General features: G+C 38.9%; 1 protein-coding gene across 3 annotated transcripts; it reads left to right on the forward strand.

Annotated features, from left to right (window-relative positions):
* Nucleotides 1–4,336: 4,336 nt before the first annotated feature.
* SMPD3 (sphingomyelin phosphodiesterase 3) lies at nt 4,337–110,784 on the forward strand. Of its 3 annotated transcripts, none has more exons than XM_062609156.1 (8): nt 4,337–4,426; nt 76,582–78,209; nt 89,690–89,765; nt 96,938–97,093; nt 100,844–100,933; nt 101,838–101,901; nt 107,207–107,369; nt 108,794–110,784. In XM_062609156.1, the coding sequence occupies exons 2-8, from the start codon at nt 76,872–76,874 to the stop codon at nt 108,893–108,895; spliced, it is 1,989 nt and encodes a 662-aa protein (XP_062465140.1). In that variant the 5' UTR covers nt 4,337–4,426; nt 76,582–76,871; the 3' UTR covers nt 108,896–110,784. The 3 variants fall into 3 exon arrangements, with proteins under 3 accessions (XP_062465140.1, XP_062465139.1, XP_062465141.1); XM_062609155.1 differs by lacking the exon at nt 4,337–4,426 and adding an exon at nt 8,893–9,044; XM_062609157.1 differs by lacking the exon at nt 4,337–4,426 and adding an exon at nt 50,877–50,952.
* The last annotated feature ends 19,276 nt before the right edge of the window (nt 110,785–130,060 follow it).

Raw genomic sequence — 130,060 nt, forward strand, 5'->3', positions numbered from 1 at the left:
ATTCTTCAGGTTTCTTTTTTGCCTTTTTTGAGACATCTCTTCAGCTGCTATAAAAAAAATGGGTGGTTTTTGTTGTGTTTAGGTAGGTTTGTTTTTTTTGTTTGTTTGTTTTTTAAACCTCCTGCTACTTGTCCTCAAAAAATACAACTTTACAAAATTTGCAAATACAGACCCTTAGGAGTTAAATGTGAAACACACAGGACCAAATTCTTTAAAAATTCTCAAACAGCCAGAATTTCTATTAGCTTCAGAATTTTCATTAGCTTCAGTTTAAGATGACCATACAGTCTTCTTTAGATCTGAACCCAAGACGTCTCGGACGTTACAAAAGAAAAGTCATCTAGGCACAACCAATATTCAACTCATAAGTTTAGCTTCTGCCTGTCCTCTTAGCTTTATGCCTGCAGATAGGGACTATTCTTGATGACATTTGCAGTTAGAGAGCGTCCCTGATGACAAGCTTTGGTATCTGCTTTGAAAGTGCATTAAAAATTTCAGCATCACATACACAGAGTACGTAAACATTAAACTAGCATCTTACAAATATGGGAAACAATTATTTAAGGTGACCTTTGTTAATATTTCCACAGCATCTGTTGAAACCTGAATCTTGAAACTGGCATGTGACCTATGGCACAGCTCAACTACACAATTAGAACAAGATTTAACAGCTCTGTTCAAACTGTATATTCTTCAGCTAATCAAGAGGATGTTTACTCCAGAAGTATGCTACTAGAGAATATGTTACAATTAGACAACATAAGCTAAGAAGTTCTGATTTAAATATGAAATACACATCAGGGCTTAGACTTGTTTCACTGTCTCATGGGAAAAATACCACAAGATGCACTACCAATGTAATGTGAACTGCAGAGAGAGTGTCCTAGACACTGCTCCGGGTAGCTGAATACTGTCTTAAAGAATACACCTAAGAAAAAGCTTAACATTTATTTATTGTACTATCACAACAACTCCCACCCCCTTTCCCGCTAAAAGGCATCAATTTGAACAGCCTTCTATTACTGTTACACAATTTCACAGTTTAATCACATATAGCTCCTTAAATCTGAAAGATGAGATAATAAATGCAAGTATTTGCTTTGTGGTACTTAAGACTTCTGTCAACTGCTGTAACTCAAGCACAATCTATTTCAGTATTAAAAATAACAAAAATAACTTCTGACAAGCCACATTTGCCGCTCAAAAGTACACAAGCTTTCAAAATTTTTTAAAAACTGACTGAAGGAGAACAGAGAACCACAGGATTCCATCTGTCCCTCCTGACTATTTCTAAACAAATTACCATTTGATTAATAGTTTTGCTTCAAATCAGGCTTCAGGTTTTTTTTTTGTTCTTTCCCACCTATACTGTGCTTCAAGTACAGTAGAAGCTATTCACTTTTAAGCAGGATGTCTTGCTTTAATCTTCTGTCTGCCGAAAGAGGAGTTAGATAGTCACTCCCTTAATTTACTGAAAGCTATGTTAGAAAAAGCAGTAAAATCCATAGACTCTTTAGAGTAATTGCAAAGAAGCTAGCAGAAAGACTCAGGATCACTTGCCTCAGGGAGTTGTGAAACTCTGTTTTCCTTCATTATCAAGCAGTTAATGGGTGGAGAAAAGGCAGAATTTAACCCTGCCTGGGAAGAGATAATATTAGTTCCAAAATAATTTAGCAGCTATCAGTTGAGAGGTTATAGCTTTCTATATAGGCTATTCCACCCTTCCCATACTGCTAAGCAGAACTGTCTGCCACTGATACTGACAATAATGAGAAATTCTGTCTCAGTGAGAAATTACAAGTAAAGATACATTAAAATAGTGGGTATGCCCTGAAACACTTCAAATATCACAGACTGGAAGAAGAAGTTATCAGTTCGTGACTCCTTAGCACAGTTACTTCTGTAAAACAGTACTGCCATACAGAAGGGAGATCAAAGTCTCAAAGCTTTTTCTATAGAAATGCTTCATTCAGCTCAAAAGCTGACCTCCACTGATGACCCTAGCAGCAGAAGGAAAAGACAGGGAAAGTCTAGAAAACACAAACAGACAGGAGTTTCTTATCCAAGCTGAAGAACTGGCAGAGACCAATGAAGATAAGAATCTTGTTAATCTTATTGTTTCTATGTGAGACTGGGATACGTCAGTAAAATCTATTCAGAGGGTAGAGAGAAGTTTGTTTTCTCATGAGTGAGAGTAAAGAAGGATTAAATTCATGCTGGAATCCCTTAGTGCCTCTTTGAGAAAGAAAGGGAGGAAGAAAACCTGACAATTAGTGCCCATAATTAATTCCTAACCATAAGTATCCATATTTTTCTGACACACACACTGGAGATGATTCTTGCTAGTCAGAGAGGATGCACATATCCTCAGTTTTTCATGATGAAACTTAAAGCTCTATGGAGCTTTAACTTTAAACTGCATGTACCCTTCAAACATAGCAAGACAACGCAAAAGTAAAGATGACTGTATAGTCTAAAAACAGCACTTCATTGTTTTTAGTCCTGGGGAAACTTTTCTTACTCCCACACCAAAGGTGGAAAAATTACTGAAAAAAACCCATCCTGATGAAGTGCAATTATGTATATTACTCTCATTGTTGACATGGATCAGCTGTATGATAAGCATTCCTTTCAAAGAGCAATGTACAATGGAAACAAAGCAAAGCACAAGATGATGGCTACCACAGAGTGGCAGATCCAATTCAGTTGTATACTGCTGTAAATGTATGGGCATATTTTAGGTATGCCCATAAAAAATGGTAAAAATGATTTTTGTTCACTGAGAGAAGGCCCTGAGTTTGTCCTTTCAGCTTCCTAGCTAAACTCTTAATTTTCAAACAACATGAGTGACAGAACTAGAAAACTGGAATTTTTAGAAAGGGAGTCTTCTGAGCGCTTCTCAAACTTCAGCTTTAGCCCAGTATTCTGCTCTTTATGTATTCCAAAGCAAAATAGTCATGTATTCAAGGTACTTAAGGTGAAAAATCACAGGCACAGCTAAATTTTCATTGAACATGTGAAACTTTACTGAAAGTTTCTCTGAAATACAGTACAGAGGCTGCTGATGCACACATCTAATTGTACTAGTCTGTGTTTTGGTACTGCAAGAAAAGGCTATGGAACACAAGAGTCAATCTATAGGTGCAGAAAATTACCTTACAGATCACTAGGTCAGCGCAAAGTAAGTATTTCTTCAACATGTTTTGACTTTCCAAGACAGTCTGCACAAGTAACTTACAACAAATACAGAGAGTTCATCTCTGCCATCTAACGTGATACTTGACTTCATTATTTCACAAAGGTAAAGTCCTATAAGTTTAGTTTATACATTAACCTTGCAGACTCAGCACACACACAAAAAAAAGCTGAAAGAAAACCCAACATAGGCTTCCATTCAGGTCAGTCATTCCCCTCAGGTCTTAATGCTTTTAACTGTTATTTTTCTCACTAATTTCTCTCACACAGACAAGTTTCAAGTGTCACATAGAAGAGGGGAAAAAAGGATTTTTAATTTTTTTAATTATTGTAAATAACTACTTCCATTACATCCATTCAATCCTTTACCTGGTGGTCTGCCAGCAGCTACCTACAATTCTTACGAAGGACTCTGTAACATTCCCACAAAAAAAGCTTTCCTCTATGCAATCTCAGTTTCAAATGTATGTATGCATTTCCCATAGAACCTAGGAAAATCCTGACAGATGGAAGAAACAGTAAACAGCTTCAGCCCCGGAAAAGCTGCATATTAACTCTATGTCAAGCAGAGATTAAGTTCTAATTTCATAATCTGCCTCTGAAGAACTACTTCTGACAATGTTGTATGGCCCAGCTCCAGATTTCTCCATTCAGAACTTACCTATACACAGTCATTAGGTCTGCACCACAAGTTATACCATATTATATTATTCATTTTTACAGAATATGGAAAGTTACACAATCTAAATTCTTATTGAACCAACTGTAAATCAGTCTGCCTTGTTTAAGAAAGTGTGGGAAGTTTAATAAGCCTTACACAGTGATGTTTCTATTACTTTAGGATGTTACAGATGAGCTTGTCTTAGCAACTGAAGTGTGACTTATTCAGATAGTTTTAATAAAATGTAAATCTAATTAGAATACAATGTCAAAACTATGATGAAGCTAAAGCCTCTGTTTTCCACAATGGAAAGATTGCATTAATGTAATGCAGAAGTTAATTTTTATTTATTTTTCTTTTTCTTCACTTCACTTCCTGAACTATATTGGTTCAAATTTTGACTGGTTTGTTAGCAGGAATTCTCTCTAGTGACAGTGATTATTTAAAGAAAAAAATTTAAAATCTTGTGAAGCCTAATGATTTTTTTTTTTTTCCCCAGAGAGAGTTAATTGAGAGATGCCTTCTAGTTAATAGGATGCAAGAATCAGACAGTTCCTTCTACCCTGGCATGTAAGTGGATTTTTTCTGCTCTTAAAATATCTTTCCAATTACATTCTGGTGAATAGTTTTATTCTTCTGGAGAGAGATTACTTGTTTTTTCCAGCACAGTAAATTAACATAGGCAGCATGTTCACCTAACAGTGATGACATTCCTTAACAGTAATGGCATGACGCTTAGTTTGAGCCCAGGGTACATCCTAGTGACAATGAGGGAAGTTGTAGTTTACCAGCTTCTGTCTGCAGCTTTCTTGGGTTTGACTACATGCTTTTTTTAGTATAAGATATCTACAGCTTCACTCAATGAGAGGAAAAGTTTATCAGTTGCCAGTTCACAGTTGCAGAATTCTGGACATTTTCAAATTTATCTGCCTCTCACAGTCATACTTAATCATAAGCGCTTGTCATGAGCACACATGAGAACCTCACTTAATAGGGTTTTGGAGATACCTTCTGCAGTCTCAAATGCTACCACTACGCTACCTTCCTATTGAAGGTCAGGAATCCTGCACCCAATTTCCTGTCGGATCCAGGAATTTGACTTGCTGGAAAGAAAAAATATAAATCAATTTATACTCTCTCTCTCCTCCATCCTGTTTTCTTACTTGATTGTTTTCACTTTCTGTGCACAAAGACTACACAAAAAAAGTCTAGGGAATTCCAGAAAGACACTGTGTAACTTTTAGTAAGACGACAAGCTTTTCCATACCACTGGAATTACTATACAAGCACAAAGCCTGTTACCAATATAGCAATACTGCTTTAACTTTGCAGCCGAAAACACACCCAGCTATTATGAACACACCTTTACCAGCATAACATCATCACAATGGGAGAAGACCTGTTTTAGCTGCAATAGCTTAGTTTGGAAACAAACCTTCCTCACATAGACAGTCCCTCACTGGAGATATTAAACGACAGGTCTAAATTTACCCTGGAGATCATAAGTACGCTGGGGAAATAAAATCCAGCTTACGAATTATTAGTTACAAACTAAGCACACTCTGTTTTCTTTATCAAGAAACAACATATATGAAAGACACTCAGAAAATGACAAACAGTAGCATCCAGCATGCAAATCAGTCTCTCAGGAGTTTTAATCTCCTGGGTCTTTCTTGATGAGGGCAGCTGCCAGCTACAGATGCTTGGCTGACTAATTGGCACTGGCAATAAACAGTATTTGAATTTGTCCGGGAAAGAAGCAGAGGGTCTGAGAAAGGCTTATCAACATTAATTAAAAAAGCCTGGTATGCCCCTATCTTTATTAAAACATTCATTTGTTTGATAATTGCACTAACACCAAGTAGCAGTTTATAATGCTCTAAACACTAACTAAATGAACCTTTGCTATTGGCAGATTATAAAACTAGTAGAGTGTACAAAAATAAAACAAACTGCTACTATAAAAGAAGATACTATACAGTTGGGGCTTCATAAAGCAATTTTTCATCCTGGCCTGAGTGGCTTACAAGCAAATAGAACTTTTCATAAAAAAGATGGCTAGATTGTTTAGCAATATGCCAGCTACAAGGGCATCTATCCTATCTGTAATTCTAAAAAGTTGTCCTCTACTTCTTAACAAACGATATTGATCTTGTGTTTCTCAGGAGCTATTACCTGATTTATCTAGTATTTGAAAGTATTTAGATGCCTCTTTCAGTGATTTTTAAAGAACAGAATTACTGGTAAACAACAAACAGAACTGGATTAGACTTTCCTTGCATTTGGACATTGACTTTCTACATAGAATTCAGGGCAAGCTAGGTTGTCAAACTGAAAAAAAATACTCTGAAGGTTTTAGGAAAATGAAGTGATAGAAAAACAAATTGCAAAAGAACCCAGAAGAAAAGAGGAGGCTATAGAAAGCAACCCTAAGTGCCGAGGACTGTATAGAGAGGATTGAAATATAGGATATTTGTGTGCAGCAACAATTGTTTTAAAACCTTCTGAATAAAAAAATAACAGCTGACGGTGTACTCTCTAGGACTTGCATCTAGTCTGAGAAGAAGAGCTGTTAAGATAGTGAGTGAGCCAGCAAGACAGATGGCTGGTGAAGGAACTGACATTGCAAGAGCTAGAACATTCAGTAGAGAGGAAAAACAGCAGCTATACCCATGAAGGAACTGCTGCCAAGCACTTAAATGAATGAAAGGAATCGTGCAATTTGAACAGTTTTTATAAAAATCTGGATGATATGCTGAACTGTAGGCAACAAGCCTGACAGTTCACCACCAGTACAGAAACAGAAAGATGATAGAATAATTAAAAGGTCATGCATCACCTGATAAAACCACAGCAAACAGTTCAAAAATGTATAATGCTCAATAGACATGCTCAATAGCACTGAAAAGATAAATCTATCACCTAGAATCCATTTGCTAAAAGCTACCTCTTGGTATTCAATATGAAAAAGTATCAGAAGCTAAGAATTGTGCCCTCCTTCCCACCCCAGCTTTGAAGTTTGTCTACTAAAAGCAAACAGTTCCCATGAAGCTTGCATTTCTCACAGCTACAGGTTTACTATCAGCAGGATTGCAGAAATTCTTAACAGTCAACTGCAATACCTGTGTCTTGAGACCCACTTAATATCTGCAATCAAGTTTCCACATGCTTTCAAATACTTCTAGTACAAACCACACAATTCAGTTCATATTAAAAAAAAAAAACCAACAAAAAAACAAAAAAAAAAAAACCAACAAACCACCACACACAAAAACCCCTAACACACGGAAAATTTGGTCACAACATATTTTTGGAAAATTTGGCCACAACATATTCCCCCACAGGGAAGTGGGGGTTGCAGGAAGAACAAGTTTGAGAACTGAACAGTTGTGCATTCACAGTCAGGTGTCCAAAGGTCTCATTAAAATTGATCTCAAGTTTTATTAGCACTTGATACCATCATAAGAAGCTATAGCTCTGACAAAAAAGATGCATAATAGTATTCATAATAGGCATCTAAATAAACAGGTTCTACACTGACTACTGATTAGCCAGTTTACTTTTTACTACTTTTGCAGCCCATTGCTATTGCCAGTCATCAAGAACAAGAGGAAAACCGCATCCTTCTTTTGAGTTCTGTGTTGGTGCTTATGTATTTGGAGTTGCATTACTATATAGATACACACTTCAGTATATGCTGTTTTCATGAAACATACTATATTAAGAAGTTTTGGGCTATATGGTTTAAGTGGAGGAAAAAAAAAAAAGAAGCTTATTGCTTAAGACAGCTCTTCCAAAATTCAAAATTCTTTAAGATATACTAAGACTTTTACCAGTACTGCAGAAGAAATATGGCTGTGACATGGCCAAATAGAATATTGAAAATCCTGTCAAATTTCTTACAAAATAAGATTATCTTTCTTATATTCAGACAATTAGGTTACTTTCAAAGATGCTGAAAGATTTTTAATACACAGGCCAAGCAACCTAATTAAATAAATTGTATGGGATGGCTCCAAAACATTATAGATCACACATCAATGCAAAAAGCCAACATAATTATGAAGTACCCATCCCAGACTTTTGTGTACATAAAACAGAGTCGAACAAACCATTAATGTAATAATGAACATAAGAATAATCATCAGAATGACAAAAATAAGCCAGTGCAACTGACAAAAACTAATTAATATGTTTACAGTTCAGGAAAAAAAAAACAAAACAACCAGAAGTCATCAGCAGTCATCCCCCTAGCTCCACACCCTGCTATCTAACTATCTGTACAGATATTTCAGACATTAACATGCCCTTTCATGATATTTCCTTTCTTCAGGCCATTTCAAGTTCCCCTTTCCTACCTTTTGTGTTTTAGTTCTTCTAGAAGGCAGCAGCGACCTGAAGCAATAGGGAAAGGCTAGGAAAGCCATTGCTGCTACAGTATGCCAGGAGGGACTAAGTAACAAAACTCCCTGAAGGCCAAACAGGCAACATGAACAGCTCTCCCAACATCCCAGAGAAGAATATGATCTCTCCCGCACAGCACTCACTTAAAGCAGTCAACTTCTGCCAGACTTACACTCAATCCTCTAGTCTTGTACCTGAGTCACTTCCCAGTTTAGGAAATTATAGAAGTGGGCTAATAGTCAGCAAGCCAGCCAGCCAGTTCAGCATCAGTAAAGATATCAGGGTTTATTAATCATAATCAGTTGAGCCACCTTTTTCCTGGTTTAAAAGGTGACTGTGCTGTTAAAGAGTTTGTTGCATGGTATTGGAAAGATACAGGTTAGGTAAAACAAGGCTGTACCTCAAGAGGGCACTGACACTTTACCTCTGAAGCTAAGTATAGCTCCAAACATACAGATTAGAAGCATAACATACAGATTAGACTTCACCTGGAGAACACCAACTGATGTTCCACTCCTCACCAAAGCCGAGCACCTGGCTCCCAGGAACGAGGGAGCCCGCCCTTCACCAACCCATTCCGTGCTCTCCCCAGCGCTGCAGCGCCCCTGGCTGGTGCTTTCCCGCCGTGTCTCCGCCTCTCCTGCCGAGCAACCAATTAACGCGAGGGCGGTGGGAGCGCGGTTTTTCCCCTCCCTTGCCTGCTGGAGGATGTGGGTGCCATTAGAGTGCTCTCAGGGCAGGCGAGGACTGAAGGGTTTGTGGAGGTGCCACCTCGTCGGGGAAGGTAAGCCCGCAGGCAGCTAACCAAAACCGGCTTTCTTCGTTCATCTTTTCCTTGGCCTTACCTCGCTAGCCTGGCAAAAGAAGGAGGAAAAAAATAAAAGAGGGAAAAAAAACGTAGGTAAGCGGTGGCGAAGGGGCAGCTGAGCGACGGGGAGGAGGACCGGGAGGGCTGGCAAGGCGCAGTGAGGTGAGGGCGTGGCCTGCCGCTGCTGTGTGTGCCAGGTCTCCTTGCTCCTCAGAGGGGTTTTTTTTTTTGTAAAGCTCTCCTAATTCTGTTTCTCCAGTGTAGTTGTTGGAAATTGACCCTGCTAAGCAGCATGGGGCAAAGGTGTTTAAATGGGAGTAGTTTTATTAAATAATTATGCTATTAAACAGTTTGTTGGTAATATAAACAAAGTTTCAATAGGGGGGGTGTCTAAAACACTAAAGTTTCATAGTTTTTATCCATGTGCAGTTCCTTACCCAGACTGTACCAAGCTGAGATCAAAGCAACCTGGTTACTGATTTTGTTGGAAGGGGAGGTCTGAGGTAAGGATGAGGGCAGATGTGCCCATTTGCAATGAACCTCAGGAAAGACCAGCCCATCTCACAAAACATAGAGCTGTTCAAAAGAAACAACAGATGGTACGCGAGTCTTACAGGGAAATTTCTTTCTGCTGAGTGATGAAGGAAGCACAGGCTATCTGCCATCCTCTCTTCTTAAGTCAGCCTTTAAGTTGGGTAAACTCTCTTGATCTGTGAGGGTAGGCTGGGGTGGAGCTTTTCCATGAGTCTCTGTGTCAGATTTTATTGACAGTGGATTTAGGAGCTTGGGATCAAATTGATTAACTATTCCATGTTGTGTTTGCTCAAGGGGCAGGAAGGAAACATTAAATTACACTCACTTGAAGTTACATTGCTAATGAATAATGTAATTATACGCTAGGGTATTAGATGATTTTTACATTTAGTCCCTGATGTTTTTGTTGTCTCATAAGAATCATCTATGTTTAAATAAACTTGAGTTAATGTTGCCTCTTTAAAAGGCCTATATTTGTAACTGTGGTGAAGAGAGTTTGTGTTAAGAAAATAAAATGTTGAAATTACCAGGGCAGGTGGTAATAGTAAAAAGCCAAACACTTCTACATTAAATGTCATGTATGTCTTTTAAAGACAAGAGTTCCTTAACAGATGCTTGGAGACTTCTCCTAACAGTCCCAATCATAGCATGCAAAAAAGTGACGATTCTACGTTTTCTGTATGGCAGTTCAGGGAACTGATGAAAGCTGACTTTGTAGTGTAATAACTGTATGAGTTGGCCAAATTGAACTTGCTATTTGAACCTGAAAGTTAAAGGAACTACTGCTGTACTGCTAAATTCAAATATCCTCAAAGAAACTCCAGTAACAAAACAACTTTTATTCCTGTCTTTGAGACAAATAATTGTGCTGAAGGCAGAAATTTGGCCTCTGTATTCCATATTAAAGTTCAAAGTTGTGAAAGCTTCAGAATGTATAATCCAATCTCATTTTGCATAGAAGTTTCTTTTGGGAAGTGATTCCTGTAGTGTGTGTTAAAGCTAAGTGACACCATCCTAGTGCACTTAAATAGCAAAAGCTATGTTCTCTTTTCCAATTGTATTAATTACCAGTTGGATTAATGTTCTATTTTGTCTTTTTTTTTTTCCCATGTTGTGTAAACTCAATTCATTTGCATAGATTCAACCAATTTTGGTTACAGGAAAAGAGAGTGAGGAATTGCTGCTTTTTCTTTCAGGCCAGCTCATCTACTGTCACTTGCAATATTGTAGGTTGACATGAGTGAGGAACTAGCAAAAGGAAGAGGTGCTCAGTTCTGGCTCAGAAAGACTAATATATAAATAAAGGAGGGGCTAACCCCCAGACCAGCACATGGACAGTGTCAGTAAATGTAGTAGTAGGCTTTGTCATTTAAAATAGATTTGGGGGGTTTACTCAGCCTGTTTTAGATTGCCTCTTCTCTTGCTCCTTCTCTGGTAGAAGTGCAGTATCAGAAGTTCCAAAACCTTTACTGGCTGCAGTACTGGTTTTGAGCATATGAAAACATTTTTTTGTAAGCTCAGAGCCAGGTTTTCAAGTACTTGGCATCTATAATTGGAGACAGATTTTCAAGAGAGGTTAGCACTGTCTGTTCTCAGCTCTTATGAAGATTTGTCCATTTTGTTTTTGTGTCTAACTGAACTGATCTGTTGAAAATCTGGTCCCTGTTGCTAAGTATGACACTCTTAGAAAGCCATGAGGGCAGTAATACCATGTACAACCCCCAAAAAGCTGTACACCAGCCCCCACTAAGTTCAGTACCCCAGAGCTGCTACCCAGCACAAAGTAAAACAGGGGTGAGCTCTATGGCATGGGCAGCCAAATAATTTTCTAGGTTGAGATCCAGCTTGGCAGTGAAAAGTGTTGTTTTGCTACCTCTGTTCTGGCTATGTGTTTATTTAAAGCATAAGCTTTTCTGAAAGGGAGGCTGCTAGCTATAAGTCCAAAATGTCATATGTGTTTGGGAAGGTACAGGACTGAAATGTTTTAATTAAAATAATACTGTGAGTTCTGAGATAACCACCTGCTTCTAGAGTTGTGCTACCTTCTGTCCTGGAGGCCAGGATAAACATTTTTATTCCCTTTCCATGTAATCAATAGTGCAATTTCTACTTATTTTGATTTAACAGTGTTGAGTCCTGCACTAAAATAGTTGCAGTACAAACAAAATTAATATTTTGTATTAGAAGAAAGCTTTTGTTTTGTTTTTTTACTGGCAGAGCTATTACAGGGTAGTAATATTTATTCAGGTAGTTTTTCTGTCTAGTTCTGTGATGATTTATTGCAGATTCAGGCACCATAGAAGATTTTTAATTCTGGTTTTGAGTAATTCTTTTAATTTTAGGTTAATATAGTTGTCTACTTGTACAATATTTTGGCCTTGTCATTGGTCCCTTAAAAATCACTGTGTCTGATTAGATATTGGCTAGTTAAACAAATTTTACATGGTTGGAGATTAGCTTGCATTGATGAGAAGTACTTACTATAGCTATGTAAATTCTATATGGGGATTTATGAATTTATTATCAGGACACAAATTACGAATATGCAAAGTTTTTGTAAATTGATTTGGAAGAATTTCTGGGCCAAGTCAAGCCCAGTTTCCTTAAGCTTAGGTGTGTGTATATATTTTTTTTCTTAGTTTGCAGTCCCACAAACTTTGTGATGACTTCTGGTGAATAGAACCTGTGCACAATGTGCCTGTTTTGCCAAGTGGGAATGTAGTGCAAGATTCCTCAGAAAATTTTACTAGTCCTGCTTCTGTAGAAGCAGAAATTAAATAGTGATCAACTTCATTTAATAGGAAGAAAGTGTATAATCTGTTTTAAGTGCAGGAGATACTAACATGGCTGTTTTATAATAATTTGGTATGCCTTGGACAAAGCTTTTCATATACAATCTCCATCAATTGATGTTAACATAAACCGTGGGGAAACGAATAAATAATTGTTGCATCTGAAGGAACAAACCAGTAATTTTCTGTGGATTTTTAAGGAGGGAAAGAAAAGACAAACCAAATCAAAACAGAGCTGTGTTTTTTACATGCATTGTACTTTTGTGCTGTGCTTGCACAGATTAAATATGGACATTGAATAATCCAGATTAAGCAGACTCTAATACTCTAATTCTTGCGTCGGAAGCATGGGATACCTGTCTGTGTGCTACTGTTGCACTTACAGAATAGTTATGTAAACCTCAGATAAACAAATGAAAGTAAATTCAAAATGGCTAAATTTAAGACAACTCTCAGAGTGATTCACAGCAGTCACAGCCTCATGTTGGACAAAGAATATGTCATGTGCTTATAATGATAATCAGCTTCATTTGTCACAGTTTTGGGGGAGGATCACTTAGCTCTGTTTTTCATGTGTATTCCTTGAATGGTCTTCTGCAAATGAAGATTTAATTTGGTGAGGCTAATGCAGTGAATCTGATTCATTGTGAGCCCATTATGGCTTTATTACTCTTCAATTAGAGGCATGAAGATAAGAAGTGGCCTAGTAAGGAAAGGTACACACCCAGAGCAATGTAGCAAAAATTTAAAGTGAGACAAAAGGAAGACAAAATTATCAATACACTATCTGTCAAAAGGACGTTTTTCATAAACGGCTATTTTGAAAGAATACCCAAGAAGTGTTAGTGCTAAATGTTACTGTGCCATCATCTGTTCATCCAGGCTGCAGGCTGGAATTCCTGTTTTATGCGGATACCTGCCTTTGTAGTTCTGTGTATTGCATAACACTTGTACTGAAGCAAGGTCAAGCTGTTTGGTATGAGGATGTTTGTTCAGTTTGTGAAAGTAATGTCTAAGCTACACTTAAAAATAGAATCATAGAATGGTTTGGATTAGGAAAAGACCTTAATATCATCTAGTTCCAGCCCCCCTGCTGTGGGCAGGGACACCTCGCACTAGAACATGTCACCCAAGGCTCTGTCCACCCTGGCCTTGAACACTGCCAAAAAGATATCTAACATGAAAGTGTATTTTCTGCTGTAGTGTTTAATGTGCTTTTAGTTTTGAAAATCAAGTACTTGATGTAAAATGATTTATTTGTGCTTCAGAAAACAAATATTTACTAGCATTAATATAAAATCAGTGTAACCATCTTGTGTCATTTAAGATATTAGAAACTAACTTTGTATGCCTTTCCAAAATGTGCTTTCTCTCATGTGACTAGAATTTTGTGAAACTGTTACTTGATCTTACAGGATACCTTTGTTAGAGAAACTCCTGACTGCTGGAGGATCACTTCACTGGGGCTGATCTAAATTTTGCCCACTAAAAGGATTAGAGGAAGCAGAGGGACAGTAGGGGACAGAGTCCATATAAGTTACATGTACATTATCAAATGATTCAGTACTGCTTCAGAAGTATGAACATTTCCATTCTGAAGAAAAAACAGTTCTACAGAGGCCTGGTGCGAGAGAAAATGTAATCAACCTGAGCAGCAAGGACTTAACTTTTGTTGGCTCAGTAAAGAGTGAAATCTAAGAAAAATGACAGAAGTGGAGGCAAAAGCTGTACTTTTTTTTTTTCTTTGTTTCAGAGGAGGTGTGTCAAACTCAAGGTACTTCTGAACAGAGATCCAATGCAGTAGGAATATTAAGGCTTCTAACTGAGAGAATTGCAAGCAATAGCTGCTGCACACAGATTTTAGCTGCATCGATTGATTCCTTGGTTCAGTTGACTGTACAGGGCTACTTTAGGTGCCTGTGTCAGTGTGAAAATGCATACAGAAGGAAGGAAGAAGAGCAAAACTATCTTTACTGGTGGTTGTGTAGGTTCACACTGGCTAAGTCAAAATTTCTATGAATATATGAATAAAGGACTTGCACAAAGTTCAGTTACTACTTGCCGTTTGGAGTAGTTCATTGAATTATTAAATATCATCTTGCATTTAAATCTGTCCAATTTTCTGTTCTGGTTTGCTTTAAAACCGGAAAAAATCACTTAAGTGTTCTAGGTGCTATGGAGACAGTGCGGGTGTCAGAAATGTTTTCAGTGGGGACTTGGAAAAGAGAAACAGATGGCTACAGTTACTGTTAAACATGGTTACTAGGTGGTGCATAACATAGAGCCATGGAGTTCCGTACGGAATTGCTGAGCTAGCAGTGGATGTGGTGGACTGTTAGGAAGGTGCCAGAGCTTGGGGGAGGCAGAGGTGATTAGCTTACCCCCAGTGCTGTGTTAGCGAAATGCGATTTTGATGTGTCCACACAGGGCTGAGCCATATCATATGGCTGCTTTAGTTTGAATTGATGCCAGCTCAGGTGTCTGTATTATCTGTGGTCTTCGGCCACATTACACTGCATGTCCAACTCTGGCTTTTCTTCTGTTCCAGTATGTGATGAAGTATCTTTTTAGTACTTGGGTGGTCCTGACCTTTATGGACTTTTATTTTCTAAGTGACTTCCAAAGTCAGGGGTTTTACAAGAACTGAGGAGCCAGGGTTGAAGGATAGTACAGGTGTAGCTTGAGTGCCACGGTTAATTAAATAAATGCTTGGCTCTTCTTAAGCATTAAACTCTTGGGCAATGTTAAATGCTCTTGCCTCTAATAGCTTGTCACAGTAGCTTGTACTGAACTGGAGCAAAACCAGAGACTCAGTCACCAAAAAAAGCTTTCAAAACCCTGGACTTCTCCCTTATGCCGAGAAAAAAACAACTCTAAGAACCTTGAATCCATTTTTTTCCACTTAACAACAGTGTAGAACTCTGCTGTTAAGGTCATTTGCTTGGTTCTTGGATTAGCCACCCTGCGCGGTTCCCTTGCATGCCTCTAAAGTATACTTGTGATCAGATGTTTCCAGCTACTTCCAAACAAAGCTGCTTAGTTGTACTCTACTCTGCCTTATCTGCTGCCTCACTTGCTGTTAGTTTTTATTCTGAACTACAAATGAGCAGTCAGAATGTCTTGGTTGTTTATTTCTCAAGGTTTCTAACAGCCTCTTTTGTTTTACCTTCCTTTGCATTAAGAAGAAGCTGCCTCTGAATATCCCTTGAGGTCACTTTACTTCCTTTCAACTTGTCTAAAATAAAAATAAAGATTCTGTAAGCTCTTCAGTGCAGAGATTGTCCCTTTGTAGAAGTGTTTAACTCAGCTGGTCCCAGGAATCCTTGCAGGGGCCTATAATAACAGCTCAAGAGGGAATAAAAAATAATGTTTCCAGGTATAAATTATTTTTTGATGGGAAGGTAAATGTAAGGTGCCTTTCAGGATCATTTCTTTGTAATAAAATGTGCATGAATGCTAACAATATGCAATCATTTTTAATCAGGCTGATGTGTCTACAATGCCAAGAACAATTTTTTTTTTTATTATTGGTATTTAGGGCACCAGTAGCGTTTTCATGAACTAGAATGGGCTATGTGACAAAACGATTCTGTGCTCGAAAGCTACAATTATTCTGTAAACTTTAAAAAAAAAACAGAATTCAAGATTAGAAGAGGCTGAGAATTTCTGTGTTTGATTGGCTCAGGCTGAAAGCTGGAGAAGAGGCGGTTTGCCTTTTATGCGTTCTGTCAAGCTATAACAATTCTAACCAAGGAAGGTGTCATCTCCCTAGAGTGTCTTTTCAAACAAAAGTACTATAGGGCAATAATAAATCTCAAAAGAAATTAATGATTGGAAAAAGCAATGTTTTACATGTAAATGTTTCTAATGAAGCTATGAGCATCAGTCTTGTGCTCTGTCACTTTGAAAAATACCATGTGAATCCATGTAGCTTTTAGTGACTTAAGATATTAAAGGAGTTATTTTAATTTGTATTATGTTCCTTACAAAATATTAATTCTTTGGCATCAGAGAGTACTATTAGGTCTTTAAGACTGTACAGAAATATTGTTCATAATTTCGGAAACTTAAGTTGTTAATGCCATAAACCATGATCATCAAAGGAGGAGCCCTCCTGGTCTCTGAGATCTAAGTATGTGCAGGTGTGTATATTAAAATTTGTAAGAAATACATACTTTACCAGTATTTTTGACCTGACTAAATTCTTAAAAATGAAGTCATACTTCACAGCTGCAAGTGAGTGGCTTAGTCTTTTAAATGTTGTCTATTTTTTCTCTATATATCATCTGTCACTCTCAGGAGCTATACAGTACAGATTTCTAGATCCTCTCTTCAGCTTTGGGGTGTAGACTTCCTGTGTATATTTTATGAGAATTAAGATTTGCTAGAACCTTAAAGAAAAAAAAACCACCTATGTTAGGGATTGTTAATCTTAAGTGTATTACATCAGTGTGAAATTAAAAAGAATATTAGACCTTTTTCTGCTGTATTGCATGGGAAATTGATGACTGTTTTGATTGTCCATTTTCATGCCATAGCCATCCCCAAACTCTGCCCACAAAGTGTACCATCATAAAAATGAAGCTGTAGTGAGATTCCTCTGCCTCATATGAATGAAAAATTTGACATTTGAAAATGCTGACATTTCTTGGAAAGTACAAGCTGAGTTTTGTGCATAGATTTTTCAAACAAAGGAAATATTTTAGTGCTTTTATTTATTTTTTTTTTTCAAATTCTGCTGTTACAAATCCCTAAAAAGTAGCTTATGCAATATTCGTGAAGGATGCTGTATGCTGCAGGGAAGGACTGCTGAGACTAAAACGGGAAGAAATGACCATTGAAGGATCTGTTGTGTTCGTTAGGACTTCAGTAGAAGTAGCCATTCAACCTGTTTTGCCAATAGAAACATCATCCCTGCATCTTGTCTTTGTGTTCCAGTAGTGTTGCCCGAATAATTTATGACAAAATATAGCGGGATTTGAGTCCTAATGAATAGACATACTCTGGTGTCCTGTTGCCACAGGTTGTTTTCTGTGGTTCTGGAAAATATTGGCAACATGAAGTTTCATTTCAAGTTGGGCATCTACTGTGACCTCATTGCATTGTGCATAATAGATTTTTTTTTTTTTCCCTCTCAGAGTTTTTCATTGGAAATAAACTTGTAAAATTTGAGTCATTCAGGTGTCCATAGCACTTGCAACAGTCAGGGGTTGAGGAACTCATGTAAAAAGCACTAATTACATTCTGCTGTATATTTTTTTGCTTGCTATTAGATAGTGCTGTAGCAATGTTTGCATTTTTCTAAGGATTGTACCCAGCTGTTCTCTTTCCTTGAGATAGTTGAGCTACAGCGGAGACTGCAAACATTTTTTGCCTGCACATAGAGCTGATTTGGATGTGGCTTACGTTATTTAGTACTTATTTTGCTGGTGTTTGGCAGCAAACAGTATCTAGTTACTAGGTAAAAAATAATGTAGAATCCTTTGGGATGATAGTACTGCTTTAAAACTAAGAAGACTGATTCAAAGTTTTAATTCAAGTTTGAAACTGGAGAAAGTACATCTGGTAGATAAGATGAGCAGTTAGTTGTAATTACTTGAGTGTGCAGGTATCATCTGCTGTGCTATATGCAACTTGTTTATCAGTTATCTGGATTCCAAAATAGAGTTTCTTTTGACTGGGTTTCTATCTTGGACTGTGTTGATGACTTCTTTATATGAAGTTTTAAATAAAGGAAATAATAAATTGGTATCTGACCTAAATCTGCTGTTTACTTTTGAAGTCAAATAGTCAGCCAATTAAAAACCTGCGTCTAAACTGGAGTTGCACTCCAGCTTTCAGAACCAGAAGAATTTACAAAAGATTAAAGGTCATAAGCTTGTAAAACTGTTTGTGGCCTCTGAGATTTAGATGTTCTTTGAAATGTCTGTGGCTCTCCAGTACAATTGGGAGCCCCCTTCGTGTGATGACTGTTTCATGTTTTTATGAGAAAATTGAGAGCGAATAGCAAACCCTCTAGAGAGACAGAAGAGAATGCATGGAGAAAGAAGACATATGATTAATTTGTAGTAGACTTTTTTTTCCCTTCCTGAGTATTAGGAGATTACTTATGGCATTATCTCAAACATCAACAGTATTTAACGTTACTCAATTTTTGTCCAGTGATAATCACCATAGAATCAACTTTAAGTTCATGAAGTCCAGCCATTGTATCCTTCATTCTTCTGAAGAACAAAATTACATAACATTAAAACTGTCATTGGTTCTAATGTCTTCAGTGTGCTGTTTTAGAATCAGAAATTCAAATATTTCCAGGTGTCAGATCACCACAGGACTACTTTTCCCTGTGAAATAGTGTACCTTTTGTCACTTTAATGGTGACCTCTCATGGAGCTGCCATATTTCTGATGCTTGTTCAGTCTGTGTCTGTAGAAAAGAATTTACATGACAGCTTCCTGTTTCTAATCCCTATTTGAGATAGCATTTTGTGTAGCATTCTTTCTTTTCTCTAGTAAAGACTGTTTGAAAGATTTTGCTGGTTTCAGAAATTAGTTCTATTCTACTGTTAACTTCACAATTCCTCATTTTTCTTTGCTATAAATCTGACTACTGAAAATATCTATTGTTTTTCAGAGAGAGGCAGAATCACTTTTTCTGGGTTTTTTTTTGTTTGTTTGTTTTTTGTATGGAACCTTCATTCTAACTCTTAGCCTTCGTGGGCAGCCAAAAAAAAAAAAAAAAAAAGAAAGAAACCAAGTTGAAAAGTAGTGAAGTTTGGAGGTGGGTGAAATTCACACAATTTAGAATGTCGTTGTATTAAACTGTGCTTCCTGAAAAAAAAATGAAGAGGCTTAATGGGCTGAATGTAAGATAAACTTTCCCAGTTCTTTTCCAGGGTTCTTTCCCTGATGCTACAGCATATTTTTCCTGTGTAATATTTTGAAATCTTGCTTCCTTCTGTCTTTAAAAATGCTGAAGAATTATCTATGAGAAAAGTACAAATTTAGGAATTATAGCTAGAAAGCATGCATGTTGTTTAAGTGTTTGAGTTGTACAAGGCCTTGCGCTATCCTCTTATATGAAAACTTTGAATATGCTTAACTACCAGAACATTCTGTAAATATGAAGCCATTTGTTAAATGCTCAGGCATTTTTCTGTTCACGGTAGTGTTTTTCTGCAGTTTAATTATGGTTAAAATTTTAAAACTGACATGTTTTATTAATACAAGTGACCTTTTTTGCTAGTATGTTCAGGAGAACAAAGACAACGAAACAGGTGTTCTGGCAGAAAGTTCAAAACAGAGTAGTTCAAAGTATTCTCAAAGCCCAGGGAAGACACTTCTGTGAGGGGTATTAAAATTATCTAGCTTTGTGCACTACAATGTAAACATTGTCTACACATCATCTGAACTAATCATATATACAACCTCTTTTGTTAGTGGGAAGATGTAAGCACTTAATTGTGCAGTACATTTCAGCTTTGTAAATCTGAGAGAAAATACCTGCTATAGAGAGATCAGAGCAATCTGTTAATGCCTGTGAAACTTCTTGGATAGATTTGTAGGGGAGGAAGAGCAGAACACGTTTGGCTGTGTTTTATATCACTTCAGCTAATGTTTAAACTACATAGGTCTGTCCTGAGACTGTTTAAATGTAGAACAGATTTACTCTGAATAGGCTTTGTCCAAAAAGTAATCACTTGTAACATATTGCAGTTACTAACATATAGCACAGCTGAATGACTGTCACCACTTCACAAAGAGACATGCTTATTCTATAAAGTGCACCCAATTCATTCATTTTTAAAAACAGAGCATTTGGTTATTGACTTTGTGTATTTAACATTCTTCTTGATGTCAGGTGGATGTTGTGTTGCATAGTTAATTCGAAGTCTTGTGGTAAAGGCAACAATTAATTAAAGTAAAACAGAGGTAAAAGAAAATATGAAGAAACAAAGTGTCTAAGGAAAGAGAGCATTGTAGTGTTACTTAAAAACTAAAGCAGACATATAACTTCTCATATAAATAATGAAAAAAGTTGCAGTTTCCAAACAGTTAGTTATCCGTTTTTGCTCAGGTGAACTGTGATAGGAAGTATAAAAACCTCAAGAAATCAGTGGGGTTTAATCCTTAAAGGCTGTGAAGTTTTGTCGAATGATGGTAAGAAACAATCAGTTTGCCATTCCTGTGTCCTGCTTGTATGTCTGCAGTAGATGTCTTTCCATGTATTTCTTTAGACTTAATGCAAAAGCACTACTTGGGACTCTCAGATGGCTGTTGTCCCACAACAAAGCACTTTTTTTTTTTTTTTTTTTCCTTCAGTAGATGAAGGACCACGGGCACCCTTTATTTGTTAGAATCACTTCTCTACAAGTAGATTTTAAGCCTGTGACATGAAGAATGTCCAGAGATAGTGAAACCTGAGGACCGGGTTTCATACTTTTATTTTCAGTTTACATGATGTTAAGATATGTATCTAAAACCAGATACTTATTTAATAGATGCTTTGTATTTTCTGCTTGATGATTACTGAGAAAGAAAAATAACTTCATATACAACTCAATTTGGATAAGCACTGAAAATGTTAAATGCTCAGTTGGAACTTCAAACATTTTTTTATTAATTTAACTAACATTACTGTGGCCCAAAAGAGGACATACTGAAGGGTAAGGAAACTGACATTCTGTGCTGGATAGGATGAAGGGAAAACAGTCCTTAAAGGCTATACATATATAATTTGAGTTACAGAGAAGTACATAGATTGGCAAAGCAGCACCATCCTGTTGATATTAATGTGATGATGATTTTGACTGTTTTGATTCAAAGACTAGGATTTCCCATTGTAATTTTTTTTTTTTTAAACAATCCAAAGTAAGATTGTATGGATTTGCAGTTTGTTCTCTCAGGAGTGTGGGAGATTTGTGCTTTCTGTATAAGTAGTGCGTGTGTGAGAGACTGATTTATGCATACTTACATGGATTATGCGTATGAAATTTGATACATAACAGATGTGAAATTTTTGTTTGTTTTGGGGTGGGGGTTTTGTTGTTGGTTCCCCCCTGAATTGAAAAACACCTGTTCATGTAAATTGCATAGAACTTGCAAAGAATATTGGTACCTGTGTTTGTGTATATATATATATATATGCCAGTGCATTGGTCATATTGTACAATTCTTATTTGGATATTTATGTGTAGTCATGGTGCAAAAATTGCTGTCAGTTGCACTGGAGTTAGGTCCCAGTGTTCCTTCAGATAAAAGAACCAAAGACTCAATGTTTATTCTGTCTTTCTCCAAAAATTAGAATGAGTTGTTCTTAGTTAAAGATTTAGGAATCTTAGGTTGAGAAAATGCAGTCATTCTGAATGTAGACTTTTCTATAGCTTCTGATCTGGGCTTCTGACAACTTGGGAATGAAGTGTTTGCTTGCTTCCTTTTACTTACTGCTTTTTAGTGAGAGCTGCTGGTTGACACACTTTTTCAGTCTATTATAATTTTGGGTGGTTTTGGGGGTCCTTTGGTTTTTTTGGTATTTTGTTGGGGGTTTTTTTTGTTGGTTTGTTGTTTTTTTGTTTTTTTTTTTTTGGTGGCTGAGGGGGATGTTCGGTCTAGAAGAGCTCTAAGTGGCTATTGTAAATAGGTAAATGTCTTCCAGATGTATTTATAGATTGTGGCTGTCCTGGAACATACAACACACAAAAATGAGTAAAAAGCCAGAGAGAGAAATTATACTTGAATACCAGCTGAATGAAGATATGTACCAAATTTTTGAGATAAACTGCATCAACATAGCTTCAGATAAGTTAAAAAGTGTTCTAATTTCCATCATTACTGTATTACAAAACAAGTACTGTCGTATCAACTGCAATGAAGTAGTATGTCTCCAGTCTCTTTTGTTTAAATCTGCGTAACATTCATGCCTATGTCATGTACTACTGTTTATGAGTGTAATGAATTCTGTCTTTAACACTGCAGGGAAGGCAAATTCAGAAGATAGTTACAGTCTATGTATTTTATGTATGCAGAATTATTCAGTGAGGTATGACTATGCTTAAATATCATGTCAGGTATATGATATGACTCAGAAGCTACTTCAGCATTGGTTTAAAACAAACAAAAAGGTGCAGTCAAGCTCAGATTCTGTACTCGTGCTTTCAAATTCCAAAATAATGACTCAGTAATACTACAGTGTATTATGAAAATGTGCTCTGAGACATGGTCATCCATCACGAGGAGTCTGTGATCCCATAATAATAAGTACAGAGATTAATGTTACATTACAGCAAGGTAGCTTTTACAATTATGTATGTAATGAGAGAGGGAGCAGGGGGATTATAAAGCCTCCATTTCTCTGTAATTAATACAGAACTCAAATGACCTAGAAATGAAGAACGTTATCATCCTGGAAAAATTATCTGTCTTAAATTTCATTCTTCTCCCCTTCATGATCTGTTAATGAAGAAAATCCTATCTAGTGCTATTCTGTACAAAATTATATTCAGTAAGAACACAGAGTTCTCATTATATCTTAGATAATATTTAACCCTACCAGCAACCATACAGAACAATTTTATCTCTGCAGTGAAATGTGTGTTCTTTACACTGTATGGTTCTTTCACTGTGGTTCATAATAGTGAGATAACACCTTTAAATAGCTGTTGTTGATTTTTTTGTATCCTGCTCCTGAGAAGTTACTTGCAAGATGTAAAGAATAGTGCTATGTCTGCTTGATTCTGCTTTCTGTTCTGTTCTTGCCCTCTCCAAAATTTATTTTGAGAAAGATAGATTCACAAGCGTGATCTTGTATAATAGATGATTACTCCACAGGTCAATACTGTCTTAGTAATTTGCAGTAAAGAATGGTGGGAAGGTTATATTGTCATCTGTTCATTCCTTCAAATTGATTACAGTAAAAGCAGGTTTGTCCTGAAAATTGGGGAGAGTAAGGCAAGTCTACCTGTAGTGATCGGAGACATTCTGTTGTCTTGTCTGCTTCTAATCAGTTCTTGATGTGATTCAGAAACGGAACCACTGATTGAATGGTATAGCCTTTGCAATGTGGTAGTGGTTACTTAAAGCTGCAAGAGAGAATTATGTATTTGATTGTGCTTCATTTAGATAGTAACAGAATCATCAATTTCTTAAGATGTAGTAAGGTGGCTAATTGCCTGCTACACACTCTACAGCTGTCTCCTAAAATGTTAGAAGATCAATATGTCTGTAAGGTCAGGGTAAGGGGCAGTTGAAAAAACACAAGAATAACTTGTATGGAATGGAAAGGGGGCAGATGATGATTAGCTACCTAGCATCACAGTTTGTCAGGGACACATACTAATGCAGCTAATTTGTATAAACCTATTATATCTAGCAACTAGTGGTGAGGGACAAGCCATGCTCCTGAAACCTGGGAGTAACTGGGAATGCACCTAGTTGTAAATTCATTATGAATGGTACTTGAGAATGTGGGCATGTTGCAGTCAGGTTGAAGGCAAATATTAAGTTTTTGATGACGTCTGGAAGCTGTTTAAAGTCCTTTAAAGGGCTGGAATGGAAGAAGGAACAGAAAATAAAGTGAATCCTTAAAATGCTTTACTAGTTAAAAGCACTTCATACATAGGTCACTATAAGAAAATAAAACACGGCATAATGTTTTCTCCTCAGATTGAACCATGAAAAAAATGTTAAATATTGTCATGAAAGACCTTTAATATTTATAGCTAATATTTACCTATTCAAAGAGAAAGCAATTATTAAGTTCTGGCAGAAAAAAACCTTTGTTTTTCTAAGAGTGTCCTTTCTTTTTTTTCCTTTTCTTTCCTTTTGCCTTGCCTTTCAGCTTTACTGGAAGACTATCTTCTGTAGACTTGTTCATGCTAGAAAACAGCATCCACACCTGCTGGGTAGCTCCATAGGTATCTTGCTGATTTTTATAGCTAACCTTTAGGAGGTGAGCACAGTGGCAGTAATGCTCCTAAAATCTGTTTCATGTCATTTGTTCAGTAAATGTGCTGATCTTTTCCCATAAAGTATTGTCGTTGTCCAGTATAATAGGAATGTGATTCAGGGAACAGTCCTAAACTTACTGAAGTTGGTGGGTATTTTGTCCATTTGCTAATTTGCACTTGGTGATTCTTGTAGTGTCTCATTTTGTAAAACAATTAAACATTCTTGAGCTGTTTTCAAGCTTGTTACCTTCCCCCACTGAACTGTTGTCAAGAAAAAAAACCAAACAATGTCTGTTTCTCATTGACGAAATTAATAAAGTAGAATGCTGACAGGATACAGAACAAGCATAATTTCAGAACTGCTGTTATGATTCATTCTTCCCCAGGAGTGGAAGAGACAAGTACAACTGGAGGGTTGTTGCAGGATATCAAGGTGAATTCCTTTAAGAAAAGCTGTCAATTTGTTAATTGTATCTCAAGTTTATATCAGAAGTCTAATAGAAATATATCTATTTTTTTTAAGTATTCTCTCACTTTAACAAAGAAGTTTGATATGACATTGCCAGATTGATGTCAGTGTTACTGGTTTCAGCTCAGAGACTTGCTTACTTAGTAGCCCACCTGCTCTTAAACCTTAACTGAGAACTGCAATGGTGTGTTAAGTTCTGTGGATGTACTTGCAGGATTTATAGCATCATTTTCTTCCATTCACTGCTTTGCTCTATGATAATGGGTAAAAAACTTACCTAGTTTCAACCATCTGTTAAATAAGCTTAATGATGAATTCTAGAACTTGCTGGATACTCAAGCAGCAGAAAAATTTTTGAATGAACATAGTAGCTTGTTCAGGCCAAGAAGTAACAAGTAACAGTATAGAGAGGTTAGAGACTTTTGAGTGTCTCTCTCTTAGTTAAAACAAAAATGAAAAACCACAAAATGCAGAGCTGAAAATTAAACTGGCTTAGGTTAGTTAGTGTTCCAGTTTTCTGGAGCTGGAACCAAGCACTGTGGGAGCTGGATATAAAGCAGTTTCTACTTGGAATTTTATTTGGGTAGAGACTTTGAGGTAATTTTCATAAAAAAAAACCCTGGAAATGTTGAAGGGAACAGGTCCATAAAAAGCTTAAATTTGGATTTACTGATTTCTTATTATTGAAATGTAGTTACTGCCTTGCTGTAATAAAATACACTAAGGCATTACTTACAATCTCGTTAACCTCTCAGCAATCCTAGATATTTTTTAGTGCAGAAATTAACATTTCTCGAGAGCAAATACAATTTTCAAGTTAGAAAGATCTTACAGAGAGATAAAGCTGTGCAGGATCCATTGTCTTGTTTTGCTGTTTTTTTTTTTGTTTGTTTGTTTTATTTTGTTTGTTTTTTTTTTTTAAAACCACAATAATTAGGCACAATGCCAGGCAGCACAATGGAATAGAAGTCTTCTTCATAGAGTATTTTTTTTACAGACAGTGATGGACACATACAGACATCTGTATTTTTTTGCCTTGTGAAACTCTCTTCATGATTGTATCTTCTATGGAAAAGAGTTTGGGTCATTAATTAATCTTTTTTTTTTCTTAAGGTATCTACATGCAGTTTGAGTTTTGAGTGATTTTTGGTTTGAAAGGTGATTGCTAACACTGGCCATAATATTTTGAGGGTTTTTTCGTCTTCAAGATACCTTGAGGGTATTTGATGTGGTGTAATGTTGACTATCATGCACAAAGAGTATTTTTGAAGTAATGTCAGTCTGCCCTGCATGTTTTTAGTACAATTAATTGGTGGTAGAGAACAGGAAAAAGCCCTGTTTTTAATCCTTTATGTCACTAAAAGAATTTTTCTGCTACTCAGTTACTTATCTCTGTAGCTCCTTCTGATTTCCAGCATGATTATATGTAGAAAAAAAAGTGCATAACTGCAGAAGTTCCTTAAGTTTGTGTTTACAATACTTTTTTAAAAAATCTTTATAAGACTGACTGTGTTTGCAAGAGTATTTTCTTTGCTGAAATACTAAGAGCTGTTTGTAGACAACCAAACTCTAGAGAAGGGTTGGGGCTTTTTTTTTTTTTTTTGTGTTCTTTCTGGTTTGAAACACTGTAACGCTATTTAATTCCTGCTACTGGACTGTGGTACATGAGATTTCTAAAGCCTTCAGTTTGATTTTATGGTATTTCTGATTTTGTTGAAATCTAGTCTACATGTGTGGATCTGGTAGTGTCCATTTTTCATTCAGCTGCAGTAGGTCAACTGTTAAAAGTATGCATAATCAAGTTTGGAGTTCATCTGAAAAAATGACTGACTCTGTGATTCACTCAGGAATTAGAGGTGTATTTATTTCCCTTTACATACTTTTTAAGGCGTAAATTAAAGCTTTCAGGTATAAAATTTGAGTTGTTTGAAACTAAGGTGGTAGAAACCAGATGTTTAACTGGGTTGCTTTCAGGGGTTGAGATGCATGACTGTGGAAAGATTTTATGCTATATTGCAGGCCGTCATCAACACTAGTAAACTATATAGCAAGAGGCGACTTTTCTATTCCAGAGTCTGGTGAAGTGAAAAGTCCACTTTTCAGTGCTGTTGGGTTTTTTACTATAGGTCAGAGAGTTACTTAGTAAAAATACACCTCTCCTATTGCCAAGGCATCTATCTTTTAAAGTTTATTGTCTGTTAATTTAGACTTCAGTCCTAGTTTGTGTTAACATAACCTTTTCAGGAGTGTAAAAATTAGTGTGTTAGGTTTTAAGGCTTTACAGGCTGCTTTTGGATTGAGCAAGTTTTGTAGCTGCCTTGAGATGCTAATTGCATCCATAGAAACTGAGAGTGCTAGTTAACTGGAGAGCTCCTTCTTTACTCCCCATTTCTAGAAGTAAAATGCAAAATTTCTGCATGATTACTGCCATCTTTCATAAAATCTGTGTTCCTTTTTGTTTCTGGGATGAGCTGATTGGTTTTGACCATTTTATATTAGCTCCAAAGCACTTCAAATCTTTTAGGCATAGCAGAGTAATAACTGTGTGTGTAGACTTGATTTCTGTACAGCCTTTCTGAATCAGCTCATATAATTGGAGTCTGGATAATATAAAGAGTGCATTATATATAATGTTATGCAATAATATAATAAGAAATAATATTACGCAACATGGTGCATAACTTGGTCTGCCTAAACTAAAGGGAATTAACTTGAGGAATATAGGGCGATATATGATTCAGTTGATCATTGCTTTATTCTGGGAGGGGCATGACCTCACAAAAGATCCACAAAATGAGAATAAAAAATGTAGTGGTAGGGACAGGAGTGTCTCCATTACAGAGATGGTGCTGCTTCTGCCCAGTGCTTGCAAGTCAGTCTCCACCTTTTTGTGAGTTGCGTCAGGAAATGCTTCTCGGAGAGGATGGACTCTTGGACTCTGTAGTTCCAAACTGCTTTCAGTCTCTCCCTTTCTAGTTACATGCTAGTTTCAGCTGGTAGATTACACCTGGGAGAGTTCAGTTATATTATGTTTTTTCTTCACAGGTATCTATAATTCCATCATTTGTATTTTAGACATGGTTTTCTTTACATGAATTTTTGATATAAGAATTTAGAGACTAAGTGGGGAAGTCTAGGGCATCTTTGTATGCTAAGTATACTACTTTAATATGGTTGTTTATAAGAGGAGGAAAGAAGATCTACAGTCAAAAATGAATTCCATATGGAAAACTACATTTGAAGTTGCAAGTAAAAGGGGATATTTAAGATTCTGTTCCTGGAAAATATGGCACATCTTCCACTACTTAGCTTTATCTGTATAATATATAGTCTCACTTGAAGGTCTCTGTTGGGGTGGAACAATTTCTCCTGGAGTATATGCAAAACTTAATATTCTTGTCTGGCACACATCCTGCTGAAGAACCTGGAAAGTGTCAGAAGCTTGGTTTCTCAGGCTGAAATTTTTCCTGTTTTTTGCTTTGTTTGTATGAGAGATCATACAGCACATGCTATACAGGCGTTTTTGGGGTATGATGCATACCTGAAAACATTCTTTATTGTCATGTTTCTGTACCTTCTTCAATCTGAAGTGATCTTCCTGATTGCAGGAAAGAAAATAAAAAACAAAACAAAACCAAAAGACATGAGTCATGTTGCTTTATTGAAAGAAAAATCTGTATGTGCTATTTTGTAATCTGATCATGAAGGATTTCCTTTACTAAAAACCAGGAGTAATGCTTCAATATGTAGTATATCTTCATTTCTCCCTCCCATTTTATTGGGTTTATGAATGTGTGTGTTGCAGGCCACATGTTTTTATAATCAAGTTTTGTGTTACAGTTTGCTGCTCCTTTCATTGGGGAAAAAGACTGTGGCTAATAACTTCTTGTAATAACTTTTTAGCTTGTAACGACAGGATGCACATAGATATTTAGTCTTAAAAAATCATCAAAAATTAAAATTAAAGAGAATGAAGAGTGCTCAGGCCATCTCAGACAGCGATGCTCTGTTTCTTTGCTGTTTCTTTTCTCCTGTTCCTCTGGGTTTAAAATGCTTCAGGGAAGGTTCAGAGGCTTGGTAGTTTTCCAGTCAGTAGGCTGAGGTAGTAGCTGCACTGAAGCAATTCCTTAGCTGTAGTTTCTGAGCCCATGGTTCAGGGTTGGTGGATTCTCTTATTTTACTGTGTTAGGTGGACATTTGTTGTTCAGTCTTAGTAGAAAGAGGAAGGACTTTACCTATATGGTGATGGTGTTTTCATGATGTAATTTCTTTTCTCTTTTTTTCAATCTAATCAAAATCGGCAGCCACCTAAGAAAAAAAAGGAAAAAAAACCCCATACAAGGGCACTTTGTTATTTTAACCATAATATGCAGTTGGATTATTTCAGACACGTATGAACCAATTTAAAATAGAAAACTAAGTGCTTTCTCTTAAATCTATTGATATTTATTGACTGATAACTGCGTGAATCCTTAATTTTTTTTAAGGAGAAAAAAGTCTTTCATGCTTTCATTGTGAAATAAATGTTTAATAATGGTCATTTCTTTGACTCAAAGTTGGCTCTTTTTATCAAAGATTTGCTGACTTTATTTTTGAAAAGGCCATTGTTTGCCTCTGAAAGGTTCTTAATAGAGCTTTATCAGGTGACTAAATTTGAACAGCCAGAAATATTTCAGTATAAACTTTCTCATTCTTACTCTGGATTGCTTAAATTTTAATCTTGTGAACTGCAGCAAGAAATTTGAAGATGTATCCCCTCTCCCTCTTCTGCCCTTTAATTTATTCCCTACTAGCAAAATCTTATTATGATCCTACTGAATCTCTATCAGTTTTGTTATTATTTGTGTACTATGCACATTAAAATTTACTTCTGCATCTATTTTAGGAAATAGAATTTCTTTCAACCCGTAGGGAGAAAAAAGTTGTGTACTTTGTTTTACATACAGACTGTTTTAAAAATGTTTCAAATATTAGGTTGCTATGATTCTTGCATTAACTTTTATTTGATGCAAATTATGTTTATGTAATCTTCAGTAATTTTGAGTTATGGAAATTATTTCTGATTAAGAAAATACTGTCTTATGCAGAAAAAAGAGAGGACTGAAAGGAAGCTTGAAACATCAAGTACTAACCTTACATCTTGTTCGGGCATGGGGATTTTTATTCTGTTTCGTGGTGTTTTCATGTAACAGTGCATGAAAATCCAGGCCTAGGAAACGGGCTGTTACCTGGATATTTTTTCCTGAAGAAATCATATTTTTGTTTTATGCAGAAATTTGGAAAAAAAAATAAAGGGGCTAAGCACTTTTCTTGATGGCCCTAATCTCTCCTAATTTAAAGGAAGAGGAGCAAATGCCCCAGTTTTGTGCATGTTCCCCCTAGCTTGGGGAACAGAAATTATGTAGTCGTTTCACTGTGAACTCTGAAAGTAATCAGCTCAGCCCCTAGAGGGTTTTCTCAGTCAACTTAGATCATGTGGATCCAGCTCAGATTTCTTTCTCTGCAGTGTGGTCCTTGTACTGAGTTTTGCTTCTACCATGTTACCTCAAAGAGTGCTTGTATGCATGGGCTCAATACACTTATATTTGTCCTTGTTCTCATTAATGAAAGTACTTGAGACTTGGTAAAACCCTGAATAACTTGGTCTGACATCAGAGCTGACCCTATGTTGGGCCAGAGGTGGGACTACAGGCCTCTTGAGGTCCTTTCCAGGCTGAATTTGCCATGATTCTAAGTGTATGTAGAGGCCACTAAGGACTTTGCCATTCTAATTCTAATGTGCAGTGGAAGTTTGGGGAACAATTCTTTCATTAATCTGAAAATGAGCTAAGCTTTTATAACTCAATAATTCCTAGGTGACTTATGCAAAGTAAAAAGGTTACTTAATTCAGGCAGGTACCTTGTTTCCTGAACAGAGTTGGTGCTGAACAATTCTGATGCTCAATGAATAATTGAATTTTAATGAATGCTAAATAAATAATCAAATTCTAAGAACAGCCGGCTGTAACGTGACTCATCCATATGCCACAGTTGTTGTTTTAGGGTAGTAGTTTGACACATGTACTGTAAAACCTGAGTTCCCATCCATTAAAATGATGATGTGATAGCTGTTTACTACGATTTCAGGTGGTTGGCAGCTGTAATAAAACCAACTAATAAGAAGACTGTGTAGCACATGTCACTGAAAAAATGAAATTTATTGTTGTTTAGTAAGGTAAATTTAAGATGCAGGGAATTTGTATGCAGTAAAGCAAAATGTATAGTTACTGTTGTATCAATGTCATTAATCATAAACCCGCAGATGGTAGCCTCGCGCCAGTGGCTCCTCAGCCAAGCACATGCACCAGGGGTCTGAACCTGTGGTTCCTCTCGTACTGAGCAGGATTACTATTGCAACAATGCATCATCAGTAGGGTAAAAATCCCACCTAGACATTTGATGTTGCGTCACTGGTTGCTTGAGTTTGACCCAGGAGATGACAGTCTTACTCGGACTACATGGGTAAAGCCCTTCCTGAATCTTCGTTAGCAAAGACAAGCCTTCCTCATAGGAGAAAGAAAACTCCTATCTTCAGACCTGGGCAGATGAAGCTTGTCTACCCCTGTAAGGTCTTCCATCTAAGAGAAGGACTCTGTGCAGGCTGAAAGGGCTTACTCTCACTTGTATGTATGGACAGGCGAGGGTCGAAACAGCAGGTGGCAAGGTGCATAGGAAGCTGGAGATCCAACTTTGCATGTGGGCAGACCAGGGCATTGGTTGCTCAAGGTTGCCCCAGGAAATGACAGTCCTGGTCAAACACTTCCTGACTGCCTATGCAGCTTTTTTTCCAATCAGATTTGCCTGTCCCACATGCCCTTGGTCATCGTGCTTGTAGTAAGCGTGGTTAAAGCCCTTCCCAAATCTTTGCTCGTGAAGCCAAGCCATCAATTAATGTCATTAATATCCATGTAGTATAAAAGTGGAATTGTATGGCTTATTATATATATGAGCTATAAATCCAAACTATGTCTATTAGTCCAAATATGTGGCTGCTCATCTTCTGCTAACCAGGTACTTGGTAGCTGTGTCTTCCCAGCCTTTGCTGAGAAAGCTGAGAAAAGTGGCAGTTAGCATTTCTCCCTAAATCCAGGTCCTCACCTGGGCCCCAGCTGTTGAAATCAAATTAAATAGGGAGTGGGAAAAGCGCAGACAGAATGACTTTGAAAGTGAGCTGGGTATGAATACGCTATACTTAGCCACAAGTACTTCCTGAGGGTGGTTTCATGATACATTTTAGCCAATCTAATGTCACATTGTTGCTGCCTGTGAAGGCTTGCCATCCCTCTCTGCTGATCTCACTCACCAATAGCACCCACGCGAAGTAGATGCCAGAAGGCAATACATGGTGAGGGGACTGCCTCAGCAACTGTGGCACTGACTTGTTCCTTCGCAGAAGTTAGGGTCAGCCAAACATGGTAATACGAACTCTGGAGTTTCCTCTCATATGCTTCCTACTCAGTACCTACTCAGGACTCTCGCTTTAAAAGAGGACAGGATGTTCTTTCTCTCTTTAATACCTTGCAAAATCACAAACCTTCACAATCTGCCATGCTGCACTTCTAGTTTGCAAATATTACAAGTGATCATATTATTCTGTTGGTTTGAGGGAAGGTGGGATCTCGGCTGGTACCCCATTTGTACTCAAAAGCCAGGTGCCATGGTAGTGTGCAAAATAGTATCAGAGAATGGTCCATTTACTTCCTGGTTATTTGCCCTGCATGTTCCTTCTGCTCCAAATACACGTGTGCATTTAAAAGTCCAGCAGGAATTTTTTCCAGTGACTTTCCCCTTCTACTATGTCAAGGCAAGTGCTACAGGCTAAGAGTGTTAGGGCCTTTGTATCCCTTCTGTATTCAGGTAAATAATCTTTATTGGTTTTTCTCCCCCAAGAGACTGAAACCTTTGTGTAAATTAAAAAGCTGATTTTGCAAACTGAATCATCATCAGTTCCTACTGAAGAATATCAGACAAAGAAAATACACCTTCCCATTTTTTTTCTACATAACCTCTGATGTCAAAAAACAAAACAAAACAAAATAAAAATAAATCCATTTTCTTGGTTATTTTCTGAAGAAGAAAATTCTTGAATTCAAAATACATTTATTTAATATTAATCCAATGACTCTGAACCAAAATTGAGGTGGAGGGGCAGACACTCAATTGAAATTTTCCACTTTTGAGGAAATTATTTCAGGATTTTGGAACTTTAACTGACCAGACACAATAGTTTCATACAGAGCTTTTCACAGGAGCTCACGGAAGATAGAATATTGCATGTTTTAGAGTTTTAGAACCTAAACCCAAATGTATTTTCAGATAGGCATGTAGCCATGATAATGGTGAGATCAGTATCCACTGCAGTACCAAAACCTGACAAAATCTTTGTTCTGGAAACCTTATTAGTAGTTGGATCTTTTAGAGCCTAGTAATTTTGACCAGTGTTGTACAAAGAAACATAAGAAGGCAGTGTCTGCTCCAGAAAAAGTTTGTCTTGTCCTTTTAGGTTGGCAAGAGGACTTGGCAAGGCAGGAAGATGGAGAAGGGAAAAATGACCTGTCGAAATCTGAGGGGGTATAAACAAAAGCCCTCGGCAGAACTAGAGTCTTTTAAACATTAGTCTAGGATGTAACCAAGCAGTTCTGTCTGAGTAATTGTAAAATGTGACAAAGGGAGGGGGAAACAGATCTGTTCTTTCCCACAGGATTTATACTGCATGTTTTAGCTCTTCTGTCACTTAGTGGAGAATTCTGTCATCTTTCTTTCTGCTTTTTTTGGTGTAGACTGTCTTTTGAATCATATAATGTGGTGAGGGTTGGTTGTTTTTTTTTTGAGGAAGGATATTTGTTTTGCTTTCTTTGGGAAATGCTGTGTTTTTACAAGCTAATAACTTCTGGGATTTAATTTCTCTTACAGTTTGCTTCATTCTGTATCAGGTACTTTTTTGTCCTTGTTTTCTCCTTGGTCCCCTCACCCCCCATTTTCTTTGTTTTCCCCATAGTTTCTGTCTAGGGCCAGAATAATTCCTGATAGCTGAATTCCTGATAGCTGAATTCCTGGATAACATCATAATATAAGGATGTACAAAAACCAGGGTGTGTCCCAAAGTTGGGACTTTATTGCTCTCTACAACTAGAGGTAGTGAGCTGGGGGTCAGTCTCTTCTACCAAGTAACAAGCAATAGGACAAGAGGAGATGGCCTCAAGCTATGCCAGGGGAGGTTTAGGTTGGGTATTAGGAAATATTTCTTCACAGAGAGGGTAATCAGGTACTGGAACAGGCTGCCCAGGACAGTGGTAGAAGCCAGAAACTGATTTTTAGATCAATGTGGAGACCCAGCCAGGCAGGTGAAAAACAAAGAATGGGACTAGAAGCAGGCCTTGGACTGAATAAAGTTCTTAGAAATTGCCTAGAGGCTGTTTGCCCAGTGGGAAGAGGTTGCATAATGGAAATCAGTCTCTGGGGAAGTCTGATCCCTTCTGAAATAAAACCTGGAAAGGAAATCTGTCCATAATACGAAGGCTTTGTTAATGCTTTTAGGACTACAGTGACATATGGCTCCTACTGCTTGATTGATGTGAAAGGGGTAGAAACTTGAAGCCTGTTCCCTGAATAGAGGAAAACTCAGAGAAAGATGAGAACATAGAAAGATGAAAATGATTTCTAGATATTCTTGTAAACAACATAATACCACTTAGCATGTTTATTTCTTTTACCTTTTTGGAGGAGATTACTACTAGGTTGCTTTCTTTTTCTGTTAAAAGTTTTCCAGCGATCTTCACCATAGGCTCACAATTTTAAAGGATTATTTGTATTTGGAAACCATAACGTTTGTGTGTAATTTAGGGTGGTTTTTTTAATCTTACAAGAATTCACAGACCTTGTGGGCTCAAGTAAAATAATAATCTCAGCCACACTCATAGTCAAGCTGTAGAACTGTACTTGCAGGTGTTGCTTGAATAAAGCCAAATGTAATTGCTATACAAGTCAGCAGGAAATCTGATTCACTTGTATGTGAACCAAGTTCACAAATGGCTGCAGTGATTAGCAGCACGACTTTTCTGTGTCCAGCTGTTCTCCTGCAGAAAGCCTTAGAATGGTTCTAGAACCTGTCATCAAAAATTTGTCCTGTTGTTACAAAGGTTGAACTTGTCTTATGTACAATAGTGCTTAAATCACAGTCAGTAGTCCCAAGTGCCTTACTTTCTTTAAAGTCGGATTTGACCAATATATTGGCAACCAGCATGGCTTTTTCCTTTGCTTAACCACAGGGTACGAACCTCAGGTTTTAAACTGCTGCTAATCTGTTGATGAATCCCACTGAGGAGAAAAGGTTACTACATAATGATTTCCAAATAGGTCTTTCGAATTAGAAAGCAATATGTTTATTGGGAAATATACAAAGTTCTTGTTTGGTAGTAAATTTGAACATTTTGCATTAGAAATAGCTTGTGGAGCTATTGTTGTCTATGCTGCAGTACTCTTTTGAGTAAGAAGTAATTATTTTCAGGGACTGAAAGCATAGTCCTAATTTTGTAAAGAAACACCAGAATACTAGGGTTGGGAATGTGATTCGGTTGTGTTTTGTTTTTTTAATCTTCTCAGGAGTTTGATAATGGAACATGTTCTGGAATGTTTACACATGCAAATAGCTGTGGAATCTTTATGAAAGTAGGCTGCTGGAGGGGCTTTTTTGTATTCAAAAAAGCTGCTTATCGCTCTTGAATTTACAAAGATTTGTGTATTTAAATTGACCTGCTGAAGCAGAGATGTGTATTTACAAGATAAAAATCTGTAGGCTTTGGGAAGTTAATGTTTTCTACTAATGCCTGCAGTTTTAAATGCACTTGCACAGTTAACTGCTGTGATTTTATACAAAATGTATGGCCTTCTATGATGGGGCTACAGAACTGATGGACAGGGGTAGAGCAGTTGATGTCATCTACCTGGACTTGTGCAAAGCATTCGACACTGTCCCACACAATATCCTTGTCTCTAAATTGGAGAGACATCAATTTGATGGATGGACCACTCAGTGAATAAAGAACTGGCTGGATGGCCGCACGCAAAGAGTTGTGGTCAGTGGCTCAGTGTCCAGCTGGAGACCAGTAATGAGTGGTGTCCCTCAGGGATCGGTGTTGGGACCGGTCTTGTTTAACATCTTTGTCGCTGACATGGACAGTGGGATTGAGTGCGCCCTCAGCAAGTTTGCCGATGACACCAAGCTGTGTGGTTCGGTTGATACGCTGGAGGGAAGGAATGCCATCCAGAGGGACCTTGACACACTTGTGAGGTGGGCTGATGCCAACCTCATGAGGTTTAACCATGCCAAGTGCAAGGTCCTACACCTGGGTTGGAGCAATCCCAGGCACAGCTACAGGTTGGGCAGAGAAGAGATTCAGAGCAGCCCTGTGGAGAAGGACTTGGGGGTGTTCGTGAATGAGAAAATGAACATGAGCCGGCTTCAGTGTGAGCTTGCAGCCCAGAAAGCCAACTCTATCCTGGGCTGCATCAAAAGGATCGTGACCAGCAGGTCGAAGGAGGTGATCCTGCCCCTGTACTCTGCTCTCGTGAGACCTCACTTGGAGTATTGTGTGCAGTTCTGGTGTCCTCAAAATAAAAAGGACATGGAACTGTTGGAACAAGTCCAGAGAAGGGCCGCGAGGGTGATCAGGGGACTGGAGCACCTCCCGTATGAAGACAGGCTGAGAAAGTTGGGGCTGTTCAGCCTGGAGAAGAGAAGGCTGCGTGGGGACCTCATAGCAGCCTTCCAGTATCTGAAGGGGGGCTATAGGAATGCTGGAGAGGGACTCTTCATTAGGGACTGTAGTGATAGGACAAGGGGTAACGGGTTAAAACTTAAACAGGGGAAGTTTAGATTGGATATAAGAAGGAAGTTCTTTCCTGTTAGGGTGGTGAGGCACTGGAATGGGTTGCCCAGGGAGGTTGTGAATGCTCCATCCCTGGCAGTGATCAAGGCCAGGTTGGATGAGGCCTTGGGTGATACGTTTTAGCGTAAGGTGTCCCTGCCCATGGCAGGGGGGTTGGAACTAGATGATCTTAAGGTCCTTTCCAACCCTAATGATTCTATGATTCTATGTTGCATCAGTGCCTCTGAAAAAGTAGTAAGAAGAGTATAACTGTCTTTCTGGCTGGCTGCTTCATAAAAAGTAGTTCAGAGGCAGAATGAAAAGCAGTCATTGTTTCATCTTATCACTTTTGTACCTCATGTTCATTTACACAGTTCAGATGGAGATTGTATAAGACTGTCTAGTCTTCTGTAGAGGACAGTGTGGAACTGTGTAAAGGGATTCTGACAAGTGTTTGTGGTTACTGTTGAACTTGGAACTCAGTTGTACATTCCATTTTGCTTATGGCAGTCTTTTTACAAGAAGTTTCTACAGAAATTAGAGTGCACTTAGTTTCAGAGATACTAATTATAAAGCCTGGATTACTACGGACTGTGCATGTCCATAGTAATAAATTACTCAGTAATTCCATCTAGGATTTGTGGAACTTGATGGTAGAACAAAACCATACAGCTGGATGTCAAGAGTGATGCATTAGTATAAGGTAACCCCCTTAAGTACCTGATAACTGAAAACTGCTTTAAAGACCATGCTTTGCCACATACCTTTCCTCATGCTTTGCTTAACAAAGATGAGTATCTACATTTCTGAAAATGCCATCATTTGCTGCACAGTTCTTCTCCAGCAGGAATCTGCTGTGTTTCTCTTGCAGCTTTCCTCTTCAGCAGGCACTGCTGAAATTTGTGAAAGTTTAGTAAACATGTATCTCATGAGATGGCAAACACATTGATGGTGAAAATGTTGGCTTATTTTTTTTCTGGGTTAAGTTTTTCTTTTTTTTTAATTTTGTGGGTTGGTTTGTTTTAAGAATATTACAACTGAAAAAATGCTGAAGTGTGGAGAATCTCAGTTATTGCAGAAACAAATGGCAGGGTTGAGTGAGTGGTGCAGCTGGAAGTACAAAACGAATGTAATGCAATTTATTTGGCTTTTGTGACTTATAATCAGGAAAATCTGAGGCGTCTATTATTATGACAAATGTGCTGGTGAATCCAGCTTGGAAACATAACTTTTGATTACTATTGGGAGTACTATACTTGATTTGATGGAAGAGATTTGCCAAGAGCATAATGAGAATTGCTGTGTCATTTAAGAGATACTTAAAAAAAATGCAGTGGGATAAGACAAGACGAGGGGGGGCTCTGTTAGGAAAGTGGTTACTCTAAGCCTCAGTGATGCTGGACTGCTACTACCGTCTGTCCCTTTCTCTTCTGATTGTCTTACTTGCAAGATTTCTGTTTACATAGTTTTAGAAGCTGTAGTGCTTGAATGTGCAGGATCCTGTAGCTATAATAGTTTTCTTACAATATGGATAGGAAAATTATCCATGTACCATTAGCCACCTGACTTTAAAGCATCATGAAAAGTGACTATTTTTTTATTTTTTCTAGTGCAGATAATACCAGAACTCTCTTACAGTACACATACAACTGGTATGCCTAAATCAATGACAGCATTTTCTGTTTTTATGCATCCCTTCTGAGGGGTGTATGATTACCAGGCGTAGAATGTTTGAGCAATTAGTGAGACATATATGTAGGGGATATTTATTAATTTTTGTATGTAAAATTCTGAAGCTTGGTACTGGATTTCTTTTAAATATCATTGCTTATTCTTATTTACAGTACAGTCTGTGTATATGGCAGTTACCTGCATTTTTTTAGCAGCATCTGGTATACTATCATAAAAGACAGCCTCTGGTCATGAGTAACATCAGGGTTGCAGAAACAGCATTTGGAATCCCTAAGAGATCACCTATATTTTCGTACCTGAATCTCTATAATATTTATTGGCTATGTAGAAGTGAAGTATCTCCTTCATTGCCATTCCAAAATAAAGTGAAATTTGAATCTTGTTCCGAGTTTAATGGAGAATAGTAATATTGGAAGGAAGGCATCTCTTGAAGTGGAAGTAACTGTCTGTAAAGATTGGCAATACTGAAAGAATGGCATGCATAGAGGTCAATAAATAAAAGAATAAAAGGTATAATTCAGAAAGATTAAAGGGATGAAATATCTAATGCGAAGGACTGGTGGTTTCTTTTAGCCATGCTGGCAATAATAATAACAACGAGTTTCTTACGCGAAATCTCAGTCAAATTGACATTGACAAATAGTGCTGTTCTTTAAGTAGAATTTGCTAGGTACAGAGAATAAATTAGATTATTATTGTAAGCCTAGAGGTCTACTAATATGTAAATCAGGTGATTTACATAGTCTGAGTGTTTTTGTAGCTAAGATTTTTGTATGTATTTTGTTGTAAGTCTTAGAATTCTTCAGTGTGAAGAATGAACGCATAAAGTCAGCACTTATTAATGGGTGAAAAGCATTCTTTGTTCTCAAAGTGGTTAATGGGCTGACTAAAACTTGATATAGTGTGTTAACTTTCACAACTATCTTTTCTTTGTAGCGGAAAGGTGAGCACACCAGGGACAGGAGAAAACAGGACTGCTTTTCTCACTGTGGCTGCTCAGTTATGAATTGTGACAGACATATAGAAAACTCAGCTACAAACCTCACATTGCACCTGTTGCTCTGCTGCTGTGGTATTTGAAAAGGAATTTTGAAACCTATCTGAGCTTCCTATCTGAGTATCCCACTCTTTACTGTGGCACTTCATTACCCACTTCTCAGAATTGACTTCCTGGTAATTTTGTTTGAATCAAGGAAATAATTTCTGGAAAAGTGCAGCCCTTTCCAGCCTGGTGCATCTGACCTTTCAGAAGTCAACGTTCCAATTTTCTGATCCAGATGGTTGAGGAAATCTTTCTAATAAAGTAAATCTCTACAGAAGCAAACAGTTCATTAATAATTCAAATTGCCTGAATTAAGACAGTCATTCCATTCTTTATTCAGTGTTTGAATTAGTGTAATCTGATTTCCTGTACTGCCTTTACCAAATCTTATTTTGATATAGCATATGATTAGGCCATGCTATGAAATAACATGTTGTAAGGGGTTCTATTGAAAGGCTCTGGTCATAATAATGTAGACAGTGAAGACTAGCATGTATATGAAAAGAAATCTTTATATATAAAATCTAGAAATGCTTACAAATCGCTTGTTTCATACCATTACATCAAGTCATTTGCAGTCAAATGCGAGTGTGATGGTCAATCTGGTCTAACAGTAATTTGGATAAGAAACTTCCACAGGTAGCCAGGTCTTCTAGTCTGTGTATCTAGTTTTAAGTAATTTGAGTGATGCTTAATTATTAACTGTTCGAGCATTCAGTTTTAAAACTGTACATGGTGTTTTGTCTTAAAATTGTGGTTAAATTTTTGTTGATGTAGTATTTTTTCTTAGTTGTAGAAAGAAATGGTTTTGTATGAGAAACAGAACACACTGCTCAGTTCACTACTGAGATACAGCTGTGTAACTCTCATGTCACAAATATATCTAGATTTCCTAATAATTCAGGAAAAAAACTACCCCAAAACCCATAAAACAAAGAACAGTGTAGGTTAAGAGAACCTGGTGATATGCAGAGGAGTCTTTGTTCTGAATTTTAAAAGGATGGAGTTATACAATACAAGCTTCATTACTTGACTGCTCTCAGCCTTTCTAGGTAACAAGGAGATGTGGCCTTAGCCTTTAGTCAGAGTCTTAGCATGGCAAATAAACTGATGAATGTACATCAGCAGTATTTGAACTTTTTCTGTGAAAGTTTCTAGAGGTTTATAGATGCACTTGCATTGGATGTGGATACTGTACTTGGACTTCTGTCATTCAATGTTTAGAAGGTAAATTCTACTGTACAGAACTCAGTGAGTCAGAAATACTGGTTAACTAACCCACCTTGAACAGTCCTGGACTCTTGCACTACAAGAAACAGCAGAGCTCTGCAAAGTTTGAGGTTCATGAAGCTGAACAAGAGCTCAAGTGGAGGTGAAGGACCCTATTGTTCAGTCAGAAAGAAAAGCTCTTAAATACTTACTTGGGTTTCTGATTGGCTTTTAGCCATACTTGCTTAACTAGCATGCTGCCAGTAACCTTCAGTAGTGAGAATTGGGCTCTCCAGAAAAGGAGGGATTGGCGGTGCTAATCAGAACAAGTTTGCATGTTTGGTTTGTTGTTTGGTTTTTTTCTGATACTAAAAGTGTGAATGCACTAGGCCGCTTCAGTTCTTCATCTCATAAACATTTATTTTCAAAGTGATTCAACACAGAAAATATCACCTCTGTTTTACCTTCTTGTTTTCGATAAAAGGATTTTCTTGGGGGGGGGGGGGGGGGGGAGGGAGGGGGAGGGAGGGGGAGGGTGGTTGTTTTAAAGTATTCATCTTTCTAATAGGAAGTGTAATAATCTGACTGCTCGATCACTGGCTTTCAGGTGGTTGTACCATTTTGAGTTTTATAAAATTGAACAGTAAAATAATAACAGTAGCAGTATAGCATGAAACCCACAGACCACCCCCTCTTGAACACCTGAAGTCATTATACATGCTAAGTCGGCAACCATTAGGCTCACAGCACTATGAATGATCTGGCATTATGGCTTCCCTTTGTCAGCAATTGTTCAATTATGTGAACATGAACATTTATTAATTTGTATTGGTGGCTAGGAAAAAAAAGGACAGTGGTTTTAGGGATCTAATGTTTTAGGGAAGAGGGCAGGTAAAGTGAAAGAACTGAGACATGGGAGAGATATTACAAGCAGCCAAATCACTTCTGTTAATTGTATTGCTTATTTTTTAAGAGCTGTAAAGAACTGGGAAGGAATGAAGTTGAGATTTGACTAATGGTTGCCTTGACTGCATTATGAAAGAAATGGATAAAATCCTTTTGAAATAGATTCAACTTTTAAAAAAGAAAGAGACTCTGTTACTGGTTTTTTTTTCTTACATCATCATCTGGCAAATGAGATATACTTTGGAAGAACAAAACATAGCTGAGATACCAGTATGACAGAACATTTAATTCACAGTCACAGAAATTTCCAGAATGTATCAGAGTTTTCTGCAAGAAGGGATGGCAATATTACTATGTGCAAAATAGTGCAGGGAGGCATCACTTATAGGTGCTGTAGAGTATAATTTTATTCAACATGTTTTCTAACTACTGAGTAAACCCTTCTTTGCATAAAAGAGTAAGTTACTCAAATATTTAGATTGACAAGATTACTTAATTCCCTTGGTACTTGTCATGGGGGGATATATTATAGCCTCTCACCATCTCTACAGCATTCCCACTACAAGCATTGTCTAATAACTTTGATAGGGTCAAGTTCACATATATTGTGCAAATGGAGTGTGGAACGGGCAACACTAATAGGAAATTGTTCACTTGGTCATTGAGGGGATCCTAGAGCCACAGTTAGGGATAAGGCTAAACTGCATTTGATTTCCAGACCTGTTTTCTGATAGTCTTCTAATATGTAGTGTTTCATTACTCTGCAAGTTACTCTTCTGTGGTAAAAAATAATGGAAGCATGGCATAAGGCACACTTTTCTTTGTTTTAAAATTGTTAAACCTGACATTTTTTCTGTATACAAAACTGGATCTACAAATATGATGGCTATTAAGTTTAACTTAGGTCAAATTTATTTGAGAAAACATTCTTACTTACAAAAATAATTTAAAAAAAATGGACTGAACTATTTTTAAAGGCCTTTTTCTAATTCTGGCCACTGTTCTGCTTTTCTACTGAATCTGATGAAGAAGGCACCAGACTAAAAATGAAATCCCATCCTGTCCTTGATGTGACTCTGGTCAGATTGACAAAGCTTTTGGTGCACAGTTTTTCTTGACACCATTTTGAGGAGTACACCCATGTATATGTATAATTTATTTTTTTTTTTTTCCCCAAACAAACCCCTTCCTTTCCTTTTTGCCCCAAATAAACATCAGCCTTAATTGCACGTGATCCTGAAGCTAAGAAAAAAATTTTCATGCCTTCTAATAGGGGAAAAAAAAAAAAAAAAAAGAAGCCATACAGCCTGCAGTTACCATGCCAACACTGTTCCCTGGGGTGTAGCCACACAGAGGTGGATGCTGTGAAATTAAGCTCTTCATGATAAATAGGAGGTACCATTCGATGTGGCAGTTCACTGAAGCTTTCATGTGCATTATGTTTTACCATTTGTATGTTTAATGTTATGATTAATCTGGTCTTTCTGTTGTTCCCTTCTCCCTCTTTGTGCGCACTACAGTTTCCTATTTTTGTGGGATGTGAGAAATCTTGGCATTTCAAAACATACAGTGTATAGTAATTTCCATGAAAAATGGATTATAAAATGGATATGATGTGATAAAGAAAGGGTGGCTTCTGACTCAAATTCTGCCTGACATCTAGTTGTGTCTCTGAAGTTGTTTGAGGTGTACTCTGCTCTTGTTTCCTTTGGACTTGCACAGTCTATTTTGGGGGGCAATATGGGGATAAGCAAAATATTTCACAGGGGAACCACTAGCAAAAATAGCACGAGACTGGCACAGGACAAAATTGTGTTTCTGTGCTTACATGTGATTCTTCTACAGCTGATCTTTGAGTTGGGGAGACAACAAGAGATTAGGGGGTACTGTTCGCAGTAAATTTTTAAGCAGGTTGTAAATCTCTGTGGCCTTCAGAGATCTTAATTAGAATTGTATGTTACAGTTTCTACAGTGTTGTTCTATTTTAGTATTTTGATTTAGTGACTGCTTTGGAAAGCACGTCTAGTATGTTCACAAACTTACTTGAAGGAAATCCCTTCTGTGAGTTAAGAAGCTCAGTTGCTTGTTTTTGGTTTTTTGTTTTTTTTCCTGCCAGTTTGTCTCTCAGTCCTCCACTCACAAATACCTGCAAAGTACAGACAGAGCTGTTCATAACATAGTGAGCTTGCCAAGTTCACTTGCTTGAACTTTCTTGGAAGTCTGTGTTGGTTATATAAGTGGAAATTCAGTGGGATATTTTACTAACACTTTTCCAAGTCTCTTGGGAAGTTGCTTTGTGCACTAGAAATGCCAGTCATGTGCCTCCAAAATTTATTAGTCTGTTTAGGTCTTTCTTGGGTCATATTAAAGAAAGCAGTCTTTAACTCAATAACAGCTAATTAAAAATATCTAAATTGAAATGGCTTTGCATACTGATTTTTTGCTAAAGGCATAAAGCAGCAGAGTGAAATTAATATTAACTGTGCTTATATAAAGTCCCAGTGAGGTTTCCTTTCTTCCAGAACAGTTATACTAAGAAATGTTCAGTACAGCAGAAAGTGCACTTTGCCAGTGTAATTATTAAACATTGAAAAGTTAGCTAAAAAGGTGACTAAATCTATTACTGTTAGTTATGTGGAATTATAAAAGGGATTAATACATATTGTAGCGAAGTTTTAAAAACTGGGCTGCTAGTAGATAGAAGCTTATCAAGCCAAAACATGGGGGCTGTGGTTTATACCTAATAGGTGCAACTGTGTATACTGGAGACTTAGTAATTAATACTTAAAGATACCTAAGATACTGATGCATCTGACAGTTTCCTGTCAACCACTGTTTTCTTCTGGGTGTGCTTTTCTGAGGTGGCAGCCAGAGCGTCGTGTATTTAAATTGTTATATTACATCAGGCCCAATGAAGTTGTTTTTGACATCTGCCAGCATTGTGTTAATGAGGCTAAACTAGAAAGGGGTATGAGTGCAGAAAATCCAATTAGAAGCTGCTGCATAACAGCTGTTATATCAACGTATAGTACAGATGCAGAAACAATACACGGATGATGGACTCTAATTTTGAATATATATTTTATGTGACGTACGTAATTGCCTGTCTTTGGTATCTGTCTGATGGTCTGTTTTGGACTGTCTCATTTGCACAGTAAGCTATTTTCCTGTGACTCCATACGATGTATAAATTCCTTTAGCAGTTGAGTCTGACTGCTTAGTTACCCACAAAATTTGACTGTGAAAGCACAGGAGTTGTAATTGTGACTTAAAGATTTTCATAGCCCCAGTTCTTTCCTGTAAAAGGTATCAATTAACTAAACTGAGGGGAAGGATCTGAAGCTACAAGTTACTAAAACTTACCTTCTCTGTATTTTTATAGGTTCCCTTGAACAGGTTATATTTTTATGTTGTAGCCCTTAGGGATTGTTTTTCGATGAACTATAAATGTAATGAACTTTTCACTTGATGAAAACATCAATAAGCACATACCAACTTGCCAGATTTTTTTTTTCCTCATAAGCAAGGAAGCTGTTGGCTCTAATGTTACATCTTTGGACTTCTCATGATCTTTTAAAAACTGAATTGGGTAAGGCCAAATTCTGCAGCTGGAACTCAAATGAAACTCATGTTGCCTTGTGGAATGACCACATACCTGCTGCTACATTAAAAAGAACTCTGCTATGGTATTTGTGACCCAGCTTAGAGGAAGACTGTTTTTCAAAAACCTTTAATTTGGTCATGTTAGCTAATGAACTGAGCAGTCCTCAAATGTAATAACTTTGTAAAGCAATATGTATAAATTGCATTACTGTCTACAGAAAGTAAATTTTTGCAGCTACTTGAATGGGAAGAAGCCAGGCAACAGCAGGACATGACAGTTAGATGAGTCACATGTTCCTGAAGTTAATCTGAAATTTTTAGCCCTAACTAGTGGTTAATGCAAAGCTTTTAATTGTGAATCACCGATCACCTCACAGAGCATACTTTAATCTTTACACTGTGCATTGCCAGGCAGAACACCTGGAAATATGATGTAAGTGGTAACTCTATGCACTACATCTGTCTACCTTGCACTACACAGGAAATGAGCATGGTATTCTGATGCATAAGTGAAGACATGCCTCTGAATTAAAATGCATCAGGTTGTCTGAATGCAGAAATTAACCACCTGATTGAAAGTGTGCCTCATAAATATTAATTCTAACTGCACTGTGAAAATAGAAAGCATATTATAACCTCTAGTTAATAGATACTGACTCCCATGTTCTTCAGGAATATTTTCAGAAGATTGTCAATTCACTTTTGTTGTAGTGGATTCATTTGGCAAACAGAGACCAGAACCTTGGTGTTTGCAGCTTGATCCTAGCATGTGCTCATGTGCTTATCTCTATATGTTGAGCTGCTTTCAGGCTTAAATCCTGAAGGGTCTACTTAAAATGGAGATTGTATGTTACTAAATAAGCCTTGATCTGCAGAGGAAGAGTGAAGGGGAAAATTGCAGTCAAATAATGGGCTAAAAAGGAGAGAGACACAGTTAATCATAATCCAGTGCTGGCAGTAGGCATTATAGTAAATGTTACCAGTCACATTAAACAGGCAACGCGTTGCTCTCACAGGAATCTCTTTGAATATTTAAAGACAGTGCAGCAGAGTTGTGTGATTAGAACTTCCCAAGGTGATAGTAAAGCCTGTTGAGTATCCCTATGCAATTCCAAAATCTAAGAATAAAATTTCCTTACTTAATTACTGCCCAAGCAAAAAAACTAGAGTTGAACTATATGTCTGGGAGAATAATTAAGGCCTCTATAATGTGCTTCTGATTTCTGGTATCGGGGAAGGTAGTTCTGAGTTTTCCTATCATACTGACTGACAGGTTTCAGTATTGCTTGATGCCTTGCTTTTGCTCTTAGGAAAGCAGTTTCAACACTGCTAGCAGATCTTGCTAGGTATTGACAAAATGAGAAAATCCCTCAGCTGCCTGAATGTCTTATGTTGCTGTTGGTACTGGTAATAAGGTAGCTGTACTTAATGAGGCATCAAATTCTTCAAATTAAATATTCAGTGTTTCTTTGAGGGGTGTCTTAGAATCATAGAGCCACAGAAGGGTTTGGGTTGGAAAGATTATCTCGTTCCAGCCCGCCTGCCATAGGCAGGGATGCCTTACCCTAGACCATGTCACTCAAGGCTCTGGCCAGCCTGGCCTTGATCAGGTAATGCCAGTACTTAAAATTTTTTGGGGGCAATGTTAGTTGTCAGAGTACTTGGAAATTTTACATAATTGTTATGTAATTTAATGCTGTTTAATGATAATGTTGTTGAAGATGTTTAGCTATGAAGACTGGAGTCATAGTATTCAAGAATTAAAATAACATTAATGCAGCTCATTTTGAAAAAAATTATATGCAACAGTATCAGCATAGTCTATTGACTATTGGGTAGGGTTGGTCCTAATACACAAGTAATTTCAGTTGTTATCTGCAGTATGTTTATAGAATAAACTTATTAAAGTGGAAATTTGTATCAGTCCCTCAAAATATAGAGGAATAGCTAAATTAAATATGAGTGATTATAATGGAGAAATAGAAGGAAATATGTAACTAATGAAAAAATAGTGGCAGTAAAAGTAATACTAACTTGGATGGGAGAGCTGGTGAAATAAAATGATGCAGAATACAGGGTGGTCAATGTAAGGAAATGACCAGCTGATGTGCAATCATGCATGGTGTCTTCACCATAGAAAGACTAACAGATTTGTAAGAGGTGTTACTAGACATTCTCCATTTTGTTTAGGGATTCTCTACTCTAAAACACTTCAACATTAATGTATAGAAAGTGGGTCTACGAAAGAGAAGACAACATTTCAGCGGAAAGGTCTATCCCAGGGGTTTATTTCACTGCCTATTGTATTGTAAGCTGGGAAGGAGAGGTTATGCTGTGGGATTTTTCTCTTTATTTGTTTATGCAGTTATGTTACCTTTTTTTTGCTTATGCTGTCGTAGTTTTATTTTCTTAAAGCTTATGCTGTGTTTGCATGCACAAATGGACATGCAGGCATGCAGGGTTTAGTAATAACATAATAGGATTTCACTTTTTTGTCCGTACTCTGATGGCAACATGTGTTTCATTAGCACTCTGATTTCAGTCCTCTTGCTAAGGTTCCTGTCTTGCTGCTGGATTCTGAAAGCACTTGATCAGTTGATCTTGGAAATGTGCTGAGCTTTTTCCCAAAAACTTTCATATTCACTGTCAGCAAGTGTAATTTTTAACAGTTTGATTTTTATGTGTAAATCGCTGAAATAGAAGTGGAGGAATCACTAAATTTTTAATGATTTTTCTTGAACCAGAGAATTGAGAATTTATATGTAATAAGATGGGTACTCTTTCTGCGCTATTTGTAAAACTAGGTGAATAATACAAAGATCTCGGTACAAGGACAGTGGCTGCTTTTCTGTGCAGTCAGTAAATTAAAGATTTTTTTTCTGTTTTCTGGAAAACTCCCTGTAACATATACCCTGCACCTATGTAATTTTTTAACTTTTAACTATGTGGTAATTTTTACCAGCATTGCGTCTCCATTCTTTGGTGATTATAGTCACACAAATTTGTTCTGATGGGTGTTGTTATTATAAGAGGATTCTAGGCACTCTGTGGCTTGTCTTGAATGATGCGTGTAAGCAAGGCTATGTTATACAAAGACATCTTTTGACAAGGGCTAAGTTCAAGAATTCAGATTTTTAGTTTCAAGGTTTTAGTTTCTGCAGTAGTAGAATCTCCCCTGGATATCTGTTCCTTTTCCAAAGCTCTACTTGTTTCTTTGAAAGTCTAAGCCATGATGCTGAGAAAATCTTCCAATACCACTATTTAGATTAACCTTTCATGTTCTCTAGTGCCTTTCCACATTTTACTGGAACCCTGATATTTTTTTTCCTCTCCTGATTTCCCTGTGTTTCCTACTCTTCTTAAATATAACTGAATAAACTTCAGATTTGTATAATGTACGTGAAGTGATTTTATTTAGACCTGCTTTACAGTCTGTTAATCTGTGAAATTGAGTACTGAAGTTGATGTAACAATGGGGTAGTGAGAGGAGTGGGAGAGAACCCAAATGAGAACGGAGAGAGATCCACAGATTATGGAATATAACTGGAAGAGATTTACAAATGTCTTGTGTGAAAGACTTGCGTATTTGAGTATAACATCCCCTGTAGGAGCATATTTTCATGTGGGACTATATCAATTCGTTGAGGACGGTAAACAGGAAAAGCACAGTTACTTAATGTATAAAAAGAAAGGATACTGTAGTAGGTAAGTAACCATATGGAGTGTGTCTGTTAGGAGAAAAATTCATCAAGTTGATCTTTTTCCTAACACTCTTTCCTCACCCCTTCACAAACACATCAGTTCTCTTTCTAGGTTTGCATATGGGTAGCAGGCTTGTACTACACAAATTACCGTTTAATTTTATTTAAATATTTTAATATTTTGTATATTGAAGATATTCTTAAAATCATAGTTTTCTTTCTATATAACCTCTTGCCTAATTCTATATATATCACCAAATTAATACAAAATATTAAAAATGAAAAAAAAAACAAAACTAATAGAGAAGGACAGTGACTTTTACAAAGTTTAAACTAAGAATATGAAAGGCCAGTAGTAAAGACTGTTGGACCCAAGTTCAAATCTAGAGCTGCAGGGTGATATTTGCAAACTTAGCAGCTGGTGCTTATCTGTATGTCTGACAGAGCAAAGCTTTGACTTCAGTAACACATACCATAATAATTCAAATGTTACTTAGTTTATATATGCATTAGGAAAGACCCTTTGCAGTTGAAGTCATTATTTTCTACGCCTTTTAAGGTGACCTGTGTGCTTGCTGCTCCTCTGACCTTTATCCCAGCCTATTAGGGTGGCTGTGATTGGCAGCCTTGAATAAGAATCCGCCATATTAAAACAGATGAAAGTTGTGATGTGGATGTATTTTGGAGAACCTTGTTATTATATCTTTGTTTCTATTGTTCTGTTTAGTGACAGTAAATGACGACCTTCTATCTCTGTATTTGAGTGCTGCTGCTTTAGGAAAATCTTTAGATTTTCTAAATTTGGGGATTTTGCTTTCTCCTTATATATTTCTCTGAGTAATTTCACTGTCTTCTGCTGTGTTTTGGACGTGTTTAGACAAGTAGTTTCTATAGGCAATGATGTGTACTGGTTTGGTCTGGGCTAGTATTTCCTCGATCCTGTCAAGGACAAAACCCAAACCTGACCATGTTGATAAGTCCATGGGCGAACAGGGAAAGTGAACAAATCATTAGCTAAACAGCTGTCATGGGCTGATACTAGAAAACTGTAAACAAGAGATGCTTAGGAGAGATTGTTTGAAAAACTAGCTGAGAAAGTAAATATCATACATCAGCAGCTTACTGGTGCTGTAGCTCTGATTATTGCCATGAGAACTTTTTGGTGGTCTTTCTGATCTGGCATTTTCTCCCCATGATTTTTCAGAGAATGTTTAAGCTTTAAGGCACGAACAATGCTGTGTCTTGAGGTAAGAGAACAGGACTCCAGGCTGTGTTCTAACACCTATTTCCAGGACTGTTCCATGTAGTCACATTGTCCACAAACTGTACAGTTGAGTATACCCCACTAGATGGGTGCTCTCAATAAAGCCTTTAGCTGAGCTATGCTCTGTTCATTTGAAAGAGTACCAGTGGCTGTCTGCAACGGATAGACAAGGCTTTGGAGGCCAAGAGGGTGGCACTGTTTTCTCTAGCCTTGCAAGATGGTTGTCAGAGTTTCAACCAAGTACCAGTATCTTTAAAAGGGCTAATTCTAGTTAGTTTCTTGTTTATTTTACCAGTTATTTTGAATTCTAAACTCTAAAGGTACCTTTCAAGACAGCCTGTCTGGGAAACGTAGGTGTCTAGTTCAGAGGGTTCCTCTCTGTAATCCAGGTGCCTAAAAGCTAAGTAATGAAATGGCTTTCAATTGTCTATAAAAATAGAAGTTTACTGTCAGGTCATAGCCTGTTTTTTACCTGTCCAGGTCATCTTTAGAAAATAATCTTTTATCTGCCCTTAATCCCCCATACTCCCTTCCCCATGCAGTGTTTTAGGTGATGGAATAATGCATTCTAAAAGCACCTGAGAGCACATATAAGAGACTAAGGTATGTAAATTAATTGCAACTCATTACAGTCCTATAATTAGGTAAAAGAGAGCACAGTATGTCTCTGAACACAGAAAGCAGGGTGAAATACTTTTTTGTTCTTTTTTTCTTTTTTAAGGAAAGATGTGGCAGCAGTATAATGAACTTGTAGTTAGATTCTTCAGCACTTAGATATGCTGCAAGAACAGCCATTGTAAAGCAGATTAATGCTACAAAAAGGTGGTGTCAAACACATTACTTCTTTCTTTCACACAGATTTAGAAACATGATTTCCCCCAAGCTTGTGCACTTTTTGTGTAATTATTATTCTTCTGTGCAAACTTCATTGTAAGAAAGCATAAATCTGAGGAATATTTTGCAATTTCATTTAAATGAAAACTGATCTTTAAGGCAACTGGAATGCCTGTTTTGAAAACAGTGTTTATATTTGGAATATGTACTCTGATTATTGTGGATTAAATACTCCTTTGAGGGACAGTTCTCTACAGAGTCCTTATTAGGCTTTACCTTAACAGTTGAGCAACACTTATTATTATAGGGTCCCACTTGAAAAGTAATCTGCTTCATCAGATTCTGTCTACAGAATGAACTCTATATATAGAGTTTGTACTAAAAGTTTAGATCAAAAGAAAATAAAAAAGGGGAAAGTATCTTCCAACTCTAGATTTTTTTTTTTTTAATTTTATTTTATTTTTAGGTAAAAATGTTTCAAGTGCTTCGTCTAATTCTTCCAGAAAGCCTTCTGAGATTCACAATAATCTGTTGGCTATGCTTGCATTTGTATCACATGATAGTTGCTTCTGCCTCTAGAAACTGATTTCAGCAAATAATTTTGAAAATGGTCTCACTTATCATAGCTCTGCTAGCAAGTGATGAGGGGTAAGAATGGAACAGGTTGGTTTTGCTGTGGGTTTTGCTTTTTTTTTTTTTTTTCTGGTGGGTTTTGGTTTGGTTTGTTTTTTGTGTGTTGTTTTTTGTTTGCTTTTGTTGGTTTGTTTTTTTTTTTGGTTTTGTTTTTTTTTTTTAAATGAAAGTGATCACTGTAAAATGCTTCCAGTTCAGTAGTGACCTTGAAAAGGGAAGTAGATCAGTTTTCAAAGGCTGACACTGAAAATGGTTATGGTGATAAAAGTCCATTTCTATTGAAAATGATACTTGGTCTCAGCCCAAAGGTGATACTAAACCTTAAAAATCTATTCCTCTCTACTAATCCAGTTGATATATAAAAAAATTTGTTTCTCCAAAGGTAGAACTAACATCCAGTAACTTAAACTTTGGCTACATATACACACTTACCTAGTTACAAAGATCTATATTTGAGATAAGATCCTAATGGCTTGCGTATCATTGCTTGTCCCACTAGTTAGAGGCACTTAACCTTAAAACTGATTTTTTAAATTACTTATTTATTTTAAACTTTTGTTTGTCTTGCTGAAGTAGATCAGTCTGCAACTCGAAGGAAAGGATGGGCTGTTACCACTGTTACAAACTGGCATAAAAGTTCTCTGAACACTGTAATGTAAAGATGGAGTATTTTTTTAGCTCTTGACTTCAAAGGATACTACAAAATCCCAGCTTTGATGCTTTGTGTGTAAGGAGGGGTACATTTCATTCTCAATTCCAAGAAACTGCATAAATCTATGATGTTCTTTGTAGAAGAAGAACAAAGCAGTGATTTGTAGTGTTGGAAAAGTTCTGAGCTGTAACACTGAGTGACTTCACTGGTGGCTTTCTGTCAAAGATATTTTTAAAGGCATCTCAGCACCAAACTGTTATTTATAATTTTTGAAAAGCCTTCCTGTGAAAACAAAGGTGACTTAGAAAGGCTTTTCAGTTGGAAAGCCTTTGGTAAAACTTCATACTGGTTTTACAATTTCAGTGAAAACATTCTTAATCTAATAGTTATTTACTTACAGACAAACTCATGCTTTCTCAAACACATTCTTAGTCATAAGGAGGCCATAATGATTGTTTGGATGCCTGATCTGAATCCCTGAAAAGGATCAATTGTGAGCAGTGTGCCCTGAAAGAGGTGCCTTACAGAGAGCAGTGTTCTGGTGCCTTGCTGACTGTTACATAAACGTGTACTGAATTTTCCAGTGCATGTCTTCGTATTTATTGCATGTTTAAGAAAGGCTGAAAGACCTGGGGTTGCTCAGTCTGGAAAGAGAAGGCTCATGGGACACCTTATAACTGTCTTCCAATACCTAAAGGGGGCCTACAAGAAAGAAATTTGTAGAAGGCATGGAGTGACAGGACAAGAGGGAATGGCTTTAAGCTGCTATAGAGGGACAATTGAGGTGATATCTTAGAATGATAGAACCATAGAATAGTTAGGGTTGGAAAGGACCTTAAGATCATCTAGTTCCAACCCCCCTGCATGGGCAGGGACACCTCACACTAAACCGTATCACCCAAGGTCTCATCCAACCTGGTCTTGAACACTGCCAGGGATGGAGCATTCACAACCTCCCTGGGCAACCCATTCCAGTGCCTCACCACCCTAACAGGAAAGAATTTCCTCATTATATCCAATCTAAACTTCCCCTGTTTAAGTTTTAACCCATTACCCCTTGTCCTGTCACTACAGTCCCTAATGAAGAGTCCCTCCCCAGCATCCCTACAGACCCCCTTCAGATACTGGAAGGCTGCTATGAGGTCTCCACGCAGCCTTCTCTTCTCCAGGCTGAACAGCCCCAACTTTCTCAGCCTGTCTTCATACAGAAGGTGCTCCAGTCCCCTGATCATCCTTGTGGCCCTCTTCTGGACTTGTTCCAACAGTTCCATGTCCTTTTTATTTTGAGGACACCAGAACTGCACACAATACTCCAGGTGAGGTCTCACGAGAGCAGAGTACAGGGGCAGGATCACCTCCTTCGACCTGCTGGTCACGCTCCTTTAAGAAGGTCTTTCCTGTGAGGGTGCTGAGGCCCTGGCACAGGTTGCCTAGAGAAGCTGTGGCTGCCCCATCCCTAGCAGTGCTCAAGGTCAGGTTGGACAGGGCTGGCAGCAGCAACCTGCTCTAGTGGAAGGTGTTCCTGCCTATGGCAGGGGCTTGCAACTGGATGAGCTTTAATGTCCCTTCCAACACAAACCGTTCTATGACGGTGAGCTGGATTTGGTCCTTTTCTTCATATGTTTCCTTACTAACCTATTCCTAGCTTCCAAACCACGTTGACTTGGATCCCTATTGAAGTTACTTATGTTTTTTTGGCATCGTTTTAATGATGGTTTTGTGTGGCCAGGGTTATCTATGTGAAAGTTCTTACCAGTTTTGAGCTACCCATTACCAGCATCACTTCCATGAGAGATTAGAATATGCACAGGAACAAATACTACTCTTGGGCTACAAACATGTTTTCTAACATAAAAATCAGTTGTGTTGTTCATTTATATTGCGTGCCATTGTATTGCTTCAAAAAGGTGTAAAACTTGAGGACAAGATGTAAATCATAGTAATAGTGATGAGGGGTTGCTCTTCTTTTATTTGTCAAATACTTATCTCCACATAAAAATACATCTTGGTGAGTATTTTTAGGATTGTTGTGTCAAAAAAAAAAGTTGTTTTTTTTTTGCATTTTCAGCATTGCATATATTTTCAATAATCATAGTACTTATGCTACAGATTCTTGAGGAGAGATAAGATGCATTTATGCCTGTGTTGTTTAGTAGAAAGCTAGCTTAATTTTCAAATTTCAGAGCTTTTTACCCAAAATGCATTTGAAAACATGGTTTTCATTTAGTGAAATTAATGGCTCTAAAACTTGCTCAGTAACTGCATGAGATTTTAAAGAATTTTCAGATTTTTTTTTTTTATATGCCATGTGGCATCAGCTTACAGTACTTGGTGTCCTTTTTAAGGAATTTAAGACCAGAAGGGACCATCTGGGTTATGAAATACAAAGCCTTCACAATAGCAGGCAACACAGACAGAAACAGAGCTGGTACAGAAAGACCCACAGAAGTGCATGTTTTTCATGTACCCTCCCTTGCCAAAGGCAATAAAGAACTTCTCATATATTTAATATATGGGAAATGCTTTATTTAATAATAATTATTAAAAAGTCTATTTTACTTTATTAAATATTTAATAAACTGAAAAATCTTTCTAATTAAGAAAAAAATGAACTACTGTTTCAGATTTTATTGTGGCCTAGAAAAGCTAAAGTGTAATGAATTGCATACAAATTTCAAGAAAAAAGAAAGCACTTACAGTTAACTGAGAATAGAACTCAGAAGACTTGCAAATTTTTGCCATTTATTTGCAGTTTATTTATTGCCAGCTGCATTTCTGAAAGCAACAATGAGCCACTCATTGGCACATAGTGCGTATAAACATCTTCACTGTTTGGAAGGAACATCAAGGCTACTGAAGAATGGCTATCCAAAGCACAGCTCTGTCATTTTGAGCTACAAGGGACATTGCATTTCATAAGATAAATTATCTTCATGATGAATATGAAGTAACAGTTATTAAAGGATGATGGTCTAGTAATGCAGCTATTCATTGTAAGCAATTTTTAGTGGGTTGATTTCAAGTTAATTTCTAAAACCAGCATCTTTTTTTTTCAGAGAAGGAAGCTGAGTGTGTTACTGTAACAGTGCGCCAATCAGCACCCATTAGGTAGCGTTTCAGTTTATTTTAATAGGAGGAGATTTTCAGAGTCATAAAGGGGTATTTGTTGTTTAGTTCAAAAGAGTAAGATTCTTATTTTTGTCCGAGTGTCTTTTGAAAGACACAGAATTTTTCCATATTTTTGAGAAAATGAACAGGTTGAATGTATTGAAGTTTCTTAATCCACAGGGACACATACTACATTGAATTAATCTCCAGAAGAGATATATGCATGAGGAAATTTCCTCTTCCCTGCTCTTTTTCCCTTGGTATCTCTATAGACAGTAGAGAGAGAGACTCTGGCAGAGTATTAGGTATTTTTCATTCTTCACGTATTATCTGTGATTACTTTTAATTATTTCTATTGTTTTTAGGGAAATTTTATATCATAAAGTAAAAATACTTTGCCCTTGTCTGAATGAAAGAAATAATGTAATACTGTGGAGGAGGATGGACTGGCAGTATTGAACATGCACATATGCATGACAATAAATCCAGCAGTTCTTTCCTACAGCTCTTACATGAGTGGTCATAAAACAGCTGAACGGTTCTGCTAGTCTATATTAATATATACAAATACAAACATGACAGTCCATGCACACCTAACACACGCATCAGTCCATGCAGATGCAGTCTTGGGTGTGGGAAGTAAGTCATGAGCATGGTTAGCATGGTACAAAGCTCCCTCTTGAAGACAAGTTTTCCAATGCTCCTAATTGTTTCTTGACATGTCTCCCAGCTCCTGCCTTTTGGCTTCATTACTGCACAGTTGCCAAGCATCATGATCTGTTCCTGTGAAACACGTAACACAGTTAGGACTGGTTGGACGAATTCTGTCTTTGGATCTGTACAATTCCCACTTGCTTAGACTTAAGCTGCTTGCAGAAATGCAAAGATAAAAGTTGGCCTGACAGAGTAAAACATCTAAGACTAAAAATGTGACTGTTGGTCTGCTGATGGGTGCAACTGTGTATTCACACTGAGGGTACTTGATCTGTTGAGGTGTTAGGAGCAGATTGTGCTTGAGTAATAGAAGATCTAAAACTCAGGTTAGGTCGTTTATCATAACTGTATTATTAAAGTGCACGTGCCTTATGGATTTTAAGTAATTTCTTGCTGTGTGTACAGATTATTCAGCTCACTTTGTATCTTGAAAGGATTGTAATTCTTGCTGTCAGATGATTTTGAGTGATAACTAGAGAAGTTAATTGATCTTGGAAAAAGCATATGCATTAGAATGATTTTAAAAAAAACAAACTATTTATTATTAAGAGCTGGCAATTGTCACTTCTCCTTTAGCTCTTATTTAGATATAGCTCAGATAAAGCTTTATTTATTCGGAATTTTGCCTAGCAGAGATTGTAAGGTTTGTTTCCAAGTGTCACATTTAATTTATATAGTTCCCCTACTTATTTAATTTACAATAGTAACACAAATTAATTAAATTCTTATTTAAAATGTCATTTAAAAATATAGTAATATACAGTTAGAGCAGGCAGTAAAATAGAAAGTTATTAAATAACTTTGTAGATGCAAACAAAAATTTCAATTAAAATATTTTTGGTTGCCTCATGCTTCCATAAAGTCAGCACACAGTACAGGAAGTACAGAACACTAGATAATAAATTTCAGAAGGTTAAAACAGGTGGTAATTAAAAAAATAAAGCAGAATAAATAACAATTATCCCCAAACCTCTGTGTACTTCTCTAGTGATTGTGGAGCCCTTCTTTTCCTTCCTTATGCAGAACATTTCTGTCAAGGTCTGTTCTTTCCTAACCCTTGCAAAGAAATATACCACCACAGAAATAGAAGCAGATACTGCTTCATCTCTCATACGTTGTGTAATCTCTATGCTGGTAGGGTTTTTTTTGCGTGTTACTATCTACATCTGTTCTAAAAACTGTACTGTTGGGGGAAATAGTTTTCTTAGCATTTCCAGTGCAAGTATGTAAAACAACCAATCTGACAAACCATGCACACTGCTGAGCACTTTAAAATTGCTAAACAGCATTTAGCACAGAATAATATTGTATCAGCTTTGTTCTTCAGAAAGATGGGCAGTGAGTGCTACTGAAGCAAGCAGTATTATTTGTTGGCGGCTTCTTGCATTTTTTAAATGAAAATAATATTGCTTGCTCTTTATTGTGTTTTATTGTTTCACACAGCTTTGCTGTTTATATTCAGAGGGTTATCTCTTTCTAAGTTCTCTCTTCAGGAGACAGGGAAGGAGTAGCTTTAAGTAATCCCTTTGACAACATTTAGTGGTCTGTGCTGACTGCCAACAGAGCTTTTTATTTCCAGTATCTTGGGGTGTGATACCAGACATAAATTGAGGAATTTCAGCAGACTTAGATTGAACAAACCTTTCCTGGTTAAAAATAAAATCCCCAGAAATTACTGAGAGACACACTCCAGAACCCTTTTCCTTAGAAGATTCCCTTTTCCTTAGCAAGGATAAGCTGGCCCTAACGCTTATGTTTTCCCTCAGTAAGATACAGGAAGAATTTGGAAGCTTTTTTTTTCCCCTTTAAATATTTATTTATTTATTTATGTTTATTTTCTTCTTTTTCCTATATTCCCATGTGCAATTAAGACTGTTCATTTTGAAAAAGGCATATGTACATGATGGTCTGGGCTCTTCTTGTAGCTGAAATGCTAGCTGGTTGTCTGCTGAGAATGTGGTGAATGTGAGGGTTCAGTTTCCTGGGAGGTTATGACTCAAAGAATGATGCAATTCTACCTCAAGGGTCTGATCTGTCTGGGAATGCATTTCTGAGTAGCCCTCAAAGATGACTGTAGCTGTTGTGTAGCAGCAGGTAAGCTGTCTGGATAAACCTGTTGTTTCCCTTAGTCTTTAGATCTTCAAACTCATGTTCTTTGATCTGTTCGTAATGACAGTTTGTTGGAGGACTCCAGTATGCATGTTTACAGTGAATAATATTTTAATACTCTGAATGCTTCCAAATAGAACTTTGGGTTGTATGTATTTGCTTGTTTTGTCATAAAATTATTTTGGTGGGTGGCAAAACAATGTAAAATTAAGTAGAGAACAGCATACAATTTTAATGTTAAATAGTTATGGCTACTGTGGGCTACTTTTGGTATGGGCTTTCTCTGTGAACCAAGCATAGTGTCTGTCTTTCATGTAGTCTACATTTGTACTGAGGTGATGATTCTGAAGTTGGAATCAATAAGCTGAGAGAATTAGTCATTATATCAGTATTGTGTCCTTTCCCAGGGAATTCAATCACTGACACCATACACAATTAATTTGAACAAATCTAAGCAGGTTACAGTAGGATCAGGAGCAAGCATATATTCATAACAATCAGGCAACACCTATATTAACTGCTTTGATTAAAATCAGAATTTGAATTAAAATTCAAGTGAGGCCCATTTGCGTTTAACTATTTTTTTTTTTAAATAATCAACTGCTGAAGTACATATTGAGGCATTTCATTAACCTTTAAAAGAATGCCTGTAAGTGTTCCTTGGCTGAGATGTTAATATGCCAGTCATGCTGATGACCTGTTCACAAAAGCTGAATTACCAACTACATTTGCACTGATCTGCAGATGAAGAGTGCTATTTCAGAACTGAGTGTTGTTCTCAAACCATAACTGTATATACCTCTTTGAATGATAATACAACAAACATATTGATGAAAATGTGTCAGGTTTTATTGCGATGAGTATGAAACATAGCTTTTTAGATATCTGATGAGAAATCTTATACAATGAATAATAATTCATCCAAGGTAGACAGTTATGGCACTCCTGAAGGCTTATGGCATGAGACACGGGGCAAGAAAGCAAGTGATCTCAGTAGGGAAAGCTGCTTGACTAGCATTGCACAGCTGGTTGTTGCCCAAAAGAATAGAATTGTCTACTCTAAAAGGGTAGCCTGTCTTCTGATAAGGCGACTGGCTGCAGGCTCACTAGCTGACACTGGTCTCCTGATCAGCGAGGTGCCTCCCTAACAAGCTGTGCATAAATTCAAGGTTTAGCATAGCACAGATCTCAAGCAGGTTGTCAGCTTGGACTGGGAAATTGGACAGTAAATGAGGAGGTGCACAGTGAGGTCCAAGAGCTCGCCTGAGGATAGGTGACAGATGCAGGAGCAGGAATGTGCTTTGCTTTGTGTTTCTGCCCTAGCTCCTGCTGCTGCATCCCCCTGTCTCAGCTGCTGATGTTGTGCAGTGACAAGAAGGCAAAGGTGAGGCAGCCTATTAACTGGGACCATGGATGGTAGAGAGATACTGGAAACAGTGAGGCATGAAGTTTGTGAATAAGCACTATCTTAGTTGCCATAACCTGGGCATTACTCTGGTCATTAAGTTTATCCTCCTGGTGCGGTGAATAAGTAATACAAGTTATTTAGAATTATAGTGTTAGGCTGCTACGGAGGTCACCCTTTAGTCCTGGCCTGACTGTTCAGTTAGTTTTTAATTCCATTATTACCACTGTCTCTTTGAGATGAAACCTAGTGACAAGATACTCATCTCTGATTGTCTTGAAAGGTAGGGTTTTAAATCTAAAACTCTGTAAAAGTGCTAACTTGAAAGCAGTTATATGCTATATAACTACAAATAAGGAGAAACTAGATATATCAACAGTACTTAAATATCTGCGTGCATTGAAAGAAACCTGTGAAAGAGAGAATGTTAGCCAGAGGAATAAATAAGGCATGTTGTAAGATTCAGGTTTCCTACTGTGTAAATGGCACAGTCTTTTGTGTGTGATGATCATTTTTGTGTAGGTATACCTAACCTGTGCCTGTTTTGGGATTTCCTTAAGATAGTAGTAATAATAGTAATAATAATAACAACAATAATAATATAGGTATACTCCTCAAATGAGAAATGTGATTCAAAGGATTTCACTAAGGGGAAAAAAAGATGTGGTTATAGACCATAGGTAAAAGAAATGGGGACAGTTATGTCCAATAGCTAGTAAATCACTAAAAACTAGGGCTAACAGATTTGTATCATAAAGCAAAACAGAAAGATAAGTCACACATTCTGCATTGTGATCACTGTGAGTATTTGATGGGGACATTGCCTAGATTATCCATTTACAAATATGAGATTTCTTTTTTTTTTCCATTGAATTAAAGCATAAACTCTCTCCTAGCTTCACCATGTGAAACTGAAATTACAATAGTTAAACCTCATCAGTTTTCAGCTGCCTCATATGAAGCACAATATCAAATAAACCTCCTCAGCTGGCCCTCAGCCGTTCCTCAGCCTCTCTGTGGTTGCTAGAGTTACAGCTGATGACTGCTACTCTGTTGTGCTTCCTGGGAAGTCTCAAGTGTGTTGCTTCAGACAGCAATCAGCTCTTTTATAGGTAACTGGAGAGTTCAGACTGAAGGTATCCTGAATACAAACGTGTTTTGTTTTTAAGAATCAGTGTGTATGCTGATGACAGTGATAATTTGGTATGTGAGGGCCTCGCAGTGTCTGGGAAACATGCTGCAGTCTGTAGTTTGTGAATCAGATTGTAAGGGGTTACAATTTTTACATACAGCAACAACTACTTAATGGTAATAAAGTTCTGTTTTGATTCTTCTGCTGATGGTATTTTAACATGAAGCACTGTGTATTTTGTAAAAACAAGCAAAGATGTAGTAAGAGGAGAACTAACTGAAAGCTCTCTTCTTTTTACATGATGACTGAATTGAAGAAGTTAGTCCACTGAAGTACCAAGTACCAGGCAACCAAGATACCAGTACATACTTGGTAACCAGAGTATGCATGGTTTGTTGATTATTCTGATTAACCCAGAGATGATTCTATTTCAGTGGGAAAAAAAAAAAAAAAGCTTGCCTTATGGCAATTATTTAAAGCATTCAGACACTGAAATCTTATGCTTAAACAGCAAGCTGGCACAACGTGATCAGTGGCATTCTAATTTTTCACAATTTAAAATGTGCCATGATCACATTAAATTCCCAGTAGAGCCAGAGGTTTGTATCAATTGCTGTGTTGTAGTAACTACTGTAGTAATCACAAGTGGTTCTTTGAGCCAAATGTATGCATGCAGAAGTCGTTTGTTTTCAAATGTCCCATTTTCAGTGAGGAGTACATCCAGAATGGTCTTCAGATCAGTATACTTCCAAATCTACCACTGAGATCTGTTGGCGTCAGGAAGGATCTGTGTGAATGATTGATGCAGTGATGGGGCTTAAGAGTCATTCCACACAGTGGAATGTAATCACTAAATTAATTTATGAAGCCTTCCATACACTTTCTTGAGTGTAATTTCTTATTTCCATTTGTGGTACTGTATACTAAGGCCTAGAGTTTTATAGATGAGTCTTTAATATGAATCATGCCTATCCATCTAGACTTCAAAAACCCAATGGAGTAAGGATTCAGTAATTTACCTTGATGCCTCCTTATGTTTGGACTTGCAGGTGATATGTACAAGCTGTCTTAGTTCTGTTTGACTTCTCTACATGTTACTCTGACAGCCTTTCTAATGTTATTGTTTACATACTTTTTTTTTCTTTTTAACTTTTTTAAATGCAATCAATTTAAGGAAGAAAAGGTCAGTAATAGGAGATCTTCCCTGGAGGATATTGTGGCATCTGACACTGTATCTGGGTGACAGAAGCTGGCATTCAGCTGCTGTGGTATTAATGTAATTTTGAGGTGGCATCACCTTTTATGTGCAGTGATAAAAGGGACAGTGAGCATTTTGCATTCAGTCTTATTCAAGTGCTTTACTCCGACATTTATTTAAAATATACCAATGGTACTGCTATTACTCTATGTTTTCAAACATACTATTTCCGGCATATTCTAAGATTACAAGAGAAGGTCTTGTTTGGGGCCCCAGTGGGAGGTTGTTTAGGAAGTACATGTGTGGGTAGAAGGTCAGAAATAAAAGATTTTTAATTAGTTTTACAATTATTTATGGAGGCTCCCTCTCAGAAAGTCCGTAACATTTCTGTTATTTCAACTGCCCAAATACACCACTGAGTGCAACACAGCAGAGAAATATTTTGAGTTGAACTCTTTCCTTTAAGTTTATCAGCATTTGTGTTTTTAGAGTAATGCAAAGTTTGAGGTTCCTGATCTTTTTTCCTCTACCAAGTCAAGTTTAGCTTCAAAGTACTTTTTTTCACATGGCTGTTGCCACAGGTAGATGATGTTTCGTCTGAGACTGACACTGATCTAGCTGTCGAGTTTGTGTTTAGAATGGCATGCTTGAAAAGACACAGCCATGGCCTGAAAAAGGTTTAGTCCTGCCTGAATTACTTATTGCAAATCAGCTGTGTAGATTTGTGGGTATAAGCTATTGTAGGTGGCCTCGGAAATGAACTTTGAAAAGTGGGTCCTAACTTAAAACCAATTTTTCCTAATTTCCAGGGCACACTTGTTATATAAATGTAACATGTAGGTACGTGTTTTATAACTATAGGAAGTAGCTGGTGTGTTTAAGTAGCCTACCAGAGGCCCAAGACAGGAAACAAGCCAATACACGTTTGCCTGTAGAGATCAATGTTGATTGCAAAAGCAGTTGTTTGCTGAAAAATGGTTTGTCAGAGTTCTTGCAATTGAAAAGAGGGATGAAAGTGGTAAAACAAGGCAGCTATTTGGTTTCTGAGGAATAGTCACAACCATATAATTAGAGCTCTTGTTTGTTGTTGTTCTGATTTGTTTGTTTTCAGATAACATTGCAGCACAGAAAATCCTGGGATGTAGAAGAAGTATGATCAGTAAATCTGCATTTAAGTAACAGTTGACTTCAAAGACTGCCTTTCATACTGGAGAAGTATTTTTGGAACATAAATGGATTTGCTTTGAATTTGCTTAGTTTGTATTCATACCTCCCTTCTGTCAGGTCCTTGTAATTTCATTGATAATATGTATCAGCTGTGTATTTAAAAACAGTGTAATGATGACATAATTAATATGCCAAACAGCATGTGAAGGAACCTTGGCAGGTTTGTGGTTTACCAACATAGTTTTACAAGATTAGGCTGGAGCTCTCAAACCAGCCTACATGAGTTGTTTACTTAAACTCTCATAATGCTGAAAATCAAGCTGTGTTATCAGCTAAGCAAGCAGCAAAGTCTTACTGTCTTCACCGCGCACCAGTTGGGCCTCTTTGCCTTAGTGGATCCAGCCGTAATTCTCCATTAGTTTCAGAATATTAACTGCAGATAGTGATTTTGATCTCAGCTACAAAATTATTTTTTTAAATGCATAATAAGGTCTGAGATACAAAGGAAAAAATATTCATTAGGAAAACTGGAACATGGAATAAAAAAAAAAACAGAACACAAAATTTTATATGATTACAAGAGGTTTTTATCTTTGGGAGGATGAAATGGCTTTTTCTTGCATGTGCTGGTCTCGTGACCTTTTACCCAGTAGTATTTCCCATCAAAACAGATCAATAATCCTCTTAAGCAGAATGAATAGTGTAACCAGCTGGTGGTACCTGCTTTCAGCATCCTCTGGGAGTTCAGTGGTCTCAGCACAGGCACTGGCCAACTCGAAAACAACATTTAGTACAAAATGCATCAGCAGTATTTAGGAACTTCGTGGTTGTTTTGGCTGTAGAGCTGAAGAGTGAATGAATGTGGCTTGTAAATAGCCTCTCTTCCCCAGGAAAAGGTCACTCATTTCAGAGTAACTGTGTAGCTTATGGATTATCCTTGTCCCTGGGTATCTCTGTGATAGTAGTCTCCTACTTGGAGCTAAGGCAGTTATTTCTCTTGATCATATTACAATCAGTTGTCTTTCTGGTGTGGAAAGTGTTATGCTAAACTGCATAGACATAAGTGTGGTTTTGATACCTGTATCCAAGACACACTGGAATTCGAAGTTCTGCTTTGTTTGCTGTACTGTATAGCCGTATGTCAATACACAAGGTTTCTGGTCTCTTGATTTATCAGCTGAACACATGTAAGTGTTCAGAATTCAGAGTAAAAATTAATGTTCTTTCTGTGAATTCCCTTCACTAGAGGTAATCCAGAGGCTTTATTTCTTAAGTTTTGCTGGTGAGCTTACTGCACATAGCAATAATTATCTGAGATAAAAATCTACTGTACTTTGACTCCCGTTGATAGTAAAGCTCATTACACCCCCATTATAATTATTACCCTTCTTATATATACCTCGTTAAACACTTCAAAAGCAGGCATCCGGGGGATGATGTCTTAAGAACCTATTTAAGTGATTAGGATGAATTATGTAAGATACTAACAGTATGTTCCCTCTGCATCACTTCAAATCTCACAAAATTTGGGGTGCATAATAATGAGAATCATATAAATAATGTGATTTGGTCTAACAGTTCTCTGATTCCTTTCCAGCGTGCACTGCTCCACTGATGCAAATCTACCTCTGTGAGTAGTTCTGTTAACAGCAATTCAAGAGTACAAGCTGTGGGCAACAAGCAGATGGGATCTCTACCTGCAATACTCCAGTAACTACTTCCTGTGAAGTGTAGCATAGGCAAGGGGCAGTTAGGAGAGGTAGAAATGCAACTAATAGCTAATAAAAATAACTTATACCAACAAAACAACAGACAGACGTTTGCTGTGTCATCACTGAAGTTGTCTCATTCATAAACACTGACATATTTGTATGTGGCAACCTTAGGTATGTAGTGGTGATAACTCAATGCCAAGGAGATTAAAAGTATCAGAAACATAGCATTCCATGACTTTACCCCTTGTTCTTTGACAACTGTCCTGTTACATGCAGGAGAGAATGCAAACTTACATTAGCAATGAATTTTATTTCAGTGCTGAAGAGATTCACTTCCAAGATCACAAATCTTCAACATACAGAGGCCTGCTTTTCTAGTAAAGACAATTGAATTTTTTAGGAATGTATTTCTGCTCTACAAAATGACTCTTAAAAATTGAATACTGTAGTGAATCACAGTGCGAAGTAAGACAAGACTATGTGGGTTTGAACGATGCAGCAAGTCTTTCCAGCTTTAGGCTTTGCTGTTAACAATTCTGCTGTGTGGAATGCTGTGCTTCTTAGCACTTTCATAACCCTAATAATTTATACATAATTGTACATGTCTGAGAATGCTCTTTGACAATAATGGATTGCACAGTCTAAGGAATGGAACAAACTTGACAAATACATTGATGCAGGTCTTGTAAAAGCAAAACCTTGCTTAACTTGCCCTGTAGAACTGGCTATGTAAATGCTATTAAATCCAATATTTTTGAAGCTAAAATAAGTTGCTTGCACTGTGAATATGCATCTGAGATCTGGTGGAAATGAAAAAAACAGCAGTGCAGCATTTTGTTTCTCTGAGCACATTTTGACCAAATTTTGGTGCACTCTTTCTTCTTTTTTTTTTTCCTGTGGGATAGCAGTACTGACTTGCAGTATCTAGTTGCTAAACAGTTAGAGCAGTAAAGCTTACAGGCCTGAGTAAAAGGCAGCAATGAGAGTGTAGGATACTTGCTTTGTCTCCAAAATGTGATATTGAGATTAAGTTGTCTATATTAGACAGGGGTTTCGAGTCAACTCTTCTGGTTCTCTGAAATTTTATTATTTGGATTGAGATCTTATTCAGACTTGTCTGTCATTCTGGTATATGGGAAATGTTATGCATGAAGTATCATGATCAAGATCTAACCTGGAAATGCCATGCCACACAGCTTCTAGTTATTTATTAAGTAATAGCTGTTTCAATTAAACATTTTGCTTTCAGTCACAATAAGAAAAATGTTAATAGTTTGATTCAGTAGAAATTTTTAAAAGCATATTAAATATTTAAACAAATTTATTTCTGCTGATGGCTGAGAGAGGCATCATCTGCTGGTGATCACATGGGAACACTGCAGGGATTCCTTTTAAATATGTAAATAAACTACTCTGTCCCTCCTGCTCCTTCTGGGTCTAAAACACCTGCTGATTTCATTGTAGTTGCAAGAGTAAGTAAAAAATGGGGGTCAGGGATGTGAAATAAATATCTGTAGATTGTTCTGATATTTACAAATGCATGTCATAACAGAAAAAACAAGCGGATACTGTATTTTTAAGGAAAATAAAAGTCCACAGAATAGTAAGGTGAGCTTTATATGTACATATGCATAGGGTAGCTGCTCATTTTCACTTCTAGATTGGTTTTTGCCTTTTAAATTCTTCACAGGTTCTTTTCTGGTTTATGGTGCTCTCTGATGTAGTGGCGCAAGTATTAGAATGTTCTGTATTTAGCATAGTTTCTTTCTTTTCTAAAAGTGGACCACTTTCAGTAGCACCGCCACAATTTTGATATTTCAGGGTGTTTTACAGATTAAACATAATTTTGTCCAGACTACAAAATGAGATTTCTCTTTATTCTTGTTTAAAGATACAAAATCTTTTGAATTGGTAATAAAGATTCCCCTCTTTCTACCTCGCCCCGACCCCAGATTTTGTATTCACTTTGTTCTACCAGTTCCACCCCCCGAACTCATGCACAAAACCATAGCGATGTATGTGGAATACGAATCTCTAAAACATGGGACCTGAAGAGCTGGATGCACTCAAACGTGAGACAGATTCTGTTCTGCCAGCAGAAAATTGGGAGATCCTTGGGCAATTTAGTGGAGAGTGCTAGAAACCTGGCTCTTAAGAGGGCTGTGTTAGCATACTTCAAAGGATGCTTTGGGACTGAATGTTGCTTCCTGTCCTGTTCCAGGAAGATGTCCAGAACATCCGGAGCATGTTTCACATTTTGTCAGGATGGGTTGGAAGGGGAACAGGAAGGACCAGTGCTTTTTGCATACCCTAATGCTTAATAAACAGATTTTTGAAAATGCTGCAGGGTGTCTACAAACATGCAGAAGCAGAGTCATGCAGTTAGTACAGTAAGTAAATAGGTAGTAAGCAGATCCTTGGCATGGGTCTTATTAGGTATAATGTATTGTTCTTCCAGAGGTACACAGTAGAACAGAAAGGAGCATATTACTCCAAACAGTAAAGAGTTTCATAGTTACAACATGGAATGAGGCTTCCTAGAATAAACCTGCACAAAATCTTTTCTCTGCTTCCTTAGGAGTGGTTTTGAGACAAATCACCAGACATTTTATAGGTTTAAATACTTAATTTGTGAGTATTTGAGAGATAAGTAGCTTTTTAATATCTGAGAAGAATTCAACCATGCTTTATATAAAGGTGGAAACAAATGTTTTCTTAGAGCACAAAGTGATTGGATAGTATGTTTAAAAAAACCATACATTCCTAACTTTGTCTTACTCTGCAAGAAGAAATGCAAATATAAGAGGATTGGTGTGCTTCAGTCTACCAGTTCATTACAGTGAAATGGATTTACAAATAAATAAACAGTTTTTTGCTTGAATCTGTTGCCACATTGGCAAAGATGAAAGTGAGTGCTCCGGGTTGGCTGGTTGTTTTTTTTTTTGGTTTGTTTTTTTTTTTCCCACCCCAGAATTTTAATAGATGCGTATTTATCTGTTTGAAAACTGTGTGACAAAAATACCCAGCCAGTCTCAGAGCAATTTAACCTTAAAAACATCTTGATTTTGAATTCTTGCATGTTTTTCAGAGAGGCTGATATGGCAACATGTTTTCAGGAATATTATTTACATATTGAGTTTTGAGGAATGCTGATTCTTTTGACTATCCACCATACAATTTCCTCTCTGTGGATCCTGAGGAAATACACCTTTGTCAGCAGGGCAGAAACTTGTGACTTAGGGAGTGAGCTTTCAGGGTTTCCATGAAAACTTAAGTTACAAAGGCTTTAGTTTTTCAATTTTCCATATGCAGAACATGAATAAATGTATTTTAATTTTCTTTATAGGGGTAGCTGTGTATTAATTCAGTTGTGTTGTGTTTTAGTTTTCTTTATTTTGAGAACTATAGGTGAGCTTTCTTTTTTACAGAAAAACAGGTATTTATTGTTTTGGATTTACTGTAGGCTAAGAGAACTTTTCCTTGCCAGCTCTTCAGAACCACTTCGGAAGTATAAAAAAATACCTGCTCTGGGGGAAATTGATTAACTTTATAATTCTATCAAGCCATACTGAGCTAACCAGAAGCCTGAAGGCTTAAAGTGCTGCTTGAGAAAGTACAGCTTTTAATTTTACAGGGAGCCTGTGTCCCCTGATGATTTATGGCCTAGGCATAGTTGCAGTCAGGCCTTGTGAGGTTTCACATGGTGAAAGGTGAGTAGGAAAAATTTTATCTCCAATTCTGTCTTGGGCACCAAAAGCTGATGTTGTTCCATCTCGCTAATATTTGTTAAACAAACTATCTACAAAGATCAGATTTATTTAGCCATTATTCAGTTACTCCAGCTACTGTAAAATAGGAGGCTAAAGCCCACTAAAAGGTGATTTTGTAAATAGAGCCCATTCCATTTCTATTGTATAAACAGAGCTCAGTGTCACAGATTCATGAATTTGTGTGCTGCAGTTGTCTCACTACTGAAGTACACCAAATAAGGTCTCAAAATAGAGAGTGTTTAGCTTTCCAGGTGCTGAGTGAGATCACCAAGTGGTCAGATGATTTTTTTTATTTTTTGTTTAAATCTTGCCTGATAGCTAAGCTTTTTCTGAAAACTTAAAGCTGTATGAAGTATATGCTGTTATTTTCAGCCACTAGAGGATATGCTGTTAGTTCCATTTCTTACCATTCCTAAGGCATTAATATGAATTAATAATTTGGCAATATGTGATTGTGTCTCGAACTTCCCATATGGTATGTATATGCCTAGTCAGCTTATGTTTGCAGCCTGGTATCCGTGCACTGGCAACATGGTTGCAAACAACAGAATGCACGAAGTTTTGGAGGTGTATTTTAGGATTTGGAGTTGGATTAGTTGAGTTTCTGGGTTTGGTTTGGGCCTTCTGGGAGCCATTAGCAGAGTTGGTGTGTAGCTCTGTATAGACTGGTTGTTTTCTACAGTATTGAATTCATCTTCAATTTTCCATCCATTTGAAAGAAAAAAGGGACAAAACTGTCACACTTTGTGGTTTTCAATTAGTTATAATGTGTTAGATATATTTTTAATATGTGTTTCCATACATTAACATAACTGGATTTATGTTTTAAATTTAAAATTTAATCTCATTTAATTTAGGTAGCAGAAGGTGTATGGGTATGGGTTTTGGCCTAGGAATATGATCTGGGACTACCAAATTGATATGCTTCTGGAAATGAGAGTCTGTTGCCATGCCAGACTTAATTGTAAAGCACAGAACAAGTTTTACAATCTCACCATAAGCAAATTTTCAGCCCTGCGATAGAAAAACTCCCATTTAGGTTGAGGAAGTACATGGGATACTATCCCAGCTTGAACCTTAGGTTGTCTGCTAAGGTGGAGGAGTGGATTAAGAAGGAGACCCAGCTACAGCCAATCTGTTGTCACATAAGCCCTATTACTACCTCCCATTCTCTGTGGGCAGGCTGCCACAGAGAGACAGAGCTACTTTTGTCACTGTGGATCCTATTTCACCATCACAACTCTGCACTTTACTAAATATGCCCCAGGCTTGAGTTTATGGGTTTGTCTTTCGTTTTGGGTTTTTTCCCCTGTAGACATGTACTTAACTGCTGACATCAGTGGTATTCAGTGAGATTTGTAAGCTCACACTTATTAATATATTTTTTACAGGTTAGTTCAGTTAAACTAAACAGCTTGTTTATTATGGCTTCCTGCCTGATAACAGCCTATGGACATAAGAGACCTGCTGCAGAGTCACCAGACAATGTTTTATTGTGTTTTTTAGAAAGACGGAGGAAGGTCTAGGGAGAAACTGGTAAATGAACATGTCAATGGCAAGTGTGCAAAAACACTTTCCTCCTTCCCTTCTCCTTCTAACATCCTTAGATGAATGGATACTGCTTTTATTCAACACTGTCAGTAATACACTGAACTCAACTTCTCCTATCATAGTGGATCCATATTTTTACTAAGTTTTTCTAGTATTTTCATAAGCTTTAAATTGTTATTGACTGAAGTGAAAGTTAAGGTGAGCCAGTAAACGTTGCTTAAAAATCTTTTACCCTACATCTTGGAATGCTTCATGGACTGAGTCCTGTACAGGATGACAGGATTTCAGTTAAACATCCAGCTGGGAAGTGATCACAAGGGAACATGGACGTGTCTCCATTAGAGCCACTGGCACCCTGCATCTCTGTAATTACAGTCAATCAAGCATGGAAAACAGTTCACATGTATTTTGGAGTATTTTGTTTTCCAGAAAGTAGGTAACTGTTCAATTGGCCTATACTTAAAAGCATGAATAATAATAATCAAGGGAAAGAGACTGAATGAAGAAAGGAAGAATGTGTGAAGTGTGTGTGGGAGCAAAACCAGATGAGACTGTGGAGGAAAGCAGAGATTAAATTGTGGTTTGTATAATAAGCAAGGAAGAAAGCTTGAGTGAGAATTTTCAGTTCCTTCAGATCTTTACCTGTTCTCAGTTTCAAACGCGACTTTTTGCTGGTTTGCGTGGTGCATGGTAGCATTCTTGTAAGCTGTACTTCTCTGCAATTGCAATGGCAATAATGAAATAGAGCTAACAGGAAGTCAATGCAGTCTAAATAAACTGCTTTTCTAGAATCCAGGTTTAGATATGTACTGCTATGACTTTTACTGAAGAGCAAGCGATCGTCAGGATTCAAGAAAAACTAGTTTTAATGGATACATGTGAATTATTATGTGAAGTTACCCATAAAGTAACTTTCCAAATCAGTCAGTCACTTCAGCAGTTTTATTCTATTCTTAAAAAATAACTGCAGTGATTTACATGTATTTTAAAAATCTGTTGAGATATTAGCAAATTTGAAGAAATTTGAGTTGCTTGATTTTGAAAATGTATTTGAGTTTTCTAAGAAAAGGGAAGTTAAAACTTTTCTGACCATTTCTAGACTGTCCATATAACCTTAATATTGTGAAATGTGTTGTTTTTTTCTTTCGTTCCTCCATCATTTGTTGACTTGTATTGTCTTTTATTTAGTTCAAAAGCTACGTTGGAGCTAGGAACATCAGTTTTGAGCTATGATGTCTCTAGCGTACTTCTGGGCATAATTATAATCATAAAAATCTTTGAAACCTTTCCTGATGTCTTTGCTATCACTAAAGTTGAGCTGTTCTATGATGGCATAATTTTTTTTTTTTTTAGTCTTTAAACACTTAGGAAATTGTTGGTGACATAGACAGTGGGATTGCGTGCACCCTCAGCAAGTCTGCCGATGACACCAAACTGTGTGGTGTCCCCTCAGCTAGAGGGAAGGAATGCCATCCACAGGGACCTTTACATGTTTGTGAGGTGGGCTGATGTCAACCTTATGAAATTTAACCATGCCAAGTGCAAGGTCCTACACCTGGGTGGGAGCAATCCCAGGCACAGCTACAGGTTGGGCAAAGAAGAGACTCAGAGCAGCCCTGCAGAGAAGGACTTGGATATGTTGGTTAATGAGAAAGTTAACATGAGCTGGCAGTGTGCGCTTGCAGCCCAGAAAGCCAACTCTATCCTGGGCTGCATCAAAAGAAGCATGACCAGCAGGTCGAAGGAGGTGATCCTGCCCCTGTACTCTGCTCTTGTGAGACCTCACTTGGGGTATTGTGTGCAGTTCTGGTGTCCTCAAAATAAAAAGGACATGGAACTGTTGAAACAAGTCCAGAGGAGGGCTGTGAGGATGATCAGGGGACTGGAGCACCTCCCATATGAAGACAGGCTGAGAAAGTTGGGGTTGTTCAGCCTGGAGAAGAGAAGGCTGCGTGGAGACCTCATAGCAGCCTTCCAGTATTTGATGGGGGCCTACAAGGATGCTGGAGAGGTACTCTTCACTAGGGACTGTAGTGATAGGACAAGGGGTTAAAATTTAAACAGGGGAAGTTTAGACTGGGTATAAGGAAGAAGTTCTTTACTGTCAGGGTGGTGAGGCACTGGAACAGGTTGCCCAGGGAAGTTGTGAATACTCCATCCCTGACAGTGTTTAAGGCCAGGTTAGACAAAGCCTTGGGTGGCGTGGTTTAGTGTGAGGTGTCCCTGCCCATGGCAGGGGGGTTGGAACTAGATGATCTTAAGGTCCTTTCCAACCCCAAATATTCTATGATTCTGTGATTCCAAAATAATAAAACCAACTAAACCCAACTGCAGTTTATGTGCTTGTAGCATACAAAAATATCTGTTTCATTGCAATATCTTAAATTCTCCCTTAATCTCTCAAAACCCTATGAATAAAACATTGGATTACCAAGTAAAACCCTTCATCACAAGGAAGTAGGCACTTTAGCTTTAGCCTCCATCTAAACCATTGCATTAGAGTAGACATTACTGACGTCGTGTTTTCCAAGTTGCAGTTGACTCACGTGGTGCCTTTCCTCACTCTTTAAGATCTTGCTGAGATAAAACGTGTCTCGTGACTCTCTTAGTTCTCTCTTTTTGGGTGGCTTTGAGGCACTAGCATGCATATGGGATGTAGCTAAGAGACTACAGTAGGGAGCTTAGGTCATGTTCTTGTAAATGCTGGTGAGTCCATAACAGAACTGTGGTAAATTGTGCGGTTTCCTTCATCTACAGGATTAATAACATAGGATAATATTATAGTTACGAAGAGTGTTTTTAATTAGGGCCTTGATGTGCCAATGTTTTCTGTGTGTAATATGCAGAAACTTAAAGGATATGTAGCTCGTGATTCCCTCCTCTCTTTTCTCCAGCTATCATATTAAAACTTGCTGTTCTGTCCATTAGCTGTGACAATTCTATTAGAATTCATAGAATAAAGTGGATAGAATGCACTCCCCACTTCAGCTGGCACATCGTCAAAAACTGTCCAGCAAATTTCTGAATTTCAAAGGTACTATCCCTATTTAAAGCAGAGGAAGTATAGAAGTTACCAGTACAGCCTTGAACCATCATTCAGCCCTCAGTGTTTACAAAGAATTACATGCTTGCTGTATGTTGTTAAAACAGACCCCAGTTTGAACCAATTTGCTTTATGACACTGGTTGTGGTATCTTATCTTGTGAAAGGATTGCTGATTGCATTCATTTTTCTTCCTTTTTTACTAATACAATAGCTTGTTGGATCTGCAGTGAGCATAAATTCCTATAATTTAGTATGTTCCTGTAATCTGGATAATTGCTTTTGTGAAGCTACTTTAGTTGAGCATTGTATTGTTTGCTGGACAGCAGTTTATCTTGTAATTATTGATGCTGCAGTCCATAACAGAACCAGCATGAGTTATGTTGGATTGATTATCTTTCTATACTTTGTCACATCATTGAGCAAGCATTGACTACTATATTTACAAAACTGTCACTTGCTGTCACATTTTCCTAGGACTTGTAACACCCTGTCATCATATACTTAAGAAATACTTATCTCTAGAAGACCTAATTAGATGAATTATTACAGATCCATTATAGTTCTGCATTTTTTTCTAGTGTGTTATTTTAAAATAGTAAAAGTTAAATTGATCTTCCAGTCTACAAGTGCAGATTTCACCAGAGTGGTGGTTAGACTGAAAGCTGGAATACAGTGTTTGCAGTCTGTTCCTGCTTCACTTACCCAAACCACAGTGTTCTGTTCACCCCTAGCACTGTTGGCACCCATGAACTGTTCTGGTCTGTTGATCAATTTTGTGACTAGGCAGGGCTTTTATAATGCATTTTAAGCTCCCAACAGAACAGAATAAGTTCTTTACAATTTTTTCGTTTCTAATGATAATTACGTAATTGGACAGGTTTTAAGTTGTTGGCTGGGTTGTTGGTTTTTTTTATTTTTTTTATCTGATATGTAGACGCTAAAGTCTCTTTTGAGCATTCTTACTAAAAAAATCATAAAAAGCATTTAGAAAAACAAATCTGCTAGGCTTCTCTCTATTACCAGCATCCCCAAATGCCTTTGGCAATGAGTAAATGCCAAGCATTTGTTATTTGGCACTTGACGAGTCACTCATTTCTTTAAACTCAAACATGTTGCGTGAGGTTGTGAAAGTTATGCTAAGCTAATAATTAAAAACCACAAAAAATCCACCCTCCCTTGATCCAGTCGTTCTGATTTCCATCTAAATATTAACATCAGGGCAAAAATACACAGGACCTTATATCCCATTAAAAGTATTAGGGGTGTTATCCTGACACTGGAAAGGTCGTTGCGTGTGGATGCAGTAACACAGCTTGGTGGTCAGGTTTTGTCCATCTTTTCCTGATATCAGTATATGTATGATATTGCTGTCTTGGAAGATGCTACATCAGATCTCTGAGATGCAGCTTTCCTTACATGCCCAGGACTCATGCAAGTTAAAAGCATCTTTCTGTTGGGGAGCTGCCATCCTTTCTGACGCATCTGTTTGCTGACTTTCCCTCTCTCTAGTATTTGATACCAACTGTTTGGTTTTGCTTTTGAAGGTCTGCATAATCTTGTCTCCACCCAACCTGATTTTTCTTATTCTGTTTCAGAATTTCATTCCTATCCCCAGTCAGGTTTTGTTATGAGCCTCTGTCACCACCTTAGTAGATTTTTCAGACTAACGCTTGCCCAGAGGTTGCTTTCCTCTTCTGGGAAGAAATATCTGTAAAACTATCTCATCCTCATTTGTTCCTGTATTAAAATTCTTCCTTGCCATGGTGCCTACCAAAAATAGATGGCTGCAAATCTGGTGTGCTGTGACTACTCTTAGTCCCGCTGATCAGGAATCTAGACTGAGGAGAGAATTTTCTTATTGTTAATAAGCAACAAATGGGTGTGGTAAGAATAGAGCTGCTTAAGCGATGTATTCTAATGCCTTCCTTACTGCTTCTGACTTTTACAGTATTCAATGTGTCACAGTCTGGTATTGCATGTGTACCACATCTAGAAATATGCTGACAGTAGGAACATTAATCAGTTGCAAGTGCTGTTGGAAGAAGCAGAAGTCTTAAAGGTGAGAGAAAACTGAAAAATTCCATTTTTCTTCTGATTCTCAGGTGCATTTCTCTGTAAAACAGTATTTCTCTCCTATGCCTCATGTCACTGTTTTATTTACTGTTAGATAGAAACAGAAATGCCCTTCTGTCTCTGAGTGCCCTGCAGAATGTTTTAAGGGAATAGTAGTTTGATATGTACTTTAAGTTTGTCTTCTTGAGGGCCCCAAACTTTAATTGAACTTGTGCTAATAAATACATGCATATGTAAATTTAATCTCTCCAAGATGTCAAAACTAAAGATAGGTTTTGAAGCATGGTCCGGTGTACTTTTACTTACTTGGTGAATGGTTAATCATGGCAATTTCTAAATACGTCAGGTCATGATTTCCCAACTGTTAAAACAACTTTTGAAAGACATCATATGTCTTCATAGGGAAGATACGAAACTGTTTTTCTGATTTGATATATTCAATTAATATTGTTTCCTTCAAAGATGAAAAATGGAATTTAAAACCAATAATGCTAATTATGATTAATTTATATTTTGCTTTAGTGTGTGTAAAAAATGTGTAATAGGAGATCATAGGGTAAGGTGTCCCTGCCCATGGCAGAAAGGTTGGAACCAGATGATCTTAAGGTCCTTTCCAACTCAAACCATTCTATGATTCTATGATCATATCAGGAGTTTTTGTGGGCTGTAGCTGAATGAAATTGGACTGCAGCTTGAAATAGGTAACGAGTATCAAATATTTAAATATTAATGAGAAGTAGTTTGACTTACTGTTTTCAGTAAACTGAAAAATAAAAATTTGAAACCATATTTAATCATATGAAGAGTATTTAAAGTGATTTAGATCAGCCAGTTTTGTTTAAAAGTGCAGCAACACAAATTATATTTTATAGCAAACAAATGGGTTTTGCTCTTAAATACAAGGTGCCTTCTGGCAATTCAAGCAAATTAACTTCAGTGATAGAATACAAGATATAACAGTTTTCTAGAGCAGCCTAGAGATAACTCCTAACCACCCTTTGCAAAGGTTCTGAAAACAGCTAATATAAATAAACAGAAATATTAGTGGAAATGGATTATAAAATAAACTCCAAATTATATTTCTTGATGAAAGGCCTAAAATTCATAATAGAAATGTGTTTTGTGACATCACTAGTGATGGGCATTAATGGTCAATGTACTGATTTCATTTGCAGAAATACCAGTCCTCTGTGGTTGGACTTGCCCTAGATCCCTACTCCAATCAAAACCACCAAATCAAACCAAAAATAGAGCAATATTTTAGACTATAAGGCAAGAATGATAAGAAGAAATCTTTAAAATTTCAGTAACTGTTACGTACGTTTTGTCTCTCTTGTTCTTACAGATTTCCTTTTTGCCTCCAGAGTGTTCCATTATGGCAGCTTCCAGTGAACAATGACATCCTCTGACAAACCTAGATGCCAAAAAGCTGGATGGAAACAGTGGCCTTGTTTCATTTTTACTTCAACACAGTGAAATGGTGCTCTTAAAGTTTTGCTACTGACTCCCACTGGAAAAAAAAAAACAACTCCTGACTGGACCTTTTTCCCCAAAACCTCTCCCAGTGTTCTTACGGATGCTTGACCTAGTGACATCATGTAGTAGGCCCTGAAGTGTTGTCATAATTAAGTTGCAATGGTTTTATACACTTCCCCATTTCCCAACAGCTTTCTGTCAGTTCTGCATTCTTTTTCCTGGGGCCTAATTTTCCCATGTTACTGGTTAGCAGATAGACTTGTGGCCTCTTTTGTTCCAACCACCTATGAAAAACGTCAAAGAGCGGATGATCCATGCTATTTTCATGCCCTCTGCATCATTATTACCACTCCCATCTACTTGGCACTGTTAGTAGCCTCTCTTCCTTTTGCTCTGATTGGCTTTATGTTATGGTCCCCACTCCAGTCAGTCAGAAGGCCGTATATCTACTCCAGACTAGAAGACAGGAACCATGCCAATGGAGCCACACTGCTTACTGAATGGAAGGCTGCGGGGAGCGGGAAGAGCTTCTGCTTTGGCAGTGCTAATGTTTGCCTGCTGCCAGATTCTCTGGCAAGATTTAATAATGTTTTCAATACACAGGCTAGGGCTAAAGAGATTGGCCGGAGGATCCGAAATGGGGCAAGCAGACCACAGATCAAAATATACATAGATTCTCCTACCAACACCTCCATCAGTGCAGCAAGTTTTAGCAGCTTGGTGTCCCCCCAGGGTGGAGATAGCACTAATCATACGTTTAATCCTGGCATGAAAAGGACAACATCAATGGAGTATAAAGGAGATAATTCTGGCTCAAACAATGGTGAGGATAGTAGAGAAGATAAGGACAGAACCAGAGAGCCAAATGAGGGAGAAGAAAAGTCTTGCATTGTCCGCATAAATGGAGAGGATAATGGCCACATGTCAGATACAGACACAGATGCTGTCAATGGCCAGGCTCATGCCAGCGGCCCAGCAGAGCCCTTGCTGGAAGGTGATGCAGAGATCTCAGAAACACCTAACCACAAACAGAAGGAAGGAGATTCTGGCAGTTTAGACAGCTGCTCTGCCTCGCGAGAGTCCTTAGTTAAAGTTCGTGTTGGGGATGGTACAGTGGACCAAAGCACTGTTAACAACAAGCTCCTCTACAAAGCTTCAATCATGAAGAAGACTTCAGTGCGGAAAAAGAAACATACAGATGAGACCTTTGATCATGAGATCTCTGCTTTCTTCCCTGCCAACTTGGACTTTCTGTGTTTGCAGGAAGTGTTTGACAAAAGAGCTGCAGAGAAATTGAAAGAGCAGCTTCATCACTATTTTGAATACATTGTCTATGATGTTGGGGTCTACAGTTGCCACAGCTGCTGTAGCTTTAAGTTTGTGAACAGTGGTCTACTTTTTGCCAGCCGCTATCCTGTTATGGATGCTGCCTATCACTGTTACCCCAATGGAAGAGGGACAGACTCCTTGGCTTCCAAGGGAGCCTTGTTTCTCAAGGTAAGAGCCTTTTTTAAATACTGACCCTGTTTATGGGACAAGTTATAAAGTTACGTTGTTTTCTCTCAGTCATTTCTATTAGAGTTCGAAGAGGCACTGTTCAGATCTAGATTACCTGGTATAATTTATATAATAGGTTTTATGGCCTAGATGCTGTGCTGAAGTGATGGATGTGTGCATGAAATAATGAGGGACTTTTGGAGGTAGAACTTGAGTATCATTTCAATTGTCAAAATTTTGAAGTAGTTTTCATGTAATTTTAGTCTCTTTTTTTTACAGAATCCTCTTTAATAAAATGCACAAATTCTAAGCCTTATAACACCGGTATTGAACAATGCGTATTATTACTGTTGGAAACCAGCTTACGCATGTTATATGTTTATGTGAAAACCAAAAGACAATTGAAAGTCCAAATGCCAATAGTCTAAAACTGAAAGAATTACAGTGAAATGTATGGCTATTCCTCTTTCTTGGTTGTGAAAGAATTGTTAAGGAGAGATACAAAGAAGAGTAAATGAGACAAAAAATGCAACAGTCTCATAGAATACTGGTTTTCATATTTCGTGATTTTTATCACAGTTTGAAATGGGTTTCACTAACTAAAACCAGCTATTTTTTTTTTTTTCCTACTGCTAGCAAAATATATCAGGTGCTCCCACTGTATGTACTTTCTGGAGTATATGCTGATGAGTTCTCAACAAAAGCTATCAACAGCCATTCAGAATATGGATTGTTAATAAGGATCAGGGGGGTCTGTACCCACATTGTTTGTAATACGTAAAGAAGGCAAAACCTGTTGGTATTGTGGCTTGCATAAAGAAAGCAAATATTAGAATCAGCAGTCTGATGATAGTTTGGTATTTCATTTACATTTGACATATACAAAAGCCTATCCATATCTGAATATAAATTTCCAAAAATTGGGTCTAAGCTTTTTATACTGTACTTTGACATGCTGTTTATAAAACAGCTGAAGTTTGGTTTTTTTATCATAAAAGGCAAAATCTGAAGATACATGTTGTGCACTGTAAACATTACCAGGGTCACATGGGCTGCCCTTCAACATATGCATTTATTAGGGATTAAGAGATTAAAACCAATCTGCTTTCAGCTGCCCATTGCTGAGTCACTGTTTTGCTCCGCTGCCAGGCAGACTGCAGTGTTTCCATTTCTCTTGTAGGAAATTAAGCCTCTTTTCAAAATTCCACTGGGATGGTGAGCTTAATTATGGATTTGAGTTGTTAAATAATGTTACCGTTGAGGAGGGAATAGGGACCAATTATTATGAAGATTTGAAGACAATTACATTCTTTTAAATATGACAGAATTCTGGCCCTGTTGAAAGTCCATTTTTCCACATCTGTGTCATTCTGGCATTCTGTACTTTATACCTAAAATATTTTTTCTGAGTTAAGTTTGTTCTGATATGAAATGCCTTTGTCTTAATTGTACAGTAAGTGATCATTGGTCATTTCTTTCACACACACACAAAGTAGGAATTACCTATTAAATTTTAGCTTTGAAACAAAATAGGTTTAAAGGTTTTCTCGATGTAGTGCTTAATGAACAGCTGAGGATATGTGGGTTCCGGAGACAAATGCTACATTAAGGCCAGGTTTGTTTTTTCAAGCCGGTGAGAAGCAATCCATTAACTACAGAAGTCTCCAGGTCTTACACTGGGATAACAGCAAGCCAGCAAAGTGTATCCTAACTGTGGCTGAAGGTGTTCTAGCCCTTCCAAATGAGCAGCTTCTATTAGTGCTTTTAGACACCTCTTTAGATTTTGTATGTATCTAACTCATGTAATCCAGTCCTACATCTGAGTTCATCTCAGTATGGTTTCAAAGATAGTAAGAGAGCCTTGCAGAGCAGGAGTCTCCCAATTGTTTTCCATTCAGAAGTGGTGTAGAGTTAGGCCTCTGCCCTGTGCAAACTCCATGTGGAAAGCATAGCGTTCCCTTTCCTGAAGTAGCAGAGACATCAGTTGAGCTTTGTTTTGGAAGTGTGCTTACGAAGCTGCTCCCCTTGCACATGTTCCATCCCTGTGTAAAGTTCCATCTCTTGCTGTTTATGTTGTTCAAAAAAGTAAGAGTGAGGGGAGAAGGCGTGCATATTATGAAAATATGGATAAAATCACTTAATGTTTCCACTCACTGGGAGGACGAAGCCTGTATTCAAATCTTTCTGAACCTCAGGAAAGACCTAACATCCAGACTCAGAAGAATATTCATAGAAAGAAACTGGCACTCATTAAAGAGTATGGTTTGTCTCCTTACTACAAATATAACTGATAAGGAGATGAATTAAAGGTCTCGGAACAAAACATTTAATGAAAGTTGCATTATTTTGAACAAAAAGGCAAAACTGTTTGCAGGAGTTGTGTCACAGAACAGATCCCTACTGCCAAGGTACAATGGTTTCACACATTTTTTCCTTTCAGAATAGGTTCAGTTTCCAGTGAAGAGGAAATTATTTTTCCATTGCCTCCCTCTTCTCTGCCCTGCCTTCACCATCTAGATTGTTAAGTTCAGGTGGAGATTTGGAAGTATTTGAGAGATTTGCTTAGTCGTACAGAGTTATTTTACCCAAGAGACTTCCAGAGCTCAAGGATTATAATTAGTAGCAGTAATAATAATCAGCTCTTGTGTACAGCTATTAAGAAGGACATAGAGCTGTTGGAGCAAGTCTAAAGGAGGCCACAAGGATGATCAGGGGCAGGAGCACCTCCTGTATGAAGACAGGATGAGAAAGTTTGGCCTGTTCAGCCTGGAGAAGAGAAGGCTGTGTGGAGACCTCATAGCAGGCTTCCAGTATCTGAAGGGGGCCTACAAAGATGTCGGAGGGGGACTCTTTGTTAGGGACTGTAGTGATAGGAAAAGGGGTGATGGGTTTAAACTTAAACAGGGGATGTTCAGGTTAGATAGAAGGAAGAAGCTGTGAGTAGCTATTGTGTAAAGGCCATTTTTCTGCATAAATGGAGGACTAAGCTACATTCAGCACTTTGATCTCTTCAGACTCCAGCAATGTTTCTGTTGCCAATCTGAGGGTCTAATTCAGATTTAGAGGGACACAATCACATTAAAAACAGATTCTAAGAAGGGGGGAAATGTCACTTGCACCTAAGTGATATTTTCATGTCTGAAATGTTAAACCACTGTTAGAAGTTGCTGCTGAACCCTCAGAGGAGGAGTTACCAGATGCATAAATCAGCCAATCCATTTTCATACTTTGGCAGCCTGGGCCCTTGGGAGACTCTGGTGTGGCTCTGTTCTAGCTTTGCATGTCACATTAATTTAAAATGCTCTACAAAAAGAGCCCTTGATTCTGCTATGTAGAGTTTATAACTCCAGTTGTCTCTTGCTGCTGCTCTGCTATAGAAGAGAGGATGGAAGTGGGACTGACGCATGCTGTCTTGTGCTGGTGATGCCAACTAAGAAGCTGGCTTGTATGTGTCTGTACATAAAGTGATGCAGATTGCAGTGTTCTTGGTTACTCTGCAGCTGTTGGTTTGACACACTCATGATTTTAATACACAGTGGTTTGATGAATTTAAAGGCAGTTTTAAAATATAAGTCCCTTTCAGAAACCGGATGATGACTGTACAGTCAAATCTAGTTTAAAAGGTATCAGTGAGTGCTGAGCAAACAGTGTGTAATGCACCACCTGTTTGTAATTTACCAGGCGGCTTCAAAATGTCAACATTGATGTCTAGATTGAAGGATTAGTGTGTAGCCTTCATCATGCTGTCTTTCAGGGACGTTGTGTAAGAGTTAGGGCAGTAGTGCCATAAAACCAGAAAACATCCTTAACTTGTGAGACTCCTTAACTGAAGAGCTTGTCAGTATTTTTTCAGATGTATCAATCTAATAAAAAATTGATACATCTAATGATACTTTAAAGATTCATCTGGCCAGGGTGCTGGAACATCTAGCTAGGCAAAGTCATGCTTTGCGCACAAAGGTTGGACCAGATGATTCCTGATGTCCCTTCCAACCTGGGATTCTGTCATTCTATGAAAAAAAACTGTCACTTGTGCTGACAAATTCTGCCTCTCTCTTATCATTAAACTGTAATGGCTTTAACATAAACCTGTACCATATGACATGTAAATGCATCCTTGGGGTGGGGAGCCCAGAATGGCTGTTAAGTGAGGAAAAGTTTTGGAATGAGACTGGGATATATGGAAGTATATTGAGTAGATGGCTGTTCTTCCTACCATTCTTAGGAAATTATTCTGGGTTTTGGCATCTGCCAAGAATTTTAGCAAAAATAAGAATTCTTGCTTAAAACAGAATTATGTGAACATAAGACCAAAACCACAGTCTGATGTGCGTCATTTGAACAGCTAGTAGTATTCTAACAAAATCAAAAGGAAAAAATGTCTTGTGGGTTTTCCTAAATTTCTGAAAGAACTTGTGTTTAATTGATATTAATTCTTAAGCTTATTAACAGATTTACTTTTCAAATTCTGTGAAAATTAATGCTGTTCTCAGGGCTCACAGTAATTGTGCAGAAAAAATGCTATTATTCATTGCTTAAAGGAAACCTAGCAACCTTTGCTTTATGTGCAAAGCTCAACTTTGTTTTCAAAAGAGCCGGTCTGGTAGTAGCAGAGGGGAGAAGGAGCAGGAGCTCTGACTGGAAACCTGCTGTGAATCATGGGTTTTACTGTTTGCTGCTCTCAAGGTGCTTGCTTTGAAAGGTAAAATGAGGGTTCCCTGAACCAGTTTCTGTGAGTCTCCTTTTTGATGCTACTGATACAGATGCAGGTTGCTTGGGCAGTTAAGCTACCTTTACTGTCCCATGCCAGCTTGTGTGTGTTGTGGCTGTGAGTGAAGGGGGAGCTTCAGCTCCACACTTGCACAAGATACTAAGGGGAAGTTATTTTACCCAAAGATTATAAAGAAAAGGGGAATGTCTTTTTTCTGACCTCAGTATAAGATCATCCAGCAATTCCAGTGGTTAGATTTTTCTTTCCTTGATCAGTTGTCCAGAATCTACAGTTAACCCAAGATGGATAAAAGAAATGTCTAGTGCTGTTCATGAATTTATTTAGATAACTTTAAAGCTGTGCCATTTCAACCACAAGGGTAACCTAAACATTTCCCACGTTCAGTTTCTGCTATAAAATGTTAATGCAGGAACTGGATAGAGTCCAATGAACTGCCTGAGACCTTTTTTTTTAAAAAAAACCAAGACCTTCCCATGGCACTGTACCATGTTCCTTCACTCGATGTAGTTAATATTATTAATATTAACTCGATGTAGTTAATATTATTAATCAGTCTTTTTCTTCTTCATTAACGGGGACAAATTAAAACTGCTGTGCAGAATGAAATACGGGTTTGAGAGAATTAGATGTGGGCTTCTTCCTCTTCAGAAGAGGAAGAGCCCTTCATTCGTGGTACCAATTTTCAGCCACTTTCCCTCACATACAAGCTTTAAGGAAGCTTTGCCAAATAACTGATTCTCGGAATTCATGGAAAAGTGATTGTTGTTATGTGGGAGACGGGGAAAAATAGGATCCTAAACTAATCAAGTGCAAATGTGGCTACAAAGAGTTTCGGTACACCAAACCAAATTTTAAGCTGACCTCTATAATATTTTAAATTTCTTTATTTAGCACGCCTAAATAGCATACGTATAATAAAAAATTAGTAATTTAACTAATGCATCTTTTTTAGAAGCTGCTTACATATCCCTGAAGGCAAAAGGCACAAGTTGTCAAAGTACCAAAAATAAGATAGACCTTTTACACTAGGTCTAAGCTAACCAGAAGGCTACTACAAAGAACACAAAGTACAGGAATAAAATACATCTTTCTTGGATGTTACCACTAATCCAATTCATCCTGGTGTGTCAGGATGGTTTGAACTGTTAATGGGAGCAGTTTCAGTTTTCCTCGGCATCTTAACGCTAACAGGAGCAAGCTCTCAGGCCCGCAGCTGGGCTGGTTCTTCCAGTTAGCTGCTTGGTGCTGACTCTCAGAAAATTGCTGAAATCGCGATAAATATCCAGGAGGAGCTGATATAATTTGGGAGATTAAGGAAAAGTTGTACTGAAAAGAAAGATAAACTCTGTTTTACAATTCTTTATCTTCTCTTTCTCAGTCTTACTCTTTGCTCACTATAATTGCATATGATGATATTCCCATGGGAGTTGCAATTGGGAAGTACAAGCAGTGTGCTGTCACCAGCACGGTTTGGGACACCAAACCCAGAAGGTCAGAACTGCTAGCATGTGTGGAGGTATTGCTCCTTGTGCATATATTTGCTTGTCTGCAGCAATTCAGTTAAACTTTATGCTTCTGTATTTTTAATGGAGCTTCTCTTGCACTTAACCAGTATTGGCCACATACGGTGAGTAAGTCACATCTACTGTAAAGGCTGTGTCAGTGTTCTTGGCCTGGTGTGTTTCATTTCGAAGGAGCTCAAGGCCCTGTTTAGATGCTGTTCTTTACAAATGCAGCCTTCTGGTGTCTATTTCTAAGGGGAAAGGGTTTCCCCACAGAGCATGCAGGTGCTTTTCAGCCTGGCTAGTTTTCCTTCACAGTATGAACATCTTTAGTTTGGTTCTTGGCATGACCGTAGCTGTTTGCCGTAGAGCTCTATAGGAGGTGTAACCTCTTCACAGGAATAATACAGGAATCAGTATCAGTTCACATTTATTCCAGTGAATAAATGTGGCAAAACTGACACCTTCATGGTCAAGCTGATGAAATGAAGGGGTTTGCTCATTTATAGTCCAAGATGTGATGAAATGGTAACAGCTGCAGCTAGAGTGATTCTCTGCAGCATCCCATCTCTCTGAAGGATTCCCAATGTTGCATTCAGATTATTTACCCTTCCCAGCTTTGGTTTTGTTGGTCACATGTAGGCTGTGGGATAATAAACTCTGTGGAGCTCTTTTTCAAGGAGTACACCAAAATTTGAGCTCTCTTCTGGTTTGCACACCTGGATTTGTTCACCGTGATGGAAGAAGCACTGGCATGTGCTCAGAATTGTTTGTATATGAACCCTTCATATGGGAGAGTACACACTGAAGAAACTCTTTTGTATGTTTTTGAGTGTCTACCTCCTGGTAATGTGAAGCTTCTAGTTACTAAGTTTCTTTCACAACAAACCTTTTGGTTTTGTCTATGTGTAATGGGTTAGTGTTTGAGAATCTAGTTTGATTCTTTGAGTGGGATTTCTCATGTATGGCACAGCGCAAATGTTTAAGCATTAAAAAACATTTCCTTCCAAGTGTAGCTGATCATTTATTAACACAGCAATGACATGTCTGAAGCTGGTTCTTAAGCTGGTATTGAAACACTGCTGGTATTTAGGTAGCTTTCCTGTTTTTTATTGTGAAGTATCTCTTGATGCTTTTCTTGATATACAGATACAACAGAACTGTGTGTAAATATAGAGACATTGGTTATGTCTGCAGCTTTGTATATTTGCTATACATGGTAAACATGAGATGTGCATATTTTTTCCTTTACTTCAGAAAATTTTCATGACAGCAAGTAATGTGATTGCAATTCAAGTTATTTCCTTCACTCTAGCTCTAAAATTTCAACTGTTGCTACTCATTACATTTTTTTCTTCCTGTCAACAAGAATCTTCCTGCTGTAGCCCTGAGGACTTGCTACCTTTCATGAGCATGATGTATTACCTGATACCAGTCTCCTACTCAGTTGACACAGGACAAGTTTTTGATACACGACTGTAGAAATATACACCACTTTGTGCAGTAGAGTACAGCTGATGTGGTCTCTCCAACAGCTTGTACTGAGGTGCTACGGCACAGAGAAAAGCACTTGAGGTTACCCATAAAAGTTCAGAGCTGTCAGGTTTGCGCTTCTTATTTAATTTATAGGGAGGGATCAAATGTAAATATGTAGCAGTAGAAACTGATGCTTTGAATTCCAAATACAACCTAGGAGGCTTTCCCCTTTACAGAGAATAGCTTTTCTCATCTGTAAGGAGCTTTTTATGCCCCCCCAACAGCGAACAAAATGTAACGTTCAGTGCTGTACCAAATCCACTCCTAGCTTCTGAACTTTTGCAAACTTAAATAATCAAACTTAACTTTTCTTAAATGGAATATATTTTGCATATTTCAACATAATATGGAAAAATGTTCATTTGTTTCTGTCAAAGTTGCATAATTGAAACACTTTATTAAACCACAAATATGTTTTATTTTAACTTTTCCTCTAGGTAATATCAGATTTTAACAGGGTAACACATACAACTTTTTCCTCTTGTAATAATTATCCTGTTTTAAAACATAGGCAAGTTGTAAATACATTTAGATATTACCTTTCTGTAAATTTCCATAGAAACAGATGTGCTTCTCTTCTAATCTATGACACAACTAAGATTATACAATGACTTTTAGAAAGTTGTAATTGAAGTAGTTCCTGCAGAAGGGTAATTCAGTAAATGTATTATTGACACATTGCTGCTACTGTCAAACACTTGAGGTGAACTTAAGTCAGGCTTATGGTGAAGGAGCCACTGTGGCTTATCATCTTACACGTATTTTCTTTGCAAATGTGAATTTAGATGTTTTTATTCTGTATTAAGCAGCAGAAATTGTTTGTGATATGACCTGGTTTCATGGAAGTGGAACATTTCTGCCAAATCCCTGTTGCAGACTGACATGAACACTCAGCGTTGCCTTCCTGAAAGACTGCCACGCAGCTGTTTGGGCCAAGTCACCGCAACATAACATACCCTTGGAAATGGAACAGTCTAAAAGTAGCTACACTCTTTGGCCACACAAAGGAATGGTTTTGTGCAGAATTACAGAGCTTGTAATATTCTAGAGGTCAAGTGTTTTTCCTGACTGCACATCCCACAGTTCTTGTCCATCTGTGAAACACCAAATTAGACTGAATAATTACATTTTCCTTACTATTTTACTTCAGATCATATTTAATACACTAGTGCTTCTGCTGTAGCTGGGAATTGACTAAGGCTGCAAAGGTATTTGTTTTCTCTCCTAGCAGTTGTCACAAATATTTGCCTCCATTAAGGTTATACTCAGAAGGACTGTGGTTGGTGGTTTACATCAATAGTACCACTCAAAATAAACAATAAAAACCAACCCAAACCAAAAGTCAAAAACATTGGAGGAAATGTGGGAGTTAAGCTGCTCTGCATATACTTCCACGCTGTTACTTACTTACCTCCTTAATTCTAATTATGTTAGTGTCTTCAGCTCTTGCTTTTGAGTTGTGTGGGTTTTTTTTTAATTAGCAGAGTCCTTAGGAAAGGCCCTCTCCTTTTCGCCACAAGGGGTGTGTAAAGCAGCCCTTGTTTCCAGCAAGTGCAGAGTCCTGGGGCACTGTTCTTCCATGGTGGTAACCCCAAGGGGCATTTGTTGCACTCACCCAGCTGCCTGTAGCTACAGTCAGTCTTTTTTCTAGGCCATTTCTTGTCGTTCTTTGAGAGTGAAAGATCCCAAGACCACTTTAGTATGGATCTGTGCACACAGGGACAGTGCATGCAGTGTATTTATTTGTGCTTAATGCAAATGATGCTGCTGCTATGCATTAATTAGCTGATGAGTATGAGGCCTTTTAAAGACACTCCATTAAGGCTGCACAGGAAATTCTAAAGGCAGTTTGAGCTGACTTTTTTTTCTCAACTGTAGCCTATGTTTGGAAGTTCAGCTTTCAGACTTAAATCTTTTATGCTTTTAGGATACAGACACTGACACTGATTCCATCTGTTGTGGTTAATAACAGGATTACAAACAGCACATTCTTGCTATAAGGCAGGAAACTTTACATGCAGTATTTTCAGTGCGGTTACAGTAGGTGGCACAGAAAGACATACAACACACTTTTCTCTGCAGCAGGAGACACTGCACATTTGTAAACTAGCAGACATTACAATATATAGTTTTCAGAGTTGAAGAGAAAATCTGAGTTACAACATTTGGAAAATATAATTGATACATCTGCCTCCCCTAAATAGTAGAGGTTATAAATTGGTGGTTTCCCACTTTTGCTATTGGAATGGCATATGTTGCAGGAAAAAGCTGGAGAGAACAATCCTTTTAATTCACCTGTGACATTGTAACATATTCACACCGGGGCACCCTGAGGGAGGAAGAAAGAGGTCTGCATAGTGAAGCATCTGTAGTAGTCTCAAGCAGCCATCCAGCAGATCAGGATGTCCTCTGAGTCTCTGCTACACTCTTACAAGTTCAGGAGAATCCTCTGGCTTAGGGGTGGATCCATCAGTGACTGCATGTATTTTCCCTGTCTTGGTTTACCTTCACCTTCCCTGAAGCAGGTGAACTGTATGGCCACAGCAATAACGGCACCATCGATACCCATTTGGAAAGCTGTCTAAATGAGGACTGAACAGGCTGAGGACAGAATACTGCAAGTTGTTTATTACATACTCTGCTAGTTAGAACAAAACCTGAAAGTTTGTTGAGTACAAATAACTTCCAAATTCACTCACTGAAGAGCTGACTTTCCAGTTATAAAATGAATCAGACGGTTCTTGGATAGTTGAAAACCAAGCTGACATAGCTGTGTCTGTATGAAATGGAGCTCTGCTTGTTATTTAGAGGTGTCAGATGAAATCTGAACCAAGCCTTGTGAAGAAGAGTCATCTGTGGTTTTGTTTTCCGAGCCCTGGGTACAGCTTTCCTCAGTGGGCATTTCCTTTAGTAGTCCATGCAGTGTTGCCATGTTAACTAAGAGGGAAACCATATGGTTAAACTAGTTTCTTGCCTCAAACCAAATCTTGATTCTCCAATCACTGGAAATTCTGATTTGCAGCTATGTAAGTCCTGAGCTTCCAAACCCTTCAATAGAGGTAAAAACCTAAATCAGAACTTGGTTCTCATTTGGCTGTGTTTACCAGCAAATATATATTTAAAAGACTGTAGCGCGTGATACAGATGAGGAATCATACTATGTTCCAGCTTCCCTGGAAGCCCTGCTTCTTCTGTGAGTAAGAGCAGCAGCACACATTGTTTTTTCATCTGGTTGACAGACATGGGGGCTGCTGCTGTGCACTGAAGAATGTAAACACTTTGCTGAGATGTAGCAAAAATCCCTAACAACTTTGTAGAAACATGGAAAAAATCCATCAAAATTTAAAACTTGCTGTGGAATGGAGAAAACATGGTCTAAACCCAGTATTTATTTCATGTTTCATCCTTTTCCCCAGCCTCCTTTGGCATATTGCACATTGCACATTTTACATGTGTTGCAGATCAAAATAGAAAGGTTGGTGTGGTGATCAGGAGGGAGGCAACATGCTAGCAGCAGTGGGACCCCAGGAAGCCCCAGTGTGTGTCGCCAGTGGGTTTTCAGGTGTGTGTGTTTTCAAAATGGAGCCAAGATGGAAAGACTGGGGGAAAAAAAGGCCAATACCATGTACAGAGGTTGCACGGCCACAGTAGAAGTGGAGTTGTACGAGCTTTTCCATTAATCACCCTTTTATTTCTTCCTTCCCTCCCAGGTGCAAGTGGGAAGTACACCTCAGGACCAAAGAATTGTGGGATACATTTCCTGCACTCACTTGCAAGCTATTGCAGGTACTGTACTAAATTGCATGTCCTACTAGGCCTGTGGTGGTGTTCTTGTGCAAGGGTAACAAGCATTGCTCCTTCAGTATTTCTGACATGGTGCAGTCTGCACTGCAAATAGCAGTGAAATAGTCAAGCAGGGTAAAAAGTGTATCCCCAAACCTTTCCCTTTTCCCTCTTGGGGTAGTTAAGTATTATAGGAGACAAACAAAAAATATGCCTTGAGAGGTTTCCTTCTTCCCTCTTAACCAAATGCTGTTATTCTAGCATATACATTGCTATCATTACTCAAGGGCATTTAACAGCCCATACTGTGAGTATCAATATACAAACGTTTGTTTGTATATAATCAGGGGATTATTGGAAGGTATAACGGAAGGTATACGGGACAGCAGAAATCAGCAGCTGGCATAAACCCAGATTCTCTGGGTCTTGACCTGTAAATTTCATATATGAATGGCAAGCAGGCTAATACACTCACTGGAAAATTTTCCTGTAAGCAATCCCATTATAACATTTACTACAGCACTCCACAGCTTGCTGTGTGTCCTTTGTTTCATGAAACAGTATTCTAAGGTCATTAAATAAGGTTGTGGTGGAGCCTGTTTCTCATCAACCATCTTTTATGACCTTTTTTTTATGATAGTATCTCAACATTCAGCTCTCATTTAATCTAAATATTCAGAGCAGGGCTGAGGTAGATGAGTGGCCTCATCTCCATTTTACAATCCAAATCCAGAAAGCAAGGGAAAGAAAAATTAATAAAGTCTATAGATAGTAGGGTCATTTTATTCCATTTTTAGTGTTCTGATGCATATGTTTTGAAATTGAGACACTTCTCCATTTGAGCTGTTCATCCCAACACTCATCAATTAAAACTGACAAATATTTGAACAATTTGGAGATGCCTGTGGAAAATTTTCCACGTGTCTCTCCTATCTTTTGTATCAAAACTATCAGTTCTATACTTAGTAGGTGTAGGAGTAAAATAAAAGCTTTATCTCCAAACCTTTACTTTGTGTAAGATTAGATTAGAATGTAATTTAACTAGAGGGGTGATGGATATCCTGACGTTTTCCTTGATTCAACTGCTATTCTTGTGCTCCTGAATGCTGGAGAGCACAACACAGCCCTCTTGGACTACCTAGACAGCAAGTATGCTATGGGCTGAGGCCAGTTAGCAATCTGTTACACGTGGCAGAAGGTTGAGCCGATGTGCCAGAGCATGTTGAGGTTAACCTGGTCAAGCAGCCGGCTCCTTTCCACTTCATCACTTCATTCATTTCTCTGCAGCTTCAGCTGCAGACAGACAGACTTGGGAACAAACTCAGCAGTCCCTGAAGTACATTAGAGAGACTGGGTAGTGGTAAAGAAGAGCCATTAATTTTTTAGCTACATTTTAACAATGTAACATCCTTCTCTGGTTTTCTATTTTAAACTCTGGAATTATGGTAATGTACCATGGGATTGCTGTTGTGGAGCAGAGATTTGTTGCTGTCTCGTTTAGATCATAAACTTCCATTTTCAGTCCTGTTCCTTTTTATTACCTAGTCATGTATTCTCAGTTAGCCTCTGATAACTGCATTGCGAAGTCCCTATAATACTGAAAAGGAAGATGGGGGGAAATGGGGAAGTAGTGTTCTATTTTCAAGGTCAGCCTAAAGCTTTTTCAAGGGTAAAATGCAAACTTCCATTTTCCTTCTTACATTATTGCTTCATATTTTTAGGCTTTCCAGGTTCAAACTACGTTCAAACAGAGCACTCAGTGAGCTAAGAGTATGACTGTCCTTTAATATATCATACTAGTTTATCTAATGAAATGGAAAACTAAAGTTCATGTGTTTGGCAGAGCTGTGCCTTCTGATTTGTATAATCTGATTCATAACATTTCACGAATTTAAAAAATTATCTAAAAACCAGTTCAGCGATGTAGAGATGTGATATCTGTAAAAACAAGCACTGTTTAAAAGGTCAGCCGTTTAAATCATCCAGTCACACATGGTGAGTGCAGTTTGGCTTCCCTTTAGGATACATAAACTTACACTTGACAGTTCTGATATATGTGTGAGTATAAGCTGAAGGGATAAAATTCTTATGGTCAAGGATGAACTACTACTGCTTTTCTCAAGAGATGTGCAGCTCAACTCTGTTCTGAACAATTACTGTGTTTTCAGGCCTAACATTCACCTTTTTCAATAAAACTTCAGAATGAGATGTAGCTTGTCCTCTCAATTCTCTACCCATTACTGAATGCTGCGATGAAGCAGCTCTTCATTTCCACTGTGGAAATAGCTGCATTTCAGTGACAAATGAAGAGATCCTTTAATGAGGCTTAAATGTAATTATTTTCCAAGGGGCTGTTAAGTTTACATGGCTCTTTTGTGTCTTTCAGTTAGTCAGTGACTAATGTTTTGGACAGGTTTTGCTGCCCAGAATCCACCCGCCTCCCTTATAAGTCATGCCTTTCAGACGCCTCACCAAGCCATCGAAAGAGAGCAAGCCTCCAGCTATTCCAGCCCACCTCAGATGATGTAGTGTGCTGGATACTATCTTGTAACCTCATTCATGTCCCTGTTTTGTGGTTAGTGTGAATCTAGTTAGCACCACAGGTACTGGCAACTCTGCTTCTCTAGCACCAGTTTTGGGTTCCACAAGCTTACACACAGCTTAAGCAGAACTCAGATCAGGACTGAGAAAGACCCCTCAGCGTCTGAAATTCTGACTGTGCCACCAGGAGCAGCCTTGGTGCTAAGCAGTGATTCCAGATATGTTTCTAAAATAGCAAAGATGGTATACCTAACCCCTGGAAGCCTGCCCTTACCTCCTTCTCTCAGCTGGGCTAACCATGGCTGTTGTAGGTTGTGTTGCACTTGCAGGAGACCTGACCTAGCTCAAAACTAACCCAGCAGAGTAAGGGGAGTGGGGTTGGGGGGTGGTTGCTGCTTTGTCTTTTTAGGTAGTTTGTTTTTGTTTTCCCAGGCTGTCCTGGATTAAGACTGTTGCAAGGGTAGGGGTCTGCTTAACCTGTCACACAGCCAGGTGTGCCACAGCCTGTCTCATGGCTAAATTGAAGCCTTTGGGTTTGGCTTGGAAACAATTTTTCTTTTGACTAGGCTTTACAGCCTACACTTTACAAGCTCTTTTTGCTCCTCTTCCCCAGCTCCCTGATAGCATATCCCATAGCACTTATCAGTGCTGAGAACTCTGGTTTTAAAAACCTTCACTGGGTGTTTTGATTTCCTCTGCCTAGGCTTGTCAGCTGCTTTGTTCAGCCGCCGCAGTGCTCCTGCTAACATCTTTCAAGAGTAGGACAAAAACAGTCATCTTCAGTGTAATACAGTACCTACCTTCAGTTCTGACTAAAGCCAGGTTTTCACTTAAGCATTTCCAAAGTGAATGGAAAGGGCAAGTACGATTATGCTATAATGAACAAAAGTGAAGTCTTTATTTATGCTGGCTGAGGTTTCCCACACTATGCTTTCATCTTGCCACAATATCTGAAGCTGGAGGGAACTTGCAAAGAGTTTGGAAGTGCTGACTGTAGGAGCCAGTCATAACACAATTATTTGCATTTTTCCAGGCCAGTTACTGAGGACAAGAGTGTAAAGCAATTAGTCCAAATCAGTAGTCTCTGGTTAATCACTGGTGGCAGTCAGTCAGATCAGTGATTCTATCTGAACACTTAATTAGAGCTGAAGGCTGGAGGAAGAAGTTGAATGTTAGTGTTGGGAGTTACTACCAAAGTCTCTTCTGTTAATACCTACTGATGCTATTTCATGTCAGCAACAATTTCTGAAATGTCTGTCTCTCTGGAAGGTCTGGCTTCAGGTTTGGCTTCTCTATTCAGATGTCCAATTAGATATGTTACCTTCATTTCCAAAGATCTTGATTATGGGCACTGTTCTGAGTCTCACTAGTACCTTCTGCCTACAGATACATGCAGTATGTGCTATGCCACTCAGTAATCCGGATAGTGACAGCTTAATATTATCTCAGAAAACAGTTATGTTTGAATCGCAGTAAAGGATCCCATCTTGTGCCATGGAAATGTAACTCACTTCATTGTACCTGCTCCATGTAGTGTACTGGAGTGCAATTACTTCTATGACCTCTAGTGGGGATAGTCAGAGCTGCCAGTCTATCACAAATTCTACAGTTCTAAAGAGAAATGGAAATCATCTGCCTCTAGAGTTCCAAGGCTACTATTTTCCTGTACAACCCTGAGACTCTCTGGTGTGCAGTGCTGCTGCAAAGGCGCAGGATTTTTACCATGCAAGATGTATGTCACCATGTAGGCAATGGCTTTTTAATAACAGCAATGCACATTACCAAACACCTTTTGCAATATTCTCCGAAATGGTTTTGCCTTTTGTTTTTCTCAAGAGTTTTCTGTTTTGGAGAACTCCACCTTTGTGTGTTTCAGTTGAGTGGATTTGCTACATTCTTCACTGTGCTGATCTGTGACAGGTTGCTGCCTGAGGTTTATGCCCATGTGGCAATGGGTGTATTATTTTATCTCTCATCCTAGTGAAGCCATGCTAGATGGGTAACACAGAAAATGCAAAGAAACTTGGGCAGTTCAGGGATGTAAAAGCTTGGTTTAGATGATTGATCAGTTTATATAATGGGGACTTTGTAGGGAGGAAGATGTTACTGCATTCTTGTTAACAAGCACCATGCTTAAAAATTGCGTGATGAGAAAACAAAGGTGGACCAGAAAGAAGTACTGGCCTAAGGAGATGAGACAGGATAGAAAGATTCAGATGCTGCAAAGGAGGACAGTCCATGAAGTTAAGTAAGCTTCACCAGAAATGAGCAAACTGGAACTGTTCAGGTTCAGGAGGAGAAGGATCTTACAGAAGTGTGTCAGTACCTGACAGGAAGGTGAATGGAAGATGGAGGCAGACTCTCCTCAGTGGGGCGCAGAGACAGGATGAGAAGCAGTGAGCAGAAACTGAATTGCCAGAAATGTAATTTTAAAAAAGGATAACGCTTTTTATTGTAAAGTTGACAAAGCACTAGAAAAGGTGACCAGAGGTAATGGAGTTTTCAACCACAGAGGTCCTCAAAGCCTGACTGGCCACAGTCCTGCTGTAGTTGGCCCTGCCTTAGCTAGTGCATGAATCTGTAATTCTGTCTGTATCTTTGGATAGCAGCATGTATGTCAGTCATGCACAACTTTTGTGGTTCATGTCACCTGCTCCAGGCTGTATTTATTCCACGTGACCTATTTTTTGCGCTTTTGTCTACCTACATCTTCACGGTAAGCCTTTCTTGTGCTGGGTAGGAAGGGGGTTTCCCAAGAATACACTGGTCTGGATTTGTGTCAAGCTGTGTGGTTAGGGTATGTGTGAACGTGAGGTACAGGTAACCAGAAACTGTGTTAAGGAACAGATCCACTTGTACCTCCCTTTATATTACAGCTCAACCTGTAAAGATTTGTTGGGAATAATAAAAGTGGAAAAAAAAAAAAAAAAAGATAATTTACTGTTGGAATTACCAGTCTCAAAAGATGAGTCACTGTCAGGACCTATTTAAAGCACTCACTTTCCCTGGTCATGTCCTTTTTCCATATTTCTTTTAACTGTTTAGGATTGTATCAAGTCATGCCTGGTTGAACATTACTGATTCAAATCAGTTGAACAATACTGATTTGTATTTACTGTTGTTTTAACACCACTCCCAGCTCCCCTTCCCCTGATGTTCTTGACAATCCAACCCTTCACACATTTGTAGTGGTAGGAAAGCGAAGTCTTAATGCTTAAAGTTTGTCCGGGTGCTAATGCAATTACAGTGTGCTGAGTTCATGTTTGAAAAGTCTCTTTATAAAGTGCTGGTGACAGCTGCAGTTGAGACAAGTGATTAACAAGCTGTGAGGATGCAGACTTGAATAGTCACTGTCTCCAGAGTGGTCACTGAAAGCAGCTTTGGATGTACATAATGGATGTTTCTAATTAAGTTTTACAGCTTTTTAATAGCTAGCACAAAGTAGTAAATTAGGTTAAAATAAAATTGTAGTCAGGTCATTTTGGCTTTGCTACTTTTCCTTCTGATTGTGGTGTTTGAAAACACATCTTTTATTCTGAAGAAAAGTAATGTTGTTCTGACTTGACATAGCATTTCAAGTTTGAAACAAGGAAAATTACAACTGCTAACTATATTTACAGCGAGAAGGAAAAGGAAGACAACATGGTAAAGAACTATTTCTACAATGTGTCCTGCTCACATCATCATACATCAGACTTTTGTTGTACTCATTTTAAAAGAGCCAGTGACTTCATGCCACCTCATGTGCTTAGAATTAAGTATTGTTAGTTGCTACAATTAAAGATAGTTTTGCAAGTAAAAATATTTAACAACCAGTCAATCTGAACCCTTTCCTACCACTGTCATAAAACAGAGGCACATCCTCCACACGTGGAGCCTTGTGTAACTTCCCAGCAACTGGTGAAAGGATCTGGTTCTTCATTGCTTAAGTCCTGCCTACCTAAACCTGTATCTACATATACCTTTAAAAATAGGAAAAAATACTTCAAGTTAAAGCATTCTTACTTGAACACAAATCACAGAATCACAGAATGGTTTAGGTTGGAAAGGACCTTAAGATCATCTAGTTCCAACCCCCCTGCAAATAGATCTCTTCTTCGTCATATAGACTATTACTTAATGTGATTAACTTGAATTCACCATACATGTGTATTTCCTAGTAATACTTGAAGTTAAATTTTTCATTTTAAAAATCAGAAAGCAAAGAAAGATCAAGTGATTTACCCCAGAACATGCCATCCAGTTTGGTCTGAAGTAGGACTGTAACTGTGAATTCCTGATTGTAACTGCTGTGCAGATCATCCTCTTCCTCTGGCTAGAAGCATCATCATTTTGTCTAGTTGTCTGCAGCATAGATGTAGATGCCTTGTCTTCTTACTTCTTCAGCCATGCCTGGTATGATTGACTTCAAGAGGAGGTATTTAAATCATCAAAAAGTGTGGTTCCTAATGAACTCCATAATGGGCTACATACCACATGCTGAACATACTATTAGCCACACCATTTTTTATCTTGCACCTTTTTTCTCAGGATGTCTAGCAATAGCTTATCAACTAACCTTGGGCTGAGAAACCTGCTAAAAGGAGGTCTTGTCTCATGTTTTGGTTATCTGGATGTTTATTTGTTTGCTACAGGAGATACTACTGTTCGATGTGAGCAACTGGATATGCTTCAAGATTGGCTGTCTGAATTCCGAAAATCTACCTCCTCCTCCAGTACAGCCAATCCAGAGGAGCTGGTGGCTTTTGATGTCATTTGTGGAGATCTTAACTTTGATAACTGCTCCTCTGGTAAGACCAAGTTTTATTTTCTTGGTATCTACCTATTCCAGAAAGAAACAGGAGAGTTCTTGATTCCTGTAGGCTATAGCAGTATCTGAACCCGTGACTGGCTTTTGCAAGGGAACAATTGTTACAGATACTTCTAAAATAGGTACTAGCCTTGAAACAAGCCAAGGAGGGTAGCTGACACATACCAGCTCTGCTGGATTAGTAAGCATGATGCTTTCTAAGGCACAATGGGCAATAATTTGTGACTTCCAGTAACAATAATGAGGACAGATCCAGTGGTTTAGTTTTACTTGAATTAAGAAGACATCTATTGTACTGGAATTTTTGTTACTAATGAAAGACATGGATATTACAGGATTTTTGTGGAGAAAAAAAGAAGTAAATTCATGGAGTTAAAAGTAATTGGTGCAAATAGACAGGAGGTTAATGCTGCAGAGAAGTAAACACTGCTGAATCAGTCTTGGAAAAAATTAATTGATGCTGTGTACTTCTGGGGTTTTCTAATAATTTTTTTCTTCTATATTTGGATACTGAAGGTACTAGAAAAAGAACTCCACAAAATTAATGGGTGGTGAGTTCACAGAGATGGTAGCCTTTTTTCAAACATAAATATTAGACTTTGCTAAGGGTTAAACTGCTAACATAGAGTGCAGGACATTGTGTTTGTGTATCCTCTCTGCCTTCCTGCTCAGTGCAGCTCAGGCAGCCACCAGAGCTCCTTGCTGACCTTATACAATGCCTTGGAGCTGTTGGACACTTGTAAGAGAAGATTTTAGCAAAGCTGGAGAAACATTTAATAGGGTAGAAGAGATCATCAACCCAAAGCACAGCCCTTCTGGTGTTCAGCTCGTATGTACCAAAAAATAAATGGGTCACAACTGTATGATCCAAAGTAAACTCAGAATGGTCTGAGGAAGTGCTGGCAAGTGTTCCAACTGCTAGAAGAACCTGTTATGCACTGTGGAGGTGAACAGTAAGTGGTAATGGCTAGAAAATACTATAGTTAAACTAACATATTAGGAAAAAATAGAATGGTAGCTGTGATAGTGAGCTTTTTTTAGGGAAGGGGGGAAGAGGTGGCAACTGGAGCAGCGCCGGTGAAGAGAGACAGAAGCTGGTGGATACGAACAGCCAGATCTGCTGCCAAATCTGTGATGTGGCTGTTTCACGGGCAGTGCTGATGGGTGTATGGACTGGCCTGGAAGCAAAGATGTCCGCCAAGGAAATAAAACACCTGCTGAATAGCAAAGGGGAGACTGCCCAGCCAGGTGGCAAAGGGAAAGTGAATGGGGCTGTGCAGCATGAGAAGAAAGACAGGAGCAAAGCCAAGAGGCAGAACATGTCGTCAGTGTTCTCCACTCGAGGTCTGGCACTAACCCACATTTTGCACAAGAAGCACAGGGTATACTTAATGCTGTTGTGACCTGCAACTATTTGCTTCTGCAGATAATAGTTGCAAACATTGCAAATACTACTAAAGAGGACTGAAAAGTAGATTATAAAAATCCATTTTATTTTTGCTATCTCTGCTGCTTATTTGCCCCCTTCCCCTTTAAAGTCCACTCAGCCTGGAAACAGAAATTAAGCTGGTTACTTTGGTTTTTATTTCTAGATTGCTTTCTTTCCTTTCTCTTCCATTTTTTCATTACTCATTGTCTAGGGACATTTCTTAGCATTACAGGGAACTCAACATATTAATTTTTTTAAGCATTTATCAGCTTTCTGTGGTTCTGTGTATAATTTTCTGTATTCTTTCCCAATCCACAGACTCACATGCAAGTAATTAATGTTTCAGTGAATATCAAGCTTCTATTCATAGCTGTATTGACAGAACAGTTTTCAAAGATCTCCAGGCCTATGAGTGACCTTATGCTTATGACAAATGTTCTGCAACTCAGTTTTCCCTTCCAGCTTTACAGAACATTATGACAACACTTATGCACTTAGTGGGAACGTTATTTGAAAGGTCAAGTTGCTTTTGACTGACATATGTAGAAGTCTATTAATGTTTTAAAACCTTTTAGTGTAAGATAAGAAGCTTTCCAGTCAGATGGGTTGTCTCATCATCTGTGACTTGTTACTGTCAGAGTCACAGCTGCAAGGTAGTCATGACAGGAGTTTAATCTACCTTGGTTCTGGGGGAGATTTTGTAGACATATAACAAGGGAAAACCTGGAAAAATAAACTGAACAAAGGTTTCATCATATACTTTTCCATAAACATTAAACAAACCAATTGGTTGTTCAGGCAGAATAGGCAATTCTCTGCATTGCATCCCTGGCAAATCTTGAGAGGTCAGTTATCCACTGCCACATCTCCAGGGTACTCTGCCAAGTTAATTTTTCAATCTCCCTGAGATTATGAGGATGTTCTCAATATCAAGAGCTTAGTTAGGGGAGGTGGGGGCGACCTAGAAAGATGCAGTGAGATAGATCAGCTGGTATGGATGAGGTAGATGAAAACTCTATTAATGAGTACTAGTAAGAAAATGGCAAATATGGCTACAGCTATGGACACAGTATTACTGCACTCCATGTTTGTGCTCTGCTTCCTTCATAACTGGGAGAGGTCAAGAGCTTCTTCCCTTGGAAGAACAGCATTTCACACATGGAGATCTAATGTGTTTCCTGCAGTGTGTGATCTGCATTCTGGCCAAGATACACAGCTCATGGTTCAAAGTTCTGTTTCCCACTTCAGAGGAGTCCATTTTCATATGTACTTACATTTGCTGCTGTTTTAGCAATAGACAGTGACAAGTGTTTTACAGAAGCAGCTCTAAACACAGGTTAATATTCTGTCCCAAGAGAGAGCCTTCAAGTGTTGCTAAGAAGTTTTAACCTCGTAAAAGGTGTAAATGCTGCAAGAAAGAAAGTTAGCAGAAGCTGCTGCCAATTCTTTTGCCATTTAATATAAATGGAATTGTAGCAGCTGGTGTGATCACGTTCTGCTTGTGCTTGTTTCCCAGGTACAATGACTGCTGTGTCAAATAGCACATGCAGAACTAGAACTTGCTTATTTGTTCAGTGTCTGAAATTCTGCTAGACACATTTTTGTAGCTTATCTTACTAAATAATCCTAGGAGCTTGATGTGCTAAATGCAAGGAACACAGCAGCAATTAGGAAGAAATTCATTTAAAGTTGATAGGTCATGCTGATTATGTTCAGAATGACTTTAATGCTGTAGATAATATCCCAAGCGAATTATCATTTGCCCTTTCTCTTACCTGTTATAGCTTGGAAAACATTCAGTGAAGTCTTCCGAAGCAAGTAAAGCACAAGCTTTTATCTTTGAACTTACTCAGATACACACGTCTGAGTAAGTTCAAACATAAGTTTAACCCACAAAAAGTTTGCTTAACCCACAACAGCCATTCACATTGCCACTGTGGAGTCAGTCCAATCCTCCACTAAAGTTTTGTCCCAGAGTAAACCATGCAGTGTCAATGGCAGGGAGAAGAAATATGCTGCAAAACTCACTTCAGTTTACTGCTAGACACTACTGAAAATGTCTTTCTATGAAAGACTCTGTAAAAAAGCACTGTTACTAGCAAGCCTTTGCTTGGATTTCTGATCAAGACAAGATAGTGCTGTGCAGTACAGCTGCTATTGAACTTGTTCAAATCAACAGTATATATATGCATCAAAGAAGAAGGAGGACTTGCCTTCTCTGTTGTGGCAGGACATGTGGTTGTCGAAGATTCACCACACATAGCTGATACACCTTTTCTTGGGCTTATGCTTTCCTTGCAGAAGACAAGCTGGAGCAACAGCATTCTCTGTTTACACACTACAAAGATCCATGCCGAATTGGTCCTGGGGAGGATAAACCATGGGCAATCGGTAAGACCTTCTCCAACCATGCGTGTATGAACATTTCTTTGAATCACTCATACAACACTGGTAAGCAGCAGAGATTTCAGCTAATTGGAAGTAAGAATTTGGTGGAGATGAAATATTTATAAGGGTTTTTTCTGTAACATGTATATAAGCCTGAACGGTTCAGTCTTGCTGAGCTATAATTAAGAACCAGAGATCTCAAACTTCAGTCCACATTCTGGAACTTAAGCATCAAACTCCTTGAATGACTTCCCACACCTATTCTACTTAAAAAATAACCTCTGGATTACTTGGGGAGGAGCCAAATTATTGTTTCTGTGCTTTCTGCATGCAGTGAAAGCCTGCAGCTTTTGATCACAATGTTCCATTTGGTGTTCTATAAATACTGTAAGCGAGGATGGAACAACGCAGCTCAACAACACCATGAACTGGTAGGATTCATCTTATAAAAGGTTTTATGGAACTGTAAGCTATTTGTACCTAGTGCAACTCACTTAAACTCAGAAAAACTTTAGTTCCGCAGTTAGTCTTTTTCTAGAGTAGCAGTTGTAACTGTGAAGAGACTAAAGGTAAGAATGTGGAATTGTTTAATAACATGGTTTTACACTGTTGTAGCAGGAAAAAAAAAAAAACAAAAAAAAACAAACAAACAAACAAAAAAAAAACCAAAAAAATCAGACACTGGGGCTGAAAAACTGTCCCGTTGCTGGAAGGGCACAGGCAATGTTTTGGAAGGTGGCAGGCATTACGGAAGTCTGGACAGAGCTGCAGTGAACACAGTGTGCTTTCAGTGCAGTCCCTTTTCCCCCTACAGATGCTGTCTTCACACACCTCTGCCCTCAAAAGCTTTCCAAGGCAGGTCATAGGAGGAGTGCTGGGACAGTCACATCTCCCTTTCTCTTCACAGGTACCTTGCTGGATCCTGAAGGATTGTATGATGATGAAGTGTGCACTCCAGATAACCTACAGAAGTATGCAATTCCTAATTCTCCCACATGCTTTAGACAATTCCTTCAAAAGCCAGTTTATTGCTTGCTATTTAACATTTAAAAAACTGAGGGGTGTTTTATGGACTGTAAAAAATCCAAACCAAGAAAACACCACCAAAACCCAACAAACCAATCAGTCTTTTACTCAGGGATACTTGAGGAAGAAGATGAAAAGGGAAGGAAAAGGAGCTGCTTCTCTAAGTCTTAACAGAATTGGCTTCAGTGGGTGAGAAGATGAGAGCGACTAGTCAGTGGTGGTTTATTTCTCTAGAGTTAGTCTTGCCTGGACAGCCCTATAGGACAGGAAACCGAGCACTGCCAAAAAGGGTACACAAACAGCTTGTCTGGAAGTGCTTTTGCAGGCAGCCAGCTCTGTGGTCACAGCCCTGTAAAGTACAGCAACTAAAGGAATGTCAAATTAAATAGCACATCAGCCACAGCTTAATATCTCAGTGATACTAGTGCAGCATTACTACTTCTAAGGAATATCTGATATTGAGAAAGAGGTTATCTTTGGTTTGAGTTAGCAGACTTATGAAAAATGCAAAAAATGTTAGGTTTCTTGAATACTGTGCTGTTTGTCAAATAATATGCTAGTGGAGAGAAATTAATAGGCTTTTTACATTTCAGAGCAGCACTTGATTTCACTAATGTGATGATCCTTTCTGCACCTTTTCTACCTTGAGGGCTAGTTTAATGGACTATGTTATTTGACTAACTAACTATAAAAGATGCTGTAGCTGTTCATTACCCAAATATCCTAAAGATGTAAAGTTATTTGAATTAACACATCTGTGCAGATGCTTCAGTTAACACACACAATGGAAACGGAACATTATATAAGCACAGTTTCTGTTGACATTTTTACTCACGAAGTACAGAACACGGCATGGTACAGATGGACATCAGTTGAATGTATTTCGGTGAAGCTACCCTTTGAAGTTATCTTTATCAGTTTTGAACAAAGAAACTGAATTCCAGACATAAGGTCTGGGCTTAGTTGATCTTCAAATAAATAAACATTTGTTACAGTAAGTCACTGTAATGCTTTGTGCATTAAGGAGCCTGCAAAATTTCCAGGCATTTCTATTCACGTGTTGAAGACATGAATTTGGTACATATGAAAGGGATTTCTGGAAAGCAAAAGTAAAGTAATTTGGCCCCACAATCAATTGCAAATGCAAATCTGTATGTGGTGTAACATTCTATTTTATGGTTCCAGGAGGAGGCTTGGAACATTAAAAAAAAATTAAAAAATAAATTAAAAAAAACAAAAACCAAACAAAAAACAAAACCACACAACAAAAACCAAACAAAAAAAATATAAAAAAAACAAGCCTAAGACCCCTGTGTTATCAGGCAGCCTTTTGAGGCAATCTGTCACCAATTACTTCCAGGGCATTTTGTTTTATTTCCTGTAGAGTTCCTTGTGTTTGGCAATTAAGTTCCAATGACAAATAAATGACTGATAAATAAAAGTCATCAAATGATCAACAAAGATTTAAGAGTATTACTGCCACTAGCTATGTGTGGGTACAGCACTTCAGAAAGATGTAACTGGAAAATATTTCTGAGTGCTGGCAACAGAATATCCATTATACCTTTTGCTGCTCAGTGTGGCTTTGTTTTCTGTGCAACATTATAATTCTCTTAGACCCCACTTTCCACTAGCTTTTTATGCAGATGTGCAGAGAGCATGGATCTGCATGTGTACCTTATGTAGATGTACTTAAACAGGAGCCTGTCCTCTCACCTCTGCAAGAGACTGGTAAACATAAGAAATGCTGATAAATTCAATAAAATTTGAAGCCATTCATGAAATTTGAGCTTTAAAGATGCTTAAATGCTAAATAGCACAGAAGCTCTGGAGCTTTCTGTATCTACCAAGCATCATTGATCTACATGGCAAAACAGGGTACAGCCTAAAACTGATCTCAAATTTTTCAAAATAAACCTTGATCAAGCTTTACAGACTGTTAAAATAGGCATTTAAACTGGCAGCGTAACCTATCTACAGAATTAGTTCTTCATCAGCATTCTTCTCTAGTTTATAAATAAAATTAAGTACTTCACATCACTAAACTAATCAGGCCATAAAAGCAGCAGAAAAACTATTTCCTAGGTATCTCTTTCATGTTAAGTACAGCATGCATACAATATTGGACTAGAAGGACATACTTGTTACAAAAAATGAGCCAGTCACAATTGTGGAACAATAATTGTATGTGGCTGTAATTATTACAATTAATAAGCTAGCTGTCACAGTCTGGGCCCTGCCCCAGTGCTGGAAGCTACACAAGATTCTGCTCAGCAAGGCTTCACAAAAGGCACACAAATAATCTCATCTCACACAGATCATTGTCACTTTTGAGCAGAGCACTGGAGTAGGGCACTCCAAACCCTGACTGGAGTCTGGCACAAGAGAGCACAGCTAAAAAATAAGATTTAAATGCTAGTTTTTCCAGGCTTCACTGCTAGACAGGGCTCAAAGTTCTGGGTGACAGGCTGCAGCACCAGTAACAGAAGTCCTCCTTAACTCAGGTGCTTCATGTCTGAATGACGGATGGCCCCTGAAGCTTTTTAATGAGGGATTGAGTTTTGCTTTATAGCTCCCTTACATACACTGCTCTTCACACTTTTCCTGTGTTCACTGCAGCTACAGGCAGCACTACCAACCAGCTAGTGGCCAGAGAGCTGCCTGACAGAATATTCATACTTAAACTCTGGAGTTACTTGCGGCTGAAAGTCTTTCAAGAAAAAAATGAAGTTCCAATTACTTTCTATCCTCCCTTTCTTTGTGTCAATGCATTAAGCCAATTACTCTGACAAAATTCAGGTTTAGTTGGGCAGCTCACATGTAATTAGTTAAGTTCACTTAAGTTGTTATTATGTTACTGTTGGCAGGGCACAGCCAGATGTCCAGTACTGGTGTCTGCATCCTGCAGAGACAAACAGCAAACAACTGGATATGAAGTTTTAGGCAGAAGCAGATGCATGCACGTTTACAATTTGTTTTCCTCATGTATTTACAAGTAACATTTCCCTTCTGTGAACAGTTATGCAGGTTGAGTGAATACCCAGTGTTTGCAGACTTTTGAAAGGATATAATTGAAGTTAAACAAATTCATCTTCTAAATTAATGCAAATAATTTTTTTTGCCAGTAGCACTGCAGTGCTAGTCAGCAGTTTCTTCTACTTTGTTACTTAATTAGCTTTGCCAAATATAAATACAACTTTTGAAAGAAGTCAGTCCCATCAAAGAGCTTGCTTTCCTGAACCTAGAAGAAGAATTCCAGGAAGTGAATCATTTGCAGTAGCTCTTTGTAGGATCAGTTTGCAAATGGGGAGCAGACAGCAAACTAATTTGAGTTACTATGTGACAGGCTAAAATGAAATAATACATAAAAGAAAGCTTGCTTTCTTAAGCTGGTTACAATAAACTCCAAGAACCTTCAGTACCTCACCAAGTCCAAAGTGGGTTAAGAAAAGTTCCGGCTAAATAATTATGTGACCAGAATTTTGTTACTGTTCTCTTTTGAAGACACATAAAATACTTCTTGTATGTCTCAACTGACCTAGATATACAGATTATAATACTACTGAGACCTAATCAACTGCAGGAAGTGCTGTGCCCCCTCTGCCACCTTTAAGATCCTTCCAAAGAGACAAAATTTGACAAAGAAACCATTTACTTCTCAACCATTAAAACACATCACAAGATTCAGGTATTTGTCTCTTGTTTTTCCTTCATTCCGTACTTTCACATGCATGCATTAAAAAACTCCTAAATCCAACACCATAAAACCCATCCAAAGTCAAGTTTTAAAAAACAGGTGATCAAAAATATCTTATTTTTTCCCAAGGTGAAATTAAAGGCTTTATACCTGCTAGGACCCAAGTTCATGGCTCAGTGTTTTTTGTTAGACAGTTGATGATGTAGCTTAATGGCATAATCAACTCTTACAAGGGAAACTACAGAACCTTGAGCTCAGGCTTTGGCAGGTAAGTAAAGGAAAATGATTTTCAAGGAGGTGGTTTTCAAAGTAGTTTGTTTACATTTTGAGTCAGATAGTAAAACCACAGCCTAACGTATCGCTCTCTGCATGCACAGTTATTCCTCAAACCAGCTGCAACTGTATGTAATCTTAATTGTCTGCACAATACCCTACACAGGCAATTACCATGTGGACCTCCTGCTTTTGCAGGCACAATTGTTTCTGTTGTTGGCAGATCTTTTAAATAGAACACAAGAAGGTAAACCAAGTTTCCTTTTAAACCCAAGACAACAGCAAAACAGTACAGAACAGCACAGCAACATCTAATTACTGTAAAATACAGTGACAGGGACCATTATGGTAGCATGTTCACAGGAGGGCTAACTTCAAAAATTAGATCAAGTTGCTCATGGCTTCAGTAGACTTCTGTATAAAATACACTGCTAAGGTTTAAGCACCCAAAATAAGAATTTTAATGGGAAAGCTGCAGCTTATTTGACAGAACACAGGACTGGTACCTAGAAACTGATTCTTAATTTTGAGTTGTTTTTGGCTGGATCAATCTCCTTGCAAGATGGAGGCAGGACTAACACACCCACTGAGTAAGTCCATCTCTGTAGAAGACTTTGGAGAGTGTCATATACAGGAATCAAATAAATTGCGCTGCCATTACTACTGAGGTAAGAACTTGGGGTCAAAGACACTGTAATCTGATGCTGAGGGTTGCTCAAAACCAGCTACCACCTACCCAGGTGTGTGCTCCAGAAACCATTCCTCATTCATATCCTGTCTGTAGAACGGTTGTCGGAACCCCAGAGCGAGCTGCTCTGATCAAAATGGAGAGGTTTGTATTGAAGTACACAAGTCTGTTCTGAAGTAACCCATGAAACAATTTCCTCCTCTGCTAGACTCAGCAATGCTGGAAATCAACAGAGGGGCTGTGGGCTGCAATATACTATTGCAGGGGGTATAGTATATTGCAATACTATATTGCAATATACTATACAGGGTCCTTCTTGCAGGTGTCCGTGTTCCTAGCTACAAGGGTAGGTCCAGCAGTGCAGCACCAGTGATGCCAAACATGCCCTGAGGCTTTAAGAGCCCTGTCAGTGTTTGTTTAGCACAGCCTCATACTGGAAAACACACATGGAAGAGGATGTGCTCTACAAGTTTGACAGTCCTTTTGGACAGGCATTATCCTTAACGGGGATTTGGAGAGAATCTAGCACAGTGCATGAAGGGACAGAATGAACAAACATTTAGAGCACTTGTTTTGTTTTTTAATGAAACAGGGTGCTGGAAAGTGAAGAAGGAAGGAAAGGATACTTGGTCTACCCCACCAGCAAGAACCACAGTTCCAGTCAAAAGGGGAGGAAGGCATCACTGAAAGGGAATGGGAGGAGAATTGACTATATGCTGTATACAGAAGAAGGTCTCTACCTAGAATGGAAAGTGGTGAGTTTCAGAGCTGACAAAAAGAGCTGTAACTCACACAACAAACTTGTGTGGATGGTACAGCAGCCTGTTCTGCTTGGGTTCAAATTCATACTCCAAGGGGAACCTGCTGCTTTGCTATTTTCTACTTCTGCAAGCAAGTATGGAGTTTGTAAACCTATTATGTAAGGTTTTAAGCAAATTCAAGATGAGTAGCAGCACTGGTAGATATGCTGCTCCTCAACAACAAATAGTTCCAGTTCTTAAACTCTTGCCAGACTAAGTGTTTTGATGTTACCAACAGTCTGAATGATTTTTCCATCTTCTCAAGTATCTGGATATTCTTTTATTGTGCCTACGACAAACCCTCCTAAGTTACAAGCCTGTGATGCACAGGCGGATGTTGATGTGGGCTAATCAGAGTGGGATCTTGCACTGCACTGTCTGCTTCCTGGTGTAGGACCTTAGCTTATATAAAATTCCATGATAAAAAAGAGACACTAGTTCACACTTATCTACCATACCCTGCTGTAGCTGCTGCAGAAGAGCAGGCAATAGAGCAGTTCAGCGTAGCTTAGTGCACAGTACCTTGATCTGCCTGTGCTCTGGGTGCGCTCTGTGGACATGGCAGCTTAGCAGCTGGATCTTTTTCAGGCTTCCTGTTTCAGATGCACAAAAATGCCCATGGTGCATCTGTATGGTAAACCCATCTTAGATTTTGCACAAACAGCAACAAAGCCAATATTTGAATAATTCTGACTCAGATTAAGTCATTGATAAGGCTCATGCTGGCAGCATAACTAAAATATGTGTGCTTCCTGCAAGCAATTCCTAAAGTACTGGTTAAAGAAATACCTGGCTGGTGGAAGGGGTAAACTCCATTGCATCAGAAGAACGCTAGAGTGGCTCCATCCAGCTGCAGAAGCTGAGCAGCACACAGTATTTCCTACAGAACATCAACTTGGTCCTATGAAATGTTGCCAGAACAAAGTCTGGAATATGGAGACATGAGAAGCAGGGTTCCTCATCACCTTAAGTCCCCAGGAAGTTCAACACCTCAGTCTAGAAGACAGGCTTTCTTTTTAGCTGCATACCGTGGGTAGTGTGGTATAGCCAGCCGCTCTGTATGTACATGGATCACCAACTGCAGCACTGTAGATCAGTGTCTGCAACAGTGTAATGGAAAGAAAAGGTGCAAAAGATTCCACCCAGACTAGTTTAACTGGTATCATATAAATGGTTCACCTCATCAACTGCATCACACTGACACGCCCTGCGAGGCAAATAGTTTACCATGAGCTCAGCCAAGCTAGGCTGGTCCCACACATCTACTAATGCAGAAAGGTAGTTCGAAGTAAATTAAAGAGAAGCATAAACCCTGAGTCCAGTGTGTGCTATACCAGATCAGTTCCAATTCTTTTCTTTCTTTTGTTTTTCCTCTGCAGGAAGTGGAAGAGTTCAGCTTTATTACCCAGTTAGCAGGCTTGACAGACCACCTACCAGTAGCAATGCGTCTCATGGTTTCTACAGGAGAAGATGACCCTTAAAGCTAACTAGCTTTGAGAGATCAGAAGAGGGAAACATTAACAATATTAAGAAAATATCAGAATAAGAATGTTCTGGTGCCATGTTAGGGAAAATGACCAGACCTGACTTGGGCTAATTCTGAACATACCAACAAAGGCAGATATAAAAAGGGAAGAAATAGAGGGGTTGTGGCCAAAAGCCACTGTCACAAGTTGCTCAGGCAACAGGGCAAGCCTGTACTACAATGCTTTCACTGTGGACCGAACGGAACCAAGATGGAAGTCCTAATTCCTTCTGAACCAGTGCCATTCTTACTAAACATGTTTTTATACTAATATATAGCACAATTTAGTTTGTAATTAGTCTGTGAGTTAGTGCTGCTCTATGGTTTTTTGCATCATTTCTTTGTATAACTAATAAGCTAAAGCTTTGTTTCTTTTTTTAGCCTGTTTATAAAGTTGTAGCGTGCTTGCATCAGTAGCATGCGCCCGCACTGCATGCCACTCTGAGATAAAATAGTCAGTAAGATATCATGGGGAATATCAGAATGGAAGCAAGTTCAAAAATCAGATTACCAGCCAAAGCAAGGCATTCTGGGACTGGCAAACCCTTCTGTCCTTACAGATAGATCTTAAAGCAAATAAACAGAACCTGTATTCAGTTTGCAGACCAGTATCTTCCTGTCTATTTAAGGATACTTCTAAGATTTGCAATTAAGACTTTAAGAACACAGTTCTACCCTTACTCCAGCTGTGTTCCCACTGAAATTATGAAGTATTGTGTCTGAATAATGACTCCAGAATTGGGCCTTTAGCTTTCTAGGTGCAAGTTATTTCCTTAAGAAGAAATACAGTTCCCCTGTAATGTTTTTTCTTTCTTTCCATATGTGGGACAGTTCTGAATTATGGTATGGGATGATATGTATGTTACAGTAGCGTGAATAGATTCCTGTAGTACTGTTGGTAACACCAGAGCCAACCTTCTGCCTTAGTTAGGGTAAGTGGGAAATAGCTTGTAAAATGCATGCTAGATATAGAGTTAAAATTAACATTTTTTTTTGGAAAAATGTGGAAGAGTGTATGACTGATAAGGCAGGATAACCTAACAATTTTCCAAAGGAATCAATCAGTACACTTAAAAGGAAAATCTAGCAAAACTAACTAGAGAGTAGAGACCAGAACTGTGACTCTCAGCCTTAGGTAACTGCAGCCTAGAAACAGAGGGTTTGTTTCTGTCTTTGAGACACAGGTTTCCATGTGTTATGCACTCACAGGCTTTAACGAGGGTCTTTCCAGCTAATTTGTATGTATGTTCTTTCCCTGCAGCTGTTTAAATGTGGGGCTCCTCTCTGTCATCTTATCCCTATGACTTCACCTACCCAGCCTCTGTAACCTTAACAAAATAATGAAAAGTTGAGGATCAGGTCCATGCCAAGACTTGGTGTTTTCTTAGGGATTTAAATGCAGAAGGGTTTGTGTTGCTGGGAGAACCAGGGGACCCCTTGTATTTTCACTGATACTTAGTTTCTTCTGCCTGCTTCATGTTCGGTTTTAGCACTATTTCCTCGTACATTATAAATACCCAGTGTTAAAAAGAAAAGAGTTAATCTAATAGTTAGTTACCCTATTAAGTAAACTGCTTTAGTTATGCTGGCCACAAACTCCTGAAGATGCTCTTGTTTTGGTTTAGTTTGCACCTGCTAGGAATCAGCTTGAGCTAAATCAGAAGAAATTTAAATTAGAAATCCCAGTCTATGCAGCCTCTGGTACTGGCTTAATTAGCTGCAGTAAACAGTGAAACTTTCACTTAGGTCAGCCTGATTTTGCAAGTAGAGAAACAAAGCTTTAACAGTCACGAGAGTACTGGACTGACAGTACTGCCTAATCCCAAATAGACAGTAGGCCACTGTTCACACCTGGTCTTGACACGTTTTAACGCCTCATTTTCCAGTCCTGGCGCTCCTTCAGCAGAGACTGCCTCTAAACTGTGTACTGTGCCAAACCATGGGGGTAGTCTGCAAGTGTAACTATAGGGACTCCGAAATAGAACCAGACCTAATTCCCCTTTTTGATAAAATTAGGAATTCAAGTTTATAGCATCAGAGACTTGAGTGTACTATCCCAGTGCACCACCAACTTCCCACTTTGTATGTTCCTCTTTATACAGAGGGTGCACATATGTGCAATGTGTTTTTCTGGTTTCTTATCTCCTTACCCAATTCAGAAAAAATTGTACCTGAAACCTATTAACCCTATTTTCTATCTTGCTTGTATTTTATTAACCTTTTTTAAAAAAACAGATGGTATCAGTAGCAATTTGTGTGCTGTACAGCAGCTATTTCTCAGTAGTAAAATTAAATATAAGGTATTTTTAGTAGCTTTCCTATCAATGTAAATTACAATTTAATATCCACTTCTCTAAGGATCAATTGCAGGAGCTGAATTTGACACTCTGTGGGATATAATCCTAAAACTACTGCCGAACAATGTTACATTATTTACAGTAAACCAAGATGGTCTAAATTACTTTAAAACTCAGTTCTGTGGCTTTGTGCTGACTAAAAACCAGGCATTTTTTTGTCAACTTTCTGAGATATGTTGGGAAATATTTTTTTCAAATTTAAAGTAAAGTGGTTTAGATTTTGATGTTCTTATTTTCTCAGTGATCATGAAATGGATAGTGGTAAAATGTTCTCTCAACATAATAAGCATACATTTAATCAGTCTAGGTAGTTCTTACTAATTTACTCTCTTAAGGATCACCCTTGCAAGAGCATGCTGGGAGGTACAGCATTGTGGCACCGCTGTACAGATGCTCCTTGCTTTTGTGCATCAGTCCTGTGCCTTCCTATGCCTTGGTATGCTTGCAGGAGTCAGAGAGCGTATGTACTGCTAAACTGTAATGAACAGGTTTTCCTTTCCAGGGGAGCAGCCTCCTGGAGAAAAGCGAGTATACACCACTGCTACCAGTTCCATAGATTGACTGGCAGAAAATAATTCAGACAATGCCTGTACCAGCAGGTTATCAATCATTAAAAGCCTTATACAGATACTATGTAATAGAATATTTGCATTAAAAAAAAAAAAGGGGGGGGTGACTATCAAGGAGAACATGCCCAGGAAATCAAACTCCAGATAGCTTCTTCAGATGTCAGTCCCAACTTGCTTAAGGATAGCATGGCCCAATTTATTAGTAGGATGTTATTTATTAGAAGATTGAGTTAGGCTTATTCAACTATGCTGCCCCACTTTGTACAGGAATTTCAGCTATCTTCAAGAAGAAGTTGGTGATAACACTATTCTTGGTTTAATAGCTGCCACTCAACAGGGATACTATAGATGAAGTGCCATCTGTTTTTATAGAAGTTAGGTAATATCTCTCATTTCTCATTTTTCCATTTGCATTTTACAAAAGCACTGCTAGAACAAGTGAACAGAATACACAAGGACAGCCAAAACCTAAGAACTCTCAGGCGTTTTAAGGATGTCAAGTCCTTACGAAGTCAGTACCTTTCAGTCACTTCAAAAACACAGTCTACAGAATGTAGCCTCTTGTGCACATCCAGATTCAGTTAATCTGTGCACTATTTGAGAGACACATGATCCACCCACTTTGCAGCCACTGAGGACCAGCAGTAGTGCCTAGTGTACTAAATCTCTACAACCAATTCAAGTGGTGGCCAGCTTAGTTTTATTCCATCACAAACTGGATGCTTAATCACAGCTGTCTAAAGCAACTGAACTGTGCCATGGACTGGCTCCAACCTGCAGCATGTTGTAGGGAAACCCCAGAGAAAGCTGCCTGGTGTAATGAGTTTACCTGTCTTGTGCTAGTAGTATGACACAGTTTTGTCCAGGAAGCACTCTCAGCCAGTCTGGCTAGACCCTCAGTCCTATTTGATGGGTAAGATAGTAAGGAATTTACAATTCTGGTAAGATTATTTTGTTGATGGTTTCTTGTTTTGTGTTTTTTTGTTGGTTTTGTTTTTTTTTTTTAATGGCCTTTCTTTGGTATTCCCAAATAAGCCAATTAGCTGTCCCCAGCTAATTGGTCTTCAGTCTACCCTGGGATCACATAGCAGCACATGTATGCCAGCACATATCATCAACTCAGAAATGAAGCATTTTTACCTCCTGATGCTACAGGAGTAAAACAGAAATACAGTTCTAGCACTCTGACAGACTCCCAGTTTTATCATCTGTTGCAATGAGAGTCAAATTGTTACTGAAGGTCTCATTTTTCCATGCCATTCTGTTTTAAATATAATCTTGATGCTTTTAAAGACTTGTATTATTGCTGAAGTTTAGAAATCCTATATTATGAATAACCTTTTTTTATTTGAATGATTTTTCAGTATTGTATCCTTCTGGAACCTAATGTTTTTATATGGTAAGCACACACCTTCTGACATTTTGTTATAAATGTATTAAAAGAAAAAATTAAATATTTTCATTGTTTTCTTCACCTGCAAGAAAACCACAATCTCAGACCTGATAAAAGCAAGGTATTTTGAACAATAGAGTGGGGATTTTGTCTTTTATTGGTGCTGAAAGGAGTAACTGGTTGATGCAAACAAGATAATAAAATTTCAATAGTTGAATGATTCCGTGCAGTCCACTTTTTCCTGGTTTGTGATGTGGAGTCTGACGTCACTCACAGAAATCTGACTCTAAGAGTACAGTCTCCCTGTGCTATGCTGTTGTAGTTAATCTGCAGAAAATAAAGGCTGAAAGAAACGAATGCTCTTAACATCCTCCACAGCTCAACATCCAACCTCACAGATGCACCCTGCTAAGTGTTTCAGACAGGCACTGCCCACTGTAGGCTGCAAACCTGAATCCCCATGGACAAGGATATCCATTCTGCACTGCATTCTGCTGGTATTTAGTATAAGATCAATTCACGTGAACAATTTCTTCTTATGCAGCCTTGACATCTCAACAGTTATCTAGTCCATGAACTAATGAGAGCATGTTTTTATCTTTGGCTGGATGGTATAATTAAAAAACAAACACAGTCTCTGTTCATTTATCCTTAAGAAATCCAGCGATACAACAAAACAATGTCAAAGGAAAGAAATCTATTCTACTGGTTCAGTCTTTCTGAACAGTCCTCAGAGTCCTTTATAAAAGCTTGTAGGGAGCCCACCTTGAAGAATTTATTTTCTCCACAAGCAGAAAGGAGGGTATCAGTGCAGTGACAGAGTACAAGTGACAGAGCACAGCACACAAGTTTCTTGCCATTACCTCAGGAAGGAACCACTTTGGAGATAGGATGTTAGAGGTGGATCTCTGCAGCCGTCTCCACTGCTGTACAGACAATTTTTGTCTGCGTTCTGATGCTACCACAGCATTACCCTTCCACAGGCTTAATTTTGCAGCAGTAGATTCCTAGCATGTGCTTCTCATGCAATACCTGACTGGTTTTCCTTGTTGCATTTTGCATTATTGCATGAGAGCTCGTGAGTGGGTTTCCCTCTATGAAGTGCTATAGGTCCATCATCATGGCTTGACTTCGCCAACAAAGATTTGGGAAGGGCTTTACCCACACTTACTACATGCACGCCGATGACTGAAAAGGCCAATGTGAGATAGGCAAATCCGGCTGCAAAAAGCACAGCGAAAGGTCTCCTTGGGTGGTATAGGCGGGGTGCAATTCTTTCTACGTTGTCTTTTCTCCTCAAGACTAGTTCTGCATGAGGTCTCAAAGGAGTCAATGGCATTATGTATGGTGTGTTTTCAAGTCTCCCGATTGGAGGCCAAGGTGGACCCCTGATGGTAGTCAATGTGGCCAAGGCTAAGGTATTGTTTCAGGGAGTCCTTACATCTCTTCTTTGGGGCACTTCTCTTGTGGCTACCGGTGGCAAGTTCACCATAAAACATGATCTTAGGGAAGCAGTGATCCTTCATCCTAGACGTGCCCTGCCCAGCGCAGCTGCAATTTCACCAATATGGCCTTGATACTGGTGACCCCTGCCTGTTCGAGAACAGTAACATTTGACACATAGTCAGCCCAGTGGATGTTTAGAATTGTATGGAGGCAGTGCTCATGAAAGCGTTCAAGGAGTCGAAGGTGATGGCGGTAGATGACCCATGATTCAGACCCATATAAAAGAGTAGACAGCACAATGGCTCTATAGACACTGATCTTTGTGCTTTTCTTCAGGTGTTTATTACACCAGACTCTTCTATGGAGTTCTCCGAAGGCTCTATATGCCTTTGCTGTTCTGTTGTCTATCTGTCGATTGTGGCATCCGAGGAAATACTGCTTCCCAGATTGCTGAACTGCTGAAATGACTTAAGCTCTGACTCGCCAATGGTAATGTGGGGATGATGGTAATCTTCTTGTGGTGCAGGTTGGTAGAGAACTACTGTCTTCTTCAAGCTGACTTCCAGCCCAAAAAGCTCAACCACCTCTGCAAAGCAAGATGTTAAACGCTGCAGAGCTGCTTCTGTGTGGACAACAAGGGTGGCATCATCAGCAAAAAGCAGTTCACAGACAAGATGATTTAGGGTCTTAGTGTGGGCCTTCAGTCACCTTAGGTTGGATAGGCTACCATCAGTACGATATCGAATATAGATGCCGTTTTGTTCGTCGAGGTCTACTGTGGCCCTCTGGAGCATCATGCTGAAGAAGATTGTGAATAAAGTTGGTGTGAGAATGCAACCTTGTTTCACACCATTGGTCATTGGGAAGGGCTCAGAGAGTGCATCGCCATATCTGACTTGGCCTTGCTGATCCTCATGTAACAGAATAATCATTTTGAGGAACTTGGGGGGACAACCTAATCATTCCAAGATCAGCCACAGGTCTTTTCTGCTCGCAGTGTCAAAAGCTTTGATGAGGTCAACGAAAGTTACATAGAGCCCCTTATTCTGTTCTCTACACTTTCCTTGAAGTTGTCTGAGAACAAATACCATGTCTGTGGTACTTCTATTAGCTCTGAAACCACACTGACTTTCATGTAGAAGTTCTTCTGCGATGGCGGGTACTAATCTGTTCAATAGTATTCTTGCAAGAATTTTTCCAGCAATGGAGAGCAGAGTTATACCTCAGTAGCTTGAGCAGTCTGTCTTTACACCTTTTTTCTTATACAGAGTGATGATGATTGCATCATGAAAATCTGATGGTAATCTACCTTGCTCCCAACAGCGCACAACTAGTTCATGACATTTAGCATGAAGTGCTTGGCCTCCATGCTTCCAGATTTCAGGTGGGGCACCGTCAACCCCAGCTGCCTTGCCAGTTTTCACCTGCTGTATAGCCTTAAGAGTCTCTTCCATGGTAGGGGCTAAATCCAATTCATTTTTCACCGGTTGTTGTAGAATGTACTGGATTCCTTTGCCTTGGACTACACGGTTAGCACTAAAGAGTGTTTGAGAGTGTTCAGACCAACAATCCAGGATGGAGATTTTATCTGTAAGAAGCGTTTGGCCACCTGCACTAAGTAAAGGGCTTTGAACCTGAAATGTGGGTCCATACACTGCCTTCAGAGCCTCATAGAATCCTCTGTGGTCACCTGGATCTGCACATAATTGAGTCTTTTCTGCTAGGCTGAGCCACCACTTGTTCTGGATGTCTCGAAGTTTCTGTTGGAGTTTCCTACATGCAAGATGAAAGGCTGCTTTTCTTACATGGCAAAGTGGCTGAGCGAGGTGTGCTTGATGAGCAGATCTCTTCTTTGTCAGCAATTCCTGGACCTCCTGGTTGCTATCGTCAAACCAGTCTTTGTTTTTCTGTAAGGAGAACCCAATGGATTCTACGGAGGACTGCAAGATGCTATTTTTAATATGTTGCAAAGCACTTCAGGAGAAGAATCTATAAGCTGGTCTTCAAGCCTAGTTTGAAGGTTAGCCTGAAAGCTGTCCCTCACTGCAGCTATTTGGAGATTATTAACATTGAGCCTTCTCCTTGGAATGTCGCCCCTCTCAGGTCTGGGCTTGAAGTGGAAATTAAGTTTGCAACACACAGGGCAGTGGTCTGTTTGACATTCTGCACTAGGCATCCCTTGGGTGTGACAGACATCATGAATATTTATCTGGCACACTAAGACACAATCAATAAGGTGCCAATGTTTAGATTGAGGATGCATCCAGGTTGTCTTCCAGCTGTCCTTCTGCTGGAAAGTAGTGTTGGTGATGGTAGGCTGTTGCTCTGCACAGAACTCTAGCAAGAGGTGACCTTTATCATTGCAGCTCCCAACGCTGTGCTTGCCTAGTACTCCTTTACAGGCTTCAAAGTTCTTACCTACTCGGGCGTTGAAGTCACCAAGGATTATGATCTTATCTTCTATAGGAACCTTTTGAGTGAGGTGACGCAGGTCGGAGTAGAATTTTTCTTTTTCTGCAGGGTGAGCTTGCAGAGTTGGAGCATACATGCTGAAAAGAACAACATGTTGCTTATTGTGTAGTGTAAGACGTAGGGAGATAATACAATCGGAATGACCTATCAGCAAATTTTCAAGTTTAGAGACTGTGGAGTTTTTAATCATGAAGCCAACTCCAGAAAGATGACTTTCAGTTTTGGATTTGCCTGACCAGTAGAGTGTATAGCCGGCACCATATTCTTTAAGGCTACCTTCCTCATGAAGGCGAACTTCACTGAGAGCAGCAATATCAATGTTAAGTCGTGACAATTTGTGGGCAATTAGCGCAGAAGGACGCTCAGGACGCCCGCTGTTCACTGTATCAAGCATGGTTCTGATGTTCTAACATGCGAGTGTTAATCTGGACACACCTTTGGAGGCAGGTGTATGTCTTTGTCTCTTTGTCTTTAATTGACCGCAACAGAAGATGCCTGTTGGCCATGGCTAGCCAACCAAATAGAGGGGGAGATGAGCTTTGGTTAGGCCACCTTTTCTAGGCCTCTCTCCATATGGAGCAAACAGCGCTCTCCTTGGAAAAAAGGCTGCTTGGTCATTCAGGATGTTGCCGAACAAGACTGTCATCTCCTGGGTCAGTCTTCAGCAACCAATGTCCTGAACCGCCTGCATGCAGTGTTGGGTCTGCAACTTCCAGTGCACCTTATCACCTGCCGTTTTGTCCCTCGCCTGTCGCTACAGGGCTTTGCAAGTGTGGGTAAACCCTTTGGGCCTGCGCAGTGGATTTTATAGGTGAGGCACACAGTTTGCGCAGAACTGGCCCCACCCTTTACGCCTGAGGTTTATCTGCCGGGGCCTAGCAAGCCTGGATGGTGACAGCAAAGTCCTCAGGTCGTAGGTTTGATTAGAGTGTCCTTCTCTTAGATGGATGGCCTTACAGGGCTATATGAGCTCCATCTGCCCTGGTTTGAAGTTAGAGTTGTCTTTCTCCTAAGATGGTTGCCCAAAGGCTAGTGAGCCCATCCTGCCCATGGACACACTTTGTCTGACCCTTCAGTTGAGACCTGTCTGGCATGGGAAACCCTACCAGAGGCATGTGCGACCACCAGCATAGCTCCCAACCTCACAAGGGCACGCAAGCTCTTTCCCCACGACAAGGGGGTGTCCGCGAAAGAGGCTATAGGTACTTCATAGGAAAACACAGTCATTTCTTGGACAGCTGGCACTTCCCAGACATTTAACTAAAAAGAACAAGCACAAAAAAATCATTATTCCTTCCTGCTCCCCCTGCCCCAGAAGTTGTACTCTAGGTTATTGTGAGCCGCTGCCTGGCAGTCAGCACTGTAACTGCAATGCCATCTGCCCCTGGCTATTTTACAGGTTCTCTTGGCAAAGCACCCATTAAAACAAGCCTCCCTATCCCACTGAAATTCCTGCTCAGAATGCTGCTAAAACCGCTGCTCTTCCAGCCCTTTTCTTTGACTGTTTAATACTTCTATTTGCTGCAGCAAGGAGAACTGGTAGATCAACGTTCTCATATATATTTTCATGGCCTTTCAGACAACATGCTCTTAACCTCTTGTTACCATTGTTTTTGACTACTCCAGATTTCTTATTTACCACTCCTAAATCTGCAAACCCATTTTCTTCCAGACTTTCCCTGACATTTAGGGAGGGCTTCAAGCAACCGTTTGTGAGATCAGCATGTAGGGCTCACTAGGAAGACTTGGCAGGAAAACAAAAATCCTCTTTCTTGTCTTTTATGGAATGGCAGATTTAACTGCTACTTCCAACCACTAGATGTGGACAGAAAGAGATATACATTAATTGCAGGTAAGACTGCAAGAAAATGGAAAAAAATAAAAATAAATATCCGAGGATATTTAGGCATTGGTTATGTCCTCTCTCCTCCTGTCTGACCCACAGATGCCTCAGTGCAGAAGACCTGTAACTGCCCTTTTATATAGCACCCAGCATTACAACATCAAGGAAATTGTTCCCAGGCACCAGAACCATCTAAAGAGTAAACTACTCAAAAAAGGAGATTCACTGTAGTAGAAAAATGCTATAACCTTTCTGTGTGCTTTAGCATTATTGAATATAATCATATAAAATACAGGGACATTTCCCCCATGTTTCCCCACTGCTTTACAGCTGGCTTTCCTGTCTGTAAATTGCATAATTCCTAGAAAACAGCCTCTGCTTACTCTGTTCCTCTGGATACATCCACCAATATGTGCTTGGTTTCTACCACTGTCAAGCCCCCTCTTTCCCTTTTGTAAGTAAACCTTTGATGTCTCCAAGGCCAAATCAGAAGAACTCCAAACTTCCCCGTGGGCCATAGTCCCCAGATGGTAAGCCACGTGTGCCAGAATTTCTTTTATCTGTATAAACACTGCAACAAAATCCTAATGTGTCACAGTAGTTCTGTTATATTACATCTGTTCTTTCACAAAGCTCTGCTAAAGCTCCTCAACTCATGGCAGCACGTGTCCAAAGCAACCAGAAGCCTTAAAAGTCCCATTGCTATTCGCAAATGTTTTGACTTAAATCCCAGCAACAAGATGCGTCAAACTGATGAGCTCAACAGAGACCTTAATGTGTTCCTGAATGCTGTCCTGTCATTAGTGTACTGAATATTGATATCTCTGACCGCTTTTCACCCTGCTAAAATGGAATTTGCCTCACAGATACATAAACACTGTATTAGCTAGTAACTGCCTTAACGATACAAAATGGAGGATGATGGCAAAGACATTGCAGGGAAACAGAGCTGCCTGCAGAAAGGACTGTAGCATGTCTGTAAGGTGGGCACACACATGCTGCACATTTATTTAACCTGTGAGCTGTAACTTCACAAATTCCTGGCAGAACAACTCACACGAGTTCAGGATGCGTCTATGGTAAGAAATGCTCTATTCCACAATGGTGTTTCCGTAATTTAAGATTCTGGATGATACAGTAAAAACAACTGAAGGGATTTCCAATGCTGCTGCAGCATTGCATGCAACAGCACCTCCAGGGGCAGGCTCTGAACACTTTGGTATTTGAGAGAAGCAAATGGGGAGTTCAGAACCTGAAATCACCCAATGGCAGTGAACTCTGAATGCATCCACAACAATGAATGGAAAGAGATGCACATGACAAGGGGAAAATGACATCTTTCCACAACAAATGTAATTAGGTCTCTTTGTTCTCATTAAAGAGGTTCATGAACTTAAAAATGAGCAGATCGTTAGTTTGAACACCCTGGCCCAGCTAAAATTTGGGTAACATCTTCACTACCTTTTCATATCTAACTAGGTATAATTATTACCTTCTTTTTGTTTGGCTGCCACAGATTCTTAAATACCTTCCAAATGCCAATCCAGAGCTTTGACTACCCAGCAAAATGCAGATGGATCTTCCTCTACAATTAAAAACTTCACCTGAAGTCAACTGCCACACCATCACCGGCTTCAGCAAAGCGAACACTGAATGTTTTATAGTGCTTCAAAAGGACCTTCAGGATATCAAGGAACAAAAGGCAGTTGCAATGTCTGCAAGACATCAACTGAAAAAATATCCTGGGCCTAGCCTGGTGCCAAGCACTATGCTAAATATACTTCTAATGAGAGGTGTATCACACAAGACAAACTATTTCTCAGTACACAGCCTCGTCCATTATCTCGGCTCCAAAATAAGACTGTTAGGAAACAGGTATTTAAATACTATTTTCTGTTACTCCTTGGTTACGTGTAATTTCTCTTTTCCACATTTGCTGAGAAAGCTATTCACAACCACAGCAAACTCAGACTTGAAACAAAACATGTCTTTTATCCCACAATATGCACATACGGAGGACTTCACACTGAAGCTACTTCATTAATAGACTGGTGTTCCTGGAACTCTGTGGCATTTCTGAACTAATGTGCTTACCCTGGTGAGACCCTTCTTGCCCACAGCTGACCTTGAGTGTCCTTCCACCTCACTGCAAAAAACTCTGCCTCACCACTCTGCAGCATCAGTTCCAATCTTAGCGCAAATTAGAAGCTGTAAATGTGGCACTTATTATACCCTGACAGAAAGAATCACTGAGTCTGGTTAAGTACTGGGCAGTGGTTCCAAACTCAGTGTAAAAGGTCCTTGTCCAGGCCTGCCTTCCCAGGGACTGATAATTAGAAGGTTTCTGACCGCAAGACCAGACAAGTTCAAAACCAGCTTCCAACTGACCACAATGGAATGTAACACAAATTCCTCTCTGAAAATTCACTGCTTTTAGAACAGAGTTTGATGTATTTTTTACAGAGAGATTATATGTGTGAGCCCTACTACAGTAAGAGACTATACAGAGCAACCCAGAAGGTCCTACTCAGTCCTGCGCTTGGTTTGAGGATGGAGAAAAACGACATAATTTATTTTGCTTCTGGTTAATTATTATTTACAAGCACAAGTAACTACCTGTTTGGGACCTTCAATTTCTTCCTTAGAAAAAATAACTGATATTTCTATTAACTTCTTAAACATGGACAGGGTTGGCACTTACTAGCAGAAACTAGCTATGAATAGGTCCCTGTCACGGTTCTGGGTAAGAAAACTGTACTTAAAGCATGGGGGGGCAAAGGGAAATGAAAAATAAATAAATGGAAAGAGGAGCTACTCAATCTGCAGACACACTACAAAGACAAAAAAGCACCAAAAAAGGAAAAAAAATCTTTACAAAGAAGTAAACTGCAATTTAAAAAAGATAAGAACATTAAGAAAGATTAAATGGCCCTTATATAAACATTCCACGGTATGTACACTGCTGACTACTTTTGTTGGTGACAAGCATAACTACACTTTGCCTTCAGTTTTAGAGATTCTTTTTTATTAAATCTTATTTCAAATGTAATTATTTGATTAGCTGTTGCCCAACCAACCCAGGGAATGCAAACACAGACTGTCTCAAAAGAGTCCCAGGTTTACGGGGAGGTAAACAATAGAGCAGTGTATCTAGCTCCCAGCTAGAGTCAGACACACAAGTGGAATATTCTGCTCATAAGCAAAGGGATACAGGTGGCAGCATTCAAGAAAGCAGCAGGAAGCTGGGAGCGGATAGAAGGCATTGCATCAATCTGAACAGACAGATGATCTCCTGTGATAAAATACCTTTATTTTTTCAGGCAGACTATACAGCCTGGCTGACTGGCACTGTGACAAATTACAGCATTCCACATGGGGACAAGCTGTGCCAACAAGGGAGATTTCAAAGAAAGAGAATGCACTAAACAGCAACTGAAAGGTCTATGTCACATCCCTACCACAGAACTCTTGCTGATACCTGATGACTGCCACTGTGGAGCAAGGAACATGCTGCAATTACATGTGTATGTTAGCATATCTGCAACAGATACCAGAGGAGTTCAACTCTCACAAAGCAACCCTGACACTAACGCTGTTTAGGAAGAAGCGCTTAGATGATCTGAGCTGAAAGGGAAATGCTGCTTACACCTCCACCCTGCTGATGCATACACATCACCTATAAACATCAAATAAACCCCATAGCCCGGCATCGCAGGCATTGCACACGGATACTGGTCTTGAAGTGCTTACGGCCCATGACAAGCACAAAAGAAAACACAGAAATTACATGTTTTGCAGTATATACCCATGAAACCTGTGAAGCAGAGCACCCTGCTACAACAAAGTCTTGTGATTCTATGAAGTATGAAGACATAGTCTTTCCTAGATTTTTCTCTGCCTTATCCCTTTTTGGAGACTTTTTTTAATATATATTGGAATGTACATGCCAAGATAATACAAGAAAAGGTGAAAATGTAACATCTGACATGGAAGTTGACCTTATGGTTCATTTATTCTGCTATGCAACACGGAGGGAACTCCTAGCTTTTGTTGAGCCCTAGTCAGTAATATGAAAAAACATTAAGGGGGGATGGAGGGGGAGAGATCAAAACTCCTGAAATCTAAAGGAAAAAAAAAATAATTTAATGCATGAAGGAGATGCAGCTTCCCTAACAGTTTCATAAAAACAGAAACACATACTAAGCCATCAGAATGCAATATATCAGCACAGCTTTCAACACAAGACCAAGATGTATTAACCTTCTACCTCCATCAAGACCTTTATCCTTTGGCTTGCTATGCCTAGAGACTCAGGATTAGTACTCTCTACTGAGACAAAGGCTGCACAAGAGAACTTTGTTGTAATCTTACCACACTTCCACCATGCCTCGTCAGTGCCTTCAGATAGTTTTGGTTTTATGCTGCAGTTCCAGAAGCATAAATGCTAGATGATACACATTTTTGTAGGCAAAACTACCTTTTGCTAAAGAGAAGTTCAGGTCCCTGTTTAATCCTGGGAGACTTCTGACTTACTTTTCAGTTAGCACCTGCAATCTCTGCTCTCAGGACAGACTGCCTGGTCAACAGAGCGCTAGGGAGGTTGGAACGAAAGAAATGGCCTCTGATTTAAGGCAATGCCAAGGTTTAATGAGGAGCAATGCCAACAGGGTTGCTATAAAGCATCACTTTAATCACTTAAATTCTCTTACCAGAATGAAACTATTAGATTTGGAGTCCAAAGACCATTTTAATCACCCAGGCAAGAACACATAGTAATAGAGATAGATGTATATGTAGGCAGCTGGAGCTAGGAGCTAATCTGTGTCACTTAACACAGAAGTATGTTAAAGCTGCTACAAACATTTTGTTTCTGAAGTGGAGGGAAAAGGAGTTTTAAAACAAAACAGGGCTGACCAGACTTTAGCATAAAGAGCCTTCCCCCTGAGCTTTCAGCCTTGCATATGTAGATTACAAAAGAATAAACACTAAATTTAACTCAAAACTGGGCTCTGCAACTTTCAACCCACTGCCCTCTCCCTGCTTCCCCCTAGGGGAAACAAAGCTGTGATATAAACACTAGCCATAACACAAAAAGGTATCTAAAAGGGAAGCAGAATCCACAAAAAACCCTTTCATACTGTTTGCCTTGTCAGTCAGCATGGCTTGAAAAACAGCTCTTTAGACTTATTATTCATAAAGCCATCTCTAAAAAAAAACCCTATGTTTAAAGCATTTTATACATAAAAGTAACTAGAATTCAGTGATACCAAAACAAACAAATTAATCCTTCTGTTTATCCCTCTAAAGAAAAAGGCCAGGTGCATTTAAAACATTTTTTCACTCTTCATCAGTTTTCCACTAAAAGGCCTCAAGGACAGAGGCTCCACTCACAGGAACCAGGTTATGAGCAGCATTACGGAGAACTCTTAACACCACATCAGCTGAGGTGATGAGACCCTAAATGCTACTGCTCTTTCACAACAAAAGGGCATGAACATTCAATACTACAGCCTCTGCCTTGGACCTCAGTTTAATTACCACTTGGTACAATGCCCCATCACTCCAGGATACACACATGGCAAAGCAGCAAGCAAAATTATGTGGTACGAATATTCTTTTCATACCAGTCTGTTACCTATGTGTGTGCTTGGTTTCCACAGTCTGAAAGTCACACAGACACACTCATCACAAGAACTTTTGTTCATAAAGCCCAGCAAGTTCTAGAACAAAACAGGCCTCTACGCCAAAGTTTCCTCCCTGATGTAAACTAGTGACACAGATGTAAACAGCTACTAACACAGTTTTACACTGGAAACAACCAGGCTCGCTAGGAGGTACAGACCCGCAGCCATGGCCCCGTAGGAAAGGCCACCACAGCAAGACAGGTGAGGGCCCACCCGGCTCGCCTCACAACAGCAGCTGCAGCATGACTGGAACTGCTGAAGCGCTTGACACCCAGAGCTGCCCACCAAGAACAGCCCAGCTCCCCGCAGCAGCATCCCGCCTCCCTGGCCCAGCTTACAGCGGCATTTCTCTGACAGAAAAACCACCTGGGGCTCCCTTGCCACCTCCTTCGCCGCGGCAGTGATGCTGGGGACAAGAACATGCCTGCCCCACTCCTGAGGCGGCAGAAGGACAAAACGGTGCCCCACCGGCTGAGGAGGGTGCTCGGCCAAGCAGGAGCGGAGCCTGGCGCTCCCGGGAGAGGGAAGGCCCGGCGGTCCCAGCTGCAGCGGGGTGGTGGCAGTGGTGGCTGAGCTGCCACAGGGACCAGGGGCCCCAGGGCAAGGGAGTGCTGGGAGAGTCAATGCACCGCAGGCCTAGCTGCACTCCCTCACCTTATGCTGCCGGGAAGGGCCCAGAGGAGTCAGTTTATTACTGATTAATTCAGGCCCTTTCCACATCAAGTGAGGGAGACGCTCACCAGCCCTTCGTTGCAAATGCTTTTGCAGTTGTCCTTGAGGTATGCATGAGATGATGTATGTAGACGTACAGTACAGTCACTTCAACCATTCCTAGAAACACTGCAGTCGAGGAGGATGACATTTTCAAGTGCTGCAGCATAGATTGACTCTCCCTCCCACTTGTTTCATTGCCGCAGCTTGATTTTATTGCTGACTCTCAGGGTTGTGAACAGCTGGTTTCTTGGATACTCTAGCATAAAGCAGGCACTTTATGGACATACAGATACAGCCAGATCCACCAGCATTGAGAAGCGGGAGAACCTGAGAAGCAGTAAGCTGCAGCACCTGTGCTTTCTCCCAAAGCACAAGTGCAACACCCACTGAGTGATGTGCAAGGCAAGGAAGAGCAGAGGCTAAGGAAAATAACAGGAGTGAGAGACCAAACCCACAATAAACAGTATATCACAGAGCTGCACTTCAGCAACGCCCTGAGGAAGCTGCAGAGGTTATGAGGCAAGTCTTCTGTCTCTTAATTCAGGAGCTAAGATACCCTGGGACTGTGCCCATGCCACTGCCAAGAGCACCAGCAGACGTGCGACTGCAGATCTTTCCTTTCGCTTAGAGGAAGATAATCAGTGTCCACAAAACAAGCATCTTCAGGATCCTAGACAGAATCCTGCTGGGGGGGGGGGGGGAAATGTGGGTCATCTTCACAACAGCCTTTCAAAACAAAACCAAAGCCCTATAGCCTTCTAACTATATATATTAAATATATATATATTAAATATATATAATTTTACATATATATAATGTATATTATTAATTTTAGATATGTTAAAAACTCTATGGTTTTAATTACTGAGGTATTCAAGGATTTGCTGTCTCTGAGCCTCTATCTGCTGTATCTCAGCCAAACCTCATAAGGCTGCATGTGAAATCACACTGCACTAAGAAAACAAATGATTAAAGCAGAGCAAGGGAGCCAGGGGATTAGTTTATTCTGCATGGCCTTGAGCAAGTCATTTTTAGGTCTCAGGCCCTAATCTTATATTGAGCCTGGGGCAGATGAAACACTTTAATACCCACACAGCACAGTTAGTTTTTTCTCATCTGAAAAATGGGGACAAGAAGACACACCTCTGAGAAGCTTCTTAATCATTAATCTACAGTAAATGCTTGGAAATATGAAGTTTTATAATTATTAAGTAACAAGCCAAATTAACATTTTGCAATGGCATCGAACTCAATAAGACTGACAACACAAGAACCCATTGTATTCAGCTCACGATCGTCACTGGAAAAATCTTAACACTAAGAAACTGTAATAGTCTCTTCCCCTCCTAACAACCAGCTGTAACTACACGCAGAATACAAAAGATGAGCGACTAAATGAATTAGTTTTGAACTGCATCCTCTACCTTGTTAAATGCAGGAAGCCAACACAAAGCAGTTTTCAAAGGGGCTAATGAGGGAGAAAAGCAAGCTCCAGGATCTCAGTCTTTGAATTGCCCAGCCTTCGGACAAAAGCTATCAGTTCTACAAATAACAGTCAGCTGTCATGACTCAGACCCTTTAATATGCAAGACTTGTCCTTCATTAGGACCATGACAATGTCACTGTCCCAAGAGTATTATTCATTTTGTGTATTCAGCATGAGACTGTTGCCTGCCTGCTTTTTATGGTCAGTACAAGTCCCTATTAGCCTTACTAGAGTTGTCACTTTTTGTACTAGTTTTCCATTTCAGTGAACACATATACAGTGCACCTCATAACATCACAAGCGTTTTATTTGCACGAGACAGCTGCATGGCAATTAGTGCATTTTTTCTTATTAGAAGTAAACATGATTTGAAAAAATGCTAGAAATGTAGAAGTGGATTCTCAGCACCCTCTCGTGGATTTCAACTGTGATAACTATCAAATATTACTAAAACTTCCATTACAATTCAGATCTACAGAAGAGTTATTTTTGCAGCAAAACTACAATAAGGAATTAAATGTGAATGGCAAAGCATGGTGGTTTATGATTAATACCTGAATAAAACCTGCATCTTTAGTGCATGCATCTCTTGTGCCACATAAAATCTGCCAGTGGCTGACTGGCTCTCAGGCAATATATGAAGTGTAATACTGTTGGTTCAGTGGTGACAGGGGATCCTGTTTCTATTAAAACATGTGCTATGCCTGTAGGCCCAGTCAGGATCAAAGCTGTTGCCATTTAAAAAGAAACAAAACAACTGCCTGTGGTGGCTATATGGGGTAGGTTCCTTCCAAGAGAAATTAGGACTCTGGCTCTGCTTATTAAGATCCCAGTAGCCACAAGCTCTTCCAAGTCAGCACATCATTGCAATGCTTTTGTCAGGTCTGGGAATAAACAGGAGATTGAATTCTGCTTCTGGGCAGATGTGCTTTTCTGATTAAGTGGCTTTCCTCCCCCATGTGTGTGCTGGCAGCAAAATGCCCTGTGGAAGAGGACAGAGACAGAAGTACTTGCTCTGGTTTGGTTTTGCATACATGTATCCAGAATGGCTGCTATCTCCCTATAAGCAGCTGTTTTCCACACAATTTACAGATCACACTAGGGTGTTAAGTCTGTGAAGAATTTACAGTAGCTAAGTAAGATTTGATACATGCACTAAATACTCCTAATCACATGTGAACTAATCTTTCCCCAGCTCACTCAGATTAGTATCAACACAGCTATGTTTTGTATGTACCAGAATTTAATGAGTGTTGTGACCTTTGTGAAAACATTCAACCCATACATATGAGAAAAGGTTTCTTCCAACATAACAGCTTCCAGCATGTTTTAACCATGTCCTGGGTTCAGCAGTAGCAGTCATGTTTTTTTTTCCTTTGTGTTAGCTGGTGCAGTGCTGTGTTTTGACTTCCAGCCTGGGAACAGTGCTGGTGATACCGATGTTTTCGGTTGTTGCTAAGTGATGTTTACCCTGACCAAGGACTTTGTGAGGCTCATGCTCTGCCAGGGAGGAGGGGAAGCCGGGAGGAAGCAGAGACGGGACGCCTGACCCAGGCTAGCCAAGGAGGTATTCCATACCACAGCACGCCATGCCCGGGGTGGGGGGTAACTGGGAGTTACCTGGAAGGACAGGGGCTTCCGGGTGGGACTCGTTTCTTGGCCGGTGCTATTGTATTCTCTTCCCTTGTTATTTTCTCTTGTTGTCGTTGGTGGTAGCGGTGGTGATTTGTGTTGTACATTGGTTGCTGGACTGTTCTTGTCTCAACCTGTGGGAGTTGCACCCTTTCGATCCTCCTCCCCATTCCTCCAGGACTGGGGAAGGGGAGAGCCCTGGGGGGGGGGGTGGGGTGGGGGGGGGGTGGTAGCCTCGATTGCTGTCAGCCCGGCACCACTCACCAACGTGGGGCACGAAGGGGTTGAGATAACGACAGATCTGACCGGATTAATAGTCACTCCTCACAATGCTGATTTATTGGCTCTCAAGCTTGTTCCTCTCGATCTCACAGTTTCAGTATATCGTATCTTACTTCCATCTGGTATTTGCTGTATTAGTGTTTTTCAAGTGTGGGGCTTGGGCTAAGGTTTTTGTCTTATTGTACTTTATGGTAATGACTTGTAATACAATAGAATCATTGATCATGAAACTGATCCGGCTTATGTTCCCAGTGTGGTCACCACCTTTATACTTTGGGAGGTATATAATAGAAGTGCTTAGCAATTACACATCTTTTTTCTCCTCAGGTGTTCAACCTGTGAAGGAGACATTCTTTTACCCTCCCAGTCGTCCCCCCAGACCACTTCCATTCCAGAGTTTTGAAGTTTTTGAATGGCCTTTTAATGCTGTTGAGACTTGTTTGCTGATCTTGATGGGAATCAGCATGCTAGCACGCATACAGAGTGTGTTTTGCCCACGACTGATTTCAAGAGTTAAGCAGAGTCAGGTTTGGGTCTTGTCTGGGGTCAAACAACGATGTAGGAGGACCAAGAGATTTTCCCCGAGGCTGGACAGCCATGAGTGGCAGGGTGTGTGGGATAGTGTGGGCAAGTATCTAGGTCAGTGGGCCCCTCCAGTACTTTGGAATTTCACTACCAAACAACTGCAAAATCCAGAAGAATTAGTAAAACACTTAAATGAGGTGTGTGGTCATTCTGGCCATACCGGAGATGGACAAATCATGGCAACGTGCTGGGGCTTGGCCTATGCTTACAGGGCCTTGTTCAACACTATCCAGCACCTTCAAAAGGAAAAGAATGTCGGCGGATATGAGGGCAAAGCAACAGCCAGTGCAGATACTCCAGCTCCACCAGCTTCACCACAGCGCAGCTACTCCACCACAGCAGCTTCACTACCCCCAGCGACAAGTACAGTCACTACTCAAACTTTGGCTGCGATGAACAGCGCAGCTACCCAGTGGCAAGTACAGCAGCTGCTCAAACTTCAACTGCAACAGACAGCGCGGTTACCCCAGCTCCAAGCACAGCAGCTGCACCAACCCCAGCGACAAGCACAGTCGCTACTCAAACTTTGGCCTCAATGAACAGAGCAGCTACCCCAGTGGCAAGTACAGCAGCTGCTCAAACTTCGACTGCAATAGACAGCGCGGTTACCCCAGCTCCAAGCACAGCAGCTGCACCACCCCCAGCAACAAGTACAGTC

This window comes from Pezoporus occidentalis, unplaced genomic scaffold, assembly GCF_034315485.1.
Source record: "Pezoporus occidentalis ecotype Australia unplaced genomic scaffold, CSIRO_AGI_Poc_V1 ctg135, whole genome shotgun sequence".
NCBI classification, from domain to species: Eukaryota; Metazoa; Chordata; class Aves; order Psittaciformes; family Psittacidae; genus Pezoporus; species Pezoporus occidentalis.

Bases quoted from the DNA above. Each gene is read 5' to 3' on its own strand.
- SMPD3 (XM_062609156.1), top strand. From the start codon at position 76,872: ATGGTTTTATACACTTCCCCATTTCCCAACAGCTTTCTGTCAGTTCTG. The intron at 89,766-96,937 runs GTACTGTACTAA...TGTTTGCTACAG, and splicing joins TCACTTGCAAGCTATTGCAG to GAGATACTACTGTTCGATGT. The intron at 100,934-101,837 runs GTAAGACCTTCT...TTCTCTTCACAG, and splicing joins GGATAAACCATGGGCAATCG to GTACCTTGCTGGATCCTGAA.